The sequence below is a fragment of the Echeneis naucrates genome, chromosome 1 (genome assembly GCF_900963305.1).
Source record: "Echeneis naucrates chromosome 1, fEcheNa1.1, whole genome shotgun sequence".
Taxonomy (NCBI): domain Eukaryota; kingdom Metazoa; phylum Chordata; class Actinopteri; order Carangiformes; family Echeneidae; genus Echeneis; species Echeneis naucrates.
The window spans coordinates 15,644,504-15,785,166 of NC_042511.1; the positions used below are offsets into that span (position 1 = coordinate 15,644,504).

The 140,663-nt window shown below is 40.4% G+C and overlaps 13 protein-coding genes across 21 annotated transcripts in view; 5 read left to right on the forward strand and 8 right to left on the reverse strand.

The window, feature by feature from the left end:
- Positions 1-7,067: 7,067 nt before the first annotated feature.
- On the reverse strand, positions 7,068-38,064 carry atf7ip (activating transcription factor 7 interacting protein). Of its 6 annotated transcripts, XM_029504220.1 has the most exons (13): positions 37,709-38,057; positions 20,315-20,830; positions 19,717-20,173; positions 18,789-18,970; positions 18,523-18,657; positions 18,352-18,423; positions 17,614-17,708; positions 14,461-14,525; positions 10,129-10,785; positions 9,774-9,869; positions 9,565-9,639; positions 9,381-9,463; positions 7,068-7,966 (listed from the first exon to the last, which is right to left on the reverse strand). In XM_029504220.1, exons 1-13 carry the CDS (start codon positions 37,709-37,711, stop codon positions 7,508-7,510), a joined length of 2,895 nt encoding a protein of 964 aa, XP_029360080.1. In that variant the 5' UTR covers positions 37,712-38,057; the 3' UTR covers positions 7,068-7,507. The 6 variants fall into 6 exon arrangements, with proteins under 6 accessions (XP_029360080.1, XP_029360045.1, XP_029360036.1 ...); XM_029504185.1 differs by lacking the exons at positions 7,068-7,966; positions 9,381-9,463; positions 9,565-9,639; positions 9,774-9,869; positions 10,129-10,785 and adding exons at positions 10,807-12,545; positions 12,785-13,525 and having other exon boundaries at positions 18,789-18,967; positions 37,709-38,064; XM_029504176.1 differs by lacking the exons at positions 7,068-7,966; positions 9,381-9,463; positions 9,565-9,639; positions 9,774-9,869; positions 10,129-10,785 and adding exons at positions 10,807-12,545; positions 12,785-13,525 and having other exon boundaries at positions 37,709-38,064.
- Positions 38,065-42,640: 4,576 nt separating this feature from the next.
- septin3 (septin 3) lies at positions 42,641-55,482 on the reverse strand. 2 transcript variants are annotated; one of them, XM_029502884.1, is made up of 11 exons: positions 53,765-55,482; positions 49,763-50,152; positions 49,514-49,642; positions 47,484-47,565; positions 47,129-47,266; positions 46,599-46,716; positions 45,907-46,002; positions 45,600-45,696; positions 45,419-45,470; positions 45,098-45,180; positions 42,641-44,034 (listed from the first exon to the last, which is right to left on the reverse strand). In XM_029502884.1, exons 1-11 carry the CDS (start codon positions 55,236-55,238, stop codon positions 43,982-43,984), a joined length of 2,712 nt encoding a protein of 903 aa, XP_029358744.1. In that variant the 5' UTR covers positions 55,239-55,482; the 3' UTR covers positions 42,641-43,981. The 2 variants fall into 2 exon arrangements, with proteins under 2 accessions (XP_029358744.1, XP_029358751.1); XM_029502891.1 differs by lacking the exon at positions 53,765-55,482 and adding an exon at positions 53,393-53,541.
- LOC115039478 (serine hydrolase-like protein) lies at positions 55,268-62,845 on the reverse strand. The gene is made up of 14 exons (XM_029497306.1): positions 62,821-62,845; positions 62,581-62,724; positions 62,029-62,142; positions 61,790-61,831; positions 61,304-61,323; positions 61,124-61,198; positions 60,816-60,922; positions 60,641-60,720; positions 60,511-60,545; positions 60,335-60,411; positions 60,138-60,225; positions 59,709-59,815; positions 55,346-55,377; positions 55,268-55,272 (listed from the first exon to the last, which is right to left on the reverse strand). The coding sequence occupies exons 1-14, from the start codon at positions 62,843-62,845 to the stop codon at positions 55,268-55,270; spliced, it is 951 nt and encodes a 316-aa protein (XP_029353166.1).
- A 755-nt stretch (positions 62,846-63,600) lies between these two features.
- Positions 63,601-67,821, reverse strand: LOC115047768 (serine hydrolase-like protein). 2 transcript variants are annotated; one of them, XM_029508925.1, is made up of 12 exons: positions 67,560-67,821; positions 67,339-67,482; positions 66,333-66,446; positions 66,114-66,155; positions 65,987-66,006; positions 65,802-65,876; positions 65,037-65,143; positions 64,869-64,948; positions 64,739-64,773; positions 64,545-64,621; positions 64,297-64,378; positions 63,601-64,194 (listed from the first exon to the last, which is right to left on the reverse strand). In XM_029508925.1, the coding sequence occupies exons 1-12, from the start codon at positions 67,567-67,569 to the stop codon at positions 64,069-64,071; spliced, it is 912 nt and encodes a 303-aa protein (XP_029364785.1). In that variant the 5' UTR covers positions 67,570-67,821; the 3' UTR covers positions 63,601-64,068. The 2 variants fall into 2 exon arrangements, with proteins under 2 accessions (XP_029364785.1, XP_029364778.1); XM_029508918.1 differs by having other exon boundaries at positions 64,739-64,776.
- A 120-nt stretch (positions 67,822-67,941) lies between these two features.
- LOC115047756 (serine hydrolase-like protein) lies at positions 67,942-75,074 on the reverse strand. 2 transcript variants are annotated; one of them, XM_029508896.1, is made up of 12 exons: positions 74,941-75,074; positions 74,283-74,426; positions 73,549-73,662; positions 72,948-72,989; positions 72,833-72,852; positions 72,673-72,747; positions 71,938-72,047; positions 71,749-71,828; positions 71,568-71,602; positions 71,361-71,437; positions 71,177-71,264; positions 67,942-70,365 (listed from the first exon to the last, which is right to left on the reverse strand). In XM_029508896.1, the coding sequence occupies exons 1-12, from the start codon at positions 74,996-74,998 to the stop codon at positions 70,222-70,224; spliced, it is 987 nt and encodes a 328-aa protein (XP_029364756.1). In that variant the 5' UTR covers positions 74,999-75,074; the 3' UTR covers positions 67,942-70,221. The 2 variants fall into 2 exon arrangements, with proteins under 2 accessions (XP_029364756.1, XP_029364765.1); XM_029508905.1 differs by lacking the exon at positions 73,549-73,662.
- Positions 75,075-76,847: 1,773 nt separating this feature from the next.
- Positions 76,848-78,527, forward strand: mb (myoglobin). The gene is made up of 4 exons (XM_029502783.1): positions 76,848-76,890; positions 77,467-77,552; positions 77,742-77,961; positions 78,113-78,527. The coding sequence occupies exons 2-4, from the start codon at positions 77,470-77,472 to the stop codon at positions 78,251-78,253; spliced, it is 444 nt and encodes a 147-aa protein (XP_029358643.1). The 5' UTR covers positions 76,848-76,890; positions 77,467-77,469; the 3' UTR covers positions 78,254-78,527.
- A 2,587-nt stretch (positions 78,528-81,114) lies between these two features.
- pane1 (proliferation associated nuclear element) lies at positions 81,115-85,455 on the reverse strand. The gene is made up of 6 exons (XM_029509982.1): positions 85,290-85,455; positions 84,398-84,474; positions 83,236-83,334; positions 82,890-82,969; positions 82,659-82,750; positions 81,115-81,395 (listed from the first exon to the last, which is right to left on the reverse strand). Exons 1-6 carry the CDS (start codon positions 85,344-85,346, stop codon positions 81,246-81,248), a joined length of 555 nt encoding a protein of 184 aa, XP_029365842.1. The 5' UTR covers positions 85,347-85,455; the 3' UTR covers positions 81,115-81,245.
- Positions 85,456-86,372: 917 nt separating this feature from the next.
- Positions 86,373-92,333, reverse strand: LOC115042748 (putative RNA-binding protein Luc7-like 1). Its single transcript, XM_029501089.1, has 10 exons — positions 91,776-92,333; positions 91,199-91,293; positions 90,533-90,631; positions 89,880-89,990; positions 89,247-89,390; positions 88,865-89,041; positions 88,561-88,733; positions 88,446-88,475; positions 87,847-88,002; positions 86,373-87,463 (listed from the first exon to the last, which is right to left on the reverse strand). The coding sequence occupies exons 1-10, from the start codon at positions 91,834-91,836 to the stop codon at positions 87,226-87,228; spliced, it is 1,284 nt and encodes a 427-aa protein (XP_029356949.1). The 5' UTR covers positions 91,837-92,333; the 3' UTR covers positions 86,373-87,225.
- Positions 92,334-93,206: 873 nt separating this feature from the next.
- LOC115044295 (essential MCU regulator, mitochondrial-like) lies at positions 93,207-94,916 on the forward strand. Its single transcript, XM_029503296.1, has 3 exons — positions 93,207-93,382; positions 94,343-94,500; positions 94,667-94,916. The coding sequence occupies exons 1-2, from the start codon at positions 93,221-93,223 to the stop codon at positions 94,478-94,480; spliced, it is 300 nt and encodes a 99-aa protein (XP_029359156.1). The 5' UTR covers positions 93,207-93,220; the 3' UTR covers positions 94,481-94,500; positions 94,667-94,916.
- LOC115039526 (myosin phosphatase Rho-interacting protein-like) lies at positions 94,805-106,659 on the reverse strand. The gene is made up of 18 exons (XM_029497309.1): positions 106,507-106,659; positions 104,652-104,797; positions 103,921-104,087; positions 102,694-103,826; positions 102,034-102,203; positions 101,587-101,737; positions 101,426-101,503; positions 100,651-100,683; positions 100,398-100,466; positions 100,119-100,208; positions 99,843-99,934; positions 98,158-98,809; positions 97,805-98,039; positions 96,766-96,877; positions 96,464-96,623; positions 96,197-96,310; positions 95,338-95,424; positions 94,805-95,214 (listed from the first exon to the last, which is right to left on the reverse strand). Exons 1-18 carry the CDS (start codon positions 106,657-106,659, stop codon positions 95,068-95,070), a joined length of 3,789 nt encoding a protein of 1,262 aa, XP_029353169.1. The 3' UTR covers positions 94,805-95,067.
- A 6,321-nt stretch (positions 106,660-112,980) lies between these two features.
- On the forward strand, positions 112,981-121,088 carry LOC115040128 (ATP-sensitive inward rectifier potassium channel 12-like). The gene is made up of 3 exons (XM_029497352.1): positions 112,981-113,206; positions 117,559-117,737; positions 118,699-121,088. Exons 2-3 carry the CDS (start codon positions 117,646-117,648, stop codon positions 120,332-120,334), a joined length of 1,728 nt encoding a protein of 575 aa, XP_029353212.1. The 5' UTR covers positions 112,981-113,206; positions 117,559-117,645; the 3' UTR covers positions 120,335-121,088.
- An 11,152-nt stretch (positions 121,089-132,240) lies between these two features.
- Positions 132,241-136,537, forward strand: LOC115050358 (transcription factor Sox-10-like). Its single transcript, XM_029513232.1, has 4 exons — positions 132,241-132,349; positions 132,699-133,400; positions 133,777-134,048; positions 134,226-136,537. Exons 2-4 carry the CDS (start codon positions 132,958-132,960, stop codon positions 135,011-135,013), a joined length of 1,503 nt encoding a protein of 500 aa, XP_029369092.1. The 5' UTR covers positions 132,241-132,349; positions 132,699-132,957; the 3' UTR covers positions 135,014-136,537.
- A 2,494-nt stretch (positions 136,538-139,031) lies between these two features.
- rnaseh2a (ribonuclease H2, subunit A) overlaps positions 139,032-140,663 on the forward strand; it is a 4,441-nt gene continuing 2,809 nt past the window's right edge. Inside the window, exons 1-5 of the mRNA XM_029507611.1 lie at positions 139,032-139,096; positions 139,585-139,713; positions 139,809-139,880; positions 140,044-140,170; positions 140,257-140,344. Of these exons, the coding sequence (XP_029363471.1) occupies positions 139,587-139,713; positions 139,809-139,880; positions 140,044-140,170; positions 140,257-140,344 (414 nt within the window). The 5' untranslated portion in view covers positions 139,032-139,096; positions 139,585-139,586. The remainder of the gene's footprint in view (positions 139,097-139,584; positions 139,714-139,808; positions 139,881-140,043; positions 140,171-140,256; positions 140,345-140,663) is intronic.

Sequence of the window (140,663 nt, forward strand, 5' to 3'; positions counted from 1 at the left end):
CCAGAGATAGTGTGGAGCGGAAAGCACACCTCTGGATGGCATACAGCGCAAAGCACTACTCAAACTGCATTCACTCAGCCGCTAGCTCGCTCTCCTCCCCTTGCTGTAGAGGGAGGAGGGAGGAGGGAGGGAGGGAAGGGAGGGAGGGATGGGAGGGCAAGAGACAGATAGCTAGGGAGAAGCAAGATGTGTGGAGGTGGTTCCCTCTGTAGGACTGTGAATTACAGAGATGCTACAGTAAAGAAGGGCCATTGCAACAAATGTCAAGATGTCTCTATAAAGAAAGCAATGGCTCCCTCTGTTGTCATGTTCTCAGACGATAAGTACTGTAGAAAAAAAAAAACATTCCAAGTAAAAGCCATGTAATGAGGTCTCATGTCAGAAAAAGTCATGCTTTCCGAAACAAATGTACTCTAAGCAATGAAAACAACACTATTGGAAGATTCTTTCAGGTAGTTTAATAGCCTGTCAGAACATTCTTAATGGTTAATCTTCAGATTCTGTATCGTGATTAATCAATTAAATAGTAAAGCTGTTAAATGTCAGAAATTGGTTTAAAAAAATTAGTTGATCATTTCTAGATCGGTTTTGTGCGTGCATGTGAAAGTGGTTGCGTCATGATTAATGACCCAACGCACACAACCAAAAACACACACTGCATGACACCCTACAAGCCCACACACACACTTTGTGTGTAGCGTATGCAAGTTTGCGTGTAAGTGTCTGTGTGTGTGGGCATGTGCGTTGAGTCATAAATCATCATGCACGCACATAAAAATGTTCACACATTTCTTCTGTGTGTACAATCTTAATGGACTAAAAAGCATTGCGTTACTGTAGCCACTCCGTCCTGCTCATGTCTTGCCCCTCCCACAATAACAGATTGAAGACACCTTTACATCCTACACAACATAATCTTTCACCTTTAGAAATATACTTTATGCTGAAAATTTGAACTGAAAGGTCATTTGTCAAAATTAGATAACAAGACCATCCAGACTTGGAGTCCTAGCAACATTTCAACAAAATGTACTCCATACATGGGGCTTTCACAGACTAGATATTCACTCATATCAAAATCTGAAACGGGCGTAATGTCCACCTAAAGTCTGACATAAAATATAACGCTGAAAAATTCATGCCAGAGCTTTCAGTAGACCTACATATATTTGGGCTCCTCAAATATACACTAAGTTCCAAATTATTATGCACAACAGAGATTCAAAACTCTCTATGGGCTGTAAAGAACTGAAAATGTTTGTTTACTGAAATGAAAAAAATATTTCACAGATCTCATAGATCTTTCGCTTGAGTATGCTCCAGAGGATCTCAGAGGGTATCAGGTTGATGTCACACCATGAACTTCTCCTTTTATGCTCATATAAGCCAATAACAGAGGTACTCATTGCAGCGCGAGACGGTGCGTTGTCATGCATGAAGATGATTTTTCTACGGAAGGCACGGTTCTTCTTTTTGGACCATTTTAACACCTTCTGGCCCATTAGCTCTCTAACCATGATTCCAGCCTAAAGCATGACTTACTGACGTTGCTGCCTTGTTGGGACATGGTGGCCATCCAGGGTCGCACAGCACTCATCAATAAACAAGACTTTTTGAAAGTTAGCCTTCATGTATTAATAGGCCCACTGCAACCGTTTCTGCTTGAGAGCATTGGTTAGAGGCAGGGGCGCTGTTAGGTGCGTTTTATTATATATATTATATTATATCATAAAATATTCCTAAGTCTCCCTATATTTCAACACAATATTAGCTATATTGGTATTCGCGAGTGAAAACGCATTGCAGCATTAGTTTTGGCATGGGAAAATTTAAAATGTCTTTTTATTCATTGGCTAGATGGATATACAAAGTTTTTTAAGAGAGTGAGTGAGGAGCAGGAGAGAGACAAAGGAGCTGATGATGAGGAGGCTTATTTATTGAGGCTTATTTTTTAACAAAAAAAAAAAAGATATCCTGAAGGCAAAAACGCAGCAAAGGAAAAGAAAGTGACCCAAATAACTTTGTTCCGATAAATGTTCTTCAAATAACGAATTAATTGACGAAGCCTTTCTAGGTGCGTTGAAAATGTTTCATTCTCGAAAACACTCCTGGGGCTAAGCCCCCTCTATCTCTCTATCCTAGTGACGTGCCTGGTTAGAGGTGGCCGATTAGTAGATTCATGCACAACTGCACAACCCACACCTTGAGGTTCGCAGGACTCCAGAGACACCAGCAGCTTCAAATACCCGTTTCCTGCTTTGTCGTGGCATTTTAGCAGCTGCTCTCTTAATCCGCTGAATTTGTCTGGCAGAAATCTTCCTCATTATGTCATTATCTGCACAAACCCGTCTGTGCTCTGAATCAGCCACAAATCTCTACACAGTACAAGGATCACACTTCCATTTTCATGAAGTATCTAATGTTTTCATACCTTGTCAAAGGCATTGCACTCTTTGACACTTTTTAGCAGCAGAGAGATCCTTTCTCCTCCCCACATTTCTTGAAACTTTTGAATAATGAGGAATGTTAGTTTTCCTGGCAAACTAATCATCGCAGGTGTCTGAGATTTATTTCAGTGATCCAAAGAGCCCTGAGACACAATACTATCCATGACTTTGATGAAAAGTTAAAAATGAAATCTTTATGACTCTTAAACCATTTTGCATAATAATTTGGAACATGGTGCAGTACTTAGTAAGGAGAAGTAAGGAGTAAGGAGGAGTATATATATATATATATATATATATATATATATATATATATATATATATATATATATGAAAAAACATTTAAAAAATCACAAGTAGCCATTCTACTCCAATCCTATCTCCACTTGTGTTTCTGTGCCTGGACCCTGTTGGAGTCTTTTGTTTATACACCCGCGTTAGCCACAGGCCAGCTAGCGAGGTTAGCTAGCGAGGTTAGCTGGCCTGTGATCGAGAAGGGGAAAAAAAAAGGAGCGCAGGTAGAAAATGAAGACCAAGACCGAGTCTTGCAGAGGGGACAAAGAAGAAGAGGGAGATTCGAAAGTTGAATCGAGGGGAACTCTGTGTCCCAGCAGCTGAAGGGGCGGCAGAGCTGCGCTGCGCTGCGCTGCGGACACAGACGCCACGCCCCCTGACGCGAGACACTCACCTGCTGACGATCCGCGGCGTGAGCCAGCCACGAAAACTGGACGGCAGGATCGCTTCTCCAATCGCAGATGGTATGAGGATTTACAAATAGCTGAAATGTTCTATTTCGAAACTGCTTTTACATCGAATATACTCGTGCTGAGTGCTTTTATTAAAAAAAAAAAACCCAAAAACGATAAAGTAACTAAAGTCATGAAAATTAGTTGTACGTTAAAAGAAAATGTAAAATATATGCATATTTAAATTTACAAAAAGGAATATTTCATATTTTTCAAAGGTTTTTCTATCGGGAATACTTAAATGCATCGTGTCGTCATCTAATATTCATTCTGGATGGCTATTTTAGGATTTGTTTTCTGGGTCCTCGCGCGCCAACGTAAACGATTAAAAAGATTCCAAAGACTGACCCGGAAGTACGTGAGGCTGGCCCAGGAGACGGGCAGTTTATCCTGCTGCCCTTTGACCTGGCTGGGTTTAAGCTTTCCTAATAAGCCGACAATATTAATGTGTTTATGTATTGAATACATAAACACATTAATTTAGCTGTTTGCTATTATACGGTGACCAGTTTTGCAAAATGAAACCAAGTTCAGAGTTTCACATTTCATGTTTGTCTCACTGGTGGTTTAGAGTTTTGAATGTAGTTGGTTTGGACTTTTGTTAATTTCCTTTTTTTATTTTTATGGAAGCAAGATAACAAGATAAACAAGATATTTAAAGGTTATAAGACAGCCCAGTCATTTTGATACATCTATTTATTTAATTTCTATTCTGTTCATTTTTGTGGTTTTGTGGTCATTCTTGTGTGTTCATTAGCACTATTAATTTTTGTTTTGTCCAAATGACAAGATTCGTTTGAAGGAGTATCCATCTACCTAGCTGTAACTGCTACCTTTGTGTGTCCTGTGGCTTTTTACGTCCTGTCTTTGTCATGTTTCCCTCCTTTGTGGTTGTCTCCAACGTCCTACTTCGTCACACCTGTAGTCTACTGTTCCTTGTCAGTTTGTCTTGGCAAAAGGCAACATTGCCTTGCTAGTTTGCACCTCCACCTCCAGCACTTCAGCCAGCCGGTCACTGACCTGCCAACTGTCTAACAGACACTCAACCCCCTGTCTAGGCAACAGCCCCAAAGCTACTGAGAGCCCCTGCTGCTCAGCTCTTCATAGCCCCAGGTAACCACTCTGGTGGACACCTTGCTGGTTTCACCGTCAGAAGTCCCAGTTGACAACTTATGGTCTTATGCAACATTTAAGTTGTTCCTTTGTTCATCTATCTGGCTAACGTATTGGCTGCTCCAGCATCAGGAGGCCAGGTCAGCGACACTCCTGCTCTTTGTGTCCTGTTGGCATTCGGGCCAATCTCATCAGTCAAGCAGCCGACACGTTTCCCTTTCCTTTGTCCAGTCAGCTGTTCAGTCTGCTCCTCATATTCGGTCGACAGTCTACCCACCCCTGCTTCTCTGCATCTTCTGTCGGTGGTCTGGATTCCTGGTCTTCAGATGCTGCTGACATCAGTTCATGGTTTCAAATGGGTACCTTCTGATCTCGGTCCAGTAACAGTATTCTCGCTCCCTCCTGCTTCTCGCCCTCAGCAAGCAGTTCACCCAACTCTTCCTCCCCGACCTGAAGTGCTGTGTCCACCTCAGCAACTTCGTTCTTGCTCTCCAGAGGATTCCAGCCTGTGGACTCGTCCTCCAGCTCAGTTCACCGAAAGGAACAGCCATCACCATCCTGGTGTAATCCTCCCGCTCTGCCTCACAAGATCACTCGCCATCACAGTCGCCTTCCAGCTTTGTTGATCCATACGGCGATCCAATCGTTGCAGTTTTTAGAACCTGGGTAGAGCGCCTCCTGTTGTGTCCATCTTCTATGCTGTCACATCAAATTTTGCCCTGCAGTCATTAACCATCTCTTGCTCTGGCTTTCTGTTCCCAATTCCCTTTCCCTCTTGGCATCCTTTAGTCCTGTGTCCCCCTGCAGTCAACTGGTTTTGCGTCGTTGCTTCCAGTCATATTTGTGTGTTTTTGTTTGTATTCTTGGCTGTGTTCAGTCTTTTTTTTTTGGACTCTTCTGAGGTGTGCATGTTTGTTGTTTTCTTTTGATTCACTAAACCTCAGTTTTGTTTTTGGACAATCTAGTGTTGGTTTTTTTTTTTATTATTGCATCATTTTATTTAAATTTCCCTACATTCAAATTCATTTTGTCAGTATTTTGCTTTCTCAAGAAACTCTGACAAACCGGATGATTTGTGTAGGACATAAGGAAACCTTCCTGCTTTCCTTCAGCCTGATTGGCATGTTATGACGTTATTCTAAAAGAGAGAATCTGCTTGTCATTTCAGTCCTGACTCACGACAGCTGTAATTAATATTTTTTATTTGAGGCAGATAGAGCAAAAAAAGACCAGAGGTATTTTTGTCTTTGTGAGCTTACAATTGGTTTAGGAACTACTAATGTGGAATTTAGAAAATAACTTCTCTGTTGGGTTGGTAGTAGCAGTAGTAGTGGTATTATCTCCACTCCTGACCGGTCAGGAGCCTTGATTCAGGGCATGCATGCATACATGAGCAGCAGCTGTCAGGGAGTGTAACAGAGACACATTACAAACTCATCATCTTCTACTGCTTATCTGATTCCAGGTGGTGGGAGGTGCTGGAGCCAATCCCAGCATTTTAGAGTCCCCAATTCATCTGAAAATGCATATCTTTGGAGGGTGGGAGGAAACCCATGCAGACACGGGGAGAACATGCAAACTTCATACAGAAAGGCCCCAGGCCCGGGAACTGAACCCACAACCTTTTTGCCTGTTCTGGTTGTAGGGCGTTAACCACTATGCCGTCCTGATGCCTATTAAAAACGCATTGGCACATATTACAAATGAGATATATGAGGCGGTCTTCCTCATTTTCCAATTTGATCTGCTTTATTGCAGTGAACTTGATCTAATGCCAGCATGGCAGCATAGTGGTAAGCGCTGTCGCCTCACAAGGTTGTGGGTTTAGTTCCCAGCCTGGAGACTTTGCACATTCTCCCCGTACCTGCAGGGGTTTCCTCTGTAGGCTCTATGTGGTTTTTTTCATTCATGTTCCTGCACTTATAGGCCAGTGGTTGTGGACGATTTTGTCCTAAATTCCTTGCAACTTTGTCTGTTCTCTTTTGGCTGAAGCTGTAATTCTATCAGTGAGTTTCTGCCATAATTTTGGTGGCATTGTGGGGTTGATGCTTCTATGGACCATCTGGCCAGCCCCAAGTGGGCACCTCATTTCTGTCTAGAATTCTGAGCAGTTCCATCTGGTTCATTTGTCTCCTGACAATGCTACTGATTGGTCTGACAAGATGTATCCTGATATTGAACAAGTTTAAACACTCAAGCTCAGCAATGTTGTTTTAGCTCCACTACCAGACCAGACAGATCTTAACTGAAGAAGAATAAAGTTTATTGATCTTCCAGCAGCTGTACCTTTGCTTTCAAAGCACAAGATGCTGTGATATATTATATCAGGAGATTTAGTTTATCGTGCATATTCCTGGTGCATGCTCAAGGTTTTTCTTATTTCATAATAACCAACATTTTTAACTCTCTGCTTCTGTTAGAGCAACAAACAAGAAACAACTAGGTTAGACTCTTGGCGCCCCCTCTTGTGGTCTATGAGGATGACAACAGCTATGACAACAGCAAAACATGTGCTACCATTAAATTTCCACACTACGGTTGGCGGATCTGTAATTCATAAATGGCTCCAGGTTTAGAGCAGCTGTTAGATGTCTGAGGAAAATAAATCTTTGGCAGATAAGCAGTAAATTATCGATTGCCTGAATGGCCATGCAAGAGAAAAGACCTTCAGTGTAAAAAATCATATCCTTTTGTCCTGGTAAAACATGAGAATCTGTTACAGACATGTTACCAAAGTGCCAATTAGTCACAAAATTAGTAATTCAAGATGTTAATAAAACCTTTTATTGTGTTTGCCAAAGTCTGGTTACCAGACAAAACTTACAAAAGTTATCATTCATTTCCTAGCACACATTTATACATTTCTGTGCAAGAGTTTACATGGATCATTTTATCACCTCTTCTCAAATAAAGCAAGACATCTGGGTCAGAGTAATGGAGTCAACAACATAAATATCTGACTTGGTAGAGAGGCAAAGTAATTCAATTATGTACAACAGCTTAAGTCACAAAAAATACATTACATACATTAAACCGACAAAACCAAATGTTTGCTGATTCAATTTCCCAAAGTCCAGTTATGGTATATTTATTTACAGATACTGTATGTCTTTAACGCACAACCTTTGAACCCCTAACACAAAAAAGAGGTGAAGTAAGTCATGAACTTTCAAATGCAAAAACTTTTTATTCCTTAACTCTTCAACTTGAGTTAGAATTGATGACGTTTGTGCACTGAGGTTCACAGAAGGAACCAAAGCGCCCATAGATGTCTTTGGCCCGAACAGCAAAATGGTAAGTGGAACCAGACTGGAACTGGGTTAATGTACAGGCCATAGGCAGGGGGAGGGCCTTCACCTCCCCAATCTTCTTCCAGTGCTGCTGTGCTGCATTGCTGTTTGAGTTGTCTTGATGGAAGGCATAGAGGTGATAGCTATCTACAGCGGCACAGGTCCGATCAGTTTCTGCCACACACCAGGACAGGACAATACCAGTCTGACTTGGCACCAGCTTCAGCTGAGGTTGCTGAGGAAGTGATGTCCGCTCAGCCTCAGGGGGTAAACAAGGAGGTGCAGGAGCTAAAGGGAGGTGGGGCAGTATCATACTGGAGCCCCGGGCTGAGGCAGCAGGATTTACAGTGCGGGATTTCATTGGAGAGTCCTATTTAAAAAAAAAAAAAAAAAAGAACATTGTCAGTAATTGGTCATGTGGCAAGATAACTTCTAATAATGCTTTCAGCTCAAAAATTACATCCCCAAAATGAAATCTGAATAATTTGGTGTTAAAATGAAGGGATCACTTGTGACTTTTGTTCAGATGTGTATATATCACTGTATCTATGTTACTATCTCTACTACTTTGGCAAAAATGGTGTCTCTAATATGTGGATGATTTAGAAATTATTTTTTTCAGGTAATTTTCACTCTAGCCAAACTACACACCACTCGAACTCTGAACATTTTGTGCCATGCACATCCATTAGAAAGTGAAAATTTCTCTAAATTGATCATGATACTTTCTCTGATTAATAATTAGAACACCATTCCATTCCACAGCTCTCAAAGCGAATCAGGGGATGTAGACATCTCTGTGATGAATATGAAGGATATTGTTGAGATCATGACATTGCCAGATCATGCACTCCCAGACATCACTCTCGGACACAGCAGGATGAGACTGATGTCTCAATGTTACTGAAGAGACAAGACCAAGCCATAAAGAACTTTCCAAGAAAGGACGTTAGATGCGAAGGAGGGCTTCTCTGCTAACACCAAATCAAGCACAGTTTGTATATGAGGAGGAAACTGCAGGATAGAGAGGGTCGGACCCAACTGGACTGCATAGAGCGGTATATTGATAAAGATTTGATGAACTTGATTGCAGAAGTGGGGACCCACTCAGCACATCAACTGATGAAATTTATTGCTTTTTGGGGGCCTGTATTTTGATGTCTTGCATACCGTATCCTGCAATCAGGATGTACCAAAGCCTTGAGATTCCCTCCCATCACTGAAAAGTTCACACGTGACAGTCTTTCAATCACTCAAAGTGTTCATTGATGATGATGTTCCAGAGGATCTGAGAGTGTGATAAATTTTGGAAGGTGAGGCCTTTTCTGAAACGCATACTTTGATTTAGAATGAAGAACCAGGGGATGTGGATTTGGGAGGCTTGGTGATAGATCGCCTGTCTCAAACTCTGCATGCTAATACAAATGGGCAACATAGTTCACGCATGCAATGTTTTGAATGTTTTTCACTTTGTTGCAGACTTGGTCTTCCTGCACCTGTAAACAGCTCTTCAAATGAACCATATTGCTCAAAGGGGCACAATTGTTGTTTCTCATTTAGTTTTTGCACTCAGGAAAAATGCTGCTGTGTGCAGGCACCAAATAAGGTTGTGGATGTAGAAGTTCAATGCAAAATGTTTTTCATAAATTTAGATTAAATGATAAACGTCTAAACAGACATCAAATGAAATCTTTAAGGTAAAAAATCTGTGGTGGACAAAGACAACTTAAACGTAGCCTGTCAGCACAAATCTGCACGTACAATATGTATTTTTAAGTCATTACCAGTGGGGGGCGGTGGTGGATTGTTAGCTGAGGATTGCTGGAGGAGCTCTGAGTACTTTGCGGGGACGACCTCGCTCCTGCACCTGAGGACAGAGCGGACACGATATTTAAATAAGCAGTTCGCATGCAAAAGGTGCAAACTATGTACCTAATTCATGCCCTTAATGTAGTGTGGTGGTCTTACTGGTGGGAATGCTGACAACCGGATGGGGACGCTGGCTTGTTGGAGCTGCGATAGTGGGATTTTTCACTCCTGTCACTGCAGAGTAAACAGTAAAACATAAGACCAAGTGCCATTTTTCAAAAAAATTGTTGTTGATGTGTTGAAAAAAAATTTTTTAAAAAATCTTGTTTTGAAAAATCTATTTTAGGGAAAAACAGTGTCACCCTTACCTTGCACATCATCATCATCTTCAGTGAGATCAATGACAGAACCTTTTGGTCGTGCTGTAGTTGGTTTAGATGCAGTGGCTGCAGTAGCTTGGTTATCTGCAGAAAGAGAAAATAAATATTGATTAAGAGAAAAGGGAAAAATGCACAAGAACCACAAAATAAGACATAGATTGCTGTTCCAACCGTAACGTTAAAACCAAAATGGTTTTGGTTTGTCTGATATACTCTTCTGACATTTATGAGACAAGGCCAGTGTTGGACAACTTCATTTTTAAAAGTTGCTGAAAACAGCAGGCATGACATTTAAAAGAAAAAAAAAAAAAAAAGCTTTTTTTTAATCACAACAAACCCTCACCTGTCTTTGATGTCAGAGATGTTCCTTGTGGGGGTCCTGGAGCAGTGGAGCCTGTAGCTGCTGGCCCAGATGTTGCAGGTGAAGAGGCTGATGACATAGCTCCAGCAACAGAGACAGACTGAGCTGGAGTCCTAGCTGTAGTAACCGACACGCCAGCATTTGGTGTAGTTATCCCCCCAGCACCCCCCTGGTACACGGCCCGGGCGAGAGAAATCTGAGTGGACGTCATTTGGCCAGTGGAAGCCTGGAGAGCTGGAACGATGGCAGCGGGTGGGGCAGATGCTGTGGTAGTAGTGGGAGCAGGCTTGAGAATAAATGTGGCGGTAGGAGCAGTGGTTTTGGCCTTGTTGAGTGAGCTGGCTGGAGACAGAGAAGAGACTGGGATGTTGACCAGCGTTCCTGCCTGACCATTAGCCACCGATAATGGCAGCTGGATGAGGAGTGGTTGGCCTGTAGCCACCATGCCACTCCCTGCCGTCTTCAGCAGTAAGGTGCCAGTGGGACTCTGAGTGGTAATGCCAGTGGCTAAGGAGGAGGCCGCATTAGATGTGGAGGTGATCAGCTGGAGGATGGGGGCTTGTGGAACCAATGTTGTGGAGGTGGATGTTGCAGTTGGAGCTGGGACAGAGGGTGGAGGAGCTGGTGCAGCTGGATTTGCTGAGGAAAATAGGAAAGAGTGCCGGTGATTTTCAAATGAATGTGATTCTCTGTGTTCTGTTAAAACCTAATCCAGCACGCAATGAGCAAAAGACAGATTAACAACAGACAAATTAATTCAGGCACTTCCACACACCTACGTGAAGCAGGAAAAATAAGAATAAGTTGGGTAACATTTCTATTATTGCCAATAAATCTCAGGCCAAAACCCGCCCCAGCTTGGTTGTGACACTCACCCCCAACCCAATTATCAAAAATGTACAAGAATCAAGGTGCTATGAGAGTCCACATTTATGGGTCACAATAAGACATATCAGAGAGCTTTTGGGTCAGGAGCGGGTCAGTTTTGACCACCTCAAGAATTCCCTCATATGAAGTGTCACCAAATTTTGAACCACAGATCCATTTCGGGTGATTAAATAGCCTATCTGACATTGATAAATGCAGAATTAATCTTTAAAATATAGGGAGTGTGTTTTGTTTTTGTTTTTTTTTTAGGTTTTCCTAAATTTGTTTTTGGAGTCAAACATCTATTACACAATATCATGTCTTGTTTAACATAAGCAATGAAAACATATTAGCCATAGTGACTTAAATATGTTTTATTGAAAATGAAAATTGAACGAATGTTGTGGAACAGTTGGAATTCCCCAAATAACTATTAATAACCATTGCAACCATTAAATGCTGCCCTCACTGCTATATCATAAAATTCAACATTAATTAATCCTAAACACAGCATTAAAAAGAAAGAAAGAAAGAAAAAAAAGGTCTCAAGACTCTCAGTCTTTCAAACTAGTCTCTGCATTTAAAGCAGTGGTAGGAAACTTTCCTTGTGTGAAACTTGCACATGTGTTTCCCACATTTGCAGCAGGTTGTCCCTGTTTTGCAGTCCTTTTTTGTAGGGCAGAAGCTGCATCGCCTTCTTTTCTGTCCCCTTGTGTTGGCTTCTTGTGGGACTTGATCAGGGCTCGGCTCAGACTGTTGCACAGCCCTTACCAGTGCTGCTGAAGCAGCTGTGCGAGGAAGGTGCTGTTGCTTTTCAATACAAGGAGTGACAAGGGCCTTTCCAAGTTCCTCCAAAAAGAATCTCCTCCAGTTCCTCCTACTTGCCTTCCAGGTAGGGTTCAGCTCAGTCCATATAACAAAGGCATTGTAGGCTGATACATCAATGATATTGTAGAATAGCACGAGAGGCCAGCGGGCGGTCCTCCTCTTGCAGCTGTACATGCCTGTTACTTTGTCCATGTTATCCACTCCTCCCTTGTTTGCATTATAGTCAAGAATGATGGCTGGTTTTCTGTCCTCCTGAGCACTCACCTCTGCAGCCTTATGTAATGTGCTCATGAGGATGACATTCTTGTTCTTCTTTTGCAAGTATGAGACAAGTGTGGTGTCCTCAGTGAAAGCAAACTTGGAAGAAAAGACCTCTCTCCCCCTGGTTGCAATCAGAGCAGGTGGCAGCTCAGGTTTGTTCCACTTCACAGTACCAACCATTGTGATTTTCTTCTTCATAAGCGCCTGACCAAGCTCATAACAGGTGAAGAAGTTGTTGCATGTTACATTGTGTCCTCTTAGCCCTTCTGTCATTGCTAGCACAACACATACGCCATTGTTTTTGTCTGGAGCTCCCCCAGCTGGCTTTCCAGTGTATACTTGCATATTCCAAGCATAACTGGAACGTGCATCACAGACAGCCCATAACTTAATTCCATACTTTCCAGGCTTACTTGGCATGTACTGACGGAAAGGACAGCGACCTGGGAAAACACAAAGACAAAACCATTTATCTTTCTATTCTATTAATCTTATGATTTGCTGAACACTATTTAGTTTTTTGATTTTTATTTGTTTATTTATTTATATTTACATATTTATTTATTTTACAAAGGAAGCACAATTTCCCTTTTATCTATGGAAGTGCATAAGAAATGACAAATAAAGGGAATCAGATGTGAAGCAGTGATTAATTAGCATGACAATGAAAGACAATTCTTACCTCTGAATGGAACTAGCCTTTGGTCCACTGTGACATCAGGACCAGGATTGTACATCAGAGGTAGCCGTTCCACCCACTTGTCCCAGATATCCCTGATTGCTGCCAATTTGTCAGTGGCATGCCGTACAGTTCTTGTGTTACGGTTGTCGAATCTGAGCACTGCTGATATGGTACGGAACATTTCCAGGGTCATGGTGGCTCGAAATATTGGTCTTCCTGTCTCAGCATTCCACAGACTAGAAGCAGCTTCACCTCGTGACCTGTACAAACCAGCCAGTATTAGAAGTCCCATGTAAGCGCGCAGGTCAGTCACATCCATCATCTTCCATTCTTCACCAGACCTTTTATGCCCCTCAATGTTTGTCATTTCAATGACAATTTTTTCTATTGCTGGAGGGATGAAGAGTTGGAAGGTTGACAAAATGTCAGATGCATGGGAGGTGGCCAGTCTTGTGGGTCCTGGCATCATTCTAATGACGTTTTCTGCTGCCATCCTGCCTGCAGTTTGGGGTGGAATTGAAGACCAAGAGATAGAATGGTTTTTGGACATGAATGTCTCCCTTGCTCCCTGCTCCTCTCCATCAGAGTCTTCTTCATCCGAGGGGTGGTGATCAGAGTTTTCCTCCACGTTATCTTCCTGCTCTGAGACATCCTCTTCCAAGTCGCTGTCAGCCTCCTCATTTTTGAAAAACTGATCAAGGGCCTCTTGTGCAGTGAATCTTGCTGCCATAGCCTCAATCACTGAAATAGCATCTCAGGTACCTTTATAATGTTATGAACCCCCACAACGAACCACTTTGATGTGTTGGAAATGTGATACTTTGTAGATTATTTTGTTACATTGAAGGTGCTTTTGCTGACAGGTGCAGATCTTGTGTCTGACCTCTAGAGCCTCTGTTCCTTGTGTGTCCCCTCTATGATCACTGCTATGCTGTTTTACAATTACAGTGTTTCATGATGCCCCCATGTGCCTTCAATGACTAGCAGGTGTCTGTCTACAGCAACCTGGGCAAATGTGTAGGGACACAGACAGGTGACAGTGTCAAGGCCCCCCTTGAACTCTGTAACCTCTATCCCATAGAAATCACACAGACATGGCCTGAAGAGTTTCAAGATTCTCTAAAACCACCATCTTCCTTGATTTTACACACACTGGTGGAGCTAAAATCCATCTGAATAGGTGTGGGCCAAATTTGACCCAGATTGGGCTCAGTGTGCAAAAATTTGTAGGACTTGTACTAAAGTATTTAAAAAAATAAATAAAAAAATAAAAAAATCCCTTTTGCGTACTTTGGTCACTTAAGGAAAAGTCATCAAATCTAAAAGAATGATTTTTAGGGTATTTTTCTGACGGTCAAAACAGGTCAAATTTAATCTGTATAGTCTGTAAGGGTTAAAAATCCTCAGCAATTTCCTAGCACAAATTCAATAAGCCTCTGACCAAGAATTTGAGCAACATGGTACTTTGTTTGGCTATACAGGCAAGCCATGGTTGCTGTTTTTAAAAAAAAAATTGCTGGTTTTGGCATTTAAATGAATTTCCACAAGATGTGGATTGACACCATAGACTCAAGAAAAGACCGGTTGAACAAATAGAAAAACATGCCAACTTCAAATGGGAATAAACAGGACCAACAGTCAAAACCTACAGCTTCATTGTTGTTGGTATTACTTACCAGCTGTGTTGGAGGAGGGAACTGTTGTTGGACTCTGCTTCACTTCCATGGAAGTCCGGACTGGCCTGTTCAGAAAGATTGCTTATGCTTAGACTCGTGCATGTTTTTGCTTGTTTATTTCCATGACAGAAAGTTGACCGAATGTGGTAACATACTGATATTTACCTTCATCCAATTTCATACAGTCATATAATACGGGAAAAACATGAATAACACGTGACTCTACAGTTTCTCTACACTTTCTACAGTGAAAATCAGGTCCATTGTCAATTCCTTGACTGACTGTGTACAAGTCACCAGGGACTTGCTTCCCTTTCAATATTTAGTGCTGTAAGTGATATTGGGTGAAATGTTTTGTTAATGATGACAATTGTCCCAGTATGCTTCTGTTGCTGTATCATAAAACAGCCGAAAATGACAACAATTCTTATTTCCTAATTGACTTTTATTTACCCAGGAAAAGTCTCATTGAGATAAAATAAAAAAGATCTCTTTTTTTAAAGAGCATCCTAGCAGAGACAGGCAGCAGCACAAGTAACGGGGTTGCAGACGTGACAACTAACAATGAAAATAAAGAATAAATTACAGATTCGTAAAATATCAAAAATATTCATCATATCCATCACAGGTCATAAACATTAGGGATCAAAAGGGGGTCAGTCACCAGTCAAACATCTACAGCCAGGTGTCCATGCCTCCAAGTAAATCAAATTGCTTCAAATGCATCCATTGTGGCCAGTTTCCCATCATTAAGGCTATTTGCAACTTTATTCCAAGCAGAGGGAGTAGCATACTTCATCCTTTATCTAAATTCCATACAGGATTAAGGGACAGATATAAGTATTAAGTGCTGGGTGCGGACACATTAATTTCCCACTTTTTTTTTTTTTTTTTTTTTTTTTTTGAAGAATACAGATTTATAGGCAAGATCGAAGCAGACCATGAATAGCCTTACAAATAATATGCCAGTGGGTACCTCAAAAAGTGAAGGAGGCAGACCATCCATCCTGAGCACAAAAGTAGTTGTAAGTTAGGGCATTCCAATCGAGAAAACTCAGTGCTCCATTTTAGATGGTAAGTGGCGTGTGTAAACGCTGCAAAAATGCATGCATGTATACAGCATTGCCATAGTTCCGCACAGGCATAAAAGTGGTGGCCACAAATCCTTTGGCATAGAAGGAAAAACTTGGTTCTACATTAAACCCCATATCAGCTTAAACCCCCTTACAGCTTTTCTTTTTTTATTGTTTGTTTGTATGTATGTTTTATTTTTATGTTTTTTAATAATTGCTGAATATGAACCATCAGTTTCCTACATCCACTTTCCTTTTAACTTGAGATGCAGACCCAACTCAATGATAATTGAACGGGTCAGTTGCTTTGATTTTGTATTAGGAAGAGGTGAATCATGAAGAGTTTTACTTTGCCAACATTGACAACAAATTTTGAATCCTATGACAGTTACATTGCACAATGTCATTTAGCTGTAGCTTACAAGGAGTCTGGCTTGCTGTAGTTGCAGAACAATATAACAGTATCGTCTGCATAAAAGAGAATAATTGCATTTCAAATATTTTGATCAAGACTCTTGATATATTAAACAGAGGTGGTCCTAGGACCTTTCCCTGGGGCTCCCCTCTAGGTAGAGGAGCTAGAAGGGATACATCCTGCTTGCATGTACTGAGGTCTGCCTGATGGACAGAAATTGTCTGTTGGTTCGAAAACTCACAGTACTACACTGATAAGCATTCAGTTCAATGTTGTATTATCCACAGTGTCAAAAGCCTTAGGCAGGTCAATAGAAGGAGCTTCACAATGACGCTTGTCTTGTAAGGATTTAACAAAATAATCTACCACTTTTAAGGCCGCTGTAGTTGTGCTGTTTTTTCCTAAATCTTGACTGACAGTCAACTAAGATATTGTTAGTAGATGAAAACTCTTTGAGTTGTTCTCTCATCATATTCTCGAAAAAATTCAGCTCTTCTTTTCACACGTAGTATTTCATTGATAACATCACGAATTTCTCTCCAGCTGTCGCAGGACAGTAGGGGAAATCGACGTTCAATGTACATCCTCATTGTCTTCCTTAGGTTCATAGGCAGTGCGTCCTTGCCCAGTAATCCAACATAGTTGACCTTTGCAACCCAGTCACAGTAGACATCATATGGGACCAAGGAACGGAATATGTACGATGCGTAGCGGTCAGCTCTTGGATTCCCTGAACTTCTTTTGCAGTTGTAGTACAGCACTTTCTCTAATTGGGAAGTGATCGTGCGGAGTTTAATGTCTGCTCTGCATCTTCCCTCACTGTATTCTGCCAGTTTTTTAGCCATGGTCACATGACGTGCCACATTTTTGTCCTCTTCCTCCTCCATTTTATCTTCTTCCTTGTTCTTCTTTACAGACAGGGCAGGACTCTTACCAACAGAGGGCCCAACTTCTTCACTGGGCACCTGAGGATGTGGCTCAAGTGTCTGCCGACGGAGCACGCTGTTGGGAGGAGAGGTGCAGTTTTAACTACACTCTGCACTGGATGAGGAAACGCTCAGGCTTCACATTGTAGAACGTCACAAGACTCAGGACCTGGACCCATGCGGGGTTACTTTGCAGGTGCAAAACACAGACTGGCACATGTGTACGTTTATTCCAAACCAGTCTAGAGAAATATTTGGAGTGAAGTTAAGAGTTTAAACAGCTGATCCTGAAAAACCGAACCACCGACATAGAATCTTGGTTTCCAAAAAGGGTATGGATTTAGAGGATGTAAGGATTCTTAATCTATTAGTTTTTAACTCTTCCTCTAGTCATTCCAGATAGCATCCTGGGACAATGTCAACTACTCACGCTGTGAACGGTGTGTAGTACTGGCTTCAGTCCGGTATTGTCACGTTCATACAAAGGTCAAATTATATTCACACCAATACCAAAGAGCACACACTGCTGCATTCAAAGATAACACGTCTAAAGAAAACGAAGCTCTCAGTGTTGAAAACTCATATTTTGTCACATGATTAAATGGTCTTGAATACATGTGAACCTGCAGTGAAGTGACTAAACACTTTCAAAAACCCTGAAGAGCTTTACAAGTTGAAATATATAGTGCAGTTGCCAGGAACCTACATGAAAAACTGCTATAGACATGGATGCACTTACCGTACAGCTTGAGGGCTGTTTGCAACAGTTGTGGTCTTGGTGGCAGTAGTAGCAGCAGCGGCAGCAGCAGCAGCAGCAGCAGCAGCAGCAAGTGCCTGTGGAAATCAAACAAATCACTGTCAGGCCCATGTGCCTCGTCAGACACTTTTTACCGGCGCACGTGCCCTGGTAAACATGCGCCTGTTCCCCCCTACAAAATTCTCAATGAAATTTCATGAATGAATCTATTTTTCGTCACAGAATGATATTCATACCCCTGTGCCATGAATGACACGTCTAGGAGTAGTTGACAGCTCCTGTAACAGCCCCATCACACCCTAATAAGGCTGCTGCAAAATCACTTCAAAGAGTCGAGAGATTGCATTGCACTCGCAGGCACTGGGTGCGTCTACGCTGCATAATCACTGAATGGAACGGGCAACACCTAGCATGCAAAATTTAAATGCAAACACTGCTACTGCTACGCTGTCACTGTAGAGTAAACTTATCAGCGCACAGCTAGCCTACATTAATGTTAGGCTGCCGTCACGGACATAAGAAAGTTCTTCAAATACAGTGAAGCAGCAGGGTGAAGGACTGTGTGCGTGTGGGGGAATGTCTGGGTGGGGGCCTGTGCCCCTGTAAAGGTGCAGGCCTAGCAACACCCCTGGTCAGGACATATTCATAAAATACTGCTTGCTTAGAAGACAGAGAGATTTTTTGCAAGAAACAAAAGAAAGAAGAAAAAACAAGTCTTACCTCCTGCTTCCTTTTATTTTCTGATGCCTGATTAGCCTCGCCGAACTTTTTTGCTAATCGGGCTATTTTGGCCTAGAAAACAGAGAGGAATGTGGATTTAGCATTTGATCTTTGTCAACTTTAACATGTCAATTTAGGAGCTGCTTCAATTACGACCATACATGTACTTACTTGGAGTGTGTTAATGGCAGTTTGGTGTTTAGTGGCACAGTTGATCTTCTCTACCCTGTCCTTGAGTTCTTGGATGTTGTCACACATTGTCAGCTCCAAGACCCGCAACCGTTCATCCACTAGCTGTTGGACAATCTGTTAAAGAATATCAGGTCGAGGGTCAAAAATTATGTCCTAACTTTTCCAATAAACATGGCCAACAAAGCTGAGTCCCGTTATCATAGCCTTTCTGGAAAAATTCTGCTGCGGAATAGTTGCATACACACCTTTTCGAGTTTATGGTTACTGCCAGCTTTTGCAGTGATTTTAAGTTCTAGCTGTGCCTCCAACTCCTCACGCTCCATCTTGGGCCTCTTCCCCTCTCTTTTCAAAGTCTGGCTGTCTTTTTCAGAACCATCAGATAAAGTGCGTTTCAGCCCCGAGGTTGATCCTTTCTCTTCTTGCACTACTTGGGAAACAAAGACAAAGACCTGCTTACTACCCATTCACTGCCTTTCATCTGGACAGAGTCCACAAAAAAAGCTTTGATGCCATTCTTGTGCTTGACTTCAAGTTTTTAGTCAGTGTATTAGTATATTTCCACACCATTTGACCATCAGACATCTACTTTTGCCACAGCTACCCAGGTAAAATAAACACATGCCCTTCAATTGAAGCAATTTATGTTTAAACTTAACAATTACTCCATCATAAACACAGGAAAAGCAATATGAAAGTCACATATTAAACAAATAATTTTTGGTCACATTGGGAAGTAGTAAAAGGTTCTCAGTCTTTAAGTAGTTTCTTCAAATGTCAAATTGAATGTATCCATTCGCTTAAAATAATATAAAACCACCAATCTAAACTTAATTTTTTTTTTTACAATAACTTGCCATTCAAAGTGACGTGAAAGGCTATAATCCTTAAAATATTATTTATTAAGATTAGTTTTGTGAAGTCTGACCAAAACAATTGTAGACTTTCTGGAGTTTGACATCTACTAGGATCAAAAGGATATTTTGGTTTGTGACAGAACATTTTTAATAACCTTCTGTTTGCCTAGATTTGTTTAACTAAAAGAACATAAAATTATTCAGAGTTCTACTGTTTAACACGTCTTATTTTACTACCTCTGGCTCCTTTTCCTTTGGACAAAGGTTCATCTTTATCAACACAGAAAAATGATCTGGATCTTATATGAAACTATCATACCTGTATTTGATGGTGGAGTGGATGATGGCCGAGATGGCTTTGAGGTTTTTCCAATATCAGTTTTGTCCTTTTTGATCTCTACTTTCACCAAGTCCACCTGCATCTTTCCCTCACTGACCGGTCCTTTCTTCACGTCTTTATTATTCTTCTCCTTTTTAAAGTCATCTTTGATTTCCTTTTCTTCTTTTAGGCCAACAGTAGAGGAGGAAGCTGGATGAGATGGAGGAGGAACAGAAGGAGAGGAATCGGAAGTTTTAGATTTAGGTGAAGAAGGTTTTTCATCTTTTATTTTGGCTGTAGAGGCCTCAGAGTCCTTGGCCTTTGCAGTGTCCCAATCAGTATCCATTGATTCTGTAGAGTCAGATACTGGAGGAAGCCCAGGCGAACATGGAGCCATACTTTTAGTAGACCCTTTTGCTGAATCCACAGCCGGGTCAACCGTTGCAGTGTGTTTTTCCTAAGAATGAACATAAATGAATATCTCTTAATTAAAAGTCTAATTAATTTAAAATCGATTATCAACCTAGGTCACTGATATTACAACATAATATTGAATTAAAACTCCCACACAATTTTCGAAAAACATTGCAGCATTTACCTCTTTCATTTCCATCTCTGGAATCACTTCTGTTCCTTCTTCCTTGTTTTCTTTAGATTTAGTTGATACTGGTGTAACAGAATCGTGTGATGAGGATGATGAAGAACCTTTCTTCTCATCCTCCTTCTCGTTCTCCATCTTTTTCAGTTCAAAGTTTAGAGAGTGGAATGGTGATATGGGAGAAGTTGGGGTTTCTTCCTTTTCTTTTGGACTTTGCGAAGAGGCAGAGGATGGGGACAGATTCAAGGACAAGAAAGGAGCAGGAGAGGCAGGTGATGTAGCATTGGGGGAGTTTGAGTCTGAGATGTTGTTTTGCTCTTTGTCTCCTGCTTTTTGTCCATCCTCTTTGTGTGTGCCATTCATTAGAGGTGGTGGAGATGGGTTGGACAAACCTGGAGTTGATGTCAATAAGGTGGTGTGAAGACTCTCCAGTTGCTGTCGATCACTGATCTTCATGGTTTTCCTAGCACGGAAAATCTTCTTCTTCTCCTCTGTCACAACAACTTCCATTGCTGCCTGTGGAGTGACACGCAGAGATTAGATGCTACCACAGGGCATGATGAGTCTGGGAAAGATCTACAACACACAGTGACAGTCGCAGGAATAAACAGCACAGTGTCTTCCACTTATGAACCTGTTCTGGGCTTAACGTACTGCATGGTGAAGACATAGCTGTAGAGTATCAGGGGAAACACAAGAGGTCACTGCAGAGCCCTGTGCTGTGTTCGTTTTCCCTTTTCTAGAAGATTCTTCTCCCTCAGAGGTCTGCATGCAAAAATGGTGAGTTCACTAACAACAACCTTCTTTACCACGAATTTACCTCAGTAACCAAGCCAAATTAGGCAGATTCTTACAACCTAATTACACACAAATGTATCTGTCCCACAACAGTTAAGGTGCAGTTCAGTGTGCCAGAAAACCTTTTCTGGTCTGTCTGAGAATACTCTGACAAACTCCCCTTGCCTTAATTTTCTCTTGTTACTAAAGAATTTCATATTTACCTAAACCTCAGCCCCATTTCACAGAACAGGAATGACATTGAAGTTAACAGCAGCAGCAACTCAACCTTCCTCCCATCCCCCCATTCTCCTATTGGTACCATCCTCAGCAAATCAGAATCAACAAACTGAGGCTGTGTTGGCAGCAGTAAAGAGGTTATGTAAAACATGAAGGATTTACGTACATTGTTCTGTTTGTTGCCCAAGTTTTAGATATGAGGCTAGCAGTTATATTTTCTATGCATTCATTTCATGAATATTCATGGTTAGATGGGTGTGATTATTTCAACTATAAATATAAGCTGCATGCTGAAGGAGTGTTGTCCTTAGCTGCGTAAAATTAAATTGCTGTAATATTAATTAGCATGCACTGTTCATATTAATTAAAACATCTACAAATAACTCACCTTCAAGTTCAAAGATTTCTGGTCAAGGACTTAAACTGAATTCTCTAACCACCTAAAAAAAAAAAGTGTAACAATTCTATGCTAATCCATCAAACCAGACCAATAGGAACAGTATATAGGAACAATTAAAATCAAATCTATAAGCTTAAGTTTAACTCATTGGAATTAAGCAGTCTTTCCCTATGAGGTCTTTGCTTCAAAGGGAGACATTTAGTTGTCTGTTCGCTTCAAATGTCATCAAACTGCTTAGTTATCAACCTGTTATTCCTATCTATTACTCATTTATGGTAATTATAATTTATCTAATTATGTGCCATTACACATCAGTCACCCATTTGGACACAACAGGCTAAAACACATTAAAGCAGAAACATTTAAAAGGGCCAGTCCTTTCTTTGCCAACACTGTTTCACACATGTGCTCTTTTCTGTACTTCTATTTCACATTTCTTTTCATTTTTAAGCTGTTTAAGCAGAACTAGCTATCTTTGTATTCTTTTATTATAAAGAAATTGTGATCATGCTTCATCATATTTCAAACATGATCATTTGATGTAATTAAAAAAGGTCATTCTTGTTCAGCATGAGAGTGAAACGTTCCAAAGTTCCAATACATCATATCAAAAAGTTTGTCAGGTGATGAATCAGCTATTTGCTGGCATGACATCAGTCTAAGAGAAGCCAAACATGCTAACCAAAGCACACACCAAGTAATAATGAAGAGAGAGGCAAATGCAATATAGATGACTTCATACAAATGACTAAACCTACATTTATGCGAATGTGAACTCAGGTTTGTTAACATGCAGACTGTATTGCTTAGTCAGTCTTTCTTTTTCCACTCTGGTAAGGTTCAGAGTCACCTGAAAATGCAATGATCACCAAAAATGGGTAAATGAGCTATTTGGGCTTTGCAGCTTAGCATGTCTGTGGTTAAATACTACGACAGCCACTTAGAAGACCTAGAGTGTATACTTTACACTGTAAAGTATACACACAGGAGATCAGTAAAGATGAGCGGCATACTTACATGTCGGCATAAACGCAGAGCACTGTAAGCCATTCCTACACTGCTTTCATATCAGCATTCATGTTTGGTCAATGACCATACACCATGCCATTGTTTGGAAAAAAAAAAAAAGACAATGACAATGTATTTTAGCATGATTGCATTAACTGCAATATAATCTATCATCATGCAAAAAGTATTAAGAAGAAAAAAAAAAGTGTTGTGAACAATGAGCACGATCTCTGGTACACTTCACATTCCAATGTTATTGCACACTGCGCAGAGCACAATATTCCCCCTCCCCCATCCTACGGCCTCATTTACTACGCCTGGATTCAGTGCACAAACTCAAAATGGCCGTCAGCTCTGCTGTTTGCTACCAGACTGAGCTCTCTGTAGCTAGCTGAGCAGGATTCTTTACCAGATATCTATCAGGTTACAATATCACCTTGCTTCATTTTAAGTTGAAGTATTTAAAGCCATTTAGTTAGCAAATTTCACCAGCCCACAGTTAAAAATGGGGCTCTCTGCAGCTACGAGAGTGAGTGCACCACTATACCTGAGTTGGAGGAGTACAGAAAACAAAAAATCAAAACATATGTCAGGCAAACACACTCATACATCTTGTGACATTCAATACACACAATTCAGGCCATCAAAAACTACAAATTTCTTCAAGGGGAAAAAAAAAAAAAAAAATCTTAGAAACCACTTCTATCTCTATTCAAATTGTATTCCTCACAATGAGGTCTGAGGTGAAAGTGCATGGGTCTAAATTCTAGTATGTCTAATATGTCTATTTATTTCTGTCTTTGCATGCTCTGTATGAATTTTCTGCCAAATACATTGCATTCGGAATTTCAGAATGGAAACGATCCACATTCAATGACTTCAATGCACAGAATATAGAACTTGCATTTGAGCAGACACATTTTCAAAAAAAAAACAGAAATAAAAAAAAAATAATTAACTTTCGAATCGATCGAATTTTGTTTTCAATTTATGTCAATTCATTTCTCATGCATTAAAAAAAACAAAAAAAAAAACAAAAAAACAACTTATATTCTTCATCCTAATCTAGAGACATGAGGCCCCATACTTTGCTTCTGCAACCCAGACTCAACACCAGATTTCTAGCTAGTGATTTGCGGGCTAAATGTCACCTTAGTAGTAACTGCAGGGACAAGTCCAGAATTATAAATGCAAGTCGCTGTGACCAAAAAAGCTGGACAGTGGGTGAACCCAATCCTACTACAGGAAGCCTCAGATCAAGGCCTACATCACACACCCAAACAAAATACAAATAGAAGAAAAACTTGCCACCCCAACCACTTAGTTAATTTAACAAAATTTGAAACTTTGAATGTTGTTGACTGTCTTTCAGCAGTGTGATAACTTGCTCAAAAACCTCGCCTAATATGAAATATAACTGTTCAGCGAGAAAGATGATCTCTACCCTGAAGTAAAAGGCATTTCTACTGTGCCTACATGTGCATGTGTGACTTGCCAAAACATGTTGGCCTTTCAAGAGTAGCAATACTGTGATAAGTTTTTAGTAAGATGCCACTTATTGCTGAATATCTCTCTGACTCACAAGTTAGCTTGGTAGTAGTACAAAGTATTTTTTGTCGTTACAAAGCAATTTCTAATCAATCAGTCTCTCAAATGGATGCCAATTTGTTTCCAGACTCTTTTTTATTGTGTTCTAGCTACACAAGTTTTTAATGGAGTCACTATTGTCTTCCATTATTTAAGTACTGGGACCCATTCCTTGACACACAGAATCACAGTGTGTCACTTTGGGCAATGATGAAAGGATGCCCACATTCTGCCTGCTACGTTCCACCACATCAATACCCTGACACTTAAAAGTCTATGAGTATTATATACATGCAAAACCATGTGGACTGCCGGTGACCATTAAAAAAAAAAAATGTGGACACAACTGTGCCACTTTTAAATGAGCGCAATATTGTGGGTTTGATAAGCAGCCGTACAATACTGGAGGGTGCTTTACACCTGTCAGTATTGTGTGAATATCGCACAATTACAATTGAATTTAAACTGTGAAGAATCCACACATACTGCCACCTACGCATATCAACACAGAACATGCATGACCAAAGTTAATAAATTAAGCCCATATGAGTGCACTCCAGGGAGAAACAATGTTCAAAAAAAGCATGCACATTTCTGGTATCATGTAGTACTGCAGGTGACAGAATGTCCCTCCTGACATTGTTGATCAGCTAGTTCTAAAACATTTAGACCAAACTCCCTGACTTGGATATAATGTCATGAAATGAATTATTTTCAAAAAAACATAAAAAATTAGCAAGCCAAACTCTGTGCTCTTCAACTAGCATAGCACCTTCTAAAAGTATTACAGCTAACCATGAAGAGTGTGAAGCTGCAGTAAGGAAAAAAAACTTAGATAGATTGAATTAACACAGCACAGAGAAATGATAAACATGTTTTAAAGAGAAGAAATTGTGACCTTTGCCTGGATGTGTGGGATTGAGGCCTCCCATGTATTTGTTGATTGTTGGAGCAGGGAACAGCTGAAGGGCCAGCAACAGAACATAAAAGAAAGGAGGAGGGGCTCCATCGGGACTAGTCCATTTTGTTCCCTGCAGAGGTGTGTCCTACAAAAGCTATGTGATATACTTGAACCTATAGTGGGTAGTAATTAAACCTTTAGAAACAAATAGTTGAACCCTGACACAGCACTATATTCTAATGCTTACTATTAAACTTTTTTTTTTATTTCTCTGATGAAGTCTATCAAGTGCATGATATCTTTGCAGGCACTTAAAATGCAGTCAAATCAGTGCTTTTGTCTTTGTCATTTTTAAGTACAGTGTGGTGACTATCAATATCAACCCTAGCTAGCAGCGCACAGACAGAGGGGAAGTACACTGCACAGGCTGTTGCTTAGCAACCCCCATCCCCCAACTCTAGTACAAACTAGTCCACTGTGTGGAAATCTACAGCCGACATGGACTGAACCATTCTGAAAAAGGGCAGAGGGGGCTGTTCTTTCCAAATAACATCAGAAAAAAAGAACATTTTTCTGATTAAAAAAAAAAATTCAAGAAGTGGAGTTTTGACCTTTACTATTCAGTTTATTCAGTTTAAGATGTTAAGCAGTGTTTCAGTCATTTCCATGTCACAGTTTCAAGATGGCTGGTGCTGCAATTGTTTATTTTCAGCATAGACAAAAATATGTCATTAGAAACCCTAGATATAGCTAATGAATCTCATTCTAACCCTCCACTAAATCTAAAGATTTAAGCATGACAACACCTGAGGCAGTAAGTGGGGTGTTTAGTTAGCTTCAGCTGACTTCAGCCTCTAATAACCTAGCTGTTGTGGGACTCATGCCACCACCATAAATGTTTTGGGATATTTTGACTCTGTAAAAAGTAAGATGAATCTGAATAAATGGGTTCAAACAAAGCTCCATCTCCCACTCCCCAAAAGCTGTTTTTAATGGGAGCAAACTGGGTGATAGAAAACCTAATTAAATGTTGATTGAAATGATAATGGAAAATTTATTTTAAAATAAAAATTCTGTTTTGTCAGAGGACACAAGAAATGGAGGGGGTTTATTAGATTTTAGAAAAAAATGGTTCAGCTAAAAAGGATATGTGGCTATAAGAGGGTTAAAAGGAAAGGCAAGTGAGCCAAGTTCAGACTGTTCCATTCCACTATAAACCAGGATGCATCCTTTTGAAGCAACTATGCCTGATTAGGTAACAAGGGGAAACCTAAAAATTATAAAAATTTCATTGTCTATAATACCAGCCAGTTTAAATTCAGTTTAAAAAGACAAAGCAGCACTTTAGTAATGGCCTAGCTAGCGGCGCACAGCCAGCGCTAAATTGCACACCCACAACACACTCGACTTAGAGGCAGCTGCACCCTCCCTCCCCCACCATCCTGTCTCTTTCCGCCCCTCCCTCCCTCCCACCCACCACACACACACACACACACACACACACAGTCTCTTTCTCTCCCTCCTGAACAGCTTCTCCTCGTCAAGCATGGACTGAACCATTCTGATGTGGGAAGGAAGTCAGTATGGGGGTGGGGCATTAAAAACAAAAGAGATAAAGGAAAAACTGTTAAAAATGTTCAACTGTTTTTGACAAACAGTCAAATATGGTAAAAATTTTTGCTAAGATATATTTATTTTGAGGTTTCACACAAAAAACAAAACTCTAAATGCTTTTACTTTTTTATTATTATTTTATCTGAGACATATTGCTGTTTCGCTTAAGACCAAACCAATACGAGGTAAATAAGCATTTTCCTCTGAAAACATTATTGTAAATTCTTTTCATGATTAAGTTTGGGTCCTACACTGGAGAGGGGAGGGTTATTTAAGCAAAAAGTGGATCAAGTATTTTATTCCAATATTATTTGCCATGTTATTTGGCAAGATTTCTCGTTTTCTAGTCAACAGTCTCATGCTAGCCGAGCACAAGAAATTGGAGCACAATCTGAAACACTAAGCAGCCTCTATCCCCCCAGCTATCTCTCCCACAGCAGGGAGGGCTGCTGTATAACAGACTGAACCATTCCATCGCAGGGGTGTCACAGTTTGCTGCTCAAGAGGAACAATGAGTATCCACTTACAAGATGAAAAAATGTTATTGCATTTCTGTTTCTTTTACTGAAGTTTCTCCCCAAAGTTTAAATAAGCCAATTTCCTCATGTGACAATTTGAGCTTCAAAACAGACCGAAAAATCACAGTGTAAGTATTGGGACTAGAAGAAATAAAGAAGTAAAGAAGAAATTAAATTTGTAAGGACAATTAAATTTCATTCACAAACTTCATGTCTTCAACAAAAGCCCACTTTGTGGGACCAAAGAAAATCTTGTTGTGGGTTCTCTGCCCATCCCCCCTTTCTGCTACTGCAGCAACACAAAATGGCCACCAGCGCTGCTGCGAGCAGCATGCTGAGCACAGGCACGAACAGATCCAATAACAAACTCCGCCTACCAAAAAAACAGAAAAAAGTACAGTGTATCTGCAGAAATCTCCATGTGTACAATGATCTTGAGGGAAAAATGAACAAAAATATACTTCTTCCAAATACTATCTCTGTATGTCTTTAATCATCTCATCCTGGTTTAGAGTTTCACTGCTGCTCCCAGAAACAGCGCTGTCTTGTGTTCACTGTTCAAGAACACTCTGAGCTATGACTGAGGAGTTAATAAACCCATTAGTTTCATCTAATATGAGATCAAACTTATGCTGATCAATGTTTTATCAACAAAATACTGGCTTTTCTCCTCCAGGCTGCCTCAAGTGCTGTTTCAACCAAACAGTGAACCTCACACTCAGCTATCAGACAGATGATACTGGTGGTTTCACTTGTTAAGCAATCACAATTTTTTTTTTACCTAGTTTCCTTACATTAGACATTTTCTGTCGATGCTATATACCGAGTAGAAAGAAGATGTCAGCAAGAGAGCAGAGGCTGCATTCCAACATTTCTGCGCACAGTGCGCTGTCTTTCCTCCCCCACTCTCAGCCCCTGCATCTGGATTCAGTGAAACTCAAAATGGCCACCTGGTCTGCTGTGCTCAGCCACACTGAGCCTTTAGAGCGTGCTGTATCAGGTAAAACATGATGTTACAGCAGTAACATGTTATTGAAAGGAACTTCCATGTGTATTTGTGAAGACTAGCACAAAAATTTTAATTCAGTTGAATAAACTGACCAAAATATTTACCCAAATGAAACAGCAGAAAATTTCACATGGCTCTCCTAATGCAGGTAACACCAATCAGAGCTTCAATCAAAGAAAATGTATCTTTTTTCTTATCCTGTTAAATGCCAGTATGTGTACATCTGTGACTCCCCAAACTGCTTGTTCCAGGAACAAGAGCCTACATCTCTGTCCAGAAGAGAGCAGTCCTAAAAAAAAAAAAAAAGCTAAAATACTGCACGTAGCCCTAAAGCTCCCAGGCCTTCAGTAGAGGACCTAAAGTTTGCTTTCGGTAAAGCACCTATATGTCCGCACTTCTTACATTTAAATAGAATCAGACATTTGTTTTACTTCTAAGCTTCCCCCGCCCACCCATCTTTTTTTTACCCAAGGAGCTCAATTTTCAAATTCCTGTTCAAAAATATTTGAGTGAAATTGGCAACAAACTCTGTACGCCAAATTTTATGAGATGTGTTTATGTCTGTAGATTTGTGATAATAAAAGCTGTGAAAAGACTTATATTCAGTGCAGCAATGCAAGCTGCCTATGCCTGAATAACAACTCACTCATTCAACTTAAAACAAATAACTTGACACAAATTTATTGATTCATAATTGAACACTTGAACGACTCACCACACCACCTGGTGCAAACTTTATTCTTGCTTATCCAGATGAGAAAACTATTTTATATCTCCTGTTGTCTGGCAACTAAGAAACCAGATGTAACCAAATTTAACAGTATTTCTAAGCAGCAGCTGATTATTGATCTTCCTTATGGCAATTTACCTACATCCATATCCAATTGTTTCCTTTTTCTATCTAGTCAGGTGGGTATAGTCCATCCCCAAGGCAAACTAGCTAGAACACTACAAATATATTTATAATACTCTTCATAATATTCTCATTTTCAAGTACACTGCAATCACAACAATTAACTTAGGGACTAAACATTTCTTACACTTCGAAATGCAGTTAGATTCAGCACAACCTAAGGGTGTTTTAAGAAAATAAACAACACACGGACAGAACTGCAGGCTAAACAATTGAAACCTAAATATGCTGTAATAATAGTCAAAGGAAGTTATATTTAAAATGTTAAGCAATGGTCTAAAAGCATTGCTTCTTAGCCTGCTATTGTCTAAATCCTGTACGCGTAATTTGTTTTTCCTTCCCAGCAAATAATTGAAGACTAGCAATGGCTGGGTAGAAGGAAAAAAGGGAAGAAAAAAAAGGTGGGGGGGTGGCCAGCGGTATTCATCTGAATGAAACCAGCACGAGTCTTCTTTACACATGCGCTACTGGAACAGGCTCATGCATGGCCTCAAAAAAAAAAAAAAAACCTGACCAGCACAGTACAAACAACAACTGCACAATGTGACCAAAAATGTTAACCCAGAGTCACAAAATCTTTTCATTCTTCTTGTTAGGTAAAAGTGAAAACGTGAAGGCCATCTTTGGTGTTACCTATATCGCATGAGCTGTAGCTAGCACTACAGAGTCAGATCTAAGTCCACAGCCTGACACAGAACACAAACACCCCTCCCCCACAGCAGCAGTCTGCTTCAGACTGGGCTTTTACAGCCAGGCATGGATTATACCATTGCAGCAGAATAGTGTTTTCACTAACATGGGAGGGAGCTAGAGAGGTAAAAGACTGACTAAAAGCTTCCAAAACAATTCAAACTCTGAAGCTACAAGTTAAAACTAAACTACCTTATGTTAAAAAAAGAAACATTAATTCTGCATTCTTATTCTCCTAAATTGGTGGATATTTCACCCCATGTCACTCATTTTGCCACAATTAGAAAGTAGCTATGAGAAAATTTCAGATTGAGTTCTGTGATAAACTGTTATAGACAATTAACATTTCCTTAAGTTAATTATTTGAATTGGTCAATAAGCTAGCCTACATGTTCCCCACCCCCACACCTTTCTCTTTGATATATTGTTTTCAGTGAATGGGAGAGCACAAAATGGCTGCTGCTGCTGCTGCAGCTGCTGTATGCAGGTAGAGCAGGAAGAATCCCTTTTTCCATGTACACAGCTCTCTTTGACTACTTAAGGCTGTCACTTGTTGGAAATAAATTGAATTTCTAGCTTTCTCCCTGCCGGGTTATTGTCTCGGGTTAGATATAATTTTGTCTGCAAAGGCTTTTACATTTATTTTACCTATAACAGTGAAGTATTTTTCCCATTTTTTTAAATAACAACAATCATCACCACTTTAAACACAACAGGCTTGTTAACAATTGACATATGCAAGACTATATTAATCAATGTTTCTCAAAGCAGAGAGTCATTGAACCACAATTGTCATGATGTATTTAACTGGGCATTCAATCATCATCACTATTTTTGAAAATCAGTTTGCCAGATTGATGATCAGTGTCTTGTAGTCCCTCTCCCTACATCTTTTATAACATCAGGATTATGGGCACTGCATTCAGATTCCCGATTTTCTCAAACTGGCAGCATGTCTGTTTGAGAGACAAGGTGCAAAATCTAGCCTTCCTCTTACCGCCAAGGCTTTCTTTTTTTATGTTGAACTTTGTGTGAATGGAGGAGATAATTCAATATTCAAACCACAACAAGCTGTTGATCAGCATAGCAGTTGATCCATCTTTTAGCTTCTAACCTAAAAGTTACAAAAAAAACTGGAAGAGGGCACTAATGAACAAAGCCATGTGGATCAGACAGTCATGACATGACAGTGCCTTAGAAGTAGTGAATATCTGCAAGTATTTTGGGTATTGCACCAATGATGGCAAAATTACTGACAAAGATGAGACTTTTCTTTAGGTAGGCTAAAGTGTTGCTTGATCCTACCTCAACAAATTAGAGGACTAATCCTGTATTTGTTAGTTTGAATTTGCTTAAACTTAACTTGTATTGTCTCATGCTATGGCTGCTGCAGGTAACTGCAGCACTTTTCATCTTGCAAGATGAAAAGTTTCCATGAGTGGATAAATCCTTCAGTCAACCAACCAATGTTAACTGTATAATCTTTCCTTGCAAGACATTTTTATCATGTGATTACAGAATAGCAAAGAGAAAATGGATCACTGGTTCCAAGCAATATCACAAGTCGATCTATCGTACCAGTCTGATGACAATAGTGACAACAGGAGATGTCCACCCTCTTCAACTCCTACTAAGATGACTGCAACTCCCTCCTACATAGGATTACTCCTACTCCCTCCAGGAGTACCCCTGCATCTACTCCTGGATCTTGTTGTGAATGTTGCTCTTAACCTGGTTTTCATCCTACCAAAGTTTCGCTTAACCAGCACCAGACCTTTTGTTTTGTGTTTACTATTCTGGCTCGCTGATACAGCTGACAATAAGCTAGTATCAGCCTACAGGACAGTGAAGGGAACTGTGTATTCTGAACTTGATGAAATCCTCAAATACAACAATGACATTCAGATATTTGGACCATAGCAAGTATCCCATATAAGCCATATGATGTGTGTCAAAATCCACTATCACCATTTCTAAAGGAACCATGCAAACATGGGGCGTCAATTTGTCAACCCTCCTTCAGGCACTGCAAACAAGGGCTCATATCTGACTGACAGGCTGACAACCATTACACTGCCAGTCGATTATGCCTTTATACTGGGACTGCGGTCCCATCCCCAGGGATGTAGCTTTGCATAAAGACGCCCTGGGTTCAACCCCCAGCCATAAGGCAATCTAGTGGTAGGCTTGTGCTGGACGCAAGCCCAGATAAATAGGGAAGGTTGCGACAGGAAGGGCATCAGGCGTAAAAAAAAATGTGCCAAATCAAGCATGTAAGTCACAGGACAGACTTGCTGTGGCGACCCCAAATAGGGAAAAGCTGAAAGAGGAATACACAACTTTAATTAGTGGTATCTTCACATGCACCACAGAGCACACTTACACTAGTAAGCAAGCATCTGTTCTCAATATCCCCTTTTGCTCCTGTAGGTAAGGAAGGAAGTGTTAGACTCTTAAGTAGGTGACTGTGTGATTTAAAAATCTACTTTGTAGTTCCATCCCCATGATCAGTGTAGCTACCATGTACAACACAAAGCTAGACCATATAAAAAGACTGACTGGGTCCTCTAAGGTGTGACATAGTGAGTTCATCCAAGTGTCATCATTGCATGCCAATGTAAGCATACCGATGCCATCTGGACCTGGAGCCAAAAAATACTTAAGTGTGATATTGCTTCTAATGACTTGCTTTGCCGATAAATGACCAATTTCAGGTAGTCCAAAGAAAAGAGCTTTTTGATCAGTGGAAAAGGGTTCTTTCTTTGGACAACACAAAGAGACAGGATCTTGGCTCTTCCATAGGCTAATGTTAAAAATGGCTGGTGCGTCTACTTCACAGATCACATTTCATACATGCATTTGTGCAAATATTCCCTTTCAGTATGTGTTTAGAGTATTTCTTGCTGGTGTTTTGTTTTTCCATTTACTTAATGTTGAATTGAGCTTTTAAAGGAAAAACAGCTTCTTGGGAACTAATAAGCCATTGCCATTTGGAACTTTAGTGGCTCAGCAAGCCAAAGTTGGGCTCCAGTAATCAACCACAATGCAAACCACCCAAAAAGAAATATTGTTCAAACAGCTCAAGTGGCAGCTTGCACACCACAAATCAATACTAAGTCTGTTAAGTGACGCATCCATGAATATTTCCATTTTACCTGAAGCTTTGACTGTAGGTATGCTACCAACTCAGTTTCAAAGTGCAGACAGACTACTAATCACAGCAACCCTGAAATAGACCACCATTTCCATAGCCAACCACCTTTACTATACTTATACACTACTTATACACACTCTTAGTTTTTTTGTTCAATGTTCTCTGCTATTAGAACATAAAACATGGTGACATTCAGACCAATCTTCATAAGATAGTTTCTTGTTGGAAAGAGTTGAACTACAGGGTTCGCTCAATCTCTTGTTTCATTCTGTAGAAACTTACTTCCATCACCTTTTAGAAAGGCCTTTGGGAAGAAAACATGTTCAGGTAAATACATGCAAGCACGGATACCAACCCCCTTTCTTTACAACACTGGTTTCTACACAGACCACACAGCATTGTGATCACCAATCCAACAATCTATACTAAGAGTGGGAGAAGAGGTTGTAGTGGAGAAAAGTAAAACTGACATTGGAGGTACATCCTAGATTGGTCACTAGCCTGTCACAGGACCAACATATCCATTTCCCTTTCTTGGATGAATTTCAAGGAAAAGGGGACGACACAAAAAGAACGCAGAGAACAATTACAAAAAAAAAAAGTTTGATCAGTTTTGAGATGTGTCACAAGCTGTTCTATCATAGTTGCTCTAGTGTTATGTGTTCTGGAAACAGCAAGTATGTGAAGAAACTTGTTCATGCCACTCCATGCAGCTTCTCTGCTACAAGGACAAACTGTGCATCCTCAAAAAGATTGCATGAGCCAAGCACAAGTTCGTTGGGGAGTACGACGGAGGCCAAGCACCCATTTCTCACACATCTTGCTAGCTTAAAGTGATCGTCTATGCAGCTGGTACATGTTCACTTCATATTCCAATAAGGCACCACTTGTGCAATGCATCTCATATACAGCACTGAGGTAAAAAAAAAATGTGGGTGGTGACTGGAAGCTCTTCTCGTGAAGAGGCCTTGTGGCCTTTGTGTAACTTAAATAGCAGTTTAAACATGTCATGTTGAAAGTGTTGCCGTTAAGTTACCAGATCTCATTTGATACGAATGCAGCCATAAATCGGACAATGATGCAGACATGGTACCTCCAACTATTTTCAAGTAAACGGGATGCATATCAGCGTAGCTAGCTAGTGGTAAATACAGTGATTTTGTACAGACAGGATTGCTTTAGCTGAAAAACATTGCACAAGGAAATGGGAAAGGGCTTAATGAAAGTACATGGACAGCCGAAACATTTACTGTACAGTATAGGATTTAAATGCCTCATTTTATCAATGGCATTGTGTTACGTAGGCTTATGAATGGATTTAATAACACATTATTGAATTGTCAGTGTTTTGACCATGTTGTAATCTTAAGTATCAGTCATGAAAACATAATTTGAAGACAGCATTTGTGTAACAGGAGTTACTAATTTATAATGGCCATTGAGTGAAAAGCAAGTACGGACTCAAATAAGGCCCTCTTTTAATTATCAGTATGGCAAGATATAGATGATGAATAACAAGACAATGAGCATTCTGGGACTGAACCCAGATCCTATTTCATTTTCATGATCATTTTCAGGCTGAAGCAAAGAAACTTGCTGCAACCAGTTCAAACAGGTTCTTACAAATTTGGCTTGACATGGCTTGAAACTCATATCAAAACTCAAGTTTACTCATTAGCAAAATTTTAATAATTATGGTTTGCAGCACTGCATCAACACCAAGCTGCATTTTAGTGGCAAAAAAAAAAAAAAAAACAAACGACAACAAACAACAAACCCAGTATCATTACAAATTTTTTATCATGTCGGTTAGGAGCAGAAACACAAACTGCATAGTTTTGGAGGGTTCCTTTTTTTTTTTTTAAACATACTAAATCAATTCTAGATTAAAATTTAGCTATAAGGTCAAAACTCAAAGTGGCATATTGTATACCGTATCGTGGTGCACATTGTACACATCTAGGAATCAAAAAATTTATTATATTATGATTATATGCAGGCTTTGTTTTTTTTTTGTGTGTGTTCAAAATCCATTATGTGGAGGCTTAGAGTTGCTCTCTTCTGGAATGGCTGCTGAAATCCACTGATTATTTATTAATTATTTCTTATTATGGGTTATGAATCCGGCAAGACAATCATACACAAAAATGTGACGCGGATACCACTGCACTTAGAGTACTATACTCCCCTTAATAATGATGCAAGAGCCACATGCATCTAAGTTATGTGTTTAAATCCCCCATTGGCATGACTTATTATACACATAAAAAATATCTGAGGTTACAATGTACCTATGTTGGGCAGAGGGTGCACACCACTGACCAAAAAAAACTGTCATCAAACCTGAATAAAATCAGATGCCATTACAAAGGACCTTAACTTTTTTTTCTTCAAATGAAGGACATTTGGAGGTCTAGCTAAAGGTAGAGATAGACAGTCCCTCAAACTGTCCTTTGTTCTCATTTAGGCAGGTAGCACTCCAAATTACTTTTGCAATGAATAGGAAATTAAAATCATTTGTACTGCATAAAAGGTTACATTAAAAAAGAAAAGACACTTCAAAGATTAACAGGAAGGTGTTTGGTAAATGTGGGTGGAGCCTTTACTGGGTGCTTCCTCCAATAGAAGAAAAAGGATGTGTAATGAATTACAAGTGCACCATGTGAGCACTGCCACTGGGTGAAGTAGGGGAGGTGAAACAAAACTCGAAGCTGTACCATATCTCTTAAGGCAAAGGAAAAACTGAAACATCTAATTTTAGTATGGATTAAATCAAATCCAAATTCTTCAATAACATGAATATGGTGCAACAGTTCAGTTTCAGCTGAGTGCCAAATCCACAGACTATGTCTTACTTCTCTCTCAGGTTTAAACAGTGAACTTGTATGCATGTGTACATCACTTTCCCTAAATCAAAAAGAGTGTGCCCTTTTCTCTTTTAGAAAAGCACAAGACAGGGTCAAGAACAAAACTATTCAACTATTTCCATTAACATTAAGCCACACCCACACCCTAAGACTGTTTGGAGCATGGAAAATTACTGGACTGTACCATTTTAAGGTACGATGGGGGTTTAACTCCACAATGTGGTGAATGCAGCAGTGCAGTTTCCTGGTATTTTTAAATCATTTGAATGATATTTAGTATTTAGGCTCCATGTGAGTGTTCATTTTCAGTTTGGGGACATCCTCTCTATCTCTCTAATCTGCTTGAACTCAGAAATATTTAAAAGCAAAAATAGATCCTCATTAAAAAACTCTGCTAGAGGCAATAATTAAACACAAAGCTGATTCATATATTTTACTATTTACATTTCTATTATTTAAAGGTAGGTAGGCAACCATTCTTCATAATGCGTCTTCCTCTTTGCCCCTCCCCAAACTATCACCTCTGCAGTATGCAGGACGTGCCTCCTGCTTCTTTTAGTGCAAACACAAACTGGTTGCTCAAATGACCTGCTGAGAGTGGACATTTAAGACTATAATGAAGTACAGTTACACTAAAACACTACCAGATGCTTTGTGGAGGAGTAAGACAATTGCAAAAACAAGTATTTGATTATTCGCATCATACGGAAGTCAACATGGAGTGAGGTTACCTCTGAATAAACAGAGCCGGGTCGGGTTTTCCCTAACCCCATCTGTAACTAGCACTACAGTCATGTCTAAGCTCTCTTCAACCAGGTTAAGCGCGAGTAGCGTCATAATTTTAAGAGCAGCTACATGCAAGAAATATTACATTTATGCATTAAAAAGATGACAGATTACATATTACATAGCAATGACGGTGAGTATTGCATATTCGGAGCAAAATATTGCTCGTAATAGCCAACGTAGTGACAATGAAAATTTGCATCCAATCAGTAAGCACGCAAGTTTAGTCAAAATTTTTGAAAATCTACAAAATCAACAACCGAACAACCAAAAGTTGCGATTAAGTAGTAGGTAAAACTAATTTAAAAAAATCTATTGCAAAAGAAGTGGCATCCATAAAGTAGCCAAGTTAACATCGCGGATGCTAACTTACATGACTTCGTAATGCCAAACCTGCAAAGCGAATGGAAATGTAACATTTCAGTCCCAACCACAGAATTTCAATTCATTTGAAATTTAAGGAACATGTACTTTTCATTCATGAGTACGATTCCAAAGGATCGCCTTATCTAAATTGCGTTAAACACCTTGGCAGGTGAGACTACTGGGCTAGCATGCTAACTGCAGTACCTCGACTCACCGATTTCTCTCGTCCTCTGATGTTCCCGCGATTTTCGGTGTCGGTCACCAACTGTCTCCTCCTCTAACCCTCCCCCCAACCCCGCTGCTGCTGTCTCTCTCTCTCTCTCTCTCTGCCAGAGCCTGCCGTGTACAACCGGGGCGTTCAGGCTGCGGTATCACCGGGGCATCGAGTCCACCACCGGGTTGCTCATTCACCGCGGAAACTAGCGAGCCGATCCCCAACAACAACTGCGCCCCTGCAACCGCGCTCGCGGACTCAACCGACTGCTCTCGTGCTCCCTTCGCTCAGACTCCTCCTCTTTTCGTGAACACAAAAAAAAAAAAAAAAAAAAAAAATCCCACACTAACCATACGTCAGCCGGGACGGCGCGGCGGCGGCGGCGGGAGGAGGAGGAGGAGGAGGAGGGGGCTGGTCGGCTGGTCCGTAGATGCCGAGTAGTCGCGTCGCGTCTACCAAACGTCGGTTCGTCTCCGGTTTTTTCTCTTCGGTCTCTCCACTGGCGGCGGTGCTGAAGTCGGTAGCTAGAGCCGACAAGGTAGGTAGGAGCAGGTCCACGACCGGTGAGGTCGGTTTGTGTGGCGGCTCCGACGGGATTAACAGCAGTGTGACTGAGAGCAGCAGCAGGACCCGAACCGCAGGACGGCTGAACCAAGCTCACCGAGCCGCCGTGGGGAGAAGGGACAACAAGGAGCAGGACATTAGCATGGAGGGGAGGGGGAGGGGAGGAGAGGAGAGGGGAGGGGTCACAACGGCGAGGAGGAGGAGCCAGTGGGAGAAAAAAATGCTTAAAAACATTAGTCTGAAAACTTTACGGCCACCGGTGTCAATGTAGTTTCACGCTCATTTTAATGATGCTGAGTTTGTTGTCTAGTCTGTTATCAAGTGCCCAATGCTTCAGCGGCCTATAAGTCCTATGAGATTTCCTTCATGATGATTGGTTTGGGGTTTTTTTTTCTCTCTCTCTCTCTCTTTCTCAACATGGCGCACTTGAGACAAGACACAGTCCAACACCAGCCAGCTTTATTTGAGTCAGATATTTCAATAATTCAAGTTCTAATATTTATATGTTTACAGTTGACTTGATGGATTTTCAGAGCAAGAGATGAAAGAAGAAAAAACAATCCAACAAGAGCTTGATAGTCTCAGCCTCTTGGAAATCAAATTCATTGCATCGCATAAATATACAGCTAATTATCTGTAGTTCTTTGCTGTCATCTGACATTATGAAACATGATTCGGGTCAGCCATTTTGTTGACTCTCATGTGTCTGAAACGTGTAGTTTTCCAGTTGGCCATTAGAGGGCCAGTAATCCGGTTGTCTCGATCAAGCCTTAGTGTGTTTGTTCCTGGTCATCAGGTTTAGTCTAAACCTCTGCATCTACTGTAGTCTGGGTATCCATGGCTAGCCCTCTTGCAGTTTGCATTATCATATGTGATCAGGAGTGGGAGCTGTAGGGTAGCTGTGCTTTTTCCTTTGGTTTGTTTTTTCTCTCTCTCTCACACATCAGACAAGGTCTGCGGTGTTAGTCTAGCAGAAGATTTGGTGCCTTGTGCCACCTAAATGTGTGATAAAATCAAGCTAGGACACAATTTAATGTAGTTCCTACACAGAATCAATGGCATGGGCATTTGTCAAAATAAATAAGAGGTCTTGGATACCAGCTGCAGTACAACAACAACAAAAAACTGTCTGAAGATCAATAACCCAGCTGGAGCTGCTGCTATATCCAGCTTGTATTTTGTTATTCACTTTTCAAAAACGCCAGTAAACTCTGAAAATGAACAAATGAACACATTCCTTAAAAGGGTTGAAGAGAGGAGTGTGCTCATACGTTTTTGTACAAAAACAAAATCAAGCATATTTCCTTCACGTGAAAGAAATATACTGAGACAATATCATCACCAACCACTATGTCAAAGTAACCTGTTGCAATTTGAGAAACATTTATCAGACACAAACCAACTTGATCTATTCAATCTAAATAAACCGCACATATTTTCTGTTCAGCATACTGCTAAATCCATTTCACTGCCAGCTGATGACTGACATGAAAATGTGACTTGCAAGAGAAGGAACAGCTTGTTTGTATTCTTCATTTTAAAATGTAAATAATATTGCTATACATTTGAGATTTAAGCCGATCTTTTTTCAGATCATGAATATGGTACTAGCAGTTTTTGCTTGTGAAAGAAAAGAAAGGTAAGGAAACATTGCATTCAAAATATTACCTAAACAACCAGCTGACAGGCAACAGACAAACTGCTTGGAACCCGCCTTCAATATGATGAACCAAAAGACCAGTGATACGAGCAGACTGCTGCTAATACCTTGAAACTCCAGACTCTGGTCAACCACAGACAGTCTGCAGCAGTGCAACAAGGATCTAAACTGCTTTTAGTCTCTCACTAAAAGCAAGAAAATCTCACCAGACAACGTAGGGTGTGAAAAGGAAACCAAAATGTTCCCCAGCAAGATAGCTGAAGGCACAAGAAGGCAAACTGGCAAAATGGATAATAAGATAACAATGACGATGAGGGAATAATAGGTACAGCTAGGGCCAGCACATAGCTCTCCTGGCAAAACACACGATAGTTGTAGAAATGTGAGATGTGAGCATATTGTACTGTGACAAACAAAAAATACCTATGCGTTTAGCAGGTTCCTTGACTAACAAGACCACTTCCAGTTTTGCAGGTTCATTTTTTTCTATATGCAAATTTCTGCTCAGTAAGATTTTTTAAATATGTTTTCAATAAAGATCTAGTCAAACAATTTCAATTCAAGCACATCATCTAATTCTAAGCCTCCTGGAAGATCAGGAACTTCCATAACTCGTCCCAAACACTGAAATATTTGGAAAAAATAGGTGCAATAAAACAAGTAAAGAAATATACTGGCAAAAATGAATACAGTATTAATTACCATATGAATGGTAATAAGTATGCACCAACACAGATCAAAGAAATAATGAAAAGTATTGAAGACGGCTAGAGGAAGGCCCTTAATTTAAATGTCAACCCTTAAAATTTTCAAAAAATTTTTCTTACTTCACATGTTGTAATTATTAGTATTGTTTGCCTGATCATGATGTGCAGTATCTGTCAAGTCTTTTTCATGTGAAGCACTATATGAAGGATAAACCTCAATAAAGACCTTACCATTTATATAGTTCTCAGATGTACTTGGTTTAGTGACATCTACAGGCAGTGGTGAGTATTTTAGTTTAGTTTTCTGAGTGAGTCTGACTTCCTGTCGCACAAACTGGGTACCGAGGATAACATATTTACGTTTGTAAGGTGGTTGTCTGACTGCTATCAAAACTCAGCTATTTGAATGAGATCGCCTTGGGTCAAAATGGCAGTTTCCATTTTTGCATGGAAAGGTGGAACCCGAGGGTGGTACAGGGTTCAAAGTGGTACAATGGATGGGGTTTACCTTGGCAAATAATTTTACACTCTGGAATAGTTTTATCTAGCTGTCAGTTTCCGAGGAAAAAAAACAGGCTGTAGACTTTCAGCTATAGTTATGTGTTATAGTTCCACCAAATAACCTGTAAATGTAAGTTTAAATTTGACTCACTTGCTTTACCACTATCTGCAAATAGTAATAACTCAGGGAAAGAAAGATTACTATATATATATATATATATATATATATATATATATGAGGGATAATGCAATGTGTAGATACAGTGTGCAGTTGCACCTAAGACACAGAGTTCTGACTTTCTCGTGCATACATACATACAGTTTTATCCATGAAACATGCAGTCAAAGAAAACATGTCATTGTTGGTGACCTTATATTATCTCTCCCTATTTCAACTTATAACTCTGCTGAGAGATAAAAGTTGAATCAGGTTAACCCAAAAAACTTGAGTGGTGACTGTCGACAGGATCTCCTTCTATGTGGATGTTGTCCCGCTTCCTGTATGGGTTAATTCCTGGTATTCTAGCTTCCCCACGCAATCCATGGACAGTGGCGTTGGGTAGATCCGTGAATCTTGATTGCCTTTGGGCATGAATGTTTGGTTGTCTCTATATATTCCTATTCGCTGGCCCTGCAATACGCTGGCAACCTGCCTGCTGGGATTTGCTCCAGCCCATCACCATGACCCTGCACCAATAAATGGATTTGGGCTGAGCTAATAACTCATTACTACAAATGACGTCTTACAAAAAAATGATCACATAGTTGAAAACTATCTGGCGACAAATGTAATGGCCCCACAATGGAACCTTGTGGGACACCACAAGGGAGAAAAGCAAAGGTAAAAACTGATACAAACAATGTCTCAAAGTAAATGAAAAAATTGGAGGACTACTCACCTCCTGCCCATTCGTCTTTCTCATAATTCAGTGATGAGCTGTATGTTACAGAAAAATTGAAAGGTTTGAGGTGGTTTTAGTAAAACACAAAGGCTATAATGTTGCAGGGGAGGGAGGCGGGTGGTTTAAAGTTGACCAGGTCTAGAGAAGTCTGCAACCAGGAGACAAGGGACACAGGAATTAGTCACAAGGAAGCTGTTAACAAAAAGAATCAAAAACCCAGACAACAATTTTCTTGAGAGGCAGAAAGAGAATACTGCTGTAGAGGCTGAAACAATCAGGTCAGCAGGCAGGAAAGCTGGGGAAGCTGTAGTTCACTATTGGTGTCTTGATGAGACGCAGGTGTGGTGGGGAGCTGCGGCTGAAAACTGAACCTCTGACAACAAGGGTGGGGAGGGTTCTGTGACACTATAGTTAGAGCTGTACCATGCTCAATGCACCATTGTGTTATTACAGCCACTACAAAGGTTTAAGTGGAAGCCACTCACTTAAAACTTGAGTGGATTTTAATAAGGATGTTCATGTATCCATGTAACTGTTAACTGCAAAAACCAGGCAATGTTTCTGAAGAGTAAGCCTCTCGAGGAGTTTATGATGGATATCAAGTCGTTTCCTATGTCACGCGTATCCTTTTTCTGTCTGGCATCCCCACTTAACTTTACACTTTAGCTTTACAGGTGCTGAGTCTGTAACCCATATAAACAGGAAATGAGTCGTATTCCTATAGACCACTTAGTAACCACAAAGACTGTGAATGGTTGAGTTTTAACACTAAAATATCCCCCATATTTGCTCATATCTGTATTCATGAGGCACCTGGAGTAAAGTAAATTTTTTCAATCAGTACTGATGATAGCAAATATGTTACAAATATTATGAGGCTTTTGATGGTGTTTTGTAAATAGATATGTAAATTATTAGTGGCATTCATTTAAAAAAAATCTTTCAAAAAACGTGGAAATGTGCTTTATTAAATAAAGAATAAATTACAATAAGACATTAATGCATAAATAATACAACACTCGAAATTATCTCAGTGTGCCACAGCAACTTTGAGAAAAGTGGTTATTTACAAAGTGAAGTTCAACTTCTTCAAATGGATGAGTGATACATGGATATAGAACTGTAACTTTAAGTTACATGTTAAGAGTTGTATCTCATGATATAGAAATAGAATGTACAGATCACACACACTCAGAGATACCAGTTAAGTTGATGTGAAGTTGTAGTGAACTTATTAAACAGGCATTATGGACAGAGGCATGCACACACTAAGAGTTCTGCTTGAAAACCTTTTGACTGCACTACAATTACTGGTAACTATTATCATTTTATGCAAGTATCACACTCCATATCAAAATTGTAAATTGCAAAAATGTACAAAATGATGCTTCAAATTAAAACAAAAATATTTTTGATAGATGTTGAAAGATTGAATTACTTGTAGTTTTGGCATCTTTGTGCTCTTCTGCTGACAGTTCGTGTCAAAACAGTAGAAATGTTGAGTACCTGAAGAAATCTTGGTAAACATGTTTACAAATTCATAAATTTCAGTCTACGTAATTGCACCCAGCTATTAAGTGTATACTTGTGGATTGAAAATGAAACCTTCTGTAAACCTGTTTGGAGATATATACTGTATCTGTTATCCCTGGCAGCAAACTCGGTGAACATCATTTAGAAGTAAGACCGGACTGGAAAGAATGCAGCTAAAAGCCTCAACAGTGGATGGTGTGCCCAATTTCTTGTTCTGTTGAGTTACTGCTTATTTATGGTACACTGCTGCCACCAAGTGGCAAACAGCAGGAATTCAATTTTAAACCAGCATTGATTAAAAAACAGAAAAACCAAAACAAAACCCACTGTCCTTAGTGTGCTGTTGTGTTCACGAATACTTTTCATGGCACGTGACATCTAACAACAACAATAACAACAACAACAACAAAAAGTAAATTATAATTATAGATTATCACACCCTTTTCATAGATATATTGATTACACAACTGGACTGGATTTTTTTACTGGGCAGAATATAATCTTCTCATGGTGAGTGGGTACAATAATGAGAATAAGCTGTACTCCGAAAAAGAAACCATAATAAAAATTTAAAATAGAGTACATTTAAAAACAGACTTTCAATGACTGAGACCATATACTGCTTACTGCTGTTGAGTAAGTTGAGTAAGGTTTTTTAAAGCTTTGCCATGCTACTCTTTTATTCCAATTAAGTAATGAATTTTGAATGTGAATGTATTAAAACTGAATTTAACATTACAGGCTTTTAAATTTACATTAAAATTGGGTCCATGTTGTCATTTTAAGTGGCAGAATGGCTCCATCTGGCTCTGGAAAGAAACACAATATTTAATCATAATAAAACCATTCAGTTGTTGTATGATTACCCTTCAATGTCACTGCAAGAACATAGTCAGTCAATCCAGGTGAGCACAGCACAAATATCCTGAACAGCTCTGCATCCCTCGGTACACACTGTGCTGAAATGTATGCTGAGCTTTGTTGTTGTGTCCATTACAATGATTAATGCAATGACAGAATGTGAAATATGCAAAGTCATGCACCCTAAGGATTCCTTAATTACACACATACTGCCACCCTAAGAATTACATTTCATATGTGACTGATGTTGCAGCTGTCTCTCATTTTAGTATGCAGATCTGCACATGCAAACTATTTTAAAATGGAAAAATCAACCTCAAACAGAGCGGGGGAACTTTCATGAGACAAATTTCATTTGTTTTCTTCATGAGGGTGGGTATAGATCGAGAGAGCAGAGCTTGTAATGTTTTTAAGCCCTCCTGACACTACAGCCATGGGGAGTCTTTCTGCTAATGAACAGTTGCTGATGAGAATTTTAAAACAGCAATCTGTACAAAGTCAACGGCAGAGCTGGCTCATCACGACTACACAAGAATTATGGTTTTTATATTGAGGACAAATGATTTCCTTTGTCTGAATTCAGACATTAGTTGCTTGACAAGACTAAAACTTAAAAATAAGCCTCTTATACACATGAATGTTCAAAGCTCACACAATTTGCACAATGATAAATGATCAAGGCAGTGGCAGTAGATAATATGTTGGTTTTATAATGGCACTAAGTCTCTGGATGGGACTACTCTTTCATTCAAATATTCAAAGTATAACACTGGGGAAAGAATGTGGATTAAACAATGGGTGAAATTTGGAACCACGAGAAACACCAATTTTTCACAGATTGAAATGTTTTCCAAGCATGCAGCGATGCTGTGTTCACTGATTATAATATTCTGTAGGTTCATACATCGGCTCAATTGCACTGTTTTTCCTCTCATTCTGTCTGAACTCTTTCCTGATTGACTGACTACAGGTTGCTTTCTTGAGTGTCGCTGGATGATATGGGGTGCAGACCTCCATTCTCGTTCAGTCTCTTGGCACGGTAAGTTTCATAGTGAATGTTATGAGTGACCTCTTTCAAATCCTGGAGGTGAGATCTAAGAAAAAGGGATACAGAAACAGAGGGGACATGTTTTTATCTTTTAGTTAAATAAATAATCGCAATTGAATCTGACCCTACTGGATTAGCAAGAGCATGTGTAAAATGTGTAATTTATCTCATAATTCTAATACTGTATTGCAGAGAAAGTTTCTTTACATATATATCCCTTTCTTTAGAATTGCTCCTTAATTCTTAGTTCATTGCATTGATTTGGGATTGTTAACACATTTTACCTGATCAGGAAATCTCTCAACTGTGCAAACTCACAATGGTTAGGATTTTCAACTGCAAAAAAAAAAAAAAAAAGAATCAAATGTTATAGCTTGTATTTCAAGTCCTTCACCCGGGAATATAAATACCTTGTGAAAAAAAAGACTGTAAATACTACAACTTAAAAAATGCCATATCACCCACCTTCTACAATTCCCCATGCTGTCTTCCTCCCCAGAACTCGTTTGCCGTTCACTTGATATTCTTTGTCGCTGCCCACCACAGCAAAGGGCATGGCCTCCTATGGACAGATATTTCAAATGGCTCAGTGTACCGAGAGTGACACAAGGTTTATGAGAATAAACAAATACACAACATGCCCCAGTGCCCTGACATTCTGGAACAGGAACAGAGAGAGGATGGGCCAGTCTGAGTGGAAAAGAGCGGTCACAGAGACTCACACTGGAAGAAAATCGTCGGCCAAAACGTATAACAGAGAAAGAACACTTACTCTGATCTTGTCGTTGTCACTCTTGTCCTCCATGTCTTCATCAAACTCTTTTTGTGGGTAAAACTCAATTCCACTCACCTCCAGCTCCTTTCTTACCTAAAGCACAGTAAGATAGCCGGGAGACAAAAAAAAAAAACATGGAAAACTCTTTATGTGACTCAGTTTCAGTCCCATCCTTAAATCACACGTACAGTCAAGACACTGGATTAACGGGTTACAGGATTTTGCTGAATAAACGCGCACTGGTATTTGAGAATTAGTTCATCCAGTATGCAGATTTATTGATAATTCTCCCATACACACAGCATGTTTAGTGAATGACCTATACATTTTGTTAGGTCCTTTGACATCTGTTTCACTCTTGACCAGTTCCTATTTTGTATAAACAAATGTCGGGTATGGAAACAACGCTGATTAGGGCAATCTGACTGAACTGGAACAGTCAGCTAATGGGATGTGAAACAAAAATTTGTTTGGTGATGCTCTGTAGAGTTCAGGGAAGCTGTAGAGATGGGTAATCATTCACTGTAGCTACACACTCACATCACATGCTGTTATTTTACTTACAATTAGTGTGAAATATCGACTGGACTATTGATTAGATTATATTTACTCTGTTAACAATTTATCTGCAATGATCTGATTATCATACAGCTTTGGAGAGATGACTGGGACTTTTATGTGAAACTCACCCGCTGCTTGAATTCCTGTCTCTCCTCAAGGGTCATCGTGTCTGCTTTAGCAATGACAGGAATAATGTTGACCGAGTGACTCAAGCGCTTCATGAATTCAGTGTCTAGCTGCCGAAGACTGAGGAACAGACAACAATGAGGATGAAGAAAGAAATTAGTTAGTTGGCAGGTTTAGAAGCTGTGATTCTTACAGAAAGCTTGTATGCAGGGTAACAAATAGCAGAGAAAAGCACAGGGATTTTATCTTTAATTTTTCATGTCTCATTACCATTCCCTGGACTTAAAGCAATTACAAAAGATTTGCAGTGAGAATGTGTTTAAAAAAATAGGCTTATCACAGGACAATGTTTGTGTACCAGATTTTGCTTGCCTGCATACAAAACATCCTGTTGGTCCAAAGTACCCCAGCTAAGACAAATGAGATGCACAGGCTATAGCAAAAGACTGTATCCTTTGATTTATTTAAGAGCAATTACTAAATACACAGGGTCTGTTTACTAAATCTCTACATCTGATAATATCTAACTCACAAGTGCCCAGTTGGGGAGATGAAATAGATACAGCAGTGCACCCTGGTGTCAGGGATACGCTTCTTCCTGGTGATGTTCACCTCCTCCTTTAAGAACTTCTCATACTGCTCATTGATGTATTTGGAAATGGGCTCCCAACTTCAGAAACGGGAGAAGAGATGAGACAGAGATTATTTGAGACAGAAAAGGACAGGACAAATAGAGGAACACTCAACTCAAGAAGAGCTGCTGTCGTTGAAATTTTTAAGAGAAAAATGCTCAACAGCACCTGTGCCAAAAACACAGTTGGCAAGTTGACAAAGTAGCGGTAAAATAAGACAATATTGGTGACATTTATGAATAAAAAGAATCCTACCAGTTGTCATTATTGATTTGGTCTCCAAAGCCTGGAGTGTCTACGACTGTCAGCTTCATCTTCACACCACCCTCCTCAATGACTGTAAGAAGATACGCAACTAATTTATATTCAATGTCTATTTGAAATCTGAATAAATAACATATTAAACATATGGTTTTGTTTGGAATGATTAAAGAAAAGGCATGAAAATGTTACATAACTGTTCTGAAGGAAATTGTATTTAATGCTGTGTCACTCAGGCATGTATAACTCACAAGGGCATATTAATGTCAGGCCACTGTCTACCGCTGGCAATGTGAGAAAAATCATGTAACTGTAGCAACCACACACACAGCCCAGTCCATTGGCTGGACAGATCATCACTGTTTCCCTGGTGCATACATATCCTCAAGGATGTATGTAAATGTCGGCTTACCAGTCCCAGGTGCCCTGAATGAACACAGTGCTGTGCAAAGCTGTACAAAATGAATGGTCAGAGGCTTTCCGTAAAAGACGTGGATCTGAGTCGATACTAATACTGGGGGAGGCGGGCCACAGCCAGCCATTTTTACACACATCTGTATGAAGGCTTTGCTATGAACTCCAGCTAAATTCAGGTTCGTAGACTTCAAATGTGTAATATTTACCACTGTGCAAGATACAAACTGAATTTACCAAAATCTGTCATTTCTTTGAGGAATTTGTTCCTGGGATTAGCAAAATGGAGATAAAACACTTGGTGGTGTTGTTTTTTTTTTTTTAACTCAGTAAATGTTGGTGTGCTATTATAGCTGGGATGTCACAGACAAACAGACTGAAAATCTGTACAGACTGATTACTAAACACCATTTGAAGTAGTCAGAGCTTCAGTCATAAGGGATAAGTAGAAACAAAGTAAAACTCTTCACTACTGAAATGTCAGCTTTCACCATTTTTGCAGTGTGGCAGGGAGAATATCCTGCTGATAGAGGCCACTGCCATTTTGGAGTACTGTTTCCATGCTGGGGTGGACTTGGTTTCTCAAAGAGATGTTTATTCATCAGTCCACCTTCTACCTTGCTCCGTGGTCCAGTTCTGATACTCATATGGTCAGTGTAGATGTTTTTGGTGGTGGACAGAGGTCAGCGTAGACATCTTTACATGTCTGTGGCTGTGCAGCCCCAGTCCCAACAAATACAGTGATGCAATGTGTGTTATGACACATTTCTATCAGAATACCATTTACATTTTCAGAAATTTGAGCTGCAGCAGCTCTTATGTTGGATCGGCCTGCACAGCCTTCACTCCCCACACACATCATTTAGATTTGACAGCGCTGGCACCATTTCACTGGGTTTCCTTCCTTGGTCTATTTCTGGTTGGAACTGACCACTGCAGACTAGGAACACCCTGCAAGAGCTACAGTTTTTTCAACGCTCTGGCCCAGTCATCTTGCCATCACAGTTGGGCCCTTGCCAAAGTGTCACATGTGTGCTCTTACACAGTTTTCTTCCTTTCCACACATAAACCTCAAGGACAAAATATGAATCTGCTGCCTAATATATATATATATATATATATATATATTTGTGTGTGTGTGTGCATACACACCCAATAACTAACAGCCAAAAGCTCCAGTTCACTGTCAGTTTGTTGTTTGTCCATTTTGCCCCAGTGGGGCAGTTTCTTTTTACCTGTTCCTGCCAGCCTGACCAGTCTTGTGCCTCCTTGGACACATGAGTACATTGAAACTGCATTGGACAACAGTGTAAGTCCAATTATATATGTATAGTTTCAGAGAAAGGTATTAGTTAGGGGAGTGGAGCACAGGCTCTGACAGTAAACAGTCATAGTAAACCACTGTATCTTTAGACAGTCCCTACAGGAGATGCAGTTATAATTCAGGTGAAAATAAATGGCAAGGTTTCCAGGCATTTACCATGCTGTACTTATGTACTGTAAGTAGGTTAACATAGTGCTTTTAAGAGCTTGGTCAAAGGTCACTCCTTTTCTCTGTCAAATTAAATGCTACTAAAAATGTGTGGATCAAAAGGAAGTACAGGACTCACCGTGGGACACTGCTTTAATCTCCACAGTCTTCGGGATCTTCTCATCACGGGCCCATCCTGCACTCTTCCTACTCACATGGGACTTGAATAAGGTGTTCACAAGAGTTGATTTTCCCAAACCACTGTGACCTTATAGGACGTACGGAAAAAATTAGATTGGGGTTGAAAAATCCAGTCCAGCTGTGCAAAAAGAACTCAATTTATTTTCACCCAAAAGACAATCAGGAGGTGAATCCCACTGTGACTTACCAACAACCATGATATTGAAGTCAAAGCCCGTCTTCATAGTTTTCTTCCTCATCTGCTCAATGATGGTGTCGATGCCAATGTACCCCAGCAGAGTGGATCCTCCACTGGAGTTGTGGGAACTGCTGAGACCATGACCGCTGTGTGCTGCAGTATGACCCACACCGTGGCCCAAGCCATGACCGACTGCATGACTGATTGCTAGGTTTGGGCCATGAGTCCCAATAGGGACTGGAATCCCACTTGGAGGAGCTGATATGCCAACGCTGCCTGCTCCACCGCTGGGCCCCTGGGGTGGGAAGGGGCTGGAAGGAGAAGGAGCCCCCACATTTGAGGGCTTGGCAGGGACAACTGGTTTGGGTCTCACTTCTGGGGGAACTACGTCTGACATGTCTACAGACACAGTAAAGGAGGATAATAGTCAACATAAAATATTGTTACACAAATAGGAATTAGGCCAGTAGAGCAGCTGAGGTCTGTCCGCCCTTTACTTGTTCTGCATTGAGGAATTGGGTTATTGCAGGTGGCTGCAAAAAGACGAGACAACAAAAATATATGTTTCCTCTTATTTCCCAGTCATTTATGAACACACATGTTGCTCTTGAATTCTATTAATATGCATGCAGAAATGACTTGTGTAGACACTTCGTGTTCCAGTCTACCTGGGTATTGGCCAGATCTTGCTGGCCATATAGTTTTTAAACATCTTTATATGTTGGGTATCATGTTACTACTCAATAGAGCCAGAAAAAGACATGCACTCGTTATCTGACAAGACTAAAGGTGAGTGGAAAAGAGCCCTTCAAGTGAAGCAAACAGTGGAGGCAGATGGTAACAGTAACAAGCATGAGGTGGAGCCAAGACATTGGTAACCTAAGGCCTCCAGGGCATACACATGGAGCAGCCTGCTGCCATGCTTTAAGTCAGCAAGGCTTCAGTTGTAGATGTAGATCATATAGGTCACTGAGGCGACGGCTGTCACTTTGCTGCACAACAGTTTTGGTCATGCAGCTTTGGCTCCCTGTTTACCTCAGGGGTAGGGGGTGGGGTCAAAAAGCATGGTCACAGACAGACAAAGAACAACCACAAACATTTTTCCTGTAAAATTAGCTGATTTGTGTCTATTCCAGGCTGGTTTTCTGGCATTTGTGTAGGAGATGGTGAGGGCTGTTTTTTTATTTTGCATGTCTGTTTTCAAGGACCCACTGTCTAATAATCTGTGCTTCACTGTCAAATTAGCTCAGGTTGCAAAAGTTTTATATTTTATTTATATATATTATTAGACTGGGTAATCAAAAATACTAAGACTTTAAATTTGCATTTTAACTCTCAAGCTGCAATGATTATCTTTCAAGACGATTAATCAGCAACTACTGATAAGTGATTAACCATTAAGATAATTTTCAAAGATGAATGCCAAACATTTGATGACATTTCTTAGTCTTACTCTTAGTTTTGGGCTTCGGACTTTTGGTCGGCCAAAGTAAGACATTTACAGAATTTCCTTGTACTCCATGACATTATGAGTGATAAAACATATTCTGTGTTGCAGACTAAACGACTCATGGATTGACTGAGAAAATAATCTGATTGATTAGAGATAAAAATACACAAATTTGTATAAATGGGCCCCTGATCTTAAATCTGTGCACCAGTCTGCCCCTCAAACTTTCTGAATCTGCCCTGCTCTTCAGGTACAGCTCCTGCACAGGTCAACAGATTTGCAGAATTATTGTAGCATTAAGGTTGAGCTAAGTAGCCCCTGCAGACAAATCCCACACAGCCTGTGCAAACCATGCAACATCTGCTGCTGCCCTGCAGACACAGAAGCTGAACCCGGCTCCCCGATGGATCCTGGAGATGCTGCTCAGAGTAAAAGGCAGCTTTTATCGGTATTATGGCTCCATGCCTGCCTGCCGACCCCATTGTCTCCCTCCTGCCTGCCTCGCTGGGTGGCGGCAGCAGCTAGCGGCGGCTCAGTATTAGCTCCTAGCTCCGGTGGGCTCGGCCGTGGTGTCTCACTTACCGAGTCCGGTTCAAGCCTCCGTCTAAAGCGCTCGAGGGGACGTCGGGCTCCTAATGTCGGCCCAGTGTCGCTCCCGGTTTCCTCAACAAACGGTACGCGTCCACCACAAAGATGTAAAGAGGGGCAGCGGTCATGTGATGAGTCCGGTACCTCTCCTGTCCTCCCCAACGGCCGACAGAACCCCCCCCACCCCCTCCTCCGTTACCATGGCGACAAGAGGAGAGGGAGTGGGGAGATGCAGCGCGCACGCGCAATGCATCAGCACCTCAAAGGGCCCTTTTTTTGGCACAGCGAGTGATATAGACTATTTATAGGCGATGTTTGGGATTGCATCATAATTGGATAAAAGTCAAGTTTGATCCGGATCCAGTGTTCTCAGTTTAAGGTTCACCCGTTTGGTGAGAAGTTCTTCTGAGTTTGTTTAGCTCAAGACCTGTTGTAATAAATAGACCGATTCGTGTCTTTTTAAGTCAAAGTATAAAACGATAATAAAGTTCTGCACTGGTTATTTTATTTATGTCGCTATAGTCATTGAACATGTATAATTAGCATCTGTACTATTATTTTCATTAATACAGCACTGCAAAAGTCACTCATTTGAAATGACTAGAATAAAAGCTAAATGTACGTAAGAATTCCCTAATACAAGCTTCCATCCATCAAAAATATCACCAGGCTCTTAAATGTATATTTGCTCATACAGCAGAAAATGCATGTAACACATCAAACCAAAAGAAGATTTGCCACCACTGGTGTAATAATGTACTATGGGGTCATTTAATTGTAAAAGATTATTATATGTTTTTGAAATGTAAACTCTGAGTAAAAACGTAACCTCTGACTACAGCAGCCAGATAAATGATTGAGTTGGAGTAAAATTTTGAATAATTCCTTCTGCAATTCAGTGAAAATAAAAAAGAAATTTAGGATAAAATTCAAATACTTACGCACAGCAAATGCAACTTGGAATTGTACGAAAAAATTGTGCTCAACTGATTGATATAAAATATATTCATCCAGTTGTGAAATTATATTAAATCACTCCAACAATGGTTCCCCAATTAGAGGACCAGGAGCCAACTTCAAGACAAACCTGAGGGGATTTTAGATCACAAGAGAAGAAAATATGTGATATTTATGCAATACAAAGCTTTTTTGAATGTCAAATCTCAAACTGACCGAAACTGGCATAGAGTTGAAAGCTCTGAAAGGTTATCCTTCTTGCTGAGCAGGTTTCACCAGCAGATATGGCTTCACTGCACTAAAATTCACATTTACTTCATTGGCTATCGCCCAAAGCATCTTACGTGTGTGTGAATACTCATTCTTACATTTATAAAGGAGATCAAGTAAAAAGGAGCACCAAAAGCACAGCGTACAAATGTGCCGTGTATTGGTGTTAGCATGTTAGATAATTTCAAACCTCATTCGAGAAATCTACACACCTTGTTTTTACTAAGTGGTGCTTTTTATCTCTGCTCTGTGATATTACTATCGGCTTGGCTTCAACCTTAAAAGGAAATAATTACACAGTAAGTGTTGCTGTGATGTATTGTGTGGCAGAATTATTCCTCAGAGTGCTATAAAAACTGTATCACAGTACTCACACTTTATGCCTGAGCTGCTCTCCTTTTCCACTTCTTTTGCTTTCCTCTCTGCATATTTAAGCGGTGTTTGCTTGTTTCTGTGGAAAGTTGTTTTGGCTTGCCTTCTTGTGCCAGTCACTTTGATAGAGTCAGCTAACCAACGCTGTCATACTTCCTTCAGCATGTCTGTTACTTTGCTGATAAGCAGCGGTGTCTTAATTCTGTTTGCTTTGCCCACCCCCACAGTTGAAATCCCGCCCCCCTAGACAGAAACGCTGACTCCAAGCAGACTAAAAATATAAAGATGAGAGTCCCTCTCATTTGTGAGCTGATGCATTTGTGGACTTTGTTGTGCTGAAGTCTTTAAAGTGGTTTGGATATCACTGTACTCACCTACATACACTGAGCCGGGGTAATACATGGTGACGTAGTAGGGGTCCTCTGGTTCCTCCATGATAAATGCTCTGTTTGCGAAAGAGTAATCCACTTGCTTTGGCAGAAAGGAAGCTGCTGTTGATGATGTTGTCTTTTCTGGTCTCTGGCACACTTTGTGCTGCGGCTGGGATGGCAGGTCAAAGACCCCCTTTGAACCAATGCCATGGCTGTTTGTGTTGAATGGGCAGCCAGCCACAGATGGAGGCCAGCTTACCACGCATTTCTCTGAGGGACGTTCTAGTAGCTTTGTGGGAACACTGTGGTGGCCAGGCAGTGCAAAAATATCTGTTTGATTCAGCCCAATGTCACTGAGTGTCACCTCTTTGCGGCTGTTATTTTGAGCAGGAGATAGCTCACGGTCTACCAGCTGTTTACATGATATGATGTCAAATTTTGAAAAGTTTCCTGTATGTGCTGTGGTTAGCTCAGCGGAGGAAGGTCGAGGGACCTCTTGCGTCTGAGGCACCACCAGACATGTTTTTAGTCGATTTAATCTGTGTGCACACTGAGAAGCCTCCATTTTCTGGTCGATGCCGCTTGAATGGCACATGTAATCCTTTGTAACACAGTCAGTTTGACTTGCTGTGCTCTCTACATCCATCTGGGCAGTTTGACTTTGGGGTTTTTGCCAGAATCTGTGTTTCTGAGGGGACTCGATGTGTTGATATTCTTCAGATTGTTGAAAGAGTGTACGCCAAGAGTTTTCTTTAACTGTCTTGGCATTGTTTTCTTTCTTGAGTTTCTGGAGATTAGTGCCTGATGGAAATGTTGTTTCCATTTTTGCTTCCTTGTGCAAATCAAGTTGCCGTCTGTTTGCCTCAATATGTGGTGACTCCCTCTGGCAAGGCTTTGGGGAAAATAACATTTCAGGCATCGTAGGTAAAGCTGTACCACAATTTGTTTTGTCTAATTTGTTATTGGAGGTAGTACTTTTATTTTGAGCGTAATATCTGTTTTGGGTGTAGTCTGCACATTTGCTCTGAGAGGTCAGTTTGTCAAACACAGACTGAGATTCCCTGTGAAGGACATTGGTGGACTCAGACTCTGAAAGAAATGTTTGTGTTCCTGTCACTGCACTTGGCAACAAACCTTGTTGCTGTTTGATGTTTGATTTTGGTTTAGGGATGGCAGAAAATTCTAAGTTCCTAGGAGGAGGATTTGGTTTATATTTTGAACTATTTTCTTTTTTAGTTCCTTTGTCTGTTTGTATGTGGGACTCAGAGCGAGTTTGTCTGCCATTCATGGTACAAGATCTTCTCAAGTGAGTCCGTGTAAAGTCCAGTAAAGCGTCTTGGTCAAGAAGATCATGCTTTGCCTCATTTGAAAACTTCTGTTTCGGCTCAAATTTAGTATTTGAGATGGTAATGGATCTAGCACATCTTTCTTTAGCAACAGGAGAAGGCTGCTTGCCTCCTTGGCCAGCTGAACTCATCCCTTGGCACAGCAACGTTGGGGATGGGCTCAGTCTGGGCGCCGGGACAGTCAGAGTTGGGGATACACTTGGCTTCGGCTGAGATTGCAGAAATGGAGGGGACTCACGCAACTGTGAGGCAGGGAGATGAAGAGAATCACTTGGCTTTGGCCTCAGAGAGGAGGGAGTGGGAGAGGAATCTTGGTTTGGAGCAGGAAAAATTGAGATGACGGGCTTTGCAGGGAAAGTTGTAGAGCTGTATGTTTTGGGTTTGGTTCTTGGGAGGGTTGAAGCTTTTTCCCTGTGGATTCTTTGCAAATGAGGACATGATTTACTCCAAGAGGGCTCACTGGATGTCTTGGAGGAACAAACTGGAACAAAAGATCTGGAACAGAACGAAAGAAGAAAAAATAACTGCTATTGTGATGTTTATAATAGTGCATAAAACAAAAACTGAGTTTGAATACTCTAAATCAGTGTACCTTTCAGGAGTGGAGACGAGCCCCTTCTCATCAAATGACGGGATTTGAATAACTTTTTTTTTAATCACAGGAGAAGAGAGTGACAGAGGAGATGACAAGCTGGCTGATGGGTCCTTTGCTTGTTTGGAAGATGCACTTACTTGAGACTTAAAAGGTGCCAGATGGTCAAAAGCACTCATTCTCTTTAGTGAAGCTGTGAGGGAGGAAAACCACAATCAGAGTTACAGTAGTGAATGACACATTCAGATCCTTTACTAAAGTTAAAATAGTGTTAAGGCAGAAAGATCTTTCATTGCAAATTAAAAAAACATTCAAAATCTCACTTAAGAAAAAACACAAAAGTGTTATCTGTAAAGCGTGTGTGAAGTTTTAACAGTAAAAATTGTCATTATTTAGAAAATCAGTGGTGAGTTCAGAGCATTTCACGGTTTCAAGTGTTGAGTTTATTTCTTATATTTTGTTGAGTGGTTCTATCAAGTATTCTGTAACAAGGCAACATGTTTTAAACGACACATCCTGTTAAAAATTGAGCTGAATCTGAAAAATAAGCGTAGATGAGAAATAAGTGCAGTGGAGTTTAAATATAAAGCCACTTAAAATGAAACTTTATGTTCAGTACACAATTCTCTAAAATGTCCTCAGAATAAATTTTGGACAACATGCTTTTTACATTATCCTTCATATACTTGTATATATAAGTTATAAATAAAGAGAAAGACAAACCTTCAGCTTTCTGCTTGATCCTTGTTGTTGACATGGAGTGAGTGAATAATTCGAAGAGTGCAAAATGTGGAACAGAGCAGTAGGAAGTAGTGGGCACAGAAGTGCCATTCTCTCCATTCCTTGACACTGAGGCCTCACTGTTTCGCTCCCACTCTGCTCCCAATTTTGTTTGGTTCATCAGACACTGTCTGCGAAGTCTGAATGTGTTCTGTCTGACTGCAGTGCAGATCAGAGGTGGTCAAAGCATTCACACTGTTCACTTACGTAGCCTACTGGAATCATTTTTCTTTGACATCCAAAATGTACTAAGAGGTCTAAACACCGCAACTTATTATCTTTCTTAAAAAGTAATTCCAGCTACCAAATAGATAGAGTGAAAAGTCCAATATTCCCTTTGAATTGTAGTGCAGTGCAAAGCAGCATAAAATGGAGGTACCTTGAAATTGTACGTCTCCCCTATGCTGCAGATATGTTCCCAAAAACTAAAACATACAGAGCAGTCCCAGAGAACTGAGGATTAAACTGTTTTATTTTTGTATGAACAAAGGAAGCATATGATCATCAAAACGGGGTTGTTAGACACCCACTGTTACCTCACCATGCTGTCAAGTAAAAACAATGAAAAAGAAAATACACTTAGAGCATTACCAAATACTAATTTTCTGTAATGTTGGTCCATCTAGTATATTCTTGGCACCTGGAATTAATCAGTTGAATGTATTCAGTTCACATCATTTTAATTAAGTCACTACTACACCATTTTGGCACAGTGGCACTAACAATCTACATGCTTCTCAGGAGCTGCCATGCTGACGCTGCCACTGAGAGGATAAACACTCCTTCCCTTTAGCAACAAATTCATTGCACTTATGTCACTCACTTCACTAAATGCACAATAAAAGTAAACTCCATGATTTATGGAAAGTGATTGTCAAATTACAAAATGTGTGTAAAAGTTGGCACAAGTGTATGACGGCATGACATTTACATTGGGTTTCAAATACATTTCTAAAGGGCAACATGTCCTCCAGTCATCTCACATTTTCTTTCTGCATGTGGTCTTCTCCTCCTTGTGCATTTAGATTCCTTTTAAAAATTATTTAAATCTCCACTTCTTCAGTTTTCCCTGACATCTACTGCAAAAATCTACAGAGATCAGAGAAAAGTTGGAATGATAGGAAAGGGCTTCTATTTTTATCAAATAATCTTCCTCCATCTATTGTCTCTTTCATTTTCTTTCTCCATTTTTAAGGTGTTGGTTACCATCCCTCCGATGTCCTGGCAGCACCCCTGTCCGGCTGGCCCGCCGCCTCGCCCTCTCGATCATATCAGGGCATTGCTATCGTCATCTCTGCAGTTCACACTGGCCACCAGCGGGTGATGTCGGACTGTTTTGTTGCTCCACTTGTGGGCGTCCTGCAGCCCGGGCTCTAGGAAGTACAGACACGCTCCGAAGCCTGCCAGCACCAGAACCGACACCAGCAGGTAGAGGGGGACGAACCAGTCCAAGAACAGCCACGACATAACTGCTGTCAGAGCAAAGCCACGGGAAGGGTGGAGGAGACAATGACAGAATAATGGATGAATGAGGAGGGAGTGAGGAAGGACATGATGAAGAAAAAGAATGAAAGGAAGTGTCGGGAGAGAATGTGGAGAAGGGTTGAGGAACAGAGTTGTACTTTAGAAGTAATTCCTGCAAACACTCCCTCTTTGCTCGGCGAGATCTCATGCATGACAAACTGCAGTATCTGAGTGCCCTATTATTTGCAGCCATTCCCTAGAAAGCCTTTCTGCCCGCTCCTTGTAATCACAAATGTCGAATGAAGCACAGGAATGAAAATGCTACACAAAGCACAGCAGCATGTACTGACACTTCTCTGAGGCTGATATTCATGGCTTTTAAGTTTCCAACACACACGCACAGGTTGCATTGTGAAGGAAAAAAAAAGAAAAAAAAAAAAAGAGAGGAAATAGTGCATGGTTGTAAAGAAAGATGTGCTGCTTACCTGCAGACACTGCTGAATCAGTTGTTCTCTGTGTGTGATGCTCAGCAGCAGCTGGGACTCAAAACAATAATCTGATTATTTCCAGCACCGGAGCTCCCACTGTTGCATCTGAGATGGCAAAAATCACAGGTGCTCTCTGGGAGGCACAAGAGACAGAAGCTGCATGCAGCTTCATCCTCCAGCTCCTGGCTCTCTGACGTTCAAAGAAGGGGTGGGTGTTGCCATGACAACACCCCTGCTGATGGCTGAGAGGAAGGAGGGAGTGGGAGGGAAAACTTATATAACTATAATAATTTTTGGGGGAATGGGGGGAGTTGTTGGGGGGTTGGCTGGAGCAGTGAGGCGGGGGCCCTTCAGATGTCTCTGGATGCTCACAGTCTTGCTGCCCGCTGCGTAAAATCAATTCCACTCCATTTAACACAGAGGCCATCACACAGTTTATGTGACATTGTGAAAGAGATGGGGGACATTTCTGTGTGAGCGACTACTTTCTTATCAGCTCTGTGTTTTATAGAGTCATTCCCATGAGTTCTCTTTTTTATGTCTTGCTATTTCCAAGACAAAAGCTGAATACGGAGATGATGGCCTACATAATGAGAAGTTGTCATCTTTTTTAATAACTGACAGTTTTAGCTCATTCTGCACAGGCAGCGGGCTTGTGAAGAGTAGCTGTGTAGCTGTGATCAGCTTCAAATAAAGAGCTGAGATATCACTAAACTGAAATGATTAATTGTCTTTGAACTGAAAGGATAATTCTTTAGAGTTTAGAGCTTAATTTCATACAGAATAGGAATACATGAGTTTAAGAAAAAATGAATAAATTGTGTAATAAAGTGTATCAAAATTCATAATCATATCATCATTTTCATTAGTCTTTCACTTACTGCCATTGTTGCTTTTATAGCCTTACAAAATTCATCATGAAATTCAGCATGAAAATAATAAAAGCTAAAACTAAAATGAAAAATCGGTTCGTGGAAATGTGCAACGTCTGGTCATGGGTGTAAATGTAAATGAGCAGCTTCAGTAAAAATGTGCTCAGTGGCGGTTTTAGACATTAACGCATAATTATTCCAATTCACTGCAGGAAGTTTACAACAGTTTTCAAACAGTAATGTAACCGGAGGGGCAGGAAATAGCACAATATTATGGCAATGTGTTCTCTGAGTCAAGATGACAAGTGTACTGAGACTTCGAGTGTGAAATTTCACAATAAATACGTGTCAGTGTGTGCATGTGTGCCGTTTGTCCCTTGTGTGTCTGTCCACTATGCCAGCGGCTGCTGCAACAACACTTTCGTTTGCAGGAAGTGGGAGACAAGCGGCGCGATGATTTCAGGATCATTCAGATGGACATGATGATCACCTGTCACCGTCACCACCGAGTGCTGTGGGAGACAGGAACATGAAGGAAGACATGCAAAAGCTGTCAGAAGTTTTCCTGTGATGTTCTGCCACTTAATGTTATTATCCATAAGCTAATTGAACTTTCAAAAAAAGTTCAATTGGTAAAAGTTTTATGTTTTGCCTTTGTTACTTTCTTTCTGATCCTCCACTAATTCTATTGCATTTCTTATTTTAGTATTGGTGCAGGATGTACCAAATCTCTGCCGGATGATTTCTGTCTGTTATCTTAACCCTCAACATGCATGACAAACCTCCCCTCCATCATCTAGTTGGATTTTTTTCCACGCAGAGATCCAGACTCACATTTCTGTCAAGATAGCCTTGTTGAAGTGCAGAGAAAACGTTCTGATGGTTTTTTTCAAACAATCTTGCACCGAAGCCTCTATCAGCTCTGGAGAAACATACATTTGGAACAATTTTATTCGGCACATGAAACCATTTGGATGGCTCATAGCATTAAGATGCAAATATCCATTTCAGTGTCACAGCCAATGTCTTACAGGATAACTAGGACAGGGGCTTGAATCCTCAGCTGCATCTCCAGACTCTGCTCCAAAGTGGTTCGCACTACATTTCTCTGAAAGCATAAATCGGCACATGTGCCACACAAGCTGTATGATGAATGTCTTTTCAACAAAATGAGGATGGAAGGAGCGGGAGGTTAAAAGAGACTTACAAAATTCACTCTCAGGTCTCTGGAGAACGCAAATCCTGCTGGAGAAAAACACAATCAGCTGGCAGCAGATGACAGGGAGCAAACTGCGATTATTACTCACTCAGAGGGGAAGGGGAAGATAAAGATGTACCTCCTTCAACTTGAGCTAGACCTCGCTCTAACAGGATGTGCACAGACTGCTCAGACAGAGTCGGGTTTGCACTCAACAGCCTGAAAGATATGGCCAAGAGCTGAGTACACAAACAAAGCTGCTAGAAGTTAATAGCCAGTGTTATTGATTTCAATGACCAACAACACTATCGTACCTCTCAACAGCCTTCTCATAACTATAAACTCTTGTCTTTCCATTTGTCTTTTTTTCAAATTGGATCATTTCGTCGATACCCTGCCTCATCACTTTGGGTATTTCCCTCTGCAGAAAAAAGAGACGGGTAAAATAAAGACATTAAGTTAAAAACTACTGGCACAAGCAGAACATGAAAATTACTGAGGAATAATGGAGTAATAATGCAACAATTTGGAGACTCATTTTCCATCATTTTCATTGCTATTGTTCCTATCAGGCCATATTTTCCTCCTCGATTCACTGTCGTTATAAAAACTGTTCACTTACCGGATCTGTGGGTAAGAATCCATAAGCATCCAACAGTATGACAGCATTTACCATCTCAGGATACAGAGCACTGAACTGTGGAAAATAAAATATGGACCATAGACCGTGAAACTGGTAAAGAAATCCCAGCAAAAATATGCTTTGGATATTTTATGAAAACAGCGATAAGTTGCTTGTTACCATCGCAGCAACATTAGCACCTGGAAGAGAGTGAAAAACAATCATGTCTAGTGTAAAGGTGGAGGTAACAATTACCTGCTTCATTAAATAATCTGTTCAGCTGTATAATACATTAAACAATCATCTATAAAATACAAATAGAGAAGAATGATGTATCATGTTTCAAATAAAGGTCCAAACCAGTCTGGAACCACAAAATGGCTCTCACTTTTATCTTATACCATAAACTATTTAAAGGGTCGATCAATTATCCAAATAGCTGGTGATTTATTTTCGGTTGGCTAATGGGCTGAAAAGAAATCCCTGATTCTTTCAGCACCATTGACTGATCGCTCTGCACGCAAATTGAATCACATTTAATCAGTTGACCCTGATCAGGTCCTTTAACAAGGTTTTAATTATACCAAATGGGGAAAGAGTGCAATGCAGTGTCAGTACAGGTGTATTTTTTCTATTCTGCTTAGTTTGCAGATGTGTGTGACTCACCCATGCTGTGCCCCATGATGGAGAAGTGATTCCACTGCAGCCCTACGAGAGTCATTTCACAAAAAAGTCCACATCTAATTAAATTTAGTTACAGCTACTGCTGAGCTTCATAATATCCCTGATTTAACTGCCAGAATGATGCACCAGAGTCCTCAAGAGATTCAAACTATCGCTGCATTGTAACTACGTGAGTGAAACTAATAGCATAAAATGTCCTGCAGTGTCTTGCACTCACTCACCATCAACAACTCTGCATACGTCTGCTATATACGCAGAAAACGAGTAAAAAACCCCAGGAGGACGATGTGACGACCGACCGTGTCCTGGCAGGTCCACTGCTACATATCTGCACTCTGAGGGGAAAGACACAGAGAAACAGAAATTAAAAACTGCAGCCCAACAGGCTTCAGTCCTGTGTCTAAGATAGTTATTATTTATTTTTATTTATTATTTATTAGATATCTATTATTTATCTTTCTTCCTTCCATTTCCCAGTATTAAGCGGCTGACCCTAACCAGGCTCCTTTTATTCACCTGCGCATTGCATTGCGAGGTAAAAGCTGACAACACACTCAAAACAAATCATACCATCCACTTTTATTTTGTTATTCCTCTCGTCTGAACTTGCTACAAAACAAAAACCTGCTTAAAGACAGTTTGTGGTTCTGGAATGGGGCAACTTAAAAAAAAATAACTTTGGAAAATCTTTGGAAAAATTTCACCCTGATATAATAATATAAATCACGTAGGGTGACAGTAAGTGTTGTTTCCTCGGGCCTGTCCTGGTTTACCTTTGGGCAGCAGGGGGATGAGGGTGTTGAATGAACCACAGTTGTCAGCCCAGCCGTGCAGGCAGAGGACAGGACAGCCATGATCAGGACCCCAGACTTTCCCTCTGATGTGTCCCCATGGCACTGAGACAGACAGCTCAGAACCTGGAGATAAGACACAGCACAGGACGTGATAAGAGACACTGAAAAGAACTAACAACACCCATGGCTCCTAAAGTCTGGAGATATAATAAACACTACCTGTTTGTGTCACTGTAGACGACATGTCAGTCTCTGATGATGATGATGATCTTGAAGCAGGATAAAAATAAATTACCTGCACAGGTGAAGTGGTTGAGTTAACCAGAAATGCCTCATGTAGTGTGTGTGCCGCAGATAAGAGCATGGAGACTTCTGCTCTTTGAACCCTAAAGGCACAACAACATGGTGACTAATGTTTTTATTGGATGTTCATAATGGTTGCTGCAGTATTGGCCAATCTGGACTCGCTGCAGAGGCAGGTCGAAGCGAGAGGCCACGACATACATCTTTCTACGCTTCTCCTACCTCAGTGTGGTCTATCAGGCAGCCTTTCACCGGACAGAATAACATCTGGGCAAAACAAAACTGTCTTTTGGGCTCAAGTCTGAGTCAATTAAAGTAGAAGAAAAGAAAAAAAGATTTCAGCACAGTTAAAGTCTGTTTGATGGCAAATCACTTTACTCTGAGGCAACGGTGCATGCAGAAAGGGCATAAAAACATAGACATAAAACACAGCACATAAAGTTTCTAAAAGAAAAAGAATTAGAAAAGGGCTAAAGAAACAGCATTTACTCGCTGGAGTTCAGTAAGGAGAAGGCAGAGGGCAAAAGGAATGCTTATCTCTGTCTAGTCTGTTGGTTTTAGCTGGCGGAAATCTGAGCGTGGCAGAAACTGAAACTGATTATGAGGGGTGGACACAATCGGACAAGAAAGACTGTTCTTTCTTATTTACATGTTTGATGGAACGAGCCTGCAGTTTCTTGAGCAGGACCAGATATTTTACTGCGGACAACTTGTTTTACCTTAAGAGACTGAAAATCAGAGACTCAGTAAAAAACCCCACGATGTCTGCTTAGTCTCTAGATAGTCAGAGAAAAATAAGACAGTCGTGATGTTAAAAGTTGAGCCTGATAGGAAATACATTTCAAATGAAAAAGACTCAGTTAAGGCTCAAAGTCAGGATTTTGGGAAATTGACTTTATTTCCTTTATGTGCAAGGAATAGATGAGAACTGAAATCATCCTCCTGTTTTGAGTTGTCAGTAAAATTGTAAAAGCAAAGTCCCCCAGAATCTACATTACAGCATGTCCTGTCACATCAGGTTTTCAACAGGAAATATGTCACTTTGGCTACAACGACAGTGTTCCATTGAAGCTCTGATGCTCTTACTAGCCGGATTGATACCATATCAAAAATGTAAAAGATGACCGAACTGTGACTGACGGTTGGTTAGCAAACGTTTGCAGCTTATAATTTGTGGTGAGTTGATAGTGAAAGCACTTTAGCCCAGAGGAACTCAGACACAAATGTAGCCACAACTTCAGGTTTGTTCAGATGGATGTGATGATCGCCTGGTACCGTCACCACCTTGTGCTGAGTGAGAGATGAACACATTTCAGTTGGACATAGTGGAAAAAAAAAAAAAAAAAACACAACACCTGAAAGATTTTTCATTGTATTTAGATACAAACTCACGTTTTTGTCACGGAAGGATCGGAGAATTGCCGAAGTGAATGTTTCAGGTTCAGGAAATATTTTATTAAAGCCTTCTTCTGCCCTGGAAAAGCGATTTTACAAACTTTTATTTGAACGTAGGTGACTATACATGTATTAGACAAATAAATAAATTATTGTAGTGTGATTTTCACATTGTTTGCTGGTTGAAGTTCTATTCTGAGCTTGCGTATGTCATCACACAACCATACATTTTAATAGTGTCTTACAGAATAACTAGGACAGGGGCTTGAATCCTCGACTGCATCTCCAGACTCTGCTCCAAACTGAGGCACAATGTGTTCTTCTGAAAACATCCAATGAAATAGACAGTTTGTGTTTTCTGGTGGGCTGAGTGCTAAACCTTTGCTGTAACGAATGCCTGAGGAGGTGGTGAGTGTGGTGGAGGTTGAAAGGGACTTACCAAATTAACCCTCAGGTCCCTTGAGAACATAAATCCTGCTGAAGAGAAACATGTTCAGCCGGCAGCTGACGTAGGAAAGCAAAGTGTGATTATTCCTCACTGAGACGAGAAGAGGATGATTAAAATGTACCTCCTTCAACTTGAACTAGACCTCGCTCTAAAAGGATCCGTGCAGACTGCTCCGACAGAGTCGGGGTTGCAGTCAGCAGCCTGAAAGATATGAAGTGCACGACACGGACAAAGCTGTTAGAAGTCAAACCGTCCTTGTTATATAACTACAATTGAAACAGAGTCTCACCTCTGAACAGCCGCCTCATAAGTGTACACTTTTTTCTTTGCATCTGTCTTCTTTTCAAATTGGATCATCTTATCCATTGCCTGCCTCATCACTTTGGATATTTCTTTCTGTAGGAGAAGGAGACAGATAAGCTGTGAGAGAAATTAAGATAACTGAGGTATAAAAATACTGTAAGAATGAGTTTCACCACTTTAAGAAAGATAATTCAGCGAACATGCAAAGTTATTTTCTCATAAGCCTTCGGTTGTAAAAAACAAAACAAAACCCTGCTGATACATTATAATGAGAACAGTATTTTATTCAAAATAAAGATGTGTGAACACAGCTGTCACTGAAGACAGGATTTCATAGACTTACCACCCTGAAGGGATTTTACTTTTCTTTTTTTTTTTTTTTAAATCATGACCTTGCTGAGCCAAGGCTTTTTAAATTCATTATTTGTCATTTTTACTCATTATAGCAGACAGTATAATTAAACAAATCATGGCTTATTTATTGTCCCATCTGGATTTCCTTTCTGGAGACAATACCTGGGGCATTATCTGGGAGAATAAAATGTACAGAGGATAACGCTGAGCAGCTAAAAGTAAATCATGACATTTTTGAAGATATTCCTTTTCCACCCCTCTGTGAGATTAATCTGACTGACTCATGACATCAGTACTTCTAAAAATCCTTGCCCAAGTCTGGCACTGAGCTATACAAACACATTAAAAGCTGTGCAGGGAGTTTCAGAAATGTGGCTGTACAAACTGATAAATTTACAGTGTCTTTAGGTAAGATTCCATAGGAGTCCAGCAATATGACAGCATCCACCATCTCAGGATACAGAGCACTGAACTGTGAAAAACACAATAAGAACCACATGACAATATCACAACTAAACACTTAGAAAGTGTGAAAACAGGGAGGGGAAACATATCAACCAGAGAGAGGACACAGATGCTTACCATGGCAGCAACATCAGCGCCTGTAAACACGAAGAGGCTCCACATGATTTATGCTTCATATTATTTTGTAACACAACAAAATACACAGCGCACGTTAGGACCGATTCTGTTCTGATGCGGCACTCACCCATGCTGTGGCCAATCAAAGAGAACCTCCTCAGGTGCAGAGCTGCAGGAATTCATTTCACAGATCATCAACCAGGCAGGTTCACTGTCTCATAGCTTTAATCATAAACATTAAGTCCTGAGGAGGTTTGACCTCATATTAATAAAAAACTTAAAAAAAAAACAACAACAAAAAACTACAATTATGTTTGACTGAGATACAGTAAACACCCACACACACCGTCAGCAACTCTGCGTACATCTGCTACATATTCAAGAGAGGAGTAGAAAGATCCAGGAGGACGATGTGACGATCGGCCGTGGCCTGCCAGGTCCAGAGTCACATATCGGCACTCTGAGAGGAGGGACAGAGTGCAGATGTGAAAATGACTCAGTCACACAGCTCACAATACTGCTTTGCTCTAGCTTGGATATATGTATCACATTGTTTTCTGATCTTTTAATCAGTGTATTTTTCGGTCCAGTTGCTTAAAGTCTCCAGAGCCTCTTTTATAAGTGTGCTTCCTTTGTTGCATAACTGTGCACCAAAAAACATTAGTTTTCTCTTGTCCACCAACCGTGAGTTTCTGATGTTACTTCCAGATCTAAGCAGACCTTAGACGATCAGTGACAAGTGGCTTGTTGTTCTGAGAATCAGCACTTGGGCGGATATAATCATGCTTTTGTTGTTTATGGTTAATGATGCGATAGTGTAGTCACATACTGTAACCCTCTCTAATCTTTTCTCCCTCATCCTGGCGTATTTCACCAAATATGGAGCGTAAGCCATTTATAGCTATCTCTACTAGTGTATAGCTTGCTGCTTCAGATTTGAGGCGACGATGTGCACAGAACACGAGCTCAAGCTTCAATAAAGATCTTTTGCATCAGACATCACGGAGCTCGGCTTGCACTTCACCACCACCAAAGAAAGAAACTCAAAGATGTCAAATTTCAATACAGAACATTAGGTAGGGCAAATATGATGAGATTTTTAGTTTGATATTTTTTCATAGGAAAAAAAAAAAAAGATCAGCAACTGTAGCTTACTTCCTTCATTCCCCTTTTTTTTTTTTTTTTAAATCAGCTGATTGATCAAGAATCTCATTATTTCAGGCAACAATCAATACAAAAATGAATAAAGTCTCAAGTATGAAATTGCAACTAAATGCCACATGTAGCACTGCAGGGAAAGGTCCTGGGACGTGATGAAGAAGCTACTGGCTGACAGGCCTGTCCTGGTTTACCTTTGGGCAGCAGGGGGATGAGGGTGTTGAATGAACCACAGTTGTCAGCCCAGCCGTGCAGGCAGAGGACAGGACAGCCATGATCAGGACCCCAGACTTTCCCTCTGAAGTGTCCCCATGGCACTGAGACAGACAGCTCTGAAACTGGACACACAAACCGATGACACGAATCCACAAACTGGAAATGCTACAAATCACGGGTGTAATAAACAAAAACAAACCTGCTTGCATCTCAAATCGACTTTAAATAAATGAATCTCGGTTTCTGCTTCTGCACATTTTACTTCTTGCTCCTATTTTAACGAAGAAGCTGGAAATCCTCGTCGCGGCTGTTTGTCCAGGCTGAATCAGTTCAACGACGATCTGACTGCTGAGATTTCTCATCTCATCGATCTTCAGTCGTTTGAAAGTTTCAACTGTTGGACCTTCTCAGCTTCTTTACCGACCAGCCGTCACCGCACACTGACGTCAGGACACGCCCCTTCCTGCACTCACAGGCAGTCATTCATTCGTGCATATAAAATGAATGATATATATCTAATTTTAGATTTTAAACTCACTGTAATTATATATTAAGACTAAATAATCTGTCAAACATCAAAACAGTTTGAAATAATTTAACAGTACCACCAGATTTTTTTTTCCTCCACATACAACTAAGAAATATTTACCAAACTCGGATATTTGTACAGACCATAATAACTCAAGATTACCATTCACAGATATTTGAGGTCTGTCTCCTCGTCAACATAAAGCAGGAATCAAAGGAAATGCTCTTACACAAATGTTTCACACTTTATGTAAAAAGTCTATCTCAAACTTACTCGTGGCTTTTTTAGTATATTCACCGCATTCAGCCAACATGCCAAATCTCTCCTTCACATTAGATTAATGATCACTTAGAAAAAAACGTTTGTAAAATCACACAATTTATAACTGATACATATTTCCAAAAAAAACAGACAAAGTCCCCGTGTATACAGACCTGTGATAGTGTGTTAGTGCGACAGCTATTTTCTCTACATATGAATCTGTTATACTGTGACATTTCAGAAAACCAATTTGTCACCTTCAACAGGCCCTGGTGACATTTAAATGTCTTGTTTAGTCTGATCACACTCCTCGAAGTTAAAGTTATGGTTAAGGAGATGATTTGACATTTTTGTTCATGAAAACAAACAAAAACAAAAACATGATTTGATCGCCAAAGCAGTTGAAACTGTCTTCAAACAGATAATTTCAACTAATTGTTGCACATAAAGTCTGACGGCTTACACCTGTGTTTGAAAGCCAATGATGTTTGTGTTTGGTCTGTTTGTAATGACTCGTGGGAGGTGGGATTGTTGTAACCTTGTCATACACTTGCTCTTGTGGACAACTGCAGTGGAGGATATTTTGTCCCCAGTGTCTCTCAGAACTAGGTCAGACTTCTGCAGCATCCAGTTTCAGCTTTGTACAAAAACTGATAAAAAGAAAGTGTCCTCGGCTTGATGGGCACAGGTTAGTTTTGAAGTAAGGCTGGTCTTGTTTGGATGAGCTTCAAAGCTTTACCTTCATCCGGTAACTTGCACCAAACAAGACAAACAAGAATTATGTAACTGAGCAAGTTGTAGTTCTGACATTTCCTGAACAAAGGAAGACTCAGAGATAGCCGTGAATTTTAAAGATGAACACCCAAGAGGCTGCACTATTATTTGTAATGCACTGAACAAGTTACTGTGTCAGAAAATTGTTGTATCTGGGATGGTTTAGGGTGTTTCACTCAGGAACACAAATTTCCTTCACACTTCCCACTAACTTTTGAGATTAAACCTGAAAACACACAACTCAGACAAGTCACACACCTGCTAAAACAGTTACATCAGGAATTAGACTACGAAGATATTTCACCTACCACAGTACATTTCAAAACAGCCCTCAAAGGCAACACCATGCTATCAAGCTGCTGTATTACCAGAAACAAAACAAAGAGTTTTGCCTTTCTTCTGGTTACGTTACCAAGCGATCAGTTTCCACTTTTCCAGAATTTAAGTTTATGCATGAGGCCAAAGCTACGACATCTCACACAGTGCAATCTCTTCCGCTGATTTATGGCACTGGTTCTAAATGGACTTGATTTGGCAGTCCACTGATTTGCAGTTGATTACTTTTGTCCCAGTTAATGCTACACTTTGCATGTTACCCATCTCTTAACAAATTAAAGTTCACTCATTAAAGCTTTGGATTTGAATCAAGCCTGTCGATGATTAACAGGCAGATGCAATCCTTCGATGAACAGGGAAGAGCAACCAAAAGCTCTGAACACTGAAATAATAAAGAGGTTTTAGAGCAATGGTGTGTTACAGCCATGCCATTCTACTGTGCCAAACACACACACACACACACACACACACACACAATAAAAACACAAAATTACATGAAAGCCTGATGCGGAGCTCTGTCCATACAAAAGGAGAACATCTAAATAATGGAGATGTGATATAGAGGGTGACCATAGCTGTTATGAATGAGAAGTAGTACTTCATAGTTAGGGCCACATTTTGTTCATCTGTCTTTCTCCATCTCTTCATCTCATTTGACATCCCGCCTTTGCTATTTAGCAGACTATATGGAGTTTGAGATCAGCGTCTTGACATCTTAATCATTCTAATCTACCACAATGCAAATTAGTAAGTATTAAAATCCCGGGAGTAATCAGCCCACTTGTGAGCTGATGCTAAGGCAGCTAGTTGACAGTATTGAAACCATAAGGAATAAGGAAGAACAAAATCAAGAGCTATAAAACAATTAGAAGCTCCCATAGCACATTCATGAAAAGTTGTTAATTAATGTTACACTGCTGGTTGTCAGTGTGGAAGTGTGAGCTGTAGTTGAAATCGTTTGCTATAATTTAGAGGCTGGCTCATCTATGAGTCTCTTTGAATGTGCCAACACTTTGGTGAGCAGGAAGTCTGAAACAAGTGGCGCTACAACTCCAGGGTCATTAAGATGAATGTGATGATCGCCTGGTACTGTCACCACAGAGTGCTGAAAGAAACACATTCAGAAAATTAGACAAGTGTCGGAGATTAAGTTAAAAGTGCACCCTTGACAACATGAAAAGACTTTTTTTTTTTTTTTTTGAGACGAGAATACCGACATCTCATTTGACATCTCTCCTTCACTATTTAACACGCTTTTCAGCTGAACAGATGAATTTGATAACGCGTCCAGCAGTTCAGCAACAATAAGTCCAGCACTGACTCCGTTTAATTCAATTAATTCTCTTTAATTTGGTCTTAAATGCCACTTAATGATCCGTTACGCTTAACAGCTAGTGGCTGACTGTGGCTGTTTAGAGAGCTTTTTCTTTAAAAACTGCAGCTACCATGAGAGTAATGACTATGAACAAGAACAGCAAAGTTGAGGGCTGAGCGGCTGAACAATGTGCTGACACTCACGATAAAGCACTGTAAAGCTGCAGGGAGGTGCACATTCAGGCAATAACTCTCACTTCAAGTGATCTCTCTCATACATTTATATCTTTTTTTTATTGTCTGATTCATTATTATTCTAGAAAGAAGCCACTTTAGAAATAATTTGTACTTTGACTTGCAAAGCCCTCCCTTTTATCACCAGCTGACTTGACGCAGAGCATTATCTGAGACATTTCCCTGATGTGCACCCTCTGTTCTTTCTCTCTCTCCCCTCAGCAGCACTTGACCAAGTATGGAACTGTGGCTGACTGCAGCTAACTCTCATTCTGTTTGTCTACTAGGCACAATTACATACAGGCTTAACAGTTAAAAATAAACGCAAAGACACAAGTGCACCTGCTTAACTAGAAGAATATACTCACATTCCTGTCCCTATAGGCCTGGAGAAGTGATGATGTAAACCTCTTTTGATCTTGTTCAGCAAACATTTTCTCAAGGCCATCGTCTGCTCTGTAAAAATGAAGAAGATTGTATTTGTATTTTATTTGCACACAATGCTGTATTGTCTTAAGTTCGGTTCTTGTAATGTGTAAATGTGAATCTTACAGAACAACTAGGATGGAGGCTTTTATCCTCGACTGCATCTCCAGACTTTGCTCCAAACTGATGCGTTCTATGTTGTTCTGAAACCATAAAATAAAAAAAATAAAAAAAAACGGCACATTGTACCTGTATTTTATGGGCATCATATAGCACCTCTGGGTGAGATAAAACAGTAAAATGATGAGCTGGTGTAGTTCAGGGGTAACCTACCAGATTAATACGAAAGTCTCGAGAGAATACAACCCCTGTAAGAGAAAAAATGTGTTATATTTCCAACTTAGGAAACATAAGAAACATGTTACTATTGACAACTATCCAGAGAACAGACTCATTTTATCAAAGAGCAGCACACACAACAAACATCAATGCAGGAAAGAGGAAGATAAAGCACCTCCTTCAACTCGATCTAGGCCTCGCTGTAAAAGGATGTGCACAGACTGTTCAGACAAAGTCGGGTTTCCAGCCGAAAGCCTGAAAGAAATAAAACACTTCTCTGAACAACCTTTCTACAAACACAGATGCTGGATGTGCTTGTTTCTAAGAGGCTTTTAAAAAGACAATAAATAGGAAGGTATGTTACCTCTCAGCAGCCTTCTGATAGGAGTAAACTTTCCCCCTCTTCTCTCCTGTCTTTTTTTCAAACTGAAGTATTTCATCCATCCCTTGCCTCATCACTTTAGGCACTTCTTTCTGCGAGAAACACAATACAAACAATAAAGGAAGCAAATCAAAACTACCGACAAGAGTGGAATGCACTGCAGATATGATTTAAATTAGCTATAGGCCACTACAGAAGTTGTTCAGTCACAGAGAGGCTGCTTGAAAAACTCCCATGTATCTTCTTTTCATCAGCAAACTGAACTATATTGACTGTGAAGCTGCGTGTCTTATCTCTCAGTCTCCTCTTCCATGCTCCTACAGCTCTGTGTGTTCAGAAGAGATGTAAACAGCAAACTTAATTAAAAAGAGACAAAAAAATCAATTGCCCTCCAAGTGATATTTTCCTTTAACTTTGGAAATCAGACATTTTAGTGCCACGTACTGCAGATGAATGCGGAGTGTTTCTGGTTAAACCGAAAAGCTTTGTAAATTTGGGTCACGTTAAAGAGTAGCAAGCAGCTCACTTTGGCGCTTGTGCTAACGTCAAGGATAGAAGACAACAACAAAACAAAATTAGAATGTTTTGACGTTGAGATGCAACAGAATAGATGTGGGGGCGACCATCTAATATGATCTAACCTGCTCATAGTTTGAAATCCCTGGTGTAAATGCAATGCCCTCTCTAAGCCTGGGGGATCAAACCTGCTCCAAGTACCAGAACAGTAGGTAAAAATCCAAAGGAGTCCAGAAGAACAACAGCATCCACCATCTCTGGATACAAAGCGCTGAACTGTGGAAAACACAATATGGATGTAGATTGGATGCAAGACAGTCTCAGCCCACTATGTGGGAACAGTTATAAAACTGTCACTTACCAATCCGGCGACATTACCACCTGAAATGAACAAATAAATAAACAAAGTGGATATATGAATGTAACATTGGTAAAACATCTAAATTAAACTAGTTCTTGTATATAGCAGCACTCACCCATACTGTGGCCTATGATGGAGAACTTGTTCCACTGCAGAGCTGTGGGAGTTAATTTCACAGATCATCAAGCAGATTCAGTTTCTCATCACAGAAAACTAAGACTGTTTTTTAGTGGGGAAAAAAAAGGCATCGCTGCCACACAAATTACCAGGGTGATATATTATTATTATTTTTTATATTAATATAAATTGAAGCATCAATTTGTTGCAATATTACATAAATAATCATGCTGCCATCCCAAGAGGATGCCATTTTACTTGTTGTTATGAAGATAGATTAGTTTCTTTCATTATCTTATTTGCAGAAAACACTCTCAGATCTCTTGGCCGTGAAGAGCAAGAATAAAAATTAGGTCTTAGTAAACTAATGTTCAATAGACTTCATTTAGTTTTAATTGGCCAAAGAGAAACCAAAATCACTTTTAAGTATATATACATTTTTCTCATAATCATTTGGACAATAGGAGGCTGAAAAAAGTTTCACTGATACCGTCACTTACATTTTACAGCTATATTTATTATTGGAATAAAAAAATATTTTTTGGTTTCTTTTATAATTGATATAATTGCAAAACATGCAGCCTCTTGAACTCACACACCATCAACGACTCTGCGTACATCCATCACATACGAGGGAAAGGTGTAAAAAACTCCAGGAGGACGGTGTGATGACCGACCGTGACCTGCCAGGTCAACAGCCACATACCTGCACTCTGAGAAGTACAACGAGAGGACTGAGCTCCAGCAAGCGAATGCCAATATTTCACACTGAAATCCTCTCACTAAAACTTAAGAAAAGAACACCTTCAATACATATGTCGGAGCTAAAGAAATCCCTGATCAAAGAGCTACAATGTTAATGTCAGTGTCTGGTTAAAAGGCAATGCATGCAGACCAGTCATGGGTGCAAACCCCTGTCGTTTGGTGCAAGGCAGCTACTCTAATGAGCAAAACACCTCCACCATTTTTTTTTGTGCATGTGAGTCATGATAAATAAATGAAAACAAATATTGGATATTGTCACTTTCCATACATTTGCCCAAAAATATCAACAGAACTAATAGCCCTTGTATAGTATTTTAGTATAGGCTAATGGTAAAGAATGACTCTGGTTTCAGTGGCAATGGACCAAGTATGATACCGCTCTCCCAAAGAAGAATTAAAACTTCAGATTTAACTTTATTTTGTTGTTTGTTTTTTTTTTACTTTGAGATCAAGCACTACTACTTTGAGATATACCTTTAGGTATAATCTGGACAAACAGAGTTAAAAATGGATGTGTTGAAAAATAGTGACAGTTTTTAAATCAGCTTACCACAACAACATTAATTACCTTTGGGCAGCAGGGGGATGAGGGTGTTGAATGAACCACAGTTGTCAGCCCAGCCGTGAACACACAACACAGGACAGCCATTATCAGGACCCCAGACTTTCCCTTTGATGTGTCCCCATGGGACTGGGACGGACAGCTCGGAAACTAGACACACCACACAGTGATTTAGTGGTGCTCACAAGAGGTTGGAGGTGTTACTGTTTTGTTTTTTTTTTTACCAGAAATATTAACAAGAAAAGATATTAATGCTTTCAGAGAGAGTGGACTCTGTTCTATATTTCTAGGAAGTAGATATTCAGAGCAACAACAAATTAATGTATTAGTTGACTGACTGAAAAAAAAAAAATGCAAATGTCTAAAATGTTTATTGGAGTTTTTATATAACATGCTTAGTTTAAATATATGAAGTTTTTTTATTTGTTTGTTTTTTTACAAAATACTCCAAAGATAAATGCAGATAATTTGTGTAACCTACATTAATAACAACAACAATAATAATAATGTAATATAAAAAAAGAGACTCAAAACATTTTAAGATATGTATTACACAGCTAATTTCCCCACCATGGAGCTATTATTAAATATCCAATTTTACTATCTGAATAACATACAAAAAACCCCAACAGCCCTCATTTCCTGACCAGCAGTGTGTCCTCACCGGTTTGTCTCATTGCGGTGGACTGCAGGTGTCTGACACCTTTCAGCGTCTGCATCATCCTGGAGAGTAAATCTGGAAAAAATTAACCCCAACAAACTTAAACTGCGATATTTCCTCACTGTTCAAAAACTCCTTCTGGCTTTCCGGCTGTTTCCGTACCACATGCCGCGAACTTGACATGCTATTGGACGCAAAGTCGGAACGGAAGATTGCGGAGGACCAATCACCTCTCAGAGGAGGAGGGACTAGCGCGGGGTTGCCCGCAGTCAGGAAGAAGCTCATCTGTATGAGGAAAGCAGCAATGATATACTGTAAAAATGCTTCATGGCAAGAAATAAAGCAACATTTGATCACTTTAAAACTGGAGAAATATTTAATGAAGTGTGCTTTAAGCATAGCAAACAAAAGTAGTGGTTGAACAGGATAATGGAATTTGTTATATCATTAGAAATGACATTATTATGGCAAAGTATCAACGTCTAAGTGGCCTAGCTTTGGTGAAACTGGGGGTTTGTTTCGTTTTGGTTTTTTTTTTATTGTTTTTTTTAGCTGCAAGATGGTCTGTAAACTTTGCTAATCCGCTTTTTTGAAGGTGACATTTATGGATTGTTAAATGTTAGTTAATTTTACTGTACTAATAAGTTATATAAAGATGAGAATTTTGATGACTCCCTAATGACTCTGATTTATTTTAGGAAGCCAGAGGTCCAAAAACCTGATCATATGTTTGATTTTATAATTGACTCTACTAGAGTCAATTAGATGACTCTACATTTATGTATGAATACAGGACTAATAAAAAGATCCATGCAGTATATATTTGCTTTATTCCTGTAATGATGCATTAAAGTCACCAATGCAAACAAAACTATAACTTATACTGGGTGGAATGACTGCTTATCTGAGTTTATATGAGAGCAGCCTGATGGGAAGCGATTCTTTATGAATGATATGCCTTACGAGTCATCTGTGATTTTATATCCGAATTGCTCAAGATGAATATTTTTGTAAAAAAAAAAAAGTGTACATAAAGCATTTAAGATGGTGGCATTAGCTCCAACTTCCTGTGTGTAAGTGTGTTTTTATTTTATCTGAGCCTGTTTTTACTTTAAAAAAAAACCCCAAAAACCTCCTTCTATTTGATTTTTTACCTTTGACTGTGACGCACTCGGTGTCTGGTGTCTTCCAAGGGTGCTACAAAAATCTAATTCTTGGTTGTTTTTCTGCATGAATGTGTGGTTTTGAGGGTTTGCTGTAAAATTTATCTACATAATTTTCATCTGTGTTGCTCTCATTATCTTTATAATTTAAAATATCTGAAAAAAATGCTTGAGTCCATTTAAATGTAGCTATCAAATATTGTTGTGTGGCTATGTGCTTTATACATTTCATAAGGTATTTTGGCATAAACATAAGGATGTAATCTTCATGTTATCCTTTTGTCTGGGGCAATAATAAAGAATGAAGTGGAAGGGTAGCATAATTCAGTATTTATACTAAAATGCATTTTGTGATTTATGTCTTTCCTTTATCATGATGCTGTTCCACCTAGTTAATTATTAATTTGACTTCCAATTCCAAAATTCTCTTAAACATCATAGCCATCATGCAGGTTGGATTTATTGCAGGGCTCTTTTATTTGACAGAATTAACTGTAGCTTAACTTAATGAAATGGAAACGTACTGTGTTCAGGCCTGCATCATTTCACTTTGACCATATGCATATTTTTCCGGTAAATTTGATCTTCTTTATTCAAATGAGATTAGGCTCAGACCTGTTGTGGATATTTTAGGAGACATGAAGTGTGAGAGGTAGTCAAATGGGAGGGCTGGAAAAATTTGGTGACAGGATAGAGAGGGGTGAATATAAAAGGTCAGCGTTGGCGGGGAGGGGGAGTCAGACTAAGAAGAATTTGATATAATCACACAGGAGACTTTACAGCTTTGCAGGTAGGTACTGTCTGTTTTTAAAAGTTTCACGACAAAATATTAGGATTATTCCAACTTATTGACGAAGTGTATTGATTGAAGCAATATTAACAGAAAATCAAGCTGTTTTTGTGCAGGTTGATTGATGCACAATTTAGTGCTCAGAAAAGTAAGAGGTTATTCTATTTATCACACATTCAGGGTGCTAGCAAAATATCTTTTTAAGTAGATAAATAAATAAAGCAAAAATTTTAAATGTCACTGAGTTGAAACTAACCATACACTGCAAATGCAAACATTTATTTGAGCAGAAATAAAAACTCACTGAAACAGATATCTAATTGAAAGAAAGAATTTGCTGTTTTTGCTCTGTGGAACCGTTTAACAGCACAAACCCAAACAATGCCTCTAATCTCATTTCACATAAATTATGCAGGGCTCTAATAAGGGCATTGGTACAGATTCAATGAGAGCATGTGAGTTAACATATCTGTAGTTAGGAGCAGTGTTTTACTGTTTTTCTTTGAGAATTTGGTTTTTATTCTTCAAATTAGTAATGTTTTGAATGTCATGTTTTTTTTTTCTTCGTGCCCTTAGATTATGGCTGACTTTGACTTGGTTCTAAAGCACTGGGGTCCAGTGGAGGCAGACTACAGCACCCATGGGAACCTGGTTTTGACCCGGTAAGTAGCTCTGACAGGTTAAGATAACTCTATCACTGAAGGTCCAGCAGGGGCTAGTTCACACAATCACATCCACTCGCCCTTCCTCAAAAACGACTCCTTCAAACCAAACCGGTGACCTGAGTGTCCTCAGCAACATGTAATGTATTAATAACCAACGTTAACTCTTTCATATCCTTTTCACTAAAGTTTATTCACCGAGCACCCAGAGACCCAAGAGCTGTTCCCTAAGTTTGTTGGCATTGCTAAGGGTGATTTGGCTGGCAATGCAGCCATTTCTGCTCATGGCGCCACTGTACTTAAGAAACTTGGTGAGCTGCTGAAGGCCAAAGGAAACCATGCTACCATTCTTAAACCTCTGGCTGACAGCCACGCCACCAAGCACAAGATCACCATTAATAACTTCAAGGTGAGGACATTTTTTTAGGGATGCAGCCCATCTTTGTGTCAGATCTACTCATATATGCTTTATTTTGCTAGAAGTTATATTTATAGTATCCTGTTTGGGCTGTATCCTCCAAGTGTTTTTGAAACTTTGTTTCTCTCTGTTTCCTTCTCAGTTGATCACTGAGGTCATTATCAAAGTCATGGCAGAGAAGGCAGGGCTGGACTCCGCCGGGCAGCAGGCCATGAGGAATGTGATGAGTGTTGTCATTGCTGACATTGACGCCAGCTACAAAGAGCTTGGTTTCAGTGGCTGAAGATAAATGTCACTGTCAATGTCATGCAGGATTCAGAAGATTCAAAAGTTTACAGAAAACAAATAAAAACAAAACAATTGAATCTACTATTTGAATTATCAATCATGAAATCGAATACATCCCCTTAAATTATGGCCAGTATGCTTCCCATATAGATAGATATAGATATATATCTCCAAAAATATAAGAAGCTTCAAATGTATATCTTTCCTTGCAGATTTAATGGGTTTTCTCTGTAAATGTCAACATGCTGTGAGCCCTCATGTATTATCAATAAAACCCTCTGTTGACTCTTGACTGATTTGTTCATTCCAAGTTCCAAGCTCATTTGAAATCAGTAAAACTAACTGCTGATCAAGCTTTAAAAATAATAAAGTATGACAGGAAGGACATATTTCATAAGATACTGTATACGGTCTGAAAGTCAGACCAGCATATTGTTGCAGCGAGGCAGTCCAGGAAGCAGGTCAAGAACAAAACTCTTGACATCACGCACTTGGACACAGATATGCACACATACACCCCTGCCAACAAATACACACGGACACACACACACATAAAAAAAAAAAATAAAAAACAACTCCACTTGATTGTTGAATGCCAAGCAATGCAACCAATGTCCCTGCGTGCTGTTTCACCTAATCTGTGTGGACGTGACCAGCCAAAGTAGCCAGTATTTAATCAGAGCAGCTATATTTGGATGATTAATACTGATGTGATTTCCTGTAAACTATTGAGCATTTTTATAAATCAATCCCTCTCTAATTAAAACTCAACCCTCTTTCATCGTATTAGTGATCATAATGGCATTGATCTACACTTCTGATGCCTGAAAACAAACAGCGTAACTATGATCATGAGTCATATAGTTGGCCTTTACAATTTTTTCTGAATTTTAGAGGGATTCAGCAATACACAAGCCAAAAGCAAATATTTAAACCCCCCGCCCCCCCAAAAAAAAACAAAACAAAAAAAAAAACAACAACAACAACAAACAAACCAAAAAAAAAAACAAAAAACCTCCAACACAAACAACTAAACAATGAAACATTTCATGCCTGGAGCATTCAGGTTGACCTTTGGACTTGCTGAGGGCTTCACAACACAGCAACTTGACGTTTGCCCTGTGAAGCTAATTTATGTTAGGTGTTTCAAATGAAAGCTGTGGAAGGAGATTTTGGAATAAAGGTAGGGGTGTGGAAAGGTGGAACCTCTGAAGACTCATATCTCTGCAAAGGAAGTTCTAATATTGTGATTCAAGGTCAAAATCAGGGTTACTTGATTTGTTTGCCTTGGGAGAAGTTTTTTTGTGGACAAAGGGGAAAATCTGCATGGAGACATGAAACGCATAAAACCAACACAGTGGCAACATAGAATATCACAATAGAAAAAAAGATAAAACACAACACTAACTAAGTAAAACACAAGACTGCAAGACAGGCTATAAATAATCATATTTAACTGTCAGCAGGATTCTGCAAGAGTGGCACAGGGGTTTGAACCCTAGAGTCCTTGTTGGAGTTGGGTTACGCAAAAACTAGTCAACTAATTTACAAATTTAATCACAAAACTAAATATACCAATCACAAATGAAAGGTCACTCAAAGCTCAGGGTTCTTTTTTAACAATAAAATATAACTTGAGTAAGTTCCAAATAAGGGGAAGATGCACTCATTAGTTTTGGCTGACCGGTCAAGTGTTAAAGGCGCCAAGAAACCAGAGATATTGCCGTTATCACTGACATTCCCCAGTCTCACTGTCCTCCCCGTTTATGATTCTGCCAAAATCCCGTTTGGTACGATGGACAACTGCCATGATGATAACATAAGTATTAATAGTGTTTTCTTCTGTGTGTGTATTAGAACACACGCGCAGATGTGACGCCAAGCACGATGGCCCTGGTCACACTCTGCAGCACGCACACACAATTCTGCCTCTGCTAGTCCCTGAGAAGATGGTTATTTGCCCATTTTTTTTAACAAATAGGACATGTTTAAATTCATATTTTTATTTTTAAGTGGTTAATCATTTGGGATGATTGACTTTTTAAACTTAAATGATAGTTTGGTATTTACTATTTTGTCATATCGTTGACTGTTAATTCTGCAGTTTATTTCTCAACAATTGGAGTCGGAAGCAGCTGGATGGCCAGGTTTGTTGTTATTTGCTAAATATTAAAATTATGAATAACAACCAATCCATCTCACAGAATGCTGAATATTAACGTCATTTACTTTTTTAAATGGAAATCCCATTTGTAGTGTAATTATCTCAACAATTCTTGATGTGTAAATAAGCAAAATCAAAAAGACAAAACAAAATATTCACAACTGAATACTTAAATCACTTCTGAATTCTTGATGCTTTCAGCTCACTTCCATTAAATGTACAACAACTCAAAGTCTTATCTGCATTTATAAGTGTAACTTATCCTGCTTTAACACAAAGCAACACAAAGTTAACCAGAGAGTACAGAGGCTATAGATCTTCACACAGTCCAAAGAAAAGGTTTAATCTGCCAAAATAATTAAAAATCACATGTATGATCAGTGAGTAATTATTCTATGTAATGAAATGTTCACAAAAAGGACACCTAATGTTGCTATAGACTAATCCATTTGAAGAGTGCCAGAAGTTTGTGTTCAAAGGTCATTTTATCTGCCAACAGTCATGATTACTGTCGATGACTAAGTAGAGAGCGTTACTGACTTTATTATTTGGATTTGTTTTTCTGATGTTACATGTCAAGATAATATGGACTGGTTCTTCATACTGTTTGCAAAAAAATAACAAACTAACAAAAAACTAAGTCAACGAACAGCAGCTTTGATCCAAAAAAAAAAAAAAAGTATGGTAAAAAAACAAAAAACAAAGAAAGAAAGAAAAAAACACAAATCAAAAGCAAAACCATGCTAAATTACAATCTTAGTATAAACCTACAAATAAATATATATATATATATATATGTACATGGCAAAATCTGTCACAAGAACTAATCAAAGCTCGGCTGGTCGATGTCTGGGGGGACAGTGCATCGAGTCAGGTTGGACAGGTAAAGAGCAGTAGCCATAGGAACAAGACCTGCCGCCACCTTCAGGATGGTCAGCAGTCTTTCTGCAGCACTGGTTACACCATCTGGAGTCTAAAGAGAGGTTAAAAGAAGAGACATATTGAGGAGACATTTGTGTGTTGTAATATTCTGAACAGCAGAAACACTCAGTTACATTATTCATATGCGAAAAAGGTTTCTGAGCAGAATATAACAAGGATTTCTACTGATAATTAATTATGTTAACACAACTTGGACCTGTACATGCAGCAACATGGTGAATTCATTCAGCTTTATTGAAGTGCTTTCACACAAAATCAACAAGCTTGACCAATTTGCATCTGCAAATGGGAAAATTAACCTGATTAGTTTCCTTTTTATTTCCAAGGGGCATTATCAAGAGTCACAGAGCGAAATGCCAATGGATGCAATTGAGCAGATGTTGATATAACCCAGACTGAAGCTGGTTAGGAAATGTAATTGTTTCCAAATCCTCTCTATCATACAACAAATACACTGTTCTTTATCGAAAGTGTATCATCCTGTTTGTTTAGTAGTACACAACAGCCTTCATCTTGGTTGTTCATAGACACTCCTCAACACCACTTCCCTAATATAATCCATCCCATTATAGATCAAGGGTTGTGACTGGTCCAATGAAGGAAATCTGTCTTAGTGAAAACAAATGAAGATATGATTGCTGATTAGTTCTGGCCTCCAAGCCAAATATCGACCCAAATACCAAATTCAAGGACTGCATCCTTCGAATATATCTAAAGATTGACTGCATTGCAGCTTTGTTTTTGAAGGGCCCTTCGTTGCGGCTGAGAAAAGAATCCTTCATTTTCCTACTCTACATTTTATAGCATGCCAGTGACAGAGCACTGTGGAATCGCAAAATGAGAATAAGGCAGGCTCCACAAAACTGAAAATCCTCTGCAGAAGAGACTGCTCATCTCAGTTTGGCCTTCATGGTTGATGATGGTCACAAAAGCCTCATCTTCAGAAGATGCAACCCCCTTATCTGAAAGACAATAAGCTTCCTAGCTATCCGCTGCAGCTATCAGTGTTTATTTCAGATCTGATCATCTGGACAGAAACTCTACAAAAGCCTTTCATTGAAACATTCCACTACATAAATAATGTGACTTTTACGCTGGAGACGTGTAAACTCTCCCAACATCCCACAGTAAGGAATCAAATCATTACATAGCTTCCATCATCATCATCAGAGAAAATTTCTATATTTTGTAAATGAGATGTTTTAAAAAAAAATTGTAATCTGCTACATGTGTTTGCACCTTAAACAACATCTTCAGTAGAAACCATCTGCAAACCACAGAAATTGACACAAACCTGATCTTCTGCAAACACCAGGGGGCAATGAAGTGAAGCAGCCAGCTTTCTGACAGCATCCAGACGCTCTGTGGGGACTGAGGCGTTACGAGCTACAAAGGACAGAAAAAAATAATCATTGAGTGAAAAAGAAAGGTTGAACTAAGATGTGGTCATTTTCCAAAGATAAAGAAAAATGGGCCATCTTAGAAAATGTTTTTTCTTCATGGGTCTATTGAACCATAGCCGCACCTTTAGTCACTGTGAAGCAGACTTTTCCAAGGAAATATCCAGGGTCCAAATACTTAAGAGAAGCTTCTGCTGACTGGAAACTGCCACAGAACAAAAAATTGCATGTCACGGTATTAATTATCATTATTATGTTTGAACAATTTATCCACACTTGGAGAGAACAGTAATCATAACTTATAAAGCAATCTGTGGAGAAAGCCATGCTACAGAAACCAGTAGAGCATAACAAAGAAGTCAATGTTACGCCGTCGAGTTTCTCCATTTACACGCATAAAGTTATGAGTTCGGTTTGGAAAAGCATCTGTGTGAAAAGATTTGAAAGTGTGAGGACATGAAGGAAGGTTACCTGAGCTCAGAGGTCAGGTTGATAATGAACACCACCAGGTCTATTCTTGGACGATGCTCCTCATTCTCCATGGGAAGGGGGAGACTTTTGGCTAGTCTCCTGGTTAGAACAATAAATGTTCTGGGTGTCAGGCATGGTCATGAGCATGGTCACAGATTTGTACCAAACAGAGTCAGTGAAACTATGTTTACAACAAACAAGACGAACAGTAGAAATTGGAAAGACTCCAAGGTTTACAGCTTGTAAAAGTTGTGTCATCACACAAGTCAAAATTGAGGGTTTAAATACTATCCATTTGCAATATTATATTAAACTGGTTTGCTGACATTGTGAAGCACTGTGGATTGTGGGAGTTTTTGCCTTCAACACAGTTGTGACATTTCTTTAAACTTCTCTCAGTTAAGATTTCTTCAGTTCCTGAGCTGTGAGGCAAATAAAGTGCAGGTGTCTGCTCCTCTCCCAAATAAAATGAGGCAGGCTTGTTTCCTCTTTACCTAAAGTTCCAGACCTCTAATGACTAAAATGATTTATATGATTTAAATATGAAGTTGAAATGAATAATATATATTTTTATATCAAAATTTGGCTAAAAATTGGATAAAGAGCCAACTGCTTCTGGGACCTGAAAAAGCTGACAATGATGCAAAAAGAAAAAGTAGCATAATGAAAGACTGTTACTTTGACTAAAATTTAAGGTTCCCTTTGTTTGGAAATTTACTCTAAACATTTGAGAAAACAGTAAAGAAAAAAGTGCACAACTCAGCAAAACATATGACATAAAGTAGACATCAGGATTTTTAGAAATCTTAATGTGGAAGGGTTATATATTATAACTTAACGTATGAAGTCATTAACATAACTGACAGTCTAGAGCCCCCAATTCTTTTAAATAAAATATGCAATATGCAATAATGCAATACACTTTTACTGCTTGTACAGTACGGTCTGAACAACAGAAATAAACAATTTCTTCTTTTTTCTTACTATTTAAAGTCAATCCATACTAAATAAAAGTGGGATAGTAGCTTTAGTAAAAAAAAAATTATAATATATATATATATATATATGCCAGATATCATTTTCACTGGTTTGTGTCATGACAATAATTGTTTTGCATCCAAGTGTTGACTTCCCTAGTTTTGCATTATAGGGCAATACTTACACATTTACAGTGACAGCAGTCTCCTCCACGAGAGCCTCTGCTAATTTCTGCTGAAGCTGCTCCTCACTTTCAACCAACTGGAGGAAAAAAAATACAGTCATCACAAAACCTGCAGATAACAAGGTACACTGTAATACAGACTGCTGGAATAAAAAGTATGCTTTCAAATCTGTCTGATGATTTTTATAAACATGACCCAGTACTGTAATGTATATTTTCTTAGGTGCAGAGCTTATGTGCAATTCAGTAGCGTTTTTATTGTAAGCAGCAATAAATATAATATCTTGATGTAAACAGGACGTAATTGGACAGGTACATGTTACACATATATTATAAACTTCCTACACGAGCCACTTTTTAATTTCATTTTCATTTTTCTGATATTTCATAATGAATAAAGAGGCGCCATATAAATAAAATGTATTTATTTATAAAAAAAAAAAAAAATCTGTCAGTGCATCTCAATCTCTGTTAATTTCTACCATTGGACACCAACACAGTTTTGAAAATAACACACTGATCATTCTTACTAAACTCCGTATCAGTGCTAATTTGAACCACTTCCATTTATTATGAAACATCTCTGGGTTACAACTAGATGCTCTTTCTTCTGGGACACACAACATGTCGTTGGGATAGATTTGTGACAGCTTTAAAAAGCTTCGCGGAACATGAATGTTTACATTTTGCTTTGAGCTGCTGTCTCAGGGAAAGTGCTTCAAATATGTTGAGTTAAAGTGGTACTAGGTACTCGATCCACGAGAGTTAAGATAAGAACAGATCACAGATGAAGCTAAAGGCTAAAGTTCATGGATAAAACACCCTCGGAAGTTAACTGACAGCTAAATATATTTCTATGCATCTATTAAACGGTCGGCTCATTCGGACTCACCAAGATGTTCGCTGTGTTTAAACCGGGAAGTTTACTGAAAGGTTTCAGCAACGACATCCTGATTTCCAAAAACAATCCAAACAAATAAAAAAAACCCCTAAAAACAGTCGCAGTTACGTGAAAACGGTTAATAAGGAGTGTTTATTTCCCGGGTCAGTTCAGGAAGTGGCTCAGTCCATCTTCTCTCGCGCTTCTTTTCCAAACGTGCATACGTCATGACGCATGGGCCTCACGGGCGCTAGTCCTCTCTCTCCCCCTGCAGGCCGCTGAGTGTCCTGCACCTCACTGCTCCTGCAGGAGCCTTTTCACTTCAACGGTTTAAATACTTCATTTCTAATGTTTAGGTTTGGGCTGTTGGTGGGACAAGAGGGCGTCAGTTTGGGCTCATAGCAATTACAGAGGCCACTTCCCTTCATTAAGGACCTTCATGATTGATATTTTGGATATGCTTTCCTGTTAATTTGGCATAAAAAGCTCATTTTAATACATGGGTTTTACATAGAATATTCTTAGTGTGCGGCGTTGATTAATTGTTGATACTGATTAAACTACATCAATACTTCCTCTAGCACTGGTTATCAGTAATATGACACTTCAATGCAGGGAGACCCATAATGCACCCTGAGTTCAAACCTGTTTTGTGGTCTTATCCTGGGTTATCAGGGGCAGGAGTGACTTGAAAAACACCATTTTGATACAACCCTTGGCCACTCTCTTGGGTCAACTTGTCGAGTCTAATACAATCCAACACAACAGGGGTATCTGTTTCTGTTCCCAATACTACACACACACACAATTGGCATGAATGGTAAGACACCAATACATTGACAGACATTGACCTCACAGCCGAAAAATAATAAATAATCTATTCAAATTCTTACAATTAAAGGGATCCTTATAATAAAATTATAGAATTGCTGTATTGGATTGTTCACGCACAGTGAAAAAAAGATGACCACTGTGTAGGTATGTAGGCTCAGTGCATCAGTAAAGCTTAAAGTTGGAGTCTGGAGTATGTTGTCACAAGGAAACCATGTTATTCTTGACAGAACTGTATGCATAAAGAGAAGACATTAGGTTTTAATGGAAGCTGAAATTTTTATTCACTCTGTGGCAGAACAGTAAATCCCTCTCTGCACATCCAGATTGTATCACAGCAAGCAGGTCAAAAGTCCCTTTGCCTTTAACTGTCAACATACGACTATGCGCATCATCTATATGCCTTCTTTTGTCAGAAAATAGGTGGAAATACTTGAACTTCTTTCAGGGGAAGACTTAACAACCTCATCACTGTATCATGAATTAAAGTGAGGCTCAAGGGTGTGTATCAGATTTCCCAAATGAGATTGCTATGGTTTGAAGGCAGCAAGCAAAGAGAAAAACATCAGAAGTGCCTTCAGTCATTCACAGCTCATTTCAACCATCACTGAGGGCTATGTCACATTAATGAGCAACCTGTGTGAATAAATCCAGCACTACTGAAAGTGATAAGACAACAGGACAAACAGTAATAACACAAATTGCCAAACTAATAAAAAAAATAACAGCACTTGGTATGAGTAAAATAAAAAACTGGTTTTCAACACGGCTTCTATCTCCTCACCGTCAATTGTATGTGTGATGAACAAGATGGAATAAAAATGACTTAACTGCCTCCAGGTCACTCTAGCCCCACTATTCATTTATATAAGAGTTGATTTGCATTTCCACAGCCACCACTGAACCTCTTCTCTCAGCCCCTTGCTAAGTTTTCACCATTTACCCCTGATATGATGTACATGTCCCTGTTCTAGCACACACACACACGCACACTTACCCACCCACCCACACAGACTCACACACACACACACAGACAGACACAGACACAAACACTCATCTCTCCATGCTTCTTAACTAAACAATATATCCAAATCCAAGGCTTTGAAGGCCCTCCTGGTCATATCTCCCCAGACTCTCTCTCCTCAGAGCTGGAGCGTCGGTCCCGCTCGTATGACAGAGATCTTTCTCGCTCCTTTCCCCTGGCTGTGTCCGGGGAGGTGGACCTTTGCCTGTCCTCCCAGTCTCCATACTCCTCTCTTTCATTTCGGCATCCATCTGCAGCGGTCTGTCTCCATCTCTCCTGGGACAATGAGCGCTCTCTGTCACGAGTGTGCGATGACCTGTCTCTGGAGGATCTGAAGAAGAACAAGAAGAAGGAAAAAAAAAAAACAAACAAAAAAACAAATTGAAAAAACAAACATACATGGTAGTCAGTGTTTTTTGTGTAAAGAGTACTGTAAAAATGTTCAAATTTATCATACCATCCATCTATAAATTTGATTAGATCATACACATTATTTTTATTATCAATAAATCCTATTTGTACCATGCATTTACTATTATAAAATGTGAATAAAAGTGATACACGACATCACGTGAACAGGATAGTGCACTGTTGTCCCCTTCAATTCATTTCATGTTGGTACGCCAATAAGGTTTTAGCAGCAATGACACTCTGACAACTCTGTCCTAAATTTGAAACATTTCTCAAGTTTTTTGTCAAGGATGAGAGCATTACCTCTTCTTTTTATGTCTGTGAGAGTGGGAGCGTGAGCGATGTCTGTCCTTGTGTCGATGTTTCCTCTCTCTCTCTCGATCCCGATCTCCACCTTCTTCTCTGGAACGAGAGGAGCGGTGGCGTCTTGAACGATGAGAGGACGAACCACCTCCATCCCTAAATGGAAAAAAAAATATTACAAACACATTTGTAGATTTCAGTGGGGGAAACTCAGAGAATAAAAGTAGGACGCTAAAGGCCTTAATCCTCCAGCAGAAGTGATAATCTGTTGTGTTTAGTTTAGAATTACATTTTTTTTCTCCAAAATATCAACAGTGGTGTATCACAATTGGCTTTGTATACCATCATATTTTTCTGTTCACCATTTGTAATGTTAAAATGACTTTTTATAGTACAATGTGCTGGGGATATGATCATGGCAAAGAAGTTGCCTAAAACAGACACTCACTCCAGTTCCCTGTGTAACTGCAAACCACTACTTGTCAGCTTTGTGTGAAATATGTATGTTGGATCAAGTACGGTTGATACAGAGCAACACCACTAGGCCGTTTATCTATGAATTTATAGTTTGTGTCTGACAAACATCTGAACACACGTACCTGTACCGGTCTCCACTTCTAGATCTTGATCTAAGACAAGCAGAAATCAGAACATTTCAGTCTTCACATTGCACACTTTTTTCCTGTGTACATAGTGTGAAACCAAATTTCTTACCTCCTACGCTCCCTCTCCCTTTCTCGTTCTCTTTCCCTTTCTCGTTCTCTTTCCCATTCTCGCTCTCGTTCTCTCTCGCGCTCCAACTCCCATTGTCGCTCCCTTTCATCTTCCCTCTCACGTTCCTCTCGTCTTCTCACACGCATTCTTTCTTGTTTCTCTATAACAGCTTTCTGGTTAAAAACAAAAATGAACAATAAAGCTAAACATCTGAACTGAACAACTGCAAAGTTTCACTAAGTGGATTGATGCATTTGTCTATTTGATCACTAGTCATACAGGAATGCTCCGTTGTTTGCCTTACCCTTAGCTTTTCAAGTTTCTCACGGATTTGAATGAAGCCGAGGTGCAGTTTCCCACCAAAGTGATCAGCTAGACGACGATCATTGTCATGGAGGCCCAAGTAGGCCGAGCAAACCTCACATACCCGAAGTTTTTGTTGCTGAAAGCTGGATGCTGGCATCGAGTTTCTGTACACATCCTGCAAGAACCAAGGCAGGAGTCAATTATACTGACAATTTGAACTACCATTTTATGGTTCATAGGTCCGTATGGGTAACCTATTCTATCAACCTCAATGCACTCTAACATACATAAAAAATGGAAGTCTATGATTCATCACGGCGATAGTCATTTACACTAACAGAAGAAAAATGTCACAACAAGGCAGTGAAGAAATTTCTGACCTCTGCTTCTTTCTTTAAGGCCCGGGTCTTCTCCACTTTCTCCAGCAGCTGCTGAGCTTCATCTACGTTTCCCTCCCCTCCGAGCTGCTCTGCCCGGGCTAGCAATTTCCCAATCTCTTCATTCAGCTCATGGACACGTTCAGCCTTTTCATGGCAGGACAGACACAAAATAATGTTTAAGTAAACATTGTTCCTCTGATGAGAAGTTGAGATCAATTATTGTGTGTTAGAAAAAAAAAACCCCAATCACTTCCTATTAAACAACTCTATTTGTTTTACATTATATTTTATTATTTATTGGTAAGTGATACAATAGAATAGTATTACATTTCATATGATGAATGTACAACACATTTTAAATAACAGATACTTAATCACGTTATATTCTGCATTTGTGTTTCTTGCATGTACCATACAATATTGGTATTTTAACATCTATACTAAATGTCACTCAGATTTATTTTACCTTTTCTTTCTTTAATGAATGTCTTATCATGTAATGTTATTGCTGTACCTATTAATTTATCTTTATGCTGCTGCAATGTCTGTACTTCTCCTTGGGTATCAATGAATTCTTTTTTAAGTCATTTTATCTAGACCTCACCAGCTGCGTAAACATCATTAAATTTTCACCTTTGCAGCCACTTCAGCACTGATCTCATCCTGCGTCTCGGCAAGTCTTTTCTTGGCCAGCTCAGTCCTACGGTCACAGTCTGCAATAAAAGACTGAAGGTGTTCAGCAGCCTGAGAGAAAAAACAAAACAAAACATGGCATATATAGGTTTATGCCAATGCACTTTGTCTCAGAATTTTCATACAACAAAAATTTTGTGTGTGTTCATATTTTTCTTTCATATGCATGCCAGCACATCCTTGACTCTATTCTTAAAATCCCACCTCTAACTTCTCAGGCAGTCAATGACAGTTCAATGGCACCAATGGCATCAAATACTGTGGTTATTGGTGAAAAAAGTAGCACCATTATGTTGACATATTTGCCTCTTTGTAAATTTTGTGTTATTGAAGTCAAGTATGTTTCAATTATATAACTATTCATAATTTATCGCACAGCTTTACAGCATAAGCAGTCATCCGTTGACACCCGTGATGTCACCCGTTTCATAATATTGACCTCCCTTTCTACATTCTTGAGGCTCTCGAGTCAGGAATTATCAGGAAATGAATGCAGGTGTGATTGTGAATATGAGGCATGTCCATCGTGTCAAGCCTTTACATCCCTGAGACTGCTTGGTGTTTAGTATGATTTAAGGAATGATTGTACTCACATCAAGCTCAAAGAAGTACTCCTGCTCCTTGGAGGCAATCTCATAGTCAGCTCTGAGGGCCAGGTCATGGACTTTCATGCACTCTCCCAGGTCCATTCTCTACAGGAATAAGATAGACATGAATGTATTATGTCGTATTATTTCCTCCCATCTTAACATATGCTGTGTCAATGACTGCCTGATATTAAAATCAAGTCATGTTCTAGCACATTTTAAAATAGCATCACATTTGCCATGTATTGAGATGGTGACACGTTTTAGTCCTTGCTTTGTCCACCAACATAAAAATCTTGAAATGAACCAGTACTTTTAAAATTCAAGTACATATCCTGACATTATTTGAACATGATCTGTGCACAAACTGCAGGCTTGTACATTCAGTGGTTTGCCTGAAGATGGAAGGATAAACTTTATATTAAGTCTGTAATGATCAAAATCTTGCAGAAGTTGCACGATGCAAATGTTACTTCAAATTTGGTAGTGATGAGATTATCTGTATATAACCAAATTAGGCAAAGCAACTTTGTCCTGAAATGGCAAGCCTGTGTATAAACAAGACTTTCAGACCAATTGTTCAATCATTTCAAATCCAACATGTTGGAGGCAACAAAGCATGAAATAACTTGTCATCACTGCTCTGTAAGTGTGTGTAATAATGAAACTCACTGTGCCTGACAGGATGTCGTGAGGACATGAATCCAAGAGGTGACTTTTACAGACCCGCTCATCTGTGAATTTGATTCTCTGCCGCATGGTGTCTCCTGAAAGAGAGAGACCCAGAACAGACACACACCATTGAGAACGTTTAATGTCGACTTTAGTGGGCCGGTCTCTCGAACAAGACAAAATATTCACCTAATTATTTTAGTATAACGAGCAAGTCGTACATCTCTACTATTAACATTGAAGTCTAAAGTTAGCTGTGGACAGATTGGGGTTAAATTTAAAACATATGAGCCACGAAGACGTGAGCACAGACCGTGACAAAGTCAAATATTAAAAATATTAGCATGACAGGTTTCGTGTTAAACAGTCAAGACATCCTAACTTGCACATAAACTCCAACATAACAACAGGTAGCTAGCCGGCTAGCTCTCCTCATGTGAGCTAGCTCGCCTTGGACAGCATGCATCCCTGTGTGGGGCAGAGTGGTTAGCTGCTCCTGGCTAATGCTAGCAACTGCTCCAACTCCTGTCCTGTGTATTATCAAAGGTCCACCTCAGTCCCAGCAAACCGAGCTCACCGTCCCTCCCGGTCCCCATGAGCTGGTCCAGCATCGCTCGCATCTGCGCCTGGGCCGACATGTTAGCCTGGATGTTGGGCTAAAAACACCGTGAGTCAGTCCTCACACACGCAGCCGCCTCAAACGCAGGCCTTGTCCGCGGCTCCTCCACCACCACCGCCGCCGCCGGCACCGCGGCCAACTTTTCCCACAGCGAGAACAAGCCCGACTCCCGCCGAGGCAGCGAGCTGATTCAGTGTCTCGTCAGTACAATTTTCTGGTTATTGTGTCACTTTACCGGTAGATAAACGTGACTTTGTGATGTTGGACGGCCCCGGGTCGGCAGAGCAAGTCTGTTTGAAAACTAACCGAGCAGAGACTGAGTGTCTGCAGGGCGCTTGGTTAGCTGGCTGGATTTATGTCGAGATCAGTCTTCAGTTGTGCTGTAACATAGTCCCTGGCTATTTTTCTAACCAGTCTAATTGAAGTTGGCAAGTTTATTCAGCGTCCTTTCTCCCGTCTCTCTACTTCCCGTTCGTGCGCGTCCCCGCGGAGCGCGTCCCCATTCCTCCGCCTTGAGGAAGTGCTGCAGTCTGGCCCGCGTGGTGGTCGCTGTCGTGACGTTGCGCTGCAATCTGAAATGAATAATAAAAAATAAATAAATACATACATACACTGACACACTTTCTTAAATGTGTTTGCTTGAGTGCACTGAACAGCGAGCACAAGACATAGTTAATTATACTACCCAGCAGCAGGCTTTGTGAATAATTCCTCACCTAATTCATGTACATCTAAACCCCTTGTACTGAAATGAGGCTACTTTTAAACCGCTACAAATAATCCACCCTAATCGATCATTAAATGATCACACAACGTATACGTGTTTTACTTGAGAATACAACAATTTTAATTGAAATTACAACAAAAACAAAAGTAATAAATAAATCCTCAAAAATAGATATAAAATTGTGAAATATAACATCTTCTGCCATCGTCAGCTACAGTCCAGACCACACCAAAAGGGATAATTACCAAAATGCAAAATAGTTCAGAAATGACTTGATCGGTTCCATTTCTTGCACCTGCGCCTGGTGAAAGATTACCAGACTTATATTTACATATTTTTGTTTCACCTATTTTAATTTCAATTACTTCTAGTCACCTTAAATATATTAATTATATCTACCCTTTCTCCAACACGTTTGATAAATGTTTGCACCATTTTATTTTTTCCAATCTCTTATGGTGAGAGAAGTTTTGAAAAAAGAAAATGTTTTATATGTACAAAAAAAAAAAAAACCAAAAAAAAAACCCTCCAAACCATTTGTATGGAGGATAAGAATGTAGAACATATATCCGTCTGATAAACGATCGTTTTGCGTCCACAGGATTAATCACTTGGGGTTCCGCCCATATTAAGTCACGTAGCTCCGCCCCCCTGTCAGTCACACATACCGGAAGAAATGGCGGCGAGTATACTGCGACTCTCGCTCCGACTTTCCACTGGAAATACGGCGATAATGGGCCGCAACACCGCCCTGAAATCATCAAACATACCCAGGGCGACTCCGATCCGAACAGCGGTCTCGACGCCTTCGGGGGCAATTCTGCCGAAACCGGACAAGGTGAGCTTTTTTTCCGGCTCAGTTACCGACGAGAAAAAAAAAAAAAAAAAACACCAGCCGCTGTATGGGTGGAATCTGTTGCGTAATTGACAACATCTTTAGCCAATCGGAAGGAGGAGAAACGAGCCGTGTTAGTTAAATCAACCAATGAAACGTGTGTTTATACATCTGACAAGATATTTTAGTCCATGTAGTCCATATAACGCCTATCCTTTACGATTTAATTCATATTCTTGTTTTAAGTTGACGTTTTTAGGTAGTAAGTCGAAATATTATTAAAATAGAGGATGAACTACTAAATGTCCACTTTGTCTGACTACTAACAACGTTTCATCTTGTACCCTCCTGCCGAGGCAGAAGGTCAGGCTATTGAATGAACAGCAAAACACATCTATGTTTTGTTTTTTACTTTTAACGGTTTTGTGTGATCATCCCAGCCTTACATACAGGCTGATGCATGTGAACTGGTTAATGTACCAACAGCCCAAGGCACGTGCACATTGTAGTAGTCTGTGTAGATTTTTCTGTGTTACCTCCCTAATTGGTAGCAGCACACACAAAGAACTCCCAACAACTCCCTGTTTAGGTAACCTGATTAATCTCATGTACTAAGAATAGTCACTGAAATACTGGGTGGTTTTTTTTTGTTTTGTTTTTTTTTTTAACTAGATCTTATGTGTGCCCTTTGTCAAAAGCATGGCTCATCATGAAGGCACTCAGTATATAAATTATTGTATTTTAGTAGAAAAAATAAGGAAGTGAAATGTTAAATAAATGCAGTACATAACCTATGGAAGATGGGCAGCTGGGATGATCCATCTGTTCTCTCTGGTATGCACTTTTTTTGCTCCAGATCAGAACTCTAGACGGAAACACTCTACAGCAAGCAGAGATGGGAACTCATTCATAATGGTGCTCTGGATTGGTCCTGGATTAATCCCTAATTTTGATCATTTCCAGACTCCATTTGGCCTTATCCGCATGACAGTTGTGGTGGTGCCTTTTCTCTATGTTGGAACTCTAATCAGCAAGAATTTCGCTGCTCTTTTGGAGGAGCATGACATCTTTGTCCCTGAGGACGATGACGACGATGACTGAACTGACTTCACAAGTAAATGGTAAAGTCATTGTGTACATTAGCTGCACCTTATTTGACCCTACACTCTAGCTTGAAACTTTGCTGTGCGCAATGTCAGATGCTGAAATTGTGTAATCTTTGGCATTTTGAATCAATGACATTTAGTAACAGGTGAAAAGTGATGACTTTTTTTTTTCCCTCCACAGGGTGCTTTGCAACACTAACTTAAAGCATACCAGCCACCACATGGATGATGGGGAAGATGGGGCTTTTATGACTTCCCATTACATCCCTCTACCTCCACCCATCTGCCTACTATCTCCTGCTTTTTATCATGTTCATTTCATTTAAAAAAATTTTTATATCATGTGAGGCGCTCAAACCTGCTAACTAGCCCTCACTCTTGTTTGCATGTTTATGTCTGTCAACTCAATAAACAACATCGATTGCATGTGGAAAACACGTGTTGTTATTTAATTGTTAAGTGTTGCATGGTAGCTTAGAAGCACACAGTTACTTAAACTCTCCTTCAGTCATGTCCAGTCCAGCGTATTTTAATAGCTGTCTTCAAATTTTCAAGCAAATTGAAAGTGGTTGTCCTCATCAGTTAGGTCTCCTTCGCTCCCTCCTGAAGTGCTGCATTGGCCAGTCGCAAGTGTTCATTTAGGGAGCCCAGCTCCAACTGGCTGCGTCCCTTCAGGTCACTAAGCTCAACATAGGCCTCCTTGTAACGCTCATATGCTGCCTCTTTTTCCTGTCAGGTTCGATAGACAAATAATGGATGGATCAAAGCGAAATCAGTTTAAACGAAATCTGTATAACATTGCAAAGTGTAAATTGATAAAATTCCTTATTGTCCTCAGAATGTAAAACATACCTTGTTGAGCGACTGCACTTCCCTCTGCAGACAAGAGATTTCTTTCTTAAGATACTGGACCTCGTTGTCTTTTGCTCTTAGCAGGATCTGAAAAATGTGAAATGAGACCTATTAGTTTTACCACATAAATAATAATTATCAGGTATGTAGAATAATAAAGGTAAAATGAAGTCAAACATGATTAAAAAGGTGTAAAAAAAAAAAAAAAAAAAATTACAATATAAAGCTTCTTAGCGCATCGCAATATACTCCATCTGTGGGAAGGTTTTATAATCATTTGTTTGGTAAGACTAAGGAAGTTAACAGTGTAATTACAGTATGATGTTATAATGGATATGCTGGAAGCAACCATTCCTCCATAAATGACTTGCATGAATGTTTTTGATCACCAGCTGTTTACAAATCCATATTTAAATGAAACAAAAGTGACAAAATAGATTGCACTATAATTCAGGCAGTAGGTGGCAGCATCTCCTACATGAAAATGTGGCCAACCATACACGCTCAACACAAATGAGGCCACCAACAAAAAGGAAGGTTTGACTGAGCTACTACAGGGGACTATTAATGAGGATACAAGACAAAACCATTAAAAAATATTGTGATCACTCTATTTTATTAAAGTGGCTCCACTGTCCCACAGCACATACATCAAATAATGCTCTGTGCTTCCCCATGATGACAATAATGTCAACATTTGTCCTTGAAGCCGGGTTTATCATTTCAGGTGCATTAAATGAATCTGGGTTGGGCTGCAGCAAGAGATTTAGAGGTTTTAGTATCACCTACTTTCACATGAGTTGGGATTGCGCAGGATCTATTTTGGTCAGTAACGCAGAGCTTTTCCCTGTATCAATACCTCCAGTTCTGACGCAGTTTGCTCGGTGCTGCCAGGAGACACTACGTCTGACCTCTGACCCGTGATGAAATAACGCAAGCGGCTGATCTCTTCTGCCAGTTTGGCCTTCAGCTCCTATATCAAGGACAACAATTAGCTCAGATGATGTATAGTGTGTTTACAGCTTATTACATTTTCTTAACAATGTTAAATTACAAGGAAAGAGATAGATACAAAAAAATAAAAATAAATAAATAGAACAGGAGAAACTCTGACTTGAATATTAACCTGGTTCTCACGTCTGAGCTGCTCCAGCTCTCTCTGCTTGTGGCCAAGCTCAGTCTCTCGGCTCTTGCTGCTCAGCTCAGTGCGGCTCAGCTCCAGGCACTTCTGAGAGTAGCGTTCAGACAGCACATCTAACTCACTGTGCAAGACATCTGCCTGGGGCCTGACATGCACGCACACGCACACACACACGAGTTATGAAGTAAATTATAGTGCATACAACGGGTTATGGTCGCGTGTAGAATGTGCAGCAGGAGCCTGTGAGATGGAGAATGTTCGCAGCAGAGTGGCTGAAATAGACTTACACGTGACCTCTGTATGAATCGTCCACGTGTGCAGCTCCTCCAGGCAGCCTCCTGGCCTTCTCCAACTCTCTCTCCATATCCGCTCTGTGGGCTACTCTCAGCGCCTCCATAGCTTTGATTAACAATTTGCTCGTTAGTCACATCTAGAAACTTAATTGTCCATATTGTGGAAAATTAGCTTTTGTTTCACTGCACAGCAAATCAACATAAGAAGTTAAAATAGGAGAGGCTTCAAGAACAAAACAATTACAGCTCTTGTAACTTTAAAACACTTGAATACAAGAACAAGCCCATTTGTTTATAGAGCAGTGAGTGCCTGCCTATATGTTTTGTTTAGTGTTTTAGTATTCTGAACAGGTTCTTTGACTTTGACTTGACATTCAGAATTAACATAAAAATATGAAACATTAATTAGATAATACTCAGATTCCTGTATCTCATCTCAAAAATAGTGTCACATGCTCTATAATTCAAGATGAAACCACTCCGCATGATTAAACAGTATAGTGATCAGTATTTTCGGTGAAGTTAAGGCCCCAGTCCAGTGCTGAAAAATAATACATGAAAAGGCTTGGATTTACTCCACACACAGTTGCACAGTTCTGCACTTTCACTTGTATTTTCTTTTACCATTTAAGTCCCGTGCTACTTCAAAATTCAAGCCTTAATCTTAAATTGGTATTTCCTGGATTTTAAAGATTCTCACAATTTATTAGTATCATTAAAATGCGTATTATTACATAATATGATAGTAGGGGAATGGGAAATTCAATCTCTTGAAAATAAATTTCCACATGGGCCGATGGCCTGTTTTCATGCAGATTTTAGTCACATTTTATGGCCTTCATCAGTAGATGTGGCTCTTCTGCCAAGAAATTTGTGTCAGAGTAATATTTCCAGGGCTATTAACGGTCTCATATATATTTTAAATTCAAAATATACTTAATGCAACTGCGAAGAAGAAACAGACCCTTGACCTACATTGAATCAAAATGTACTTCCTCAGCTCCAGTAGCTTCATGCTAAATTTCTCACTTACCTTTAGCTGCTGCCTGGCTCTCCTCCTGCAGCATCTTGTCTCTCTGCTTCTCCAGCTCCTTGATCTCCCTCTTGTGTTTCTCCTGAAGCTCCTGCAGTGCTTTCCGATGAGATACCTCCATGGCCTCCAGTCTGGCCCTACAGGGGGCCCCGGGGCCACAGGGACTGTCCACCTCCAAGCCCATGGCTGCACGCTCTCTCTTAATGCTCTCCACTTGCTTTCGTAGTGAGAGGGCCTGGGAGATGGATTTGCAGCGCATGTGTTGAGGAGGAGAGAAATGTATATCACGGCTGAATTTCTTTGAATTGAAAACACTGATTGTCTAACTGGCCTCTCTGCTCAACACTTCTTACCTCCTTTTGAAGAGCTTCGGCTGTATTTGTTTGAATAATTTGGGCAGCATTAATAGATGGAAGGGACCCCGCTGAGCTCCTTAAATCACATTGTAAACTAGTGACAGAGGGTCCAGCATCCTCAAGGCTCAACTGATGAGTCTGGGAGTGTTTTAGAGACTGTGATTCCAGTGGGGTGCTTGACTGATAAGCCTGGGCTCCGATGAGAGACTGCGCACTCATGTCTCTGAAAGGCAGCGTCTCAAACTCTGTCCACTTCCTGTTGACCTCTGAGTCCATAGTTTCAATAACAGGCACAGGCACACTCCCCCTTTTCAGCTCCATAGAGTCCCACCTGCTGCCCATCTCACTGAAGCGGGCCCCCTCCTCAAACCACCTGTTCCTCTCCTCCAATCGTTTGGCCTGCTCGCGGTCCCAGCCTTCCCCTTCCCCTCTCTGACTGGCTGGAGATAAGTCAGCGTCAGGATGCTCGTCTACAGTTTGGTGGAGGAAGTGCCCGTCGACCTGGTGGGAGTTTGCAGCTGTGGTGGTGGTGGAGTTGGAAGTGATAGGTTCATACCCGGAGTCGTCGCAGGTGAACCGAGCGGCAGGTTGGCATGACGACGGTCTCCGGGAGAGAGAGTTTTCTTTCTCGCTACCGGTGTCTGATTGGCTGATGTCAAAATGAGGGAGAAACAAAGAGAGTAGGGTTACACATCAGAGGAAAGATGATAGAGGGGTTCATTGCAGACAGACCACCCAGCCACATCATCTGCGTTTCTTCAGGAATTTTCACTTCCAAGACATTCATGTTTCATGGATTCAGGAATTTAGTGTGCATATTTTCAGTGATATAAATGAATAACCATTTCAGTACAAGGGCTTCACTGTGTAGCCTTGTAGTGCATACTATGCTTAATTTAGTAAGTATGATTGATTATTATAGATCAAATGATTATCTGAAATTGTAAACATTAGCAACACAACTCGTAATTTTACAATTATTTTTATATTGACTTCAAACAGAGATTATCTTGTGAACTTTTATTTCCTGGCTGAATAATGAAACTTTGAAACTTTTAGTTTTTTTAACCAAGGTACTTGGTCAGTCTGCGTATAAACATTATTTGATTAAAAAAATCAAAATGTACCAGCTTGTTGGTTAACTGTGGATTAGCTGCAGACTTTAATCTTTGTATCTCCTAAAACTTCTTTTTTTGTTTCATTTTATATCTACATAACTATATTCTGGATTTTATGTCTGTCACTTAATAGCTGAAAGTAACAATTTACTCTGACTCAAATATATATTTTACTGTTACTACTGTTATTGCTTATTTGCACTGCACCTGAGTAACCTATGTTCTGCCATATTTTAAATATCATAAACCAAATTTTTCGTTTTGACTTCATTACATTCTCATGATCATAATGATCATGACCATTCTTACAGATCTAACCAGCAACTTTATGTAAGATTCTTAAAATGCGCTTCCACTCAACCAAATACAACACATCAATAAATATATAAATAAACAATACAATACTCACAATACTGGCTGTCTGTCTATACTGAATGTTTTTGAAATGTGATGTGAGTGGCTAAGTGAGAATCTCAGAAATAAAACTGAATAAAAAAAGATGTAGGACTTTTGACAGTGTGTTGCTATTCAGTCCAGTTAAGTTGGGGGTTAAATCAGACTCACTGGTTGTTTTGGATTGCCTGATTCAGTAGCTTCACCCACATCCGCTGCAATCTTGAAGTCATAGCAGAAAGCGTGAACACTGCTCTCTTTGTCTGGAGAAGATCAAAAGACAAAACAGACAGACAAACACACACACACACACACACATACACTCACTGTTAAACAGGAAGAGGCCAAACATGTAATCGATGTGGAAATGGGGGGGAGGGGTAAGTGGCTGACTCTCCATCTGCCTTGTGGTGTATGATGAAAAATTCTGGTACAGCAAATACACACTTGTATACAGAGCCCAAAGTTCTTTTCGATGTCACAGTCTGACACATTCACGCAGGATGTCAGGTCGATCTCACCGTCCAGATCATCTGACTGCAGCACAATAACAAGTTCAAGTAAGCCCGACAATCAAAAAAGACTGAATTGATTCTATACACAAGTTAATTACAATGTATGTATAAAACCAAAATCTACGACAGTGAAATTATTTGTTTTGGATTAAAATATAGAAAATGTTCTGACAATTCAGAAGTTACTTTTATGTCACTTATCAGGTCATACCTCCTCAGCCTCCGAGTCTCTGTAGTACTTCAGAGAAGTGCGACCGAGAACAAACCAGTGTTTCTTCCACTAAGCACAACAAAGTCAACATGGACAAGTAAATTATTTTTGTGGATTAATATTAAAGCACATGACAAATGTCTTACATTGCTGTGATGCCCTGTCTGACGCTATGTACAGGAAGTTAGATTACGACAGTAACTTCATTTTGGAGGAATTTAACAAAAAATGTGTTGCAAGAACTTTTCTCTACCTTGCCATGTTCATCCAGTCTGGACATCCATCCCTTCAAGTAGCAACATCTGCAATTTAAGTGTGAAGCACATGCTCTTTGAGAGTATTCTGTGTTGATTGTGATATTTCAGGAAAAGGGAAGTGCTGGTGCCGGCGAATACGGCGTGGTGAGACAGCAATTTCACCGTGCAGCATGCACAGAGGCAGGCGACTCACTACAGCATGAAATATGGGAATGTGCAGAATGGAAAGGAAGAGGTGTGTTTTTCTTAACATGGTCATTATTATAAAATGGTGGGAAGCGAAAGAGGAACTGATGAAAACATTACACTGAGTTAAAAAGAAGTAGGCACTGTGTAACTGAGGATACTCACCACGCATGCATCATGTTGTGCACAATGAAGGGGAGAAAAAACATGGTTTGTGAGAAGGTGAAAACATGAAATGGTTTTGGAGAAAGAGGAAGTGCTGTCACACAGTTCATATAGGTGGTTTCTTTATGTGTTCTTCCACCCCTTTGCAATGTAGCGCTAGCAGTGGGTCAGCTGCGGGTGCAGTGGCCTAAAACTGCTTAGAATCTATTAAAAAAGATGACAAATTATGAACCTGCTGCCCTAAAACAGAGTGAAAACCATTAGCTTTTTACTGCAAGGTGCTCGGATGAGAAGGTGCCCTGGAGTAAAAAAGCTGAAATAAATATCAAGGAGCTACTTTTGAGTGAATTTATGAAATACCAGTTTTCTTTCTAACACTCATGTGACTACAGATGTAGAATATCATCAGACAGTGCTCACCTGTGTCTGCGGATGTTGAAGAGGAGCTTGTTTCTTCAGATTCTGGGATAACTGCCAACCTCTCTCATTATCTGAACTCTTGGTGAGAATGAACAGACAGGATTAAAGCTTTTGTCATATTTCAAACTCTGTATTTCATTGGGAAAATGAATTTGTTATACCTCTGCATGAAGAGATGCTGCTGATTGTCTTCGAGACGATCGATTCTCAGGGATCCGACATTTCTCTCGTCTGTCTCTCCCTCTCTCTCTGCCTCGCCCCCTTTCATCTGCTTCGGGCTTCGAACTGTGGTTGTCTATTTCTTCTATGTACCTTTATGATGGTTTTGTATTGAAAAGACATATTTATTCTTCGACACCCAAATGAACAGACTGCAGGGACAATTTCATCCTTATTTTGGCTGAACTTTAAGCAAAATTTTCAAAAGCTCTCCTCATTTCAATTACTTAAGTCAATTACTCACGGTCAGATCAAAAGATCATCAAAGTATTCTGAGCCTCTTTTTTAATCAAACTTGGTACCTTGCTGTTTAACTTATCTTCCAGCTGCAAATGCTTGTGTTTAAAGGGACACATGCAACAAGAATACAACCATGTAGTGCTACTAACCTGTATGTCCTAGTTCTCTGGTCCCTGCATGGGCTGGGACTCTGGTTCCTCCTCCTCAGCCCCGGAAACTCCTCGTCTGACTCCAGCTGGATCTTTGGAATATCAGCCAGCACGATGTAGTCTTCTATGGTCATCCCCACCTCAGATTCAGAAGAATATTTGTCACATTTCTTCCAATAAAACGGAATATTAAGAATTTGCATAAGAAATTAAGAAGGCTAAATATTTATGTAGTATATGACCAAAATTCAAAACTTGAGGAAAATCTTTCTCCTGATGGGCATCCTGAATGTGAAAGTCTAGGAATGACAAAAAGAAAAACTTAGACTATCCCCAAAGTCTGCAGGATTTATTCTTTTGGGACTGTGAGTGCACGGAGAAAGAGAAAAGACCGAATAGATAGAAACACCTTTGGTGAAACCAGAAGAACTTTATTAGACTAATGGACTTCATCTTAAGGCATTCCTCAAGGACCTTAGACAGCTCAGACACGTTGGTCTGACAAAATTCTTCTATTTACGGCAAAGGTGTTTTTGTTTTGACCCCACTGACTGTGAATATCTGCACAAAACTTCAAGGCAAACCAGCCAATAATTTTAAGTCCTCGAGTGACAAACTCACATTGCAATAACAGAGCTAAAAATACTTTGTTCAACACACCTCCTCAGTTTCTGCCTCTGCCTTCTTGGGCTCAGAGATCAGTAAGGCATCCATGCCCCGCCTCAAATTGCTCCTACTTCTGTCACCGTTGAGCTTATTATTTCCCTGACTGCCTTTATCATTTTCAGTTACGGCAGAGCAGGACACAGGACTGCCAAGCACCTGAGGGTCCACCCCTCGCCTCGATGCTGAAGAATCATGTGATCTTGGGAGGCTGAGTACGGAGTAAGCAGACCCTTGCCATGAGCCTTGAGGAGGACTCAGTGTGTTCTCTCTGGAGTGGGTCTCCCTCCGTGGGGTGGGGCTTTGGATACAATTCCTGGATGGTGATACTTCCCCGCTGTTAAGGCGGCGAGCGTTGGCTGAGTTGTTGACAGTTGTTCTGGTTCTGGTAGATGCTTGAGATCCATCATGTGAGCTTTGTTGAATGGCAAAGGAGCCACGGCGGGAGATGAACTCCAGATTCCTGTAGAGTTTCTCAGAGTCCAAACTGTGTTTGTTTGAAGCTTGCGATGGGCTCCTCGACTCTCGGCTGCATCCCTTTTGAGCATCATAATCATTCTGAAAATCAAAAGAGTCTGTTCGCCTGTGAGAAAGGGTAGCCCTCAAGGGTGAGCAAGTCCGAGAGGTATTGGACCCCCTTCTGCGTGACGGACTGGACCTGCCTGATGTATGATGAGAAGGAGCGTGTGATGGAAGTTGAGAGGAGCCCTGAGATGAGTACTGAGACTGAGCATGACTCCGAGAGAGGGAGCTCCCTCTCTGAGGTCCCACGGGAGAGCCAGTGAATTGGTAGCGGTCTGGACTCACAGAGCTTGGACGACTTGGAGAATTCCTCTGTGAATCAGTTCCCTGTCTGAAGTTGGAGTGGTATGTGTACCTTTGTGGGGATTCACTTCTCCAAGTTTCCTGTATAAATGTCTCTGTGTTCCTCCTCTGGGAGGGCAAACCAAGGTTGACATTTCTGTAGGGGACACACGCTTTGGGCTCCAGAACATAGTTGCTGGGGAGGGGATGCCCCCTCTCATAATAACGATACGCTCTTTTGTTGACTTCCTGCATTTGCCGCTCACCATCACCTTTTCTGTCTGGAGAGAAGTAACGACTCTCTTGTTCCCTGACTCTTCTGGAGTCTGCAAAGATCACAGGCAAACTTTGTATTCGCTCAGGTCAAGATCAAGATGGAACGTCTTGGGTTTTGAGGAAGATTATATATGTGTGACTGACCTGATGCCTGATGGAGCCTGTCTCTGTCTCTCCTCTCATCCATCCAGGAGCCGTCAGTGCCTCGATGGGGAGACGGGTCCAACCTGGTCATTACTCTCTGGGCCTCACAATGCCTCTCTGAGCTCTGAGATCTGCTCCTCTTTAGACTATCCCGTTGATTTGGAGAGCTGGAGGAGGTTGGCACATGCTCAGCACAGACATTTGGTCGATGAAGCTTGTGCAAAGAGTTTTCAATTCTAAAATATCTTTGACAGTCACTCAGCTTTTGTGACCAAGTAAAGGGCCCACAAATGTTCAAAAGAGTTTTTAGCAATCAACTAATTCACAGCATATCTTTGGTTGTAGGTAAAAGCAAAATCATTGATATGATATGACGTCGTCAGTGCGTTTTGGTTTACTTGAGGACAGTTTTGGACTGCTTCAAACTGCCGCAACTCCAAAAAACTGGCAGAAAATGTAATGCATTTTTTTTATCTCATTTGTAAGCTTTCAGCAAAAAGCATTTATTAATACTGCAAGCACTTGTGCTAAATAACATCCATCTAAACACAGAAATAAGGATAAGTTTATTTTTATGTATATCAATTAAGTTATGTTCTTGTAAGCTAATGTAGAGCAGGGGGACACGGTTTAAATATCTCGAGCGCGGTTGCATGTGCTCACTGCTCAGGCAGCCAGTTCTTGGTGTGAAAAAAAGGGTGGTTTCTAAAATCAGGCTACAGGATAGTCACCTGGATTGAATGTCAGTGTCAAAGATATTAAGTTCCCACTCAGGACTCAAACTGTGGACGAGACTCCACTCGTAGCTCCAACCACCATTGATGTCATCACCACTGGCACTTGTGGTCACCTCAGACAGATCATCATCGTCTGTATCCTAGTTTTTGGGGAAAAAAAAGGGACACAGTTTGCACATTTTTAAGCATTCTGATAGTACCCTCATAACCAAAGTGACATTTTGAATCCTTAAAACTAAAGTAATATTCATATCGGATCAGATTTCAGGGGATGAAAAGTAGCTTGACAAGGAATTCATAGATCATTTAATCTGTCTCTAATTGTGCACTCTGTCTTTCTTCTTGTTTTACAAAGAGTTATATTTAATTACGACTGCAGACAGAGTCAAATACATCACCCTATGAGTTCTATAAAGGCTTAACACAGTAACTGCCTGATGGCTGGTGTCTTTCATCAAACATATTTTAAAGAACAAAAAACATATACCTACCCTGCAGTCTGATAAAAAGCCATCCCAACTCTAAGCATTAAGACGTGTTTCACTTACTGTGACGGCTCACTGTCCTCCAGCCAAATTTTCTGTCAAGGCTTTCAATGGCTTTCCTCCTCCTCTCCTTCCTTGTGCTCCATTCATTATAGCTCAGCCAGTACACTTGGACTGCACAGGACGTAACTCAAGCTAGTCTCCGGTCATGCTCATCATTATTTCATTGCTCTATTGCTTTTGCAATACCAGAACCGCCCACTCAATTAGTTTCTTCATCTTAATCTCATTACCAACTTTAGCTCTACCATCTATTTAGAGACCAAAGTCATAAGTTTTACTTTATAAGCCTTGATCTCTTGACCAGATGCAGGTTTAGAGGCTTTTAAGATCAAAATATGCACAAATGCACAATTACTTAAAAAAGAAAGTCTCCCTGTTTAACTTAAGTGGATCACATTTGGTGACAAGACGTGTTTTCATGTATCATGTGTGTATATCCAATTTCATCTTATTCCCCAGGGATTGTACTGAGCTTTCATTAATTAATGATCAAGAATCAAATGCCACCTTGCTGTATTGCCCATCTCCCCATCCGCAGCAGATTCACTTGGTAACTGCATTTTAGGTTGACCTCAGTGCACAGTCATAGCTTATATACTTTTACATAAGTTTGTGATTGTCTTGAAGAGAGCCTTGGCCATTGTCGCAATTAAAAGACAAATGTTATTAGCTCACCCTCTGAGATGTGCAGTGTTTTCAGAGCACCTTGGGGGCTACACTGAGCCCCCAGTGGTGACTAGCTAGTTACCATTCTAAACAGCAGACAATATGTGATTAGTTAACATTGATGTGGCTTTCTAACAGTGGAGACAGAGAAAAGGTTAGCTGGCACTTCCTGGTTGGGAGTTCAAAACAGAGTAGTAAACTACAGTGGCCAGTAAGGGTGCACACATTTTATGGTGCTAATTGAATCACATGCTGAAAATAAAACAAATGTGCTGCAGAAAGCGTGTAAATTAGCAGCTAACGCACTGTAAAAAATTACAGAGAAGTAAAACACTCAAATCCCCAAAACATATGCAACCAAAACAAATTGACTATCCAGCAGAAGGGACGTGCTCCAGGCCTGTAGGAACTCTACTTTACAGTTCTAATTAACACATACAATGATGTTGAATTTATTCTTATAGCAAATTTTTGGTTTCCTTGTGTCTGGAGGATTAATAAATCTCACTTCAACTAAGTTGCAGACAGTTGCTTTTTTTTTTAAGAACTACTTATTTATTGTTTGAAACTATGACAAATCTGCAAGTACACGTCCAGATGGCTCCACAGAGCTAATGAATGATTTATGCGCTCACCCACTGTTGCTGACTGTCCTGTTGCGCAGCAGCAGAGCTGGTGCTGCTGCTCAGGTGCATATGATCTGGCCGCAGGCAGGAGCTGCAGCGGGAAGGGTCAAAGGTGTTGGCCTGGAACTGATGGCAGTAGTAATCCTCAACAGGGGGCGCCATCTTGCACCTGCTGAGCCTCCCCTGTCATCAACTGTTGAAATTGCCTTTGAGTGATTGATTCTCAATTGAACTGGTGTGGTGTATTTCCCAAGAGGCTCTAGACACAGTTGATAAGCATAATATGAATATCACCCACCGTCAAAACAACATGATTGTCATTAGTTATATGAGGCTAGCTCTAAAAGATTAAAGCTTATGTCTGCAGCTTTCTATATTTATATATTACTTACATAAGAGGAATAATAGCAGCACAACTGTTGTTGCTATAAATAGTATGTGAGTCAACGCTCTTTATCACTAATAATGTAATATCGTTTTAGAGTTTGCAGCCACAGCAACTCAAATATCCTGTTGGCTGAAACACACACCACCGAAAGGATACTTTTACACCTTAGAGCAGAGAACTGTGATGTTGTTTGAAAGTGTACATGAAGCAGCACACAGGATGTGTCAGGACTCAAATAGTGCAGAAATACCTCATTCTAAGTGACCAGATACTGTACCTCATGAACGTGATCCAGACTCTTCAGGTTCAAAGAGAAAAGGTTGAAATGGTATTGTATCCTATGTTTTATCGCAGAGAAAAGAGCCTTCACTGAAAGTTCACTTCTTTGTGTGGTCATGGTGTCTACAAAGGCTGGGGTCTTTTCACAGAAAACAAACATCATGTCCTGTGTCCTATCAGATATCTGCACCTTTAGAAAGGAAAATGCAGCACTGACTCCTCTTGACAGATGTCTAATGGACGCAGTGGGCTTGCTGCACAGATGGTTTCTCTGACAGCGCAGTCACACAGACGTGAGCATCACAACAGGTTGTTCAGGACAAAAATGTTCAATTATAATAAGGAGAATCTTAAGTTTGACAACTTGAGTTTGTATGTTGTGTGAGTTTGTACAAATTTTGAGCCCTGTATTGCAGCGTGATACGAAAATAGTGTAATGAGGACATAATATCAATGTACCAAAAGGAAGTAAGTGGAGTAAGTGTAGGAAAAAGAAAAGCAAATCTGGTGAGGACCTTAATTTGCTTGTTTGAATTTTTGGGACTTGCAAAAGCACAGCGTGCCCCATGTGTGCTCTGTACATACACATTATCCTTCATGATGCTGGATACTGGATATCCTGCATTCAGTTTCTGGCAAACTGTTGTTTGGAGTCTGTCTCTTAGAGGTGTTGGCATCATTGTTGTTCGTGTTTTAATTCCCGCCGAGCGACATTGTTTTTCAACATTTGAACAAGCCATGAGAGGGGGGGCCTTTTGTCTCAGCAGAGCCAGCGGTGTGTCCAAACAAACACACCATTTACAAGGACGTACACAAACTGAGGACTGCATGCACATTTGAATGCTCACATTGATGTTATGCCTTCTTCTCCACCACATGCACACACGCACACACACACACACACACACACACACACACACACACACACACACATACACATACACTCTGGTTCACATTCACACAACCACAGGCTCAACAAAAACGGCTATGCACCATCTGCTTGTTAATCCCACAGTGCTCATCAAACATCCACAGAGATGCTGTGTCTTCTTTTTAAAAAAGTGATTAGTGAGAATTTTGAGCGCCGTGTGTGTTTGTGTGTGTGTGTCTGTATAAACTTAGAATACGTCTAAGTTTGTGATGATTAATTACAGCTTTGAAAGGATCCATTTTGTCAAAAAAATGCTATCATATTTACCTTTAAGACACAGGAGTGTAATTAAAAATTTCTGCCAAGTGAAATGACAATTAAGGAGAGATATTTTTGTCCTGTGGTTTGTCACATGCATGCTGAAGGTACGTTCAGCTGCTCTGGTAGCACCTGCTGTAATGTTAGGATAGAGCCAGTATCCATGGAAATGCAGGATGAGAACTTAAGCTCACACAAATCAAAGCGAACAGGAAAGTAAAACATTTTATTGTTGTATTAAATGTCATTCATTTGAAAGCATTTTGATTAGATAAAGTGAAAAATGCATTTGCAGTGGTCACTTCATCCGCCGTCAATCCAGGCGCAGACATCAGCTTAGACCATCTGGGGGGGCCTTCAGACCAGGGAAGGCAACTTTGCCTTATGGGGGAGTGAGACCCCCCCACCCCCGCTCCCCGAGGTTACAGTCTTTAAACGATATGTTGAGGTGTCCCAGGCTAAGTCTGGGCTTTCAGTGGTTTCACAATAGGTTTGTCATTGAACAAGTGAGGCAATCTGTTTGTGTCTTTTCATATATTGCTTCAGATTTAGCGTGCAACGTTCTTGTTTTCTCCTCGATTCTGCTTTAGTGGACAGCAGCTTTCTGTGACAACGCCCTGATAAACCCTGTCCAGCAACAGAAGACAAACAAAGTTGGTTAGTGGTTAAAATGTAAAATACAGTGCAGCTAAAGAGCCACATTGCTCCCTCAGGGGTAGGTAAAGACCAAAAACAGAGCCAAAAAAAATTTATATTTTTATTCATAACTATTAAATGAGAAAATAAACATAAATGTGCATCGGGTCAAGTTCTGCGCTTCTGGCTTGATCCAGCTGCTCCCCAGTGGTTAAATAAAAATAAAAATAAAAAAAAGTGAAATGATGGCTTTGTGTAGACTGATAAATTGATTCTTGGGATTTTGCAAAAACAACCTGGCAGGCAGAAGAATCCCAGGCCATCAGATAAGGACCAATTGTTACTAAGCACTTTATATTATTGTGTGAGAAAATATAAAATTAATGCGACAACCAGGAAGTTACAGTTCTAAACGTTTCTTGGCTTAGAAGGTTTCTGTTGAAGATTTTACCCTGAGTTACCTTATGGATGATTTCTTTCACATGATATTTTGTTTCTTTGGCTAACTTGCCGAGCTTTTGGCACTGTGAGTCTTACATCAGAGTAACAAACTTTATCACGTGTCATTGATTCTTTCTCCAAGAGTCCGTCAATGAAAAAATACCTGAGGGCTCTGTGACGGTCTTGTTCGCATTATAAACTGATCGTGCATGATTAATGAAATCCCCACCACCCCAGGAAAGAGTGCAGGAATTGTGCGTGCACTCCTAACCTTAATCCTACCCGTTACCCAAGGAAAGTATTGATCCAGACTCAAAATTACATTCTTTACATTCTCAGAAAACTGTTACTCACTTTCACTTTAAAGTGCTACATGTTTTACAATCAGGTTTCAAACTGTTTCGAAATGTGCTGAAAAATCCACAAAGAGGTATTTTTCTGAGTAGCATTTGGTTTTGGCAGATAAAGCATCAGATAGTTCTCTCAGGAGGTGGTGGAGACCAAAAACAGAGATAAAATGGAATTAATTTGAATTTCAAATTTTTTGTTAATGGGTGTCCATTAACATGACTCTAATGCCCAAATAAGTCAGTTTGAAAGTTCTGCATAACAACCTAAATGTAAAAGTTGCACCCATTATTTTTTATTTAATAGCAGATTTAAGGAACAATGTTGATTGCAGAAATTTGCTCATTTATGGTGGACACATTAATAAGTTTAACTAAAGATATGACACATAAATATTTCATTTAATTTCATTTTCAACCGCTTATCCGCCAGGTCCACAGGGGGTGCTGGAGTCCATCCCAGTTTGATACATAAATATTTGATATTTATATACATGAAAAGAAGACGTAGTTTCAATATCTGGTTGACATGTTGCTGTTTCCAGTGTGAAGAACAACACTGTAGTTATTTAGAGTAAATTTATTCATCCGCTGGGAGAGATTGCCCCCACCGCCTCGCCTTCTTCCTGCCACCCTCGGCCTGCTTTTCTCAAAACATGTTGACCTGGATCAGCTCAGCTCTCAAAGTGAGAAATGAGATGGCTGCCTGCTTCAGAGTAAATTGGCTCTTGTGGCGTTTGAGGGGGAGTCAAAAGCAGGGGCTCAGAGACAGCAGGCACCACACTAAATAGCTCCCATCATCTGTTTTTAATACTTAAAATGGACTGAGGGGAAAAGTTATTATAATGGTGTTGAGAGTTTTGGTGAAGATTTCTGTCATTGACCTCTTCAACACGGTTTGCCCCAGGAAAAATCCTGAATGTGTGTCTGTGTGCTTTCATACGCTTTTCTATGTGTGATGAGTGAGGTGACGTGATGGATGATTCTGATGGAGACAGAAATACAGAAGTGCCTGCAGCAATTTATGCCACTAAAATATATTAATATCTCCCTGCCACCTAGATCAGAGCTATTTCTATACACAGATGGCCATGTTGGCAGTCAGGACAGTCTTTCCTTCACCTCGCTCAGCTTCGTGTCCTGCTGCATGACTTAACACTCTCTAATTAGAGGTTTTTTTTTTTTCTATAAGACAGTTTTCCACATGCAGAAGGACCCTACTGAAATACAAGGTGTTATTCATCTTCGTGCTTCTGCATTATCCAATTGTTATTTTTATCTGTTTGCGCTATGTTTAGGTGCAGCTAGCGCTCATTTATCAAGTGTAAGCACCACCTAGTATCTGATTGTAAAACTTTGTGTGCATGAATCATCAAAGTGCTGCCGTTACTGGTCAACACAGCGGTAACAACTTTCGCTTCACTTGGACTTGTAACATGGAAGACGTTGTGTTTGTTCTCAGCGCACTCCTTCTCTGTGTGCACCCACTTAGTTAATCCCCTAACCTCTGGCCTGTGCCCACACTGCTCTATACCATATTACTGCACCCCAACTTCCCACCTACACACCGCGACACCCACATGTTGTCTCATGAAACTAAAAAGAATGGAGGTTTAAATATAAACCATGTTGAGAGAGAGTATGTGTATTTATATGTGAGCGAAAGAACAGAAAGAAGGGAAAAATAAGGTTTCCATGGAAACTAAAGAGTTGCGTCTAATTGGAAATAACACCTCAAAGAGGTTCGGAATAAGAAACCATAAAGATGGTCTCACACAGTCTTATGGAGTCTTATGCACAGTGGAGACTTGTGCTGGCATTCCCTACAGCATATTTTTTGTTGAGAATTCCAACATGAAAAATTAACACTTTTGTCTATTTACAGACCAATGTTTCCAGTGTGGCAGGTGCAGCAGCAGGTATTTCTCTGATTTCCCCTTCAAGGGGGAAAGACACACAGTTATTCCACAGATTGGTTCAGCGTTCAACACACATCCATGCAAACACTTCCAAAATCAAACATCAGAAAAGTTACCGAAGGAAAATCCAGCCTGTCAGGAGATCTATTCAGACTAGACTACAGGACTCCACGGACACTGATCATTTATTTGATGTTTTTTTTTTTAAGTAGTAAAAATAATATCAAACAAATCTTAACTTCCCAGACTTCCCAGAAATGATTTTGTATGATCATCTTAAAAAACAGAAAAATGGGTAAAACATGTAATCACACCAATACCATTATTAAATCACGTCTGTCAAAGTTTGTGTAAGTCAAACACTCGTGAAACACTTAGTGGGTCCTACTTGTACTTGTACTCGAGTACTTTTACATGCTGTGTGTTGTCCACCATGATTGGCAGCGTGCTATTGCTACAGGGCGAAGGCCTGGGGGGGGATCGTGGGGGCAGAGCAGAGACCACAGCAATTATTCTCTTCCAACCCTTCGGCTTTCTGGCCATTCACTTTGGCTGACGGTGTAAACTTCGAAAAAATGCAAAACTCTAACAGTTGACTCTGCACAAAAGACTGTTAGAAAGATTATAAATTTGTAGATAAAACCAAATAGTTCTTTCTCAATGTAAGTATTGGCCATGTAGTCCCAAGTCTTGAGCTAAGTAAATATTAACAAGCCTCATGTCCAGGACCCCTAAACCTTACGTTTAATAATGTAATGTAATGGCGTCCCGGGCATCAAACAAAGTCAGGTGTCAACTTTAGTGGACAGAGAATTCTTCTGTTACACCATTGGCCTTCTTCATATTTATATGCAGAGACATCCCCCACAAGTGAGAGAGAATCCATAGCTAACTGCTAAAGAAGCTGCCAGATATGAATAGCATCTCTGTAGAGCAATAAAAAATACATCTAATGCATTACTCAATGTAAACACTTTAAAAAGCCTCAGAGACACTCCTCTAAAGGAAGTCTCCAGAGGAATTATGTAGGATTACAATAGTCTTCACTTGTCCTGTTTTTTTTTTTTGGATGTCGGTACAAGTATCTGTCTGAGTGGGTTAAAGTCTAAATTATACAATCTACATATCCACAACTGCACACATAATCAGAGCTCTGTTTCTTTCACTCTCTCTCTCTCTCTCTCCCTCTCCCACACACACACACATACACACACACACACACACGGACGCACGCATGCTCTGGCTGGGATCGGGGCAGACGCACAACCACCAGGCATGAGCAACTTCATTGAGCTACTATGGAGCAGCAAGACAAAGCTCAGGCTGGAGGCATGTGCAAGTTCATACAAGAAAAATCTGAGAGCATATCCGTGAAGAAGGTGTTTGTCTATTGAAAGGAAACGGAGGAGAAAAGAAGAGAGGACGGTGAAACTAAACCTGCTCATGACTCTTTTTATGAGGATGAACTCCCTGTTAATCTTCAAGTGATTCAGGCTGCAGAAACACCAAGGTGAGTGTTATTTTTATATTCTTATTTTCACTTTTGGGGACTTGGCTCGACATGGAAATATTGCCTCAATGACAATAAACATTGTTTATTCCTTTGAATAAACAATGTTCAATCATCCCGTTCAATCTGAATCTAAAACATTTCAAAACTACCTCTGCCCTAATCTATGCAATAGTTGTCCATCCATTGTCTGCGTAACTAATGAATTAACTACTCAGAAAACACAATCAATGCTTCAACAAAACGTTCATGTGGCTGAGTAAGTCCACTGTGAAAAAATGTGGGGAGTGTAAACAGGGAAAGATTTGAAAGGCCAATATCATTGTCAAGGTTAGGGTAGTATTGGGCTCTTTTCCCTTCCTCCCCCTGCAGTCGATTCTTCCTGCAGGCTTTGGATTGATTCTCAGCACTGGACAGCTCCTGTGGCCTCAATGAAACAAACACACGTCAGAGCTGCTGCCGACTTTGCAAACTGCCCCGTCATAACTTCTAGTTGCGTATTGATCGGCATGCAAGACTTCCTTCTGCAAAGATGGAAAACGTCACGTTCATCTCTTCCTTACTTTAAATTGGAATGACACAATTCATACACTTTTAGTGGCTGAGACAACCATGTATGACCCAAATGTCCGTTATAAATCACATTATCGGCTCTAGAACTGACGAAAATCATTGTGGGAGAGAACTTTATTTGAGTAAATGTTGCACTACTGTTGGAGATGTAAATCTTCTGTACATAAATTTTTAGTTGCAGTTCAAGTATTGGCAGCACGATACTTGAAGTATTAAAGAAAAAGTACTTATGATGGCAAACGTGTGTCATGTGCATCAAATATATTGTCATAATAACAGTGCCAATAGCATTAATGTTATAATTTGTTGTTCCATGGTAGACATGGTAGAGTGCATTAAAACATATCAGGACCCCAAACTTTCAAATAAAATCTGAAAACTAACGCAAAAACAATATGAGGTCCAAACTGTTATGACACTATAACACTATCTATTTATTACGCACGTATAAAGTAAATGTACTTTTTAAACTGTCACCTATTTATAATTTTCTGTTGCAAGGATTACACCGACAACTACTATAAATTATTTATACGTTACTGTTCATTTAGCTAAGAATTAATTAATACATTTTATATCTGGTGGATTACTGAAGTTTCTCCAGTTTAAGTAAATTCTCAAGCTCCTATTTTTGAGTCAGTGCAGGACGGGGACAGTGTGTGTACCCTCTGCTGTACGTAGGCGCTTTTTACATATTTGTGTTAAGATGCACAATTTCACACACACAAAAACAAAGAGCGCAGATTGTGTTTTTTCACACTTTTGATGTCTGTGTGTGTGTTAGTGTTCATAAATCATCCACTTTCCTGCAAATAGCAGAATATGATTGCGGTAACATCCTCTGACATCATAATCTTGTCATCTTAATCTGGATTTTTTTTTTTTCCTCACGCAGAGTCCAATACAGAGCTGTCACACCTGTAAAGCCTTTACTGCTTTTCTGTATTTTTTTTCCTTCTTTCTTTCTTCTTTTTTCTTCATCCTTCTCTCCCTCCGCTCTCCTATCATCAGATTAAACAAAAGGTCTTAAACCAGGTCACACAGCAACTGCCATCCACCTTTCACATTGTTGTTTGGATTGCGAGATTAAGAGACATAGTAATCTTGTATTTGCCGAGGCCCTCCTCTATCCTTTACTTTTCTTTGCATGGGATTATGTGGTAATATTTGTCAGTTTGTTTCCTCTGACGTACTTCAATAAGAACAACGTCAGACAGAAGCTTTGAAAGTCTTTATTTGCACACGTGCCCTTATTTCTTTTCAAAAATGATCAGGTAAAACAATTTCTCAGAAGAGAGTCTGTCGCCTCCTCGCCACTTCTCTACTCTCCTTGGTCAATTTATGTCCTCCTCATAAACTGTTTCACACCATCATCAGACAAAGACACACACACACACACACACAAAACAGCAAATCAGCCCCATAGAGTGCAAAGAAATGTTCCTATGGAGACGGGTAATACAGTAACTATGATCATTAATTACAGCAACTCTCCCCCAGGGCTTTTGCCAGCTTAGAAGGAAAGACACCAGCCAAGTTTATACTGACAGCAGTTGCTGCATTAGAGCGAATGCTGTATTATTTCACACATTATTGTGTGTTGGCATTGTTTAGGTTTGATTTTTACATGCAGTTATGCACCACTGTCCTATATTTACAATTGGGTTACCAAACACTAACTTGTGGCCATAAAGGTACAAAAATATCAAAATGTATTTTCAGCTTCGACTTTTCACACATAAAAAAACAGAACTGGCGGCATGATCGTCGTTTCACTGAGAGGCAGGAAACAAACAATGGCTTTGGTCTCAGATGAGTAAAGGACTCTTCACAGCAATGGTGTATTGTGTGTTTTGACAAAACAATCCAAACTCCACCTTCCCAATTTACCACCGAGCTTTAAGATGGACTTTGCTCGGTCGTCGTGCCGATGCTGAAATTTGGAATTTCATAGTTTTTAAAATATGTTAAATTCAACATTTTGTTTCCCTCATTGTTGCCATGGGTTAGGGTTAGGGTTAGGGTTAGACTATTGTGCCATTTTGCCTGAGATTTCCCCATTTGACGCCCAACTCTCTAACGTGTCATCACCTAAACATTACTTATACCGTAAACTTTGCAGCGTGTATTTATTCTATTTTATATTTATTATACAACCTATTTTATACAGCTGTGTGTCAGAGCTTGTGATTATCATGACAGACAGAATAACGTTCTAGGGCAGGATCATCAACCAATGACCTGTTCCCAGTAAAATTATTTGCAGTAATGAAGAGGCAAGAGCAACTTTGCTTTATTTGACGATGGTTGATTAACAATGGAGTTTTGTAATTTCATGTCGAAAGTCTGGCCCAATGTTTGACAGCACACTGATGTCACCATGACGGCATGTGAACGCTGTTGTTTCGCCCAGATCCCAAACACGATGCCTCCGCCACTGGCATGAGAGTGACCTGAGTGAACTGACATATTGGCTGGCGTCTTTAAGAAATCAGCAGAGGACACATCCCTCCAGCTGTGGGAGTTATTCAGCTGACGTAATCATCTGCCCTTTTAGGATTATCCAGTCGACAATCACCCATCATCCGGCCAATCAGCAGCCAGTTCATAGCATCTGTCCTTGGTGTAACAGGAAAAGAAGCCTAAAAGCAGCGCTGCACACAACCCACATTACATGACATCAAATCCTATCAGGGTCTGTGCGTGTTTGTGTGTTTATGCACGTTGTGTGTTTCTATGTGTGTAACATGGTGTGACAGTAATATCAAACAAAGGCTCTTAAACTGTAGTTACCAGAAAATGCCCCAAGACAATCCACTGGTGTCTTAGAGAAATGCTGACCTGTCCTGTCAACAAAGTCTCATCAGTCGTCAGTCAGTGACAGTCAGTCAGTTCACATAGCATAAAGCACAACTAACTGATGCCCTTTAATATTGCATGTGACTGGCCTTCTATTGGTTACGCAACCTGCTGCTTTTTGTTTCTCCTGGTTCCCAGCTTGCTGACATAATGAGCAGAGTGAAATCACCCTCCAACCTTGTCACCAGGCCAAACAGCAGATCAATTGTTCCTCTAACAGTAGATTACCACTGATTCATCTCTTTTTAAAACCTTTGTCCCCTCCAACGCCTGTCTGGTTTTCCACCACTGGTTGACCTAAAGGTCCCTCAGGCTAACCACTAGCAAGGCCCTGATCAATAAGCTTTCATTACAAAAACTGTCTGGTGTGCGCCATGCATTAGGGCAAGGCCAAAGTTGAAGTTAGGGATCTTTGATTCTTGTGGTTTTTAGTCACGCTAGGAGCTTGGCTTAATGAATGTTCATGTTATTCTGTTGATCAGTCTACCATTTTAATGCAGTCTTAAATATCCCAGCAGCTCGTGGATGGATTGGCAGACAATCTGACTTCACTGATTTTATATTGCTTTGCTACTGCGGGTTTAATCCTTTATTCTAGTCAAATGTCTCAACTGCTTTTAAATGGATTGTGGAATATGGTTCAAGTAGCAATCCTCCCATTCTGAAAACAAATGATGTCGCCCACAGCTGTACTGTGTTTTAAACGTCAGCATTCAGACAACGGTGGCTGTGGCAAACACATGCTAAAGATCAGCATGTTAGCATACTAACATCATCTTTCAGTTCGTGTAATCTACTTGTCTTGCTGATTTTCCATCTATCAATGAATCAGTGATCTGTATGGTCACATTTGTTTCTTTTTGCTCGAAAAAAAAAGGCCACAGTTTCTATGACTCATGAAATCTCCTTTTTGGTTACAGAAAATGTTTCTTGAGAGGAGAGTGCTGATCACAAATGCAAGACACACCTGAGCTCATCCTGCCCCTCTGTCCAGCAAGAATACTTTAATGGTTGGAACTGCCCGCCCCAACCTACATTACTGTCCTCGCAGACACAGCCTGATGATCACCGGTGCCATGGGAGCGGTGCGAGTCAACAGGTGAGGGGTTCTGGGTAACAAAACTGTGCCAGGGGTCAGTGCTCCCGCTGCTCTGTGATGTTGAAATAGATCTTTATGTCACACCTCTTCTCTCTCCCTTTTGAAAAACAAAAGAAAAGGATAAATAAGTAAAATAAAGCAATACTTCTTCCATTTTCAAATATCAGCAGATATTGAAAACATTTGGATCTTTCTGATATGTCACCGCTGGCAATAGGTTTGATAGCTCTTGATATCAACAAATGACTTACTAATTACCTTCTTTTATAGATCAATTACAAGCTTGTGTTAAGGACTATTATTAGACTGTCATGTTGAAAATCTCATTCTGGACACTCAACCCTTAGATGGACTGCTTCACATCCGGCATCTTGATAGCAAACCTTAGCATTTAAGATTTACAATTCTAGACTTGACAGATTACGGAAACAACATTTTCATTAATTACTCACAAACATTTATCCGTGCATGCCGATGACTCAACTTTTGCTGTAAAGTGCATGACTCTTGCTTAGATAATGTTGGTGTATTTTTGTCGATCCACTTTCACTTGCGACATCAACTGCAAAAATAATTTATTCAAAAACAGCAAGCATGTCAGCAACAATAATACACGATGATAATGTTATTTCCTTTTAATATTTATAGAACAAACACTAAAGAGCCCGACTGTAAACATAAAGCCAATTTTTATTTCCAAGTTTCCTACCTGAATCATCAAGGACGATGTAAAATTTTTGTATTGGACATGCAGCTTTGTCCTGAGCCTTCTGGCAAAGAGTCATGTATAACCAGTTTGTCTACGATCCGTTTTGTTGTTTCAGATCAGCATGTAAGATTTTAGATGAGTTTGTACAGTGACGTTTGTCATGAGAGCTGGCAGACATGATGGTTGCCAGCTAGCCCGACACCCGTAGCAGCAATAAATGCTATACTCACTTTTTCTTCTGTTTTGTTTCAGATACAGCATCGTTTCCACAGATGAAGATTCCCTGAAGATCTCTAGCCTGGGCCTCCACAATGGCCACAGTCCTCTGACACAGCAGACAATGTCGGGGGCCTGTATGCGAGGTGAGGACGGAGGAGGAGGAGAGTGTCCAGGAAGTGACGAAGGAAGAGGGACTTTGTCTCTGAGGGTAGCAAATGAGGCTATTGTCCACAACAGCTGTCGGGTTTCACCATCATGTCGCCTGGGCCTGGATCTGAGCAATGGCCGCCTGCGTAGCCGCTTCGTGAAGAAGAACGGCCAGTGCAACGTTGTGTTCAATAACATGGAGGATAAGCCACGACGATACCTGGCTGACATTTTCACCACCTGCGTGGACATACGCTGGCGCTACCTGTTTCTCATCTACACCGCCACCTTCCTTCTGTCTTGGCTATTGTTTGGCCTGATCTTCTGGGGAGTGGCGCTTGCACATGGAGACTTTGACCTTCACACGCCTGTGACGGATCCTCGGAAAAATGTAGAGGAAGGAAAAGATGAATGGCGGCCGTGCATCCTGCACATCCAGGGTTTCATCGGTGCGTTCCTCTTCTCCATAGAGACCCAGACCACAATCGGATATGGTTTCCGATGTGTCACAGAGGAGTGCCCTGTCGCTGTGGTGACCGTGGTGGTGCAGTCCATCGTGGGCTGCATTATTGACGCCTTCATGATAGGCACCATCATGGCAAAGATGGTGCGGCCCAAGAAGCGGGCACAGACCTTGCTGTTCTCGCATCATGCTGTCATTGCACTGCGAGATGGTAAGCTCTGCCTCATGTGGCGTTTGGGAAACATGCGCAAGAGCCACATTGTTGAAGCACACGTTCGTGCCCAGCTTATTAAACCGCACCTGACGGCGGAGGGCGAGTACCTCCCATTGGAGCAAACAGATATTGATGTCGGCTACGACGACGGACTAGATCGCCTTTTTCTGGTGTCCCCACTTGTGGTGGTCCATGAGATCAACAAGAACAGTCCTCTTTATGACCTGAGCCGCACAGACCTGCAGAAGGAAGACTTTGAGATTGTGGTCATCCTGGAGGGGATGGTGGAGGCCACAGCTATGACCACCCAGGCTCGCACCTCCTACTTGGCTAAGGAGATTCTTTGGGGCCATCGCTTTGAGCCTGTGGTGTTTGAGAAAGGCGACCGTTACCACGTGGACTATTCCCGCTTCCACAAGACCTATGATGTGCCATCCACACCTCACTGCAGTGCCCGGGAACTGAGCCAGATGACGGGTCGCAGTGGGCAGTCCTCATCCTCCAGCTCAAGTTACTCCCGGTCTCCATCACCGTTTGCACCCAGGTCAGCCCGCCACCTCCTGGGCCCTCACTCACCCAGCGCTTTCTGCTATGAGAACGAGGTGGCGTTGTGCTGCGGGGACGATGAGGATGAGGAGAACGGAACGAAGGAGGTGGGAGGACTGAACATTAGAAGTGACAGAGAGCTGACAATGAGAGATGATATTCACTTGGGTTTCAAGGAGACATTTGTGGAGGAGCAGACGGTGGAGATGCTGTGTGTTCTGGACACAGAGAATCAGATCAGCCTTGACAGAATACAGCCCACCCTACCTTTGTACATCAGCAGAGAGTCAGGAGTTTAATCAATGGTAATGGCTGCCCTTCCATTTATTTCCTCTCTTTGACTGTGTTGCCCGACCGAATTATTGAACTGGAGATGGAAGGCGCAATTAAACTGTACATTTGGCAGAAGAGAGGCTTCCTTTTGCAGCAGTCACAGCTGAGAATCAGCTTAGCTCATAACTTGGATTTCAGGTATTTTAAATTGTAACATTGGCATCTATAAACCACAGTTCAACTGCTTTGAAGCATGGTGAGCAGGTTTTTTTTGTTTTTTGGTTTTTTTTCTCAAATCATGAGGTATCTTGAAAACTTTATTGCTCTCTTGTTTTATTCAATATGACCAGTGCGTGAGCTACAGTTAAGTCAAGCTTTTTATTCTTGAATTCCATCCATTTTTGTTGTAAATACAGTATGCGTTTGTTTTCATTTTAAAATGACCGTACATCATATACAGATAAATGTTTTAAGAGAAAAATCTATTTATCATTAGAGGCATGGTACTTGTGCTCAACTTCAACAGACTGTGTAAAATAAATAATTTCTGTCTTTTGAACTTCTCTCTTCCTGCCTGAGTTGTTGCTTTTCACATTTGATAAATACACAACTTTCACAATTTATAATTGTTTATTCTATGGTAGAGAACATTCAAAATAAATGAAACCTGGAACCATGGCAGCAGAAATCTACCTGTAAAGTCATACATGTAAAGAAAAAAAGCACTTTATATAACTTTTATCAATAGAGACACTTTGCAGCAGTGTATTGTTTTGTATGAACAACGCACCTAATAAAAAAAAATGTACACTGTTAATTTTTGAACTGTCCTTGTTGAGTCTCTATGGGCCATTTCCATTGTGGGTTTGGATGTCCGTACATGTTAGTCTGCCTGTATGCAGTCTGATGAGCTCACACACACCTTATTTGATTTATCCATGAGAACCTGGGTGGATTTCTTTTATTCCATAACAGGAATCACAGAATAACACACCAGTCAAGGCAGACACCTTCTGTGGGGCCTCCTGTGATCCTAAAGTCACTTTGTGTTGCCATACATGGGCATCTGCAGATGACTTTTATGATTTTGTGTTGTTGGTTGTTGGTTCGATTGCCATGATATTTCGTACAGACATTCAATTCAACCTTAAGGAAACATCTATTAAGGTTAACTACTTTGACCAACAGAACTCTTTGACTGACTGAAGTCGCGCGTACAAAAAACTTTGACTTAACTTGATTAAACAACAAATTTATAACTGAAACGATGAGTTGATTCATTAAAAGGAGCTATGCCAAAATTAGAAATGAGTCTCTTGACTTTTTTTGTAAACTGAACACTTTTGAGCTTTGGACTATTCTTTTAGACCAAACTGTCAAGTTTAGCTTTGGAAAATAATAATGGACAGACAATTTTCTGACATTTTATAAACAAAAAAATCAGCTATGAGAGAAAGGTTTATCGAGATATTTGTTGGCTGCAGCCTCATAGTACTTCTACACTGATGATCACAAGATGGAGCAGACATCAGACCCAATGCTTTATTTCATGTGTGCAAATTTCCAACAGTTTTGTGATTAATCCAATCCTGTAGAGCTGAAACACAACCTGGAGGTTTCAGAGCCCTTTGTGGTCTGGGGCAACCCAGTTTGACTCACTGACATTTTCTCTTTGTAGGTACTGAGCATCAGAGTGTGCCCCCGTCAACGACACTTTGTTGTGACCCAGATAACAATAATCTCTGTCTGATTGGGTCCAAAAATCCCAGAGACGTAATGATTCATATACATGGAATGCCTATTGAGGACAGATCTCAAGGATAAACTAGGCTAAACAAAGATGGACAGGAATGAAGGGTGAAAAGCTTTGGGAGAAATAACAGGGGCAAAAAAAAAAAAAAAAAAAAAAAAGTCAATATGACGTCTGAGGTCCATCGACCGGAGGACAGTGTTCTGAGTGTTTCACGTTGGCACCCCTCTGTGGATGAACAGTGAAACCACAACAGCTCTGAGCGACTGACTGGTGACCTTTAATTGATTAATGATTTGGTTTTTTGGCCCTTCTTGCCAACATCAGCACATGACTGTTTATCTCTCTGAGACCTTTAAGGTGTAAGCGCAATTAGGGCAGAAGTCCCATCCCAGACAGTCTATTCCCCCACGGTAGTCTGTCCATCATGTCTAATCAAGACTTGGATGAATATGGTGTGTTCACTTTGAGTTGCTACAATCACCTTACGGAGCTTGAGAAGTCCGTTAAAGGCAGCAGGAATCAAGACTGATATTCATGGCCCCAGAGAGCTGAGCTGTTTTTGCCGCATCTTTGTTGTTGCTAAAGAAGGTAAAAAAAAAAAAAAAAAAAAGAAAGACATGAATTGAAATGCCCTGGAAATATGTATATAACTGTGAGTTTTATTAAGCGAAGTTCAAACGATGTAAATGCTAAAGGAAAGTGCTGAAATGCATCCTTCCTTACTCCCTTCATTACAGAGCACATCGGACCATCCTCTCCCAAAAGAAAGTGGATACTGATGTAAGCACTATTCCACATCAATAACATCTGCTGCTGCTTAATTATATAGCCTAGTCTAAGAGCAGTTGGATCCTCTTAGTAGCACAGCTGTCTTCTGCTAAGCCCTTTTATCATTATTACCTTTTTTTCTTTCTTTTTTTTTTTGACTTTTCAAACAATCGGCAGCAGCCAAGTCACTCAACTCAGCACTGCATCTTCGGAGACACCTGCACATGGACAAAAGATAAGACAATTAATTCCCCCCTTCTACTCTTTTTTGGAGCAGTTTTGGTTTATGCTGTTTTATGTGAGAGGTATACAGCCAGAGGGAAATCCCCCTACATCGTCTTCCTCTCCTCTAATCTATTCAGCCAATCTTTGGTGTGGTTAAATGTGATCTCCTGTCCGCTCTAACAGGCCGTTTCCCCTTCATGTGATCTTCCCCTCTCCCTGCTGTCATCCCATCCTGCTGCTTTCTGATGCCAGTTAATTAACCAGACCGTCACACCCCCTCCTGTCATCAGCCTCTGTGAGGGAGAGCAGCTGGGGGACCTCTGTGACCCCCGTTAAGGCTACTGATGGCTGACCAGGACTTCCCTGGTGGCGTGTGTTCATCTTCACGTAGGTTAAATGTGTGAGTGTGTGCGGGTGCTTTAATGTGCGTGACACCCTGTATGTCCGTGAGCCCTCTCCGTCCTAACTGGCTGTTTGTGGCCTCTGGCTATGCGAGCAGAGCCAGTGACAGTGTGCGTGTGCTCAGCAGGGGACAGTATTTAGGCACTGGGAGCTGTGGCCAGGGCGTCTTTGATTCCATAATGAGCTGTTGTGTGCTGCGAAGCTGTGAAGCAGCTCGCTGTGGGGACAGAGGAGCATTGTGTGCAGCCCAGCACAGCAGAGGAGGCCTGACTGAACTGGGCTGAGAAGCACCACAGGGCAAACATCTTCTAGATACTTCTGTCTGTCTCTTCTTCTGCCTGTCTGTTCTCGTCTACTTTGTTTCTTTTTCTATCCTGTATTTCGATCCCAGGCAGCCATCCAGCCAGCTTCATGGCAACTTGAATGAAAAAAAGGATATATACATTATTTTTATGTAAAGAAACTGGACTAAATCACAGCATTACATTTACCCTTTTGGTGATTTTTCTTTGGACGGTCGCATATCACGTATTAGCTCTCTGTTTCCAGTCTTTATGCTAAGCTATATTAACCTAGCTCTGCCTGTAGCTCCATATTTACTCCAACGCCATCTTAAGGCCCTGACTGAATAAATCTCACTTTCAAATTGTTGTACATTAGAAAGTAATGTGTTTACTCTAATTACCACATCTTAATTATCACCAGGCGCAACTCAGGAGAAAGTGAGGAGTTTATTAAGGCTGGAGCACATGATTTTCCTTTTTTCCAGATAATATGGACCTAAATTAGAGAAATTAATTGCTGGAATTTGGATGAAGATATAAATGATGATTCTTTATCTGTATTAATAAGATTATTATTTTAAGTTTTTGGCAACTTTGCCATGTGTAACTTGGAAATGGAACACTGAATTTTTTTTCTCATCAAGAATAATGTTCTTTTTAATAAATGTAATAATAAATATAACCCATCCTGGTTATATTGTTTTCAATGCAAAATTCAGATTTAATCACAGTTTATAGATATAAGATCTTATAAGAAGATCTTATAGACAACTTTTTATCTAGGAAGATTATAAGATTCAGCAGCTTGCACAGTGGTAAAACTTTTAGAGCACATTATATAAACGTGTCTGTGATGTGCTGTCCAAAGTCATTATACTGGATTACAACCTCCAGTCTGCCTGTCTGTCTGTCTGTCTGTCTTCTCTGAGAACCTGTCTGTTTTCCACAGTCTGACCTCATGTCAAAATATGCAGATTTCGATATCTGTGTCTGACAGATGAAAATCTTTTTGACCTTTCCCAAGGGGTGTGGCATAAGGCTCATCTGCTACTGTCACATAACACAAACTTTAAGTGTTTGATATTAATTAATGCCCATAAACATATTACCATAATAAAAATCAAAGTGACTGATACAAGGAATGCCGTAAATCAACATATTTCTCACTCTCTATTCCTAAATATCCCATCAATCTTTGTGTCTTGCTGCCTTTTATCTCTCCCTCTACCCGGACAACAACAGACTCTTTCATATGGCCATCTTTTCCTAAGACCCCTTAGGCCCTCTCTCTCTCTTTCTCTCTTTCTCCTTCTTTCTGGTTCACACAGGCCAATTAAATGTTCAGAACTCATGATTGGAAAGTCTGAGCTACTTTCCCTCTTTGTCTCTAACACTCTTTTTCTGGGGAAAAAAGGGCTCATATAGTCCATACTTAAGTAATTATCCATGATAGCCTCTTTAAATGAAGACAGAGATGTTGTTGTTTTCATAAAAAATAACACTTTATTCACAGTCAGTTAGTTTTGCACACCAAATAGCATAGCTTCTTTTTTTTTTTTTTTTTTTTTTTTTTTTGAGGATGTGCAATGATGGAACCTGTATTTGTTGTAATCAGAGGAAGAAGGAGGATTAGACAGACCAAAAAGCTAAAATAATATGAAGAAATGATTAACCAGTGTACAAATCACAAAATCGGAGCTGGAGAAGTAAATAGAAACCAAAGACAAGAAAATAGTTTTACTGTTGTTTTTTATTTAATAAATGTACAGATTTGGCTTCATGGAGACTCAGATTCCACATTTTTTAAAGCGGTCATATTTCTGCATATCTATAAGTCAACACATACAGCAGTCGATGTTTTCTACCAAAGAAGTAACAGAATAAGCAGGCAGGGAAAAAAAAAGAAAAAAAAAAACCCACAAGTATCAAACATTTCTTCTCCCTCTTCATATACTGCAGGTAGACATGCCACATGTGTTTGTATGATGTGATGGGTCTGAAATTAAAATGGCTACAGAATCTTGCATAGGCTTTTATTTAACCATTCAGGTAAATCTGTCATACAGGTTTCAAAACATAACTGAACTGACAGATGGGCTTGAATTCTGTATTTTATTTTATTTATCTGCTTTGTATATTATCTTACTGTTCGATGGCACTGAAACTGCAAACAGTCCTAAACAGAAGTTTTAAAACAAAAATTGTAGAATTACCCAGATAAACAGCACAATTTCATATATATGGCTAAATTTCACACTTATCATTTGAACCTTACATGTGAAACTATATAATTCTCTAATTCTCTGAAGTGATCAAACATGTCCTGCTGCTGATTTTGTATTTGCTGCACCAGAGTACAAAAATTGTGGCTCCCAACCACATGATTAAACAATGTGCTGGCATGTACGACTGAAGACCAAAAATTGTTTTAATGTCATAATATAATAGCCACCATTGTTCCTGTCAGCATCATCCCCATCTTCATCATCACTATCACACTCTGAGTTTCAACATCCTCCTGCATCTGAATCAGAGACACAAATAGTGAGTGCGTGTATGACTCAGGCTTTCTGTCACTCTCACTTTATTGTTTTGGGGTTTTTTTTTTTTTTCGTTTTTTTTTTTTCCCAAGATTCTCATCATTGCTCCAACTCATCCATTTATATCCTATTTTTTAAATCACTCTGTTGTTCATATTCTCTTCCTGCATTTCTCTCAGTCAGGCTGAAGTTAGGCAGAGAGATGCGGACACAGCAAACCGTCGAACAATAGGCCATTCATGAATGCAATGATGATCCTGCTCTGCCCTCCACCCTCCACCCTGCACCAGCCTCCACAGCTGCACAGGAATGTGGTCCAACGAGTTACCCGCTCCCCTCCTCCGCCTCCTCCCCATTGCCGCCGCCACCATCGCTACCACCACCACCACCTAACCAGTGCTACCGCCATCGCAACCGAAGCCCCTCTTCCCCAAATAAAAAAGACGAAGATGGCAAGAAACTATAGAGGGGGGAAACTCTGCAGACAGAGCACAAAGAGAGGATTCATGCTCGGTCACATACACTCCCAGAGCAAAAAGAGGGGGACCTATTTAAGTGTGGTGCAGCTGCACTAATTCACTGAGTGAAAATGGGCGAAAGAGGAGTGACAGAGGTCAGACAGCAGAATCATTTTTTATTCATCCCCATGGATGGCATGTCACTGCATCATCACCACTTACAAAGTGTGCATGATGGATAAATCAAGCGATAAACCCAGGAAAACACCTGCAACACAGATGAATTCATCAATTTGTTCCAAACATCATTTCAAAAGAAAAACAGGATTTTGAGCTGTTCACTGCGTTCCCAGCGGGAAGTCACTAAACGTAGCTGAGATGTACCGACGCAAAAATTTGTTTTTCCTATATGTTTCAGTCCGCCTGTAAACTCTGACTACAAGTCACAGCAAATTCTTATCTGATCCTCAATGTGTGACCATCAAAACCCATTCTATACCAGGAGACCTGCTCGGTGTCAGACACCAACTGGAGGGAGACTGTTGATGTACAGTAGAGTGTAAAAGTCTCAGTCAAAATATCAGAGTCACATGAGACACTGTATTGATGGTCGAGTGCGAGAGCTGGAATTCCCCGATGAAAAGCACTGACCTCAACTTTTTTTTTTTTTTTTTTTTCACACAAACCCTTGGAGGAAAAGCATTAACGAATTACATACAGTGGTTTTTGGAAAAGAAGAAAACAGAGATGAAGCCCAAAGCAAGAGACAAAGCCCTCGGACGCTGGCATCTACAGATAAGCTTGTTTTAAACATCATTCTCAATCTCACAGGGATGCTTTGCAATGAAATTTGAGGTGAAGAAAGCAAGAAAGAAGTAGAATAGAGCAAAAATATGCCTCTGTGCCAATCTTTGCCATGTTTCTGACATATAATTTCAGACCCTTTTTCTGGGTTCGTCATAATCTGGAACAAATGACGCCATTCATTTCAGGCCCAATGTGCCTATTGACATGGGAATGAATGCTTTCCACCCATTATACATCAGTTTAATGCAGAATGTGACCCAGCATGTGAATATTTGACCGCTGTGCATGCTTCCCTTATCTGCATCCCTTTCACACTCTCTTTCCCTCCCTGTCTACATCTCTGTTTTTCTCTCTCTTCACTTTTTCCCTCCATCCATCGTCAGATTTCAAGAATTTCCCCTGGGAGTTGTTCAAGTATTAAGGCCAAAGCCAAATCCCTGAAGGGCGTTTTCTCTCTCCCTCTCTTATTTTTCCTCTCCCACTCTCTTTGTTTTCCCACCACCTGATCAACTTCATTTCTGGCTGAAAACATCTATGACAAAACATACTGAAGAACGCAAGATGACCCCACCTACATCCAAGAGTGCACCTGAAGAAACCCCCCCCCGCCCCCCTTCCCTCCTCCTTCGCCTGCTGATTATGATCTTTGACCTCCCTGCCGATCATAAGACCTTGTCCTCCCATCTTCTCCACGCTCTCCCCCTGAGAGCCGCAGGAAACGGGCTCTTGTGACACAGCGGTCTGTACAGCCATGGAGAGGCCCATTACTGCAGTCACATGGTAGGTTAGCAGAAGGACTGATGCGACCATGTGAGCTCTATTTTCTAACAAGTTACAGCTGCCCCGAGGCCCATGACAGTATAACACAGGACACAGAAAATGTCTGAAAACGCTGGGTTTGGATTCAGAGCAAAGTGTGACGTTTCCATTCTTTGTTTCATCTTTGATGGTGAAATTATTCTAAAACAAATGAACAGGTGACATTTCCTCGTTGAGTTTCGGCTGACAGTTGGCTACTCATCTCTTAAAAAAGAACAAAGTATGAGCTTGAAATGAGACAGTTCACAAGCCGAGACATTTTCATCATCAAGATGTAACAACAACAACAACAACTGTACGTTTTACTGGTCTTTTTGAATGTGCAGTCATGAAAAATGTCCTCTAAATGTTCATAAGCATATTCAAAGATCATAAATATATGAAGAAATCCCATCTCACTAACAAAATCTCATTCCAAAGCAAAGAATTTTAAACTTTTAACGTTTTTCATGGCATAAAGGAAATTAGTCTTGTTAATTGCTTTTCCCTTTAAACGCAAGTTTAACCTACATAGTTATTTACAGTTTGACACCCTCGATTTCACCTGAAACAGATCTGTTTCAGATTTGAAGTTCAGAATTGTTACAAAGTGGTTGTTTTATTTCCCTAAATTATTTCAATTATTTCAGGACAGAATATATTAACAAAAAAGAAATTGAGTGCAACAGAAACGGAGAATTAAAAATACATTAGAATAAATACGTATCTTAAAAGAAAAAAAAAAACTCTTAACATTAGTGACACAATAAAGCTCAACATAGAGACAAAATTAGATCTGTTAGTTCGGTTCCAAAGCAGCTGAAGAACAGGAGAAAAATTACCAAGGTTTAACACAAAACAATAATTTAGCAGTTATTGACGTGTTTATCGGGCCTACTGGTAAAAAGAAGTCTCCTTCTTGAATTTCGTTTCTCAAAATAAAAACGGGGTAATGTGAAAAATAACAAAACATTTTCATCATAACAGACAAAACGCCCTTAAACATCTGAGGCGTCGTTTGGAAAATATTCTAGAGGCTTTTCTTTCCTTAGTTCAGATTTGAGTAATTTACTGCTGCTTTCGAATGATATCATGAAAAACGTTTTCACATTTTGGGTTTTTCGTTTCAGGACACGGAGATCCCTGTGAAGAAAAAAACTTTATAGCGTTTGTTTTGATTTTTGCACACACATAATTAGAAAAACGTATCGCCCTGCTATGAAAAGAGAGAGAGAGTACATAGGCCACCCTGATAGATTTTTTTTTTCCACTAATCGCATTAAGGTAAAATGCAGTTATCTTTTATAATCACTTTTCATTACGATGTCTTCAATATACACCAACATCGCATACAAAACGAATTTCGTCGGATCACCAGTAAAAATCGAATAATTAAAAAAACTTCTCCCCCTCGGGGACAATATAGTATAACTATATTGTATAGTTAACACAACGTGAAATAAAAAAAAAAATCTTTAGTCCTCCCTTTGACATGAAGTCAGTGATGCCACATTAAATCAATCCTCATACAGAGTATTTATCAATGTCACAACCACTATTGAGTCAGGGAATATACCAAAGACTGTAACAAGGCCTTAGGCTGTTTTAACACACTGGGGTGTATTTTCATTATTATTATTATTGACACCAATAATAATAATAATAATTCAATGCTATTTCGACATTTTATGAGGACATTTGTTTTCCATATCCAGCCCTAACCCTGACCTTCCTGGATGTTTTCAGTAAGGACATGCCACAGACCACCTTGCCCTGTCAGATAGTCCCTGGGGCGCAATGCGCATCCAGCTGCACTAACCAAACACTCTCCATAAAACCGCAGCTTCTCTCAGCCCCCTGCTCAATGCAAACCTGACGAAAGAACCGCACATTTTAAACACTTTCCCACAAAAAAAACAAAAAAACAAAAAACAACAACGCATCAGTCTCTTCATATCGTCTACTCATACACTGAAACACTCACATCACAAGCCTCGGAGGCCTCATCCAGGATCCCAGCGTGGCTGGCTAGAACGGCGGGGTGCAGCATTGTAGGTGCTTTTCACCCCCCCCCACCACCACCCCCACCACAGCCCAACCCCAACTCACTCCAACACGCACACATACATACGCATAGCCTCATCTCCAAACTTAGCCCCCTACCATCAGCACCTCCGAGGCCTGAGTCCAGGTGCTGCAAAGAGTGTGTGCAGAGAGAAAAGTGTCGGGGCGGAAGAGACAGAGAGATCCATGTGTCCTGTCCGCTGCTGAGGGTTTTCTATGTGTGCGCCACTACTGTCTATGCTCGGACATAAGGGGAGAAAGACGCACACATCGCTCTCTGTTATCAATTTTTTCCATGTTTGCAGCACAAAACTGCTTTTTGTTCCCCATTTTTTCATTTACGAGGGTTAATGGATAGAGGCTTGGGCGTTTGATCACATGGCTACAATTCACCTGAGATGGAGACAAAGAGAGCAAAGAGAGAGGAGAGAGAGGGAGAGGGAGAAAACTGAGAGCCAGCCTTAACATGAGAGGCAACCAACACACAGGGGTTATTGTTGCATTCATTTTGTGTGTGTGTGTGTGTGTGTGTGTGTGTGTGTGTGTGTGCGTGTGTGTGTACGGGTGTGCATCAGATGCTGCTGAAGTCGATTTTCATTCTTCCCGTCAGGCCGTGCTTTAACGGCACTGATCACGGCCTGCACGTCCAAATCGACCGTCAAGTAGAGAAAAACATGAGACTCCGCTGACCCCGCTCCGGCTGTACTCACAGGAGACGACTGAAATCTGCAACACTAGTTCAATATTTCAATTTCTTACAGATACGTTGACTTATATTTGTTTTAATAAATGTTTGCTTATATGGAAAAGTCGGTGAACGAGCCCCTTTAACTCCCGCAGTGGTCATTACAGCTTTTGTTTTCAAGCCACATATTTCCAGTCAACCTGCTGACATTTTCTTTCCCTCGCCTTTATTCTTGATTAGTCTGTTAGATTGGATCTTTACATTGATCTGCGATTCATTTACAATGGAGACTAATAAGAAACTACACGTTGGAATTCTCTTAATTTGGTTGACTTGTATAGCCTGAAAAACAGCAAATGATAACGAAGGATTTTATTTTGCGATAACTTTTTATTAAACTGCAGCAATTCGGAGATTAGACTTGACTGAACAAGGAGAAGGAAAACAGCAGAGCTGCATAAGCTTTAAATTATTTTATTTTTAATTGGCATTCACTTTATCGGTGACCCAAATGCAGCCGATGACACAGAGCCTAGAAACCAGGATTTATGTTGTTCTCTATATTTTTCATACATATCCGTTTACATCTGTGTTTCGGACAGGTTTTCATATTATCATCTTTCATCAGTACTGTTTTTCCCCCGTCACTTTGAGTGTGATTGTTATTCACTGTATCTAACTAAATCTGGTTAAATGAGAGCAAAGCTTTGCATATCATGGTTTTTTTTTTATGTGTGTGTGTGTGTGGAGGGGGTGGGGGTCTTATGTGTTTTTTTTTTTATGTTTTCTTTTTGAGGAACTTGACCACAGGAGGCAATAACTCTCCTCGTGATTGTTTATTTGTTTCATATAACATGTCAACACCTCCAACAAACCTGGCCTTCTCCTGCCTCTAAATGGCCGCACTGTGGAGTCATTTAAGCCACTCCGATGTTAAATCTCACCTCTTCCCTGTTGGATACGTTGCGCTGTGATGGACGGACAGGATTTAACAGTGTGTCGCCGCCGCCCAATCAGAGACCGGCTGGATAATTAGCCGACCAATGGGGGCGCGGCGCGGCGCCGGGGGGCGGAGCCTCCAGTGTGCAGGAATGTAGCCTCTCTCAGAATGTTTTCCACTTTCAATCACTTTTTTTTTTCTCCCGGTCCAACTCACAAGGCCCTCTTTAAGCTCCGCTGTTGCCACATAGAGCAGCCATTCATCGGCTCTACAGTCAGCCACACACTCCCATGTTGGCCCACTGGACATCTAAATTGGTAAGTTATGTCATTTTTTAAAACAAAATTTCGAAGGTAAAAGAACATAGGCCCATTTTACGCCAGTGCGTCTTCTTCTTATTTCTACTTTAATCGGATTTGGGCTTACTTTTGGTTCCAATCTTGTTTTGTTAAAGCGCTTTATACATTCTATTAGGCTATTATTCATATTGTTACCGTTACATTTATTATTCTTCCTCAAGCCGTTTTGCCGCTTAAAAAGCTTAACTCGTTTCGCTTGAAGGAAACCAGAGCATTTTTTTTTGATTGGCAGTAATGATAAAATAAATAACTCATTAACTTAAATAGCTTTTTAAATAGTTTCTGTTTTATTGAATGCGATTTTTAGGTGTAACAGCCTTTGCTGAGAGGACTTCCAGCGACGGTGGAAAAGACATTAAAGCAGCAGTATGGCTCTGCCTGAGAAGAGTCAGCAATAACCGGGATCACCGTGGACTCCAAACATCTGACTCACTTAGATCCATTTAACAAACTGCAGAATTTTCCATTTTTGACTCTCTCTCTCTCAACAAAAGAAAAAAAAAACGTTTCGCATTTAAGAGGTGGTCTTGTCAATTGGTGAAAGTAGATTCTTCATTTAAGAAAATATGTCAGGCGAGGAGCACAGCCTGTCCGAGGCAGAGCTGAGTCCCGGAGGGTCAGACGATGGTCACTCACTGTCACCGGCTCAGGCCGGAGCTCCGCCCGGCCAGGGCTCCCCGCTGAGCGGGCCCCAGCAGCAGCTGACAGCGCTCTGCGTGGCGGACGGCAGCGGGGAGGACGGGGGGAGATCCAGAGGCAAGTCGGAGGAGGAGGACGACCGCTTCCCAATCGGGATCAGGGAGGCGGTCAGTCAGGTGTTGGACGGATATGACTGGACACTTGTTCCCATGCCGGTGCGCGTGAACAACGGAAACAAAGCCAAGCCGCACGTCAAGAGGCCCATGAACGCCTTCATGGTGTGGGCTCAGGCGGCCCGGAGGAAGCTGGCCGACCAGTACCCCCACCTGCACAACGCCGAGCTCAGCAAGACCCTGGGCAAACTGTGGAGGTCTGTACGGCGAACAGAGCGGCCATACAGGGCCACGTTTCCTGTCGGCCCGGGGCGCAAAGGAGATGGAGGGCTGTAGCCTATAGACAGGAGTTAAATGGAAAAGTGGATGAATAATTGGCTAAATTTAGCGATTAGCAACAAGGAAAACACGTGTTGCTTTTGTGCTGTTTTCGTAAAAAAAAAAAATAAATAAATAAAATTGGGAATAGTCTTCTCAAAGCATAGATTGATACCACCTAAATGCTGTACCTGTATTTCTCCTTTACGCGCGGGGTTGATAGCGACATCATTTCCACACACATGCAAAGAAAATAACACAGAAGTCTAAATCGCTCCTTGTGCCCCCCCCTCCCCCTCCCCGACCCCTCCTCAGGCTACTGAACGAGAACGACAAGAGGCCATTCATCGAGGAGGCAGAGAGGCTGAGGAAACAGCACAAGAAGGACTACCCGGAGTACAAGTACCAGCCCCGGAGACGCAAAAACGGTAAACTAACGCCAGCCAGTGAGTCGGACAGCCAGGGGGAAGGGGAGCCCAGCCACTCCCAGTCCCACTACAAGACCCTGCATCTGGACCACAACGGCGGGGACGGCTCTCCCCTGGGTGATCTGCACCACCATCACCACCACCACCACCATCCTGCTGGTAAGTGGCCTACGTAATGCAGCATTTCTGGAGTTTATTTTCTTTTATTTTCTTTTCATGATCCAACTCTGCAATTCCTAAATATACGTAACAACAAAGAGAAGAAATAAAAACCACAAAAAAACTACTAATTTCAACATTCACCTGATCATATTGTCCCCTCTCCTCTCTCCCTAGGTCAGGGTCACAGCCCACCCACACCCCCCACCACCCCAAAGACAGAGCTCCAGGCTGGGAAACTGTCAGATGCCAAGAGGGATGGGGCAGCGGGAGCGGCTGTGGGATCAGGGGCGTCCAGGGGAGCCCTAGGGGTGGGAGCTGAGGGTGCATCCGGTGGTCCCTCGTCATCAGGCTCTAAACCCCACATCGACTTTGGCACCATGGATATCGGTGAGATCAGCCACGAGGTGATGTCCAACATCGAGCCATTTGACGTCAACGAGTTTGACCAATACCTTCCACCAAATGGCCATCCGCAGAGTGGAACGGGTGCCCCTGCTGCTGGATCCTCAGCCTCATCGTATGCCTACGCCCTGGCTGCTGCTAGTGGGCACTCTGCCTGGCTCTCCAAACAGCAACAGCAACCTCAAGCCTCCCCATCTTCCTCTGACCCCTCCAAAGCCCAGATCAAAAGCGAGTCTGCGTCTGGGGGTCACTACGCCGAGGCCTCATCGTCTCCCTCCTCAGGCACCCATGTTACCTACACCCCCCTCAGCCTTCCTCACTATGGCTCCGCTTTCCCCTCGCTGGCCTCCAGAGCTCAGTTTGAGTATGGAGACCATCAGGCCCCCGGGGCCTATTATACCCACTCCAGCCAGGCCCCAGGGCTGTACTCAGCCTTCTCCTACATGGGCCCTACACAGAGGCCTCTGTACACTACCATAGGAGACCCCTCCAGCGTAGCCCCCTCACACAGCCCCACACACTGGGAGCAGCCTGTTTACACCACACTCACAAGACCTTGAGGGAGACCAGCTGAGCAGAGGGAAATATGGGAAGTGTGTGAGTGGATCAGTGCGTCTGTGTGTGTGTGCAAAATATGCGAGCATATGATTGTGTATATACGTGTGTCCATGCCTTATTGATGTTTTATTAGAGGTTTTTACTTTTTTAGCCAATATAATGCAAGACGCATCCATGGGGCCTTACACAGTAAAAAAACAAAAACACCCACAAGCTCACCCAGAACAAGATTTGAATCACGTGTCAACAGCCAATCAAAAGATTGATAAACTTTAACAATTATGTGCCATCAAATATATATGGGCTGCAATGTACAGCGAGTGTGTATACTGGCGGCACACGAGTGAGAGACACTGAGAGCGGACAGATGACTCAGATTTGACCCAGATACAATGGGCTCAGACTGACATAATCAGATTTTATTAACCAAACTAAAGGATGTTTTTGATGTTGTTGTGTTATTTTATATGAGTAGTAACTTTATTGTTGTTGATATCCTGAGGTGTAACTTTATTGTGACTGATTTGATATGACACTTACACAACTGCACCACTGCTTTGGGAAAAAGTATGTTATGTTTCAATAAGTTGTTCCCTGGGGTTGTTTTTTTCTTCTGTGGCCAGAAAAAGATAGTTGCAACCTTCTTTCTTTGTAGATAGCACAGTCTGCATTTCTGTCCTTTCTTTATATGGACTTCACTGAACTGAGTAGTTAAGCATTTAAGGGGAAAATAGGAAAAAGAGAGGGAAAGAGAACTCTTAAAGGTGTATTTCAGCTTATCGCTCAGTTTTGGACACTTACCTCAACTCTGTTCATTTTGTGCCAGTAGCAAAGGAGGAACAAGACCCTGGTTACCTTAAGCATCCGATTCAGTCTTCTTTATTGCTTCCTAAGTGCCTCATATTTTTGCTGATTCACATCTGATTTATCCAATTATGCAGTTAAAATCTATAAGCACAAAGTCTGAACCAAACCGCTCAAGATAATTGGCCAGCTTTGGGTCCTACTTAAGGATTAGAATCACATGTATGACCGTTCTGCGCTGCATGTAGGACAAAAGCATATTTTCGTCCTGACAAATAGCCCTCTTCCTCTTCAGCAATGTGAATAATGGTCATTACCACAAGTTTCACCTTTATTAAATGACGCATATGTCATCATTTTATACTGACCCTCTTACCACGTAGTTCTTATTTTTATGTAAGTAATAATGCATTGTGTCACAACTTTGCTTCTTCCATTTTGTATAATTCTGGATAGTTTTGTAAAGTGTTTGCTATACATTCACTTGAGTATTTTGGCTTCCTGACAAGAAAAGCAATGTTGAAATATTATTGTTGTCATTTATTAAATCAATTTATTTATAAAAAAAAAAAAAAAAGAAAAAAAAAATCTGCGTAAGGTTGTGATTTCATGTGGCTGCACTGGTGAGGAGAAAACACATGGTGCAGTTGGCAAGTTAAGGGTGAATAAATAAATAAAATCTAAAACACGCTGCTGACGTGTGAACTGCAATAAAAACACAATCGGAGCCCCACCAACTTAAGCTGTTTAGTGTGTTTGTGTGTTGCAGGCTAAAATTGACTACTAATTCCCCACATTTAATCAGCTGGGGACTGTGTGTTACTGAGAAAGACAAAGAGAGCTATTCAGCGAGGGAGAAGGACAGCAGAGAGACGGGGTGGGTGTAAAGAGCCAGAGGCAAGGCCAATTTCAGCGTAACCAGCGTACACTTGGACTTTTGTACATGGCTCTCCTTTCACACTGCCCTCTCCCCTCCACCTGAGCCTGCCTCTCTGCCTCCACATTCAGCTGCAGCTAAACCCCATTAAGAGGGCATCCAAAAACAAAATGTCAAACTCAGAGACTGACATTGTGTTTGAGGGTGTTGTGGACGGTGGAGGCAATGAGATTTACAAAAGAAGATTTGACAATACATTTTGACAAGTCATTTAATTTATAACTGAATTTGGTAAGGAAAGTGAATATGTTCACAGGTCATGCAGTTTTCTAGCTTACTGAGGGAAAGACCAAAACAAAAAATATAGCATTAACTGTATAGAGCCAACTAATTAGAATCTTAAGATGTTGAATCAAAGAAATTGGATTAACTTATGCATGCAGAATACCCACAGAAAGCACCTTGTTATGAACAAAGTTTGGCTGGGAGGAAAATAAAAAAGTTAAATCAATGAGAAATAGCCTATATGGAATGGATTTGTGTCTAGGAGACCACAGGAAGGTCCAGAAAAGTATATTTCTAGATTTTTATAGTTTTTTTTTTTTTTTTTGTAATTTGCAGCATTGTTATTTACTAGTGTATGATGGTGCTGTACTTGCAGTCAAATATTCAACTTCTTTTCAAACCATCGTGATGGACTATTCATTTTACTCAGCATTAAAATACTCAATTTATGTTACTCTGTGAATATATCAACATGTCAACACAGAATGTCAGCAACATATCAATACATAATAATAACAACAATAATAATAATAATGATAATAATAATAATAATAATAATAGTAGTAGTATATTATTATTACTATTATACTTAGGAGATAGTGGTTTGGTAGTGAAGTCTTTGCACTAGTAATGGAGTAGCTTATTTTTCAGCTGAGGAATTTCACTGATAACATTTACTTGTATTTAAATAGAATTTTGAGTCATTTGAGTCACTTGAGTTGTGTCTTTAAATGAAACATAAAAAAAACAACCTCCATTTTCAATACATTTCAGAGGGAAATGAATTCACATACAAAACAAATAAGCCTTGTTTGCGCTCAGTGAAACTCCCCAGCAGTAAATACAAATAGAGTTAAACGACAAGTTCATTAGTTGACTGAGATTTTAACTATTGGTTGGACAAATCCAGCACCCTGAACATATTACAGTTTCTCTTCATTAGTCCTTATTTAGCATCTATCAACTGACAGAAACAAATCAAGATATTATTATTATTATTATTAATAATAATAATAATAATAATAATAATAATAATAATAATAATAATAATAATAATAACAATAATGATAATGATAATGATAATAATAATAACGATGATGATAATAATCACAATTGGTTCTTGCAGTTTTATGAAAAGAAGCTTAAAAGAGCTGCGTCCTAACTGTTTCTGTTTCCGTAAAGCTGACTGTGAAGGAGCACCTGCGTCACCGACCAAAACAAACACTCGGTCGCCGAGCCTCCAGCTCCTCAGGCCGCAGACACATCTCCCACCACGGCCTCAGTCAGCCAAGTGTCAGGGAGCCGGTGGAAGTAGCCACTGAGCAAACAACAAAAAACAATATCAGCACAAATATTAGCTCACTGTAGCATCGCTATGATATGCTAAACAGCGATGTTAGCCTGCTAGCCATAGCCATAGCCATAGCAACATTCGCCACAGCCGCGTTAGCAGACCAAATACACAATACTGGGAGCAGTTAGACAAATACTGTGGCGGCCACTAATGAAAACAAACATGTTATATTATGTATCATCAAATTATTAACACGTGGAGGAGAGGAAACGGCTGTGGGTGAAGCCGGAGCCCTTTATCAGCTCACTGTGCTCAGTAAGACGAGCATTTTTGGCTCCACGGTTGGACAGGGAATAAAGTCCAGGGCTCGTCGCTGGGATAGGCCGCATGACTGTGTGGTGTGGACACTGATGGAGCCATGCACATTTTCACATCCACTTGGATTGTCCACCTGCAGGCAATCTCCAGTCTGTTTAATGTTTGTCTGTGTCACAGACCTTTGTAGACGAATATGTGGTCTGTTCATCCACGCATGGCAACCAACCACAATACAGGAGAGAAACACACCGATTACAACATTATTCCTTTATTTATTTATTTACATAGTGACGTGACGTGACGTGACCTGACCTGACCTGACCTGACCTGACCTGATCCTGAGCCAGGTGATCTCAGGTTCCGGGTCAGACCCGGGTCAGACTCCGGACCAGGTGGTGGCGGTAATGATCCCTCATTTTTTAAAGTAGAAGAAGAAAACTCTTTTCCGGGGGCGCGAAATAAAATCCGCATCAGCTCAACAAACAGCCAAACGTTCCCTTAAACCAGGTACGAATACATTATATTCTGTTTATCATGGCATTTTCTACCTAAACGTCTTTCTGAGGCCGAGCATTCAAACAGCTAACCTCTGCGAAGTAAAGGGGCGCCTCCCGTAGTTTGACCTGCATGAACAGTGTGTAGCATGAAGCTACATCAAAACATCACAACAGCGACGACATGTATCATTTGTGCAGCTAATGAGATAGGGATCTCACACTTCCACGAAACGTGACCAAAGTGTATAGATGTGTGCACAACTGAATGCAAAAGAGGTGTTTGTAACGCTTTTTAGAGGAAGGAAAACGCACCACAGATGAAGTTGTTTTTTTTTTTTTGGTTTTTTTTTGTTTTTTTTAGTCTGCCCTGAAAACGCAGCACATTTCGCATCCATCCACAGACATTCAAGCTAAGATGTCTTGGAGATTTTAAGGAAATTTTGTCAAGTCAGTGAGAGCCACTTCAAGCTCCCAATCGTATGTTTCTTCTGCCACCAGTCATGGATCTCAGTCCTTTTGATAAAGACAACTCTGTCAGCTGCCGACTGGCTTCCCAGGTTCCTGATATCTGCAAGACGGAGGACTGCTGTTTGGGCATAGATGAGGCAGGCAGGGGGCCTGTGCTGGGTAAGCTGTTGAGACCATGGTTTTAATGCGTCTGTTGTCTGCCACATGTTGAGACGTGGTGTTTGTACTTACACTATCTGTGTTTTGTGATCCAGGTCCCATGGTGTATGGTATATGTTTCTGTCCAGTTTCCAAAAAGGAGCAACTGAAGAACTTGAAAGTGGCAGGTAATTCCGGTGTTGGTGAACTCATCCTGTTTGCTAAAAAAAAAAAAATGTAAACTCAAGGATGCTACTTGCACATCATAATGCATACTCTACTCACTGGCTTATTAATAAATTAAAACCCATCCAATGTATTCTTTAACAGTTGCATTTTATTACTCTATAGATTCAAAGACCCTTACAGAAGCAGAAAGAGAAAACCTTTTCCAAAAACTTGATGAAGCCAGAAATTACGTGGGCTGGGCACTGCAGGTTCTCTCCCCCAACACCATCTCTACCAGCATGTTGCAGAGGTAGTTGACACCTACGACACTCACACAGAGAGTCATTACTTAAATTCACACGTTAAGATTAAGGTTATTTTTGCTTTTGCTTCAAGGACAAAATACAATCTGAATGCTCTTTCACACGATACAGCGATTGGACTGGTACAGTATGCGCTGGACTGTGGAGTACAGCTCAAAGAGGTAGGCTATAATTGTAATGGTGGTTACGAATTCTTTTTTTTTTTTATTAGTCTCATATTCTGCTGTGTCACTGTGGATTTTGAGCAAATGCTATCTTTTTCAGACAAATAATCTTTAGCACCAAAATGCAGTCGATCACCAGCTTTAATATAGTTCTACTGTGTTTTAAACCTGCATTTCACAAGCAGCATTGGTGAATATTATATGTGTTAGTTGAATGCTCCTGAGCATTAGCAACTTTTTTTCTACTCAGGAGAAGCAAAAGCATGAAAACCCGACCAGAGTGGACAGGTCCATCTCTACATTGGGTCACAGATTG

Coding starts and splice junctions, on each gene's coding strand:
- atf7ip (XM_029504176.1), bottom strand. Junction 17,709..18,351: donor AAAATAAAAGGAAGCAGGAG/GTAAGACTTGTT, acceptor TGATTTCCACAG/GCACTTGCTGCTGCTGCTGC. Junction 14,526..17,613: donor AACAGCCCTCAAGCTGTACG/GTAAGTGCATCC, acceptor CTTTCTGAACAG/GCCAGTCCGGACTTCCATGG.
- septin3 (XM_029502884.1), bottom strand. CDS start 55,238: ATGAGTTCAGCTGGCCAAGGAGGCAAGCAGCCTTCTCCTGTTGCTAAA. Junction 47,566..49,513: donor GATTAAAGCAGTGTCCCACG/GTGAGTCCTGTA, acceptor ATCTTCTTACAG/TCATTGAGGAGGGTGGTGTG. Junction 45,181..45,418: donor TTGAGAGATTTCCTGATCAG/GTAAAATGTGTT, acceptor CCTTTTTCTTAG/ATCTCACCTCCAGGATTTGA.
- LOC115039478 (XM_029497306.1), bottom strand. CDS start 62,845: ATGTCGTCTACAGTGACACAAACAG. Junction 61,832..62,028: donor CGTATGCAGAGTTGTTGATG/GTGAGTGAGTGC, acceptor TGACTCTCGTAG/GGCTGCAGTGGAATCACTTC. Junction 59,816..60,137: donor AAGGCTATCTTGACAGAAAT/GTGAGTCTGGAT, acceptor TGTCTCCCACAG/CACTCGGTGGTGACGGTGAC.
- LOC115047768 (XM_029508918.1), bottom strand. Junction 66,156..66,332: donor TGTACGCAGAGTTGCTGACG/GTGTGTGTGGGT, acceptor GAATTCCTGCAG/CTCTGCACCTGAGGAGGTTC. Junction 64,949..65,036: donor TATGAGGCGGCTGTTCAGAG/GTGAGACTCTGT, acceptor CATATCTTTCAG/GCTGCTGACTGCAACCCCGA.
- LOC115047756 (XM_029508896.1), bottom strand. CDS start 74,998: ATGATGCAGACGCTGAAAGGTGTCAGACACCTGCAGTCCACCGCAATG. Junction 73,663..74,282: donor CATCCCCCTGCTGCCCAAAG/GTAATTAATGTT, acceptor TGTACTTCTCAG/AGTGCAGGTATGTGGCTGTT. Junction 71,438..71,567: donor GAGACTTTCGTATTAATCTG/GTAGGTTACCCC, acceptor TTATGGTTTCAG/AACAACATAGAACGCATCAG.
- mb (XM_029502783.1), top strand. CDS start 77,470: ATGGCTGACTTTGACTTGGTTCTAAAGCACTGGGGTCCAGTGGAGGCA. Junction 77,553..77,741: donor GGGAACCTGGTTTTGACCCG/GTAAGTAGCTCT, acceptor TTTTCACTAAAG/TTTATTCACCGAGCACCCAG. Junction 77,962..78,112: donor TCACCATTAATAACTTCAAG/GTGAGGACATTT, acceptor TTTCCTTCTCAG/TTGATCACTGAGGTCATTAT.
- pane1 (XM_029509982.1), bottom strand. CDS start 85,346: ATGTCGTTGCTGAAACCTTTCAGTAAACTTCCCGGTTTAAACACAGCG. Junction 82,751..82,889: donor CTGCTTCACAGTGACTAAAG/GTGCGGCTATGG, acceptor TGTCCTTTGTAG/CTCGTAACGCCTCAGTCCCC. Junction 81,396..82,658: donor TGGTGTTTGCAGAAGATCAG/GTTTGTGTCAAT, acceptor ACCTCTCTTTAG/ACTCCAGATGGTGTAACCAG.
- LOC115042748 (XM_029501089.1), bottom strand. CDS start 91,836: ATGTCGGCCCAGGCGCAGATGCGAGCGATGCTGGACCAGCTCATGGGG. Junction 90,632..91,198: donor ACGACATCCTGTCAGGCACA/GTGAGTTTCATT, acceptor TTATTCCTGTAG/AGAATGGACCTGGGAGAGTG. Junction 88,734..88,864: donor AGAAACTTGAAAAGCTAAGG/GTAAGGCAAACA, acceptor GTTTTTAACCAG/AAAGCTGTTATAGAGAAACA.
- LOC115044295 (XM_029503296.1), top strand. CDS start 93,221: ATGGCGGCGAGTATACTGCGACTCTCGCTCCGACTTTCCACTGGAAAT. Junction 93,383..94,342: donor TTCTGCCGAAACCGGACAAG/GTGAGCTTTTTT, acceptor GATCATTTCCAG/ACTCCATTTGGCCTTATCCG.
- LOC115039526 (XM_029497309.1), bottom strand. CDS start 106,659: ATGGCGCCCCCTGTTGAGGATTACTACTGCCATCAGTTCCAGGCCAAC. Junction 102,204..102,693: donor CAGAGGCAGAAACTGAGGAG/GTGTGTTGAACA, acceptor TTTTATTGGAAG/AAATGTGACAAATATTCTTC. Junction 95,215..95,337: donor AAGTGCAGTCGCTCAACAAG/GTATGTTTTACA, acceptor CGAACCTGACAG/GAAAAAGAGGCAGCATATGA.
- LOC115040128 (XM_029497352.1), top strand. CDS start 117,646: ATGGTTGGAACTGCCCGCCCCAACCTACATTACTGTCCTCGCAGACAC. Junction 117,738..118,698: donor GGAGCGGTGCGAGTCAACAG/GTGAGGGGTTCT, acceptor GTTTTGTTTCAG/ATACAGCATCGTTTCCACAG.
- LOC115050358 (XM_029513232.1), top strand. CDS start 132,958: ATGTCAGGCGAGGAGCACAGCCTGTCCGAGGCAGAGCTGAGTCCCGGA. Junction 133,401..133,776: donor ACCCTGGGCAAACTGTGGAG/GTCTGTACGGCG, acceptor ACCCCTCCTCAG/GCTACTGAACGAGAACGACA. Junction 134,049..134,225: donor CCACCACCACCATCCTGCTG/GTAAGTGGCCTA, acceptor CTCTCTCCCTAG/GTCAGGGTCACAGCCCACCC.